Below are 144,179 nucleotides of genomic sequence, written 5' to 3' on the forward strand. Positions count from 1 at the left end.
CCTTCAGCTTATGGCCATTGTTTCTTGTCCTCCCATCATGCAACAAAAAGCCCCAGGTAACTGGGCCCCTCCCAAAGTCTCCAGACTGAACAAACTCCCCAGGTTCTCCTCACAAAGGAAGTGCTCCAGCCCCATTACCAGGTTGAGGGCCTCCACTGGACTCACTCTAGTTTGTCAATGTCTTTCTTCTGTTGCCACCCACCAGTGAAACCATATCCACAGCAGAGACAGCCACTGACTGAGAAGCTTCAGGGAAACCCGATCTTTTAGTGCAGCATTCCTGAAGAGATTCCAGGGACAGAACCTGCATATGTGGCAAGGCACAACAGCACAGCAAGGCAAAACTGAAGGTCTTCAGTTTATTCGGGAAGGCATTCACAAAGAAGCCTTTAAGCATTTTTATTGTTCCTGTTTTTCCTAGAAACTCATTTTAACCAAAATAACAGAAGGGACTACCAGCAGTTGTTGAAAGTGTATTAGTGGCAGAAGAGTGAACTACTCAGAAAGAATACTTTGAGAGAAAATAAAACCAAACCACTAATATTTAAAGTACAAGAGAAACTTTGATTGACAATCAACTGGAAAAATCTAAAAGATATGCTACACCCTTTTGAACTATGTTCAGGCAGCATTCAAGGAGAAAGGCAATATCTCTGATCTCAAGTGGTTGCATGCATGCAAATTCACGCTGGGAACACAATTTGAAAGAAAAGAATTATCAAAAGAGGGAGCTCAAAACTTCAAAATTCAGTTTAAAACGATGAATAAAAATAATTCATCACAGTTACATAAGCCTCTGAATAGCAAATATTGCAGCACAAAAATGTGTCATGGCATGTTGTGGTTTGAAAGATTTCCAACAAAAACTGAAAGGGATGAAAAGCAACACAGTTCTGTCTGTTTTCTATATGCAAACTTTAAAATAGGATAGTAGTTTGGGCACTACACTTTGGAAATGCTACTTTTCACTTCTGTTGTCCCTAAGCCATTTCAGAGAAATACCAAAGATCATAGCAATATATTGATTTATCTTAAACAGAAGTTCCTTAGAAAGCTGTACTTGACATCAGCAGTTGATATGCACATGTTGAGCAATCGACAAGTTTTCTCTGACTGCCTTGGAAATTATCTAAATTATAACACAGAAGGACATGATTGACGGTGTTTCCAAACCAAAACCCTAACATTTCCAGAGTAAATATGCTCAGCCAACAGTGAATATTTGGCACAGTTTGATCTTCTATTGTCTCTGCAAACTTCTGATTTTTCCTTGTCATTAACAAAAAGGTTTTGATCTTCAAAGTTACATACCAATCACAGTTGTCTGCCACTGTAAAGAGATAACATGCAGACTTTAACAAAGTGGTTGTTTTTTTTTTTGTTTTGTTTCTTGTTTTTTTTTTTTTTCTCTTTCCTTATTGGATCTTATTTTGTACCACAAATATTTTTATGCTTTTAGAAAAGCACATCAGTGATTTTATATAACAAGGCCAAAGTCATAGAATCAGAGAATGGTTTGGGTTGGAAGGGACCTTAAAGATCACCCAGTTCCAGCCTCCCTGCTGTGGGCAGGGATACCTCCCACTAGATCAGGTTGCCCAAAGCCCCATCCAGCCTGGCCTTCAGCACTTCCAGGGAGGGAAGTGTCCCCATCTTTCCTGTAGGTCTCCTACAAGGTCAGTAAGAGGCTTCCAGGCTTTGATTTGTAGAATAACAGCTTTACCATATTGACATCATTTAAAAATAAAACAGACATTTATCTCCAGGAAGCAGAATTCACAATTAAGATGAAATCTATTTTTTCTAGACAGTCAGCAGGTACTCAGGCCAGGAACTAAAGAAAGAAGGTGCATTAAAAGCAGGTACATTCAAAAGTGCTGCCATCACACACAACCACTCCAGCTCAAACATTCTGTCTGAATAATGTTAAATATAAAAACAACTTTGAAAAAGTGTAAGTTGGCAACTGTTAAGTACTTACCACAAATAGCAATTTTCATTTGCAGATAAAAAGACGCCTTCTTTTTAAAGTAAAATAAATAAAATCACATTTTGTTCAGGCAATATTTTAATGGTTATTTTATTACAAGAATGATGTACTTCACATGGGGAAAATAACCAAAAGCACTTTAAAAAAAAAAGTTCCTTTTAAAAAAAAGTTCCTATAAAAATCTGGAATTATAAAAGATTCAATACTGAAGGAGTTAGATGAGACTAAAAACAAAACAGATCTTACTTTTTCAAGTAACTACTAGCATTAGCGAAGGACATTTTCTCTCATTTTGTCTTCATTCATCTGCTTCCCTACGCAAAAGGCTTGAAAGATTCATTCTTGTTTTTTCAAGTGCTAATGTTTTTGCTCGTCTTGAAGGCCTTGAACTGGGCACTGGGACTGATTCTGGAATTTCATCATCACTGAAATAGAAAATATTTTAAATTATGACCAGAAAGATTAGGCAAACTAAGAGTTTGTTAACAGAAAATCTTGAAGTCTGTGTATAACAAAATCTTGGTCTTAAAGAACAAAAGTACTTCTTACTGATTTTGTACTTAGTGGGTTACTTGCTTGAAAAAGACATCACAACTGAAGCATATAAAATTACAGAGATTATATTTTAATCCTGCGAGATCTCAAGAGAAGGAATGCCATGCGTATATTCATTTATCACTCATTTCTAAAAGTTTTTTAAATGTAGAAAGACAGGAACAAAAATAGCAGCCAGAAATGTGGGGGGGGAAAAAAGAACAACACAAAGAAGTCAGAATCCTTCACAGAGCAGTTATTAAAACAAAAAGCAATTGAAAGAATAGCAATGCAACCAAAAACTTATCTTTTGACAGACAGAATGTATGTTAACTGTATGTAGTAAACATACCTGAAAATTAATAACAACATTTAAAGTCTTCAAACCTACTATTACATTTCAAACATATCAGTTTAAAGAAATGCTTTTTCTTAAATATTTACTTTTACGTTAGGTTTTGAGAAAGAAAAGTATTCCTTTCTAGTGAGGAATTAAATTGCTTTGCTGGAACTGCTAGAATCATGCTTTTGAAGGTGGAAAGTAAACAATTTACCTTTCACTACCAGATTTTGCACTTGCGTTAGTTTTTCTTCTGCTCACAGACCTTGTTACTGCTGCTTTTCGTTGTCCTAAATATAAACAAAAGTCTTTTTGCATCACATTATTTCTTTTGTTAAACCAGTTTTGTATCTTTTCCTCAGTGTCTGATGTTCCATTGAAACATATAACATGCAGTCACCACATTAGATAGAATATTTTGTTTAGACAATACAAACAATAAAAAGCCCTTGAGATAATACTTCTCACATAAACATTTGCACATTGTTGTAAGTGGCTGTGACCAAATTATCTTGATATTCTGTAGTCACGGGGAGGTTTTTTGTTTGTTTGTTTGTTTGGGTTTTTTTTGTTTGTTTGTTTTTAACTTTTTACTTTTAACTCTTGTTGGGAAAGACTAACAGAACAAAAGCCTCCACAAAACAGATGATTTTAATCTTTTAATAACTTTTTAAAAAACAGATTACAAAGACTGAATTGTTTAAACACAGAGAGAGGTTCATAAAAAATTATTTTATTTAAAAAAGACGTTATAGCCAGAAACATCCAGTGCATACCTCTGCCAGTTTTGTTTCTTGTGGATTTCAATTTTGTAGTAGCTTTACTTTTAGCTTCATTAACTGGAGTATGAAGAGCATCTTTGGTATTCTCTGTTAAAACAGAATAACATATGCAGAAGTCAATCATCTCTCAACTTATCATATGTACTTTAAAGTACTATCAGTACACTTTGAACATTGGCTATTATATAAAAAGCCATACAATTTTAACTCCACTTTTCCTTAAACTAGAAATGAATTAATAAGACTAGAAAGCAGCTTAAAATGTCACTCAGTCATAACACTGTCCCATCATAGGTCAGTCATGTATAAACTACTCCTGACAACTATTTAGACCTCCCTTAGTATTTCTGACAATTTTAGGAAGTCTTTTTCTTCAGCAATGTATGTTACTGCTAGGAAGTTTGTTTTTTTTGTTGTTGTTGTTTGTTTTTTCCTAATGTCAAATCTAGATCTACTTTGCAGCAATTGAAGTACAAAAAGTAAAGGGTTTTGCTCACAGCTATCATTTCCATATTTGAAGAGGTAAATATTGGATTATTAAAAATAAAGCAAATTTATTTAGGTGGCATTGAAAGAGAAAGGAAACAATGCTTTTCTCCTACTGCTTGCCTAAAGCGCTCAAAATTCTTCTTTCATGAGAAAATCATACCAAAATGTATTGGCTGTTAGCAGAAAATGGTTCAAATAGAAAGTTGCTTTCTCAAGACCAGCTAGCTTTTCTAGCTTCCCATCCAATAAATATTTCATTACAGAAACATAGAACATAAAAAAAATAATTTGACACTTTCAGAAGCAACAGATCAACGCCTTGAAATAATCCACTAGAAAATAAGCTTGTTTTAAGGGGGATATTCTGCTTAAAACAGTTACATGTCACTATCTTTGATTTATTGCTTCAGGTAAACCTAAACAAGTTTCATCTGATTCCTTTTTTTAGGCTTCCAGCAAAACATACTCTGCTAAAGCATGTGTAGCCACATAAGCTTTTCAGACAGCAGAAAGTCTTCCAGCTACTTTCACAAATAGCAATAAAAAGAAATCTGGCTCCAACGTATGAACTAGTAATAAGGAAAGACCAGTGTCAACAGTTTCAGTGCGTATCAACTGTACATTGCTATAATACAGTCTGCAAAAAGTACAGGCATGGTAATTCCATAGTCTATTGGAGCCTTGGTGACTCACATTCTAAAGCTGAGTTAGTCAATAAGACTTAGCAGGCAGATGAGTATGTCAAACAGCTTTAAAAAAAAAAAAAAGCTAATACTTTTGTCAAAAAGAAAGAACTGTAGGCTAAGACTCGAAATATACTGGTTAAACTAGAGCAATAAGGAGAATAAGAAATCAGAAAAACTGATCGCAAAGCAATAAAAAAGAAAATGCTTAACAAACATATTAAACAGGATACATTTTTACTAGTTACCTTTTCCACTTGTTTTTTTCAAAAGTAGCTTCATTTAGGAGAGAAAAAGCTAAGACTTATTTTCATACAATCACTCACTTGTACCTACTGAAATACACCTCTCCTGAATTACCTTCTTCAATTCTAAGGGTGTTTGCAGGTAACGTAGCGCCAGTTTCCTGCATCCCTTCAGTGAGGCCTGTTTCCTTTGTCTGTTCAGAGTGGCTTTTGCTCGCATTAGAGCCTTTGGTCAGGTTCACCTTGATCTTCTCAATCGCTCTTTGACACAATTTATCTTTCACTTCCTGGGAAGAAACACTTAACATTAAATGCTACTTCATTTTACAGCCATTCCTTTTATCAAGTTTACACACTAATAGGACTAGTTAAATTTACTCTAAGAATGACAAAAAGTGTCACAAAGTTGATTACTCTAGCTGGAAGGTGAAACACTTTCTCCATCAACACTGGGCACAGAAACTCCAGAAGAATTTTTATTTTAATCTTTTTAATAGGAAACCTGAAAAAGCACTAAAGTTATAGGACCTTTCCAGGTGAGTCCTGGAACATTGCTACTTCTTGATGTTATGCCCAGAGGGATCAGGACTCTCCAACACTTCAGCATAACACCGTCTTCCTCTGTGCCACTCCCAACTTTTATTTTATATTTATCCAGAAAATGGATAAATGTAAAAGCTTTCACATCAGACTTGTAATCCCTTCCTACTTCATCTTAAACCAAGCACCCTTTTCATGTTGCCTAATGATCTTACAGTTACAATCCAAGTTAAGGCATAAAATTTCAACTGTTAATTATTAATAAGCCATACAAACTGTGAAAGACAATATTCAATTTTATTTACATTTAAAAACTAAGAACTACACACTGGTTACTATAAGACCTTACAGTTTTGAACTGTATCAACTTGGACAGTTATCGCTGTCTATGGTAGCTGAAATACGAAAATCTGAGCTGAGACTACTGTATAACTTACATAAATAACCTCATCAAAAATTAATTTTTCAAAGACTGGTTAAAAAAAAGTAATTCCAATCACATTGTCATAGTAAGCAGGCACTTCATTTTTAAGCATTTAACCATTTGATAGTAAAATTAAATAAAAAGCAAGAACCATGTTATTTATGCCCTACCTCTAGAATCTCATCAAGCAGACTCAGAAGATTCTCTGTGGAAGAACTACTGAGTTCTAACATAGTTAAAGCTTTTGCATAAATACGAACATCTGGTGCAGTTGGGTCCGTCAAGATTTCATTGCAAATTTTCAGTGCTAAACTATCATGCACTGTGAAGTCCTGTAAAGGAAAGAAATCAATACCTGAAATTTCTCTGAAAATTATTTACCAAAGAATGAAGTCATGCTGGTTTAAGCAGCTAATGACTAACTTTACATAGTAAATATTTTCTAAAAATATAGTATTTTGACAACGTACATGAATGTATTTTTAAAAATGTTTTTTTTCCTGTACAGGTAATTAAGGATGGTGCAAGTTCCTGCTAGCATTACTTAATTGTAAGAGGGGAGGGGATGGAGAGAAGGAGAATGAAGCTAAGAGTTTTCATTGCCTGTACTGTCAGTTGCTTAATCCAGACTTTGACAGTAGGAATCTCTGAAGGCCCAACAAGCAGCTAGCAGTTCTTAATCTCTAGACGCAAATACTGCTTTCTTTCAATTTAACCCACTGTACCTGATAGTCTAGGGACTTTTTGACCCGAGGGTTCAGTCCACTTGGTCTGGTCAGGTCCACTAATAGTTCAGAAACATTACTGGTGTCTACTTCAGCCAAAGGGGAAGCTGCAGGAGCATTTAACAGCGTTCGCAGAGTTGGAAGGTAAGCTTCTTCAAAGCATTCCTGGTTAGACCTGTTTCAATTGAGTCAAACATTAGTAGCACAAGGAGACAGAATTAAACATTAATTCATCCCTAAATCTTCTCCTCTATGATTCAAGTTTACAGACCCATTACAATATATTTTAGCTGTCAAAGCAGGGGGGGAGCAGCCAACCTTATTAGAGACAGGCAGCAGGATCAAGACAACAAAACGCTTCACAGAACCAACTCCTTTTACATTTCAGCTCATTGTTTTTTCAAGGAAATTTTAGGTAGCACTTGTATCTCAAACAGTTTGCAAGTTCATCCTTACCACTAAAAGCCTAACTGATATATACAGACGGATACTCTCTCAAGGGACAGAAATACACTTCCCTATATCTTTATTTTTCTTGTGCTAATTCTTCCTGCTAGTATTTTTCTTTAGGGGCACACATCTCACTGTAAGAAAAACGATGAAACCGGGCAAAGAAAGGTGGTGATTAACAAGATTTTGAAAGAAATACTTGGGTTTTCTTCTCAGAAAAGTTCGTAACTCCTGCCAAGCAAGCCTAAAAATCACGTAGATGAACGTGGTTTTGCAGCAAGTTGTCTAAAGGTGTAGTTCCATAAGATGGGTAAAACAAATTAATAGGAAAGTTGCCAAAAATTACAAGGTACTGGTTGGTGAAGCAAAGTTGTGTTTTTTTTTTTAAACCTCAAATAATTGTTCACCTCCTATTTGAACCCAACTAACTGGGGAAGAAAGCTAATGAAGTCAATAATGATTTCCAAAAAAAAAAAAAAAAATCAGCTTGCTTGCCACTAGATGCAAGTCAAATGAGCTGACCAAAAGACCTTGTGAGTACTATAACTGGGGCAAGAAAATACAGAAGCAAAAACTCTCCCATTCAGCAGTTTTATGCTTTAAATTGGCTGAAGTACAACTGAAGTATCATTCAGATTATTTCCTGCAAGTTAGAAAAATAAAATAAAGTCTAGTAACATATAGGCATAAGGCAGAACATTTTCCTCTGAGGCTGCCAGGGAAATTATTACTCTTTAATAAACATTCCATGAATAAGAATTGTTCACCAGTTACAGGACCTCGTCCCTGTTACTAACGTGCCATGCCATTCTTCTGATATGACAGAGTATCACTTATAAAAGCCAGCAGCAACATTTGTTTACCACACAAAGTTCAAATATTAATTTTAAAAATTAAGCCTCTTGACTGTATCTGATCAGAGGGAAAAGTCAGAGCAACATGCAGAAAACAAACAGAATTTAAAAGTTCAGCAATAGATCAGTACCAAAATTAGGCACAAAACCCAGCCAAAACTCACACATTTGCCTTCGTTTTCCTTTTCTGAATGGCAACTTTGCAAACTGCTCTGAATCAGCTGCCACAGGGTAATTAATAGTTCTCTTCTGAAAATACAGTATTGGTAACTGAAGACACTCCATGATTCATCTTAAAATGAACCATTTGTGAGATCCAGAATGCAGGTAATGTTCTGGACAGAAAATTAATGAGGTTTCCTAGTTTAACAGAGATTCTGAATTAGTGAGCCAGACTAAGATTTGGGATTTTTTTTTTCCTCCATTGATTTTTCTACTTTTTGCTCAAAGCATGCACCCTGCCCCAAAGATCATCTGTGAGGTGCAAAGAATTGTCTTGTTCACAAATAACTTTGAAATACACAGAATTACTCAGGTGGGCCTCAGTGAGACAATCATTAGGACTCATAATAAAGAGAGAGATACATAGGGTCAGAAGACATTCACAGGTCAAAGAGATCACCAGTGGTATAAGCTTATGCTCATTATTCAGTATCAAAGGTATTGGAAGCATACAAAATTAGGTTTTTGTTACCTATTTTCAATAGCACTTAAACAGGGAAAAACACATTGAAGTAGACTGGTTACTTTTCCCATCATTCTTCTGATAACAGCAAAAAATACTCAACCCGCCTCTCCTTCCTGACAACCAAGTCCCCTTTGAACTATGCTAACTCTAACTGTGGCAATTTATACACCACAAAAACTTCAATTTGTTTTGGAAAAAATACATAAGGTACCATGTAACGTTGCTAAGTTAAATCTTAGCCATAAAAAAGAGGGGAGAGAGGAGGCAGAGAAAACCCCACCAAGTTCAGACTGGCAAGAGCTGAAAATTAAGTCAAAAATCACTTTGAGCAAGTAAAAGGACTAGAGAATTATTATTTAAGCTCCTACCCCCTTAGATAAGCCTTTTGCCTCCTCTGTCCAGTATCAAACTAAACAGAAGATTTTGAATCTTCTGTGGATTTTGTTTGGCATATTCTTTGGCTAAGAAAACAAACAAAAAAACAGCCTGTTTCTTTGAGAACTTGCTGGACACTTTATTCTATTTTCAACCATGCCTCATAGCTGCTCTTAAGTGACAGTTCAAAGCCCACCTGTAGTGTTCAACAGCATAAATAAAGTACATATTTTAAAACTAATCTTTAAACTGAATATCCAGAAGAACTGTTTCACTCAAGCAGTCCTAGGAAAGAAAAAAATAGGTCACAGAAAAAGAAGGAATTAATGGAAAGTTTTCAGAATGGTCATAGGTTGAGTTTACATACATTCAAAAGTAATATGCACAGGCGTCTGAGCAAGACCATTAGGTTTAATTTGCATTTGTGCAATTTGAAAAGGGTTGCTAAAGCTGCTAAGACCAACATACATTTTCACATAATATTTTACAAAGGCCATACCTATCTGCATAAGCAAATAAAGGGAAGAAAACTCCCAGACAATGCCTAAGCTGAGTATCCTCTTCAGTCACGGGATTGTACCACAACAAAACAAGACGAGAAAGAAGTTTGGCACTATTCAGCCTCCCGGAGAACATGAGTTTGGCTATGCCTTCTGCGGCTTCTGTCCTAAGTTCTGAAAACTGAAGAAAAAAATTATCATATACACAGTATACCTACCACAGTGTCAGCATTTCCACTAATATTTTGTAGTAACAGTCTACATCCTATTGCAAGTATCAGTTCTCTACATTCATGTATTTGCACCTGCAGAGAATTCAGATGTTGGCTTAAAAATAACATTAGTCAGTATCAGTGGCAAACTTATATTGTTTTAGGGCAACTATTCTAACATTAAACCATTCAATTACAGGTAATGTAATGTTCAAATGCAACATAATAGAACGGTAAGCTTTCTGTCAAAAATTATTTTAGAACAAAAACAAGGCATGTTCTGTAATAATTTCTTACCTCGCTGTCTAAAAAACTAGAAAGAAGTTGTAAGAAGCTCTGAATTGTAGCAGTCTCTTCTTCCTTCTCTGTTGTTTTACTTTCTTCCTCACAATTCTCATTTCCACTTTGTACGTCTTCACTTTGAGACTCATCGTCTGGTCTGGCTTTGAAAGGCTCGATCCCAAAGAGCATCAGCTGATCAAAGACTGCCTTTAAAGCACTAAGCTTTATCTTTATATTATCTACTTGTAAAACCTAGGTTTAATAATGAAAATACATCCATAATGTTACAGCATACCAATGTTAAGCATAAGTAGATATTAGCTTTTTTTGCTTTAGCAAATTATTCCAAACACTATACAAAATTTCCCAAATTAAACAAAGTTCAGACTCCATGAAGGTATGATATTAAATGAAGCTTAAACTGAGATTTATAGTATTCTGAGAATTTCTCAACTTATCTATGTAATTTCTATTACCAAAAAATAAAAAATAAAATCTGACCAACTTCACTCACAGAGGGCATGAGTATACCATGCATGTATGAGATGTAACCTTATCGTTCAACTTCTATGCAGACATTGGACAAACAGAATCCTCCCTAAACAATCTATTTTCTAATGAGACATAACTAAAGGCAGATTGAAAACATTTTGCTAGTTTTTCAGGAACTCTAACTTCTGCTGATGGCTCAAGCATCTTGTCTGATGAGAACATGCTATCTCCACACCTTCAAGCCAGGGTTTGAGAAGTAGACATCTGATGCTCAACTGATTGTATAAAAGAACATTTACTACGAAGATGGCATAATTCCAACATCTCCCATTCTCATGAGTCCAGCCAATGCATCCCATATTCATAGGCATTTGACCACAGTATTAAAACAAGCAAAACACTATCATTTGCTGGTTTTAATATTGCTTTATGTTCTAATTAAGAGCCCTTCCTTAACCCATACAAAATAAGTAATTTGGAAATTAAATCATATGTCCAGATTACACTAAGTAACAAATATAAGTAGTCACATTTTTCAGTTTGTTTTCCAAAGAAAGGAAGGCTTACAGAATCTTACAGCTTCTCTATTCTACTTTGTAATAACATATTTGACTGATCTCATGCAGACTGGGAAGAGAAAGTGAGATCTTATGAATAAAGAGTTCCTAGAAATTCTCAAAACAGGTGGCCTTACAAAGGAAATGCATACTACCAAGATGTAATAATACAAGCTTAAATATTTTTACACATCAGAAAAATCTACATGAAACTACACTCTCCAGATCCAGATCTTCAGCAAATCAGGAATCATTGCTACTCAAGTAACATGTAGGATAACCTGTAATAGTAAATAAAACTACTCTTGGATCTCTTGGATCCAAGTCACATAAGCCATCAGTCTACTTCCCATCAGAAATTTTACCTGTAACAGCAATGCAAGGTGTTTTCGGGCAAATTCTTTGCTCTGAAGGCCACAACAACCTAAACACAGAACTGCCATGTTTCTCACAGCTGGATGGACATCCGCTATGCCAGGAAGTATCTGGAAACAGTAATATTTAATTTGTAATTGAAATACATAAATTGAAAATAGAAAATCGGCTACACTGTTTAACTTTTCCTTACCCTGAAACTAGAAATAACGTAGTACATTACAGGATTGGAAATTGGTGACTACTATATACTCTGTTTATCAAGGCATAAACAGAAACATTCTGAGTACACTGTTTGAAGTCAGTACTAGAAGAATGGTTCACATGAGCATTGTGCTTTGCATTTGTTTTAATAAACATTTGTTTTCAAACCAAATCAAGTTGACCACTCATTGTGAAATGAAAGACAAACCTACACATTTCTTCATAAAAGACATTAGCATTCTTGCAGAGAAACAATACCCGATTCCAAATTGCAAAATACAGATGTGACTTCCATTTACTTGGAATAGTTTTGAGAAATCAATGGTAAGAATCCACATGAAAGAAAAGAGAGGCTCCATACAGGAAGCATGCTACAATGATGTCATTCTATACTTTGGCATTGATTGAAGAGTTTAAGTTTAAAAAACAACAAATAAAATATACTAAAGCATGTAATACGTGAAAACCCATTAGTAACAACAAAATGAAAGCAGGATCTTGGAGAAAGAAAAGTGGAATAAACAATGAATGTGAAAATTAAAGAAAGACCTAATTAAAAAGGGGTCTGTAGGACACATCAGAACTGATTTCTTAGAATACTATTATACATCTGAAAGAAATCAGGTGTGGTTCCACAATATTTAAGCCAATCTAAATTGGTGTTGTAATTTTCTTTCCAGTTTGCATTTTAAGAATGCCCATACTGAGTCAAATCATCTGGCCCATTGCCCTGTTAATAACAAAGATCAAAACCAAATTCCTACAAAATATTACATAAACAGGCTAAGTAGATTCTTCCCAGGAATTCTTGATGAGGTCCCAGCAATTCACAGCTGAGACAGAGCTGTGAGACTGTTCTATCTACCTAATTTCCGTAATACTTATTTTTATTGAACTTACTCAATATTCCTTAAAATTTATGCAAGAGTTCAGCATGCACGCATCCCGTGACAAAGGATTCCACAGATTACATATTAGGAGAAGAATCAACTCATTTAATTCATTTGTTCTGAGCTTGCTAGTTGCTAGCTTTATGCAGTGAAGTGATCATCCAATCATTCACTTTCTCAGATGTGAACCTAAGTCCTCTTTTTTCCAGGTCAGAAAAAGGTAGCCTATTTAGTCACTCTTCATTCAGAAGCTGTTTTGTAAATTTCCTCGCTACCCTTCTCTTGACCACTTCCATTTCAAATACAACCTTTCTAGACAGAGGGGATAAGAATTTCCTTCAGTATTCCGATGGTGTACCACCTGTTCATACAGTGGCACATTGCTTTTTTCCCCACTTTGTTCTCTATTACCTGCACAGGAAAGAGTTCATATCTTCTTGAAGCAGCACACTCAGCGATAGCTAACATTCTATGTTATTTAGGAACATTTGTCCTAAAATCCACACTCCTCACAACTGAAACTAAGTACATTTTGCAGACTGTAAAAGGCCTACCATGCGACTGCATTCATTATTCAGTACAGAAACGTTTTGCTCTTCAAAGGTGCCAAGAAAACAGAGGCACAAATGCTCTACAATAAAACAACTTTGTTTGTACCAGGCAGGGATGAAAGAAAAGTCTACAAGGGCTCCAGCCTCTTTCCGATGAAGAGCTTTTGACTAGCTCCAAACAAAGGTACTTTGGAGTTCTTTATTAAAGATGTCTTACCTTCAGCTAATAGAAAATCCAAGTAATTGAAGTACAAACAAAGGCAGTGTGCTTAAGCAGCACACTAGAACTCAGCACTGTCCAACACCGTCAAACATTAGTCAGCTATTTACCATATTCCCATTTTATTTTAGTAACTCTGCTGCATCCAGTTCTGATGTAGATTCTGAGCTGAGAACAGCATATCTGGACTGCAACTCCAAGACACCTGGTTTTGGTAAGGCTTAAAGGCATCACACTAAGGTACAGCACAACTCTGAAACAATCACAAACCATCCTGCTAGCACCTAAGTGCCAACTGTGACATACCTATTTTTATTATCATATAAAGCAGTATTTATTATTACATACCAAAGATTCAATTAGTTCGTTAATGGTTGGACCAATTCCTTTAGAAAGGGATATCATCTTGAGAAGCTCACAACACATCAACAAACACTTCAACAGTGTTTCAGGATCATTCTTCAAGGTGAGTCAGGAAAAAAGAAAAAGGTCATTATTACAAATGGTGGCTGTGATGAGGAGAACAGGGACATTAATCATGATTATTTGCTACCCAAACAAACATTTCCTGTCCACTACACATGATTGGCAAGATAATTAATCAAAATTAATCTGTAAGCAATGATGAAAAGAATCAGTTTCATGTTTTCAGTTGGTTATATTAGTAAATACAGCAAAAGCAAGATCCTTTTAGAATTCTTCAGTCATCCAAGGACAAAAAAGAAGCTTACTGTAATCCATTATGAACAGACATCAAAACACAATTAGCATTTGGTAATACAGGAAGGGAAAAAGAAACCTTTTCCACACGCATTTCTTTAATTTCAGGTTCCTCTGCTTCTTGTATCAGATTGGCTTTTATGTGTTCCAACTCAGTTATTTTCTCTTTTAATACAGATGCTGTACTAAAATCCTGAAGAGAAATGCATTCTTCCAAAGCTGTTTTTGCTTCAAAAAGTTTCACTTTTATTTCAGCCAACTGAAATATAAAGTACAAGGAAAACATTGCAATATTATAACTTATGTTGTATCAGCCAACATTAGTCAATAATGCACATTTACATAAAACTTATTTGATAGAGTAGAGTAAAAAATATTTTTCTTCATTTGCCTACCTTAACCTGTCGCTTTCTTATTTCAGAAGCTTCAAGAGGCTGTTCAACAGAAACAATCGGCTCACGAACCTCTGAGATGATTTCTGCAACCTGTTGTTACAATCAGAATATAAGTGCAAGTAACTTCAGCTTAGATGTCAGATCCAATGCATTTAATTTTTACAGACTTAAGATACCATGCTTCTGAAACTTCTGTGTAGTTTTTCTTAGCTGTTAAGTCACTGCAATAGGACTTATTTGACCGCTATTCAATGACAAGGAGCCTAAGCATCAAAGTCCAGTGATTTCCCTTGTTAGGCAAGTATTTGGTATGTTGAGTGTTTTCTACTATTAGCTAAGTAAACAAGAAGATAGACTGCATATCCTTTAATATCCTTTAAGTTATGAATTTCTATACAGACAATTCACAGGCACTGCCTCCTCTAGGTTTGAGCACACATTTCAAAAAGAAAGACTAGTAACAGGAGTAAGGGTTTGTTTTTCTGTTAGTATGTTTTTAAATCTTACTATTTCAGTCAAAATACAGCTAACACTATCATTTAAAGGTCTACAAACCACCACATATATTTTAATATATATAAGTATATATATATAAATATAGTATATATATTTAAATACAGTATATATATATATATTATACTATATAATATAGTGTGGATATATATAGTATGTATAAATATAGTAAATATAGTATATTATATAATATATATATATATTATATTATATATATATATAGTATAAGGAGCAATATAAGTAATTGAATTCCAAGCCAAATACATGCATAGAACTGGAAGCAGAACTAGTCTGAAGGTTTTTCAGTTGGTTAGAGGTTTCTTTAAGGTGAGGCACATTACGTTAATAAAAAATTAGATGAAATATAAGGAAAACTAAGGAGTGCGATGAGGACAGTCTTAATTTGATTTGCCTTGTATCAGATTGCCTCAGTTTAACTTCTGTTTAACTCAGTTAGTTTTAGCTTTATCCAATAAACAGAATGTATTGAATCACTGCATTTCACCAGCACATTAGAAAAGCATACATTCTCTGTTATTATCGTAGCTCTAAAATTACTATGGCTCTCCCAGCATAATCAGGGAACAAACCTATACCCTAGCTTTACCCACTAGACTGAGGCTTTCCAGAAGTGGTTTCTGTTCATAAAGTCATTTAAAGTATTTGAGCAAAACCAAGAGTCCATGTTTCAGGAGTCAAGTTGAAATAATTATGCTGCATATAGAGACTCTGCTATATAAAATATTTTTCTTACAAGGATTTTTAGAACTGCTCTCAGCTGAAAAGAGGGAAGAAAAATCTGAAGTCTGGAAACACATACTATCCTTATTTTGAATGTTCTAGTCAAAACCAGTTGGATCTAGTATGGCAAAGGATTTTGAAACAGGCTGTTGAAGTGTAATACTTTCCTAATTTGAGGATTACGTTTACAAAATCAGCCAAATACTCTCAAGACAGAGCTCTTCATATCTTCATGAGCACAAAATGCAGCAATGCCAAGAAAAAAAAAAAAAAAAAAAAAAAGGCGGAGGCTGGTATGGCAGGGAAGAACATAAATATGTTTCCAAACTAAAAATATTTTAATTCCTGATATTTCATTTACAAAAATTTATAAATGCTGTTTGATGCACAGAGAAAGCAGAGCCCAGAAAACAATGAGCCTTTGGAATTACTTACAATTTGAATCCTTCTGTCATCATCCTTAATGATATTAAGTAATCTTTCCACAAGCAGAGGCACAAGGGCTGTTGAAGTGGCAGGCAGAATGAGAATCTTTTGTAAAACAAGTAACAGATGCTTTCTGCATTAAAGAGAAGAATAAAAATAAATCTATTTGCTTATTCAAGAAAACTGAAGATATTTAAGAGCTATTATTTTACCTACTTTGAGTTAGTGTTATGAATATATTAAAAGAGAAGCTTCTCTATACAACTATTTAATTGCTGAATGTGCTTTTGTAATTAGTAGTATTTATCCACTCCCAATTTCACCTGATACCTCTCAATTAGAAAATGCCGTTTTTTGGGTTTTTTTTGTTTGTTTGTTTTTTAAATCAGTTCTGACTATTGTTGAAAGAAAGACCATTCCAGTAAAAAACAGCGAAAGCATTAATAGTATGGCATGCGCTTCCACAGAAATTATCTGGCTGGAAACTTAGAAGAAAAAAATAATAAAAATTAAACTATCCTGACAGTCAGGCATTACACAGAATGAATTCCACTGAGGGTATAACATTGTTACCATGTTTGTACTATCACAATTTCTATTTTTCTGAAAACATATGTGATGGTATGAACTTTCAAATTTATTCCTTTACTACTTCACATGCAGAGGCCATTCAAACTATAAGATCATCATCTCAGCTAACAGTCCAATTCAGCTTGACATCTAAAACATCTGTACCTTTCTAGGCTTTAGCAAACGGGGCTTAAAACTCAAGAAACTCATAGGCTACCTACTACAAGTCATCTGTGAGACTATGATCCATTTATGTCCTCTTTTTTTTGATATACCAAATGAACAGACTTGTAACTTCATAATCTCAAGAACATGTTACAAAAACAACCAATTTTGGTCTCCCCAAACAATGTTATATATGCATTAAACCTCATTTTTCCATAAAAGCAAGCAGGCAGTACTTCACACCCTTTGGGGAACAATTCCATTAAAGAGACAGTGCCTTTTTTTCCCAAGTATCAGAGAACCATATTTTGTCTATTTGATGAGGTCATTTTCCCAACAGAGACTTTATGCCTGTCCACAGGCATGTGTCATAAGCCTAACAACACAGATTTTCTATTTAAATTTACCTTCCTCCCTCTTCAGTGGTATCCATGCAGCCTATAATATGAATCAGTTGGTGGCCTATAAATTCTTTTGTCATCAGGTTTTCGAAACAAGTGAAGTCTTCTTTTTGTTCTTCACTAAGAACTGGCATACTTTGAATGTAACTGAATAGAAGCAGAACAGATAAATTACTTCAGAATCACTGTTGGAATGAAAAAAACACACCACAAATACATGTTCAGAAATGTTACATTGCCTACAAGAAAAAAAAATCACTAAAATATATATCTTTTAAATTATGTATCTGAGCAAGTATGCCAACACAGAAGAACAACAATCTGTTGTCAGATGCACACAGCCACACAGCACAGAAAGTGTAATCACTGTCTTGTTTATTCATTTTCCTACAGTCACTGTTCTTTAAATTTTTATCTCTTAACTTGAGCGTGTAAGCTCAGAAAATCCAGCCTGAAGCGTATGACAATTGTCATATAGTGTATCACATTCGATGCTGGATATAATGTAATACATAAAAAACAAATATGAGCTTTGAAAAAGATGCTTGTTTTTACAGATGCTTTGTTCTGCATATATTTCTCAGCAACAGCTAAGTTTAGTGATTTTTTTTAATTCTTCAGAATTAGGAAAAAAGCTTAGCACATAGCTACTATTTAAGACCAGCTGAAATTACAATACAGGCAGCAGTTGCTGATCATTTAACAGTAGTGTAATTTGCAACAGATAATAATGAAATACTTAAGCGAAGCATACAATCCTGTATTTGTTCTTAGGTGTCAGTGACTTGCAGTTTCTTGCTCCTCCTGATGCTTTCACAGTACAAATAAATCAAAGACTTCACCAGAACTATAAATCTTAATTGAAACAACTGTTGGCACTACTCAATGAACAGTTTAACAGTTGATACTACAACCAAGTACCAGCAAACCTAATAAATCTTCCTCAGTCTCTTCCTTAAAGGGAGTAAGATTAGATGGAACAAGCTTTTTTGTTTGTTTGGAGAGCAAATGTTTTGTGAACACTTTAATTATGAACTAGAAAACTTTTACGCGCTGGACCACATCCACATTTCTATATTAAAGAAGCACAGACACTTTATACAGTAAGTGTTTATGAAAGACATTAGCACGTTCAATGTGGAAAAGTAACAATGATTCATAGGAGTACTATTAGTATATTACCACCCTACTGAAGAGAGAAGAGAATATGCATTATTAAATTGGAAACATCTATCAAAGTACTACATTCTTCAGCAGAACTGATTTATAATTGCTTTTGGAACCTTCACTCTACATTTTACAAGTGTAATACCTCAGTTAAAACTTCTCAGCATTCTCCACACTCATGAAATTTGAGCAGAGCTTATTAAGACTGAAAACTTTTCTAGATGAGTATCCCACTGAGACAGTAAAATTTCCTTTCTTCACTTAGGTAGACGATTGACTTCTCAAAACATCCACAGTTGCTCCTTTGTTAAATTTGCAATTGGCTCGTTCACTGCCTTAGAACTTAAGTTCTTGGGAAACATGGCTGCTTGAGCAGGGAGACAGAAGAGAATGGACTTTTGGTTTCAAAAACACTTCTGGGGAGAGTAACCAGATTTTTGTTTATTTTCACAAGTTACTGCAATGAAAAACGTGTCAGTTTCTGCAAGCTCTTTGCCAAACATACAGCAACCTACATACTAACTGATGGACAAAAGAATAGCTGCTTATTACAGAACAATCATTCTATTAGCTTTAATGACAAAGAATTATATGCAATCAATTTAGAAGTCCATCTTGCTCATAATTATTAAGTAATGAGAAAACCATTTTGAAATACTCTACTTTTTACAGTTTTTGTCTAAAAGAAGTAAGTCCTCTCAGAAAAATCTTTTTAAAAATCCCCGAAATGACTGTTCAAACAGAATTTTTGTTTTGGAGGAAACCTGAGGAGTTGAAGCACTCAACATTCTCTTTTTTAAAAATATCTATTTTTTGTGGAATGCAAGAAAAATTTAAAATGTAACATACCTTAATAAATAATCTGCATATACTGCTGTTTCTGGCAATATCTGTTCTAGCAAATCTTCACCTTCTTCAGCTTTTGATTTCAGATGTTCACAAAGACATCTCCAATATAACACATTCTCAGCTGTTAAGTCTTCCAATGGAATCACTTTTCTTAACAATAAAATAAATAAATGCAGAGAGAGAAATAAAATATGACCAAAGACAATAAATGCAAAGAAACTCACAATTTCCTAAGCAGAAAATAAAACCCTGTCAGAGATGCTCTCTATAGAAGTACTAATAGACAGACAAAAATAACTTCTTCCATAAATAAGGACATAGAACAACTTGAACCTCTGACTGCATTGAACTTTTTAGCGTTTTAGATTGATGCCGTTCATGTTCAGTATTTTAAATCAAGGTTTTCTGTTTGCAGACAAACTCCGCTCAGCCCTTCAGATCTCCAAAAGCATACACCTAGGTCTAACTAACTCCATGAAGCATTGCTATGTCTCTGCAATTCTGGAAAACTAAGCCCCATTAAACTGCAGAAATGCAACAACTGCATTACTTTTCAGCTTATCTTTGTGAATTGTTTATTCTGTTCTTAACAGAAGATCTTCATAAAACATTCCAGTAGCAATTATAGTATGTCAAACACAAAAAGTAATTAACTGCTTCTCAACATCCTCTGCAAGTTTATCCTCAGTTTATCACTCGTAAGAATGGCACTACTTTTCCACTGTAAGCTAAGCATGTGTTATTTGTTTTCAGAAGCAGAAAATTAAATTGTACATTGATTCTACCTCACAAACACGCAGCATATCACTGTCAGTGGCACTTCAGCATTTATCATTCACTAGAATCCCATCTTATTTGCAGTCTATCAGTAAAAATGTTGTTTTCCCTTTAGGTTGCTCACCCCACCTACCCCCCCAAACAAAAAGCACACAACACAAACAAAACCACCTTGGCAATATGTGGATGAAACTTCAAGCTGTAGTTAAAAGCATGATGCAAGAACTTGCCAAACATTTTGCATAAATCAAGTAACCTCATTAAAAGCTGAATAATTTCACTGCTTCTCAAAAGGTCATTAGTCCAACAGATCTATTTCTTCAAGATACTTTCCTTTAGAAAGGAAGCATTGTTTTGTGGAGGTTCAAAGTCAGACTGAGAAGTCCATAACTATATATATTTTTCTTTTAAACTTCTTAAGATATTGGCACATTTCCAATATAATATATACTATACTATAATAACTTCCTGTAAGGAAGTTATTTCCCCCATTATTGGTGCTACTTAAAGAGACAGACCTGCATCTGTAGCTTTGGGGTACAATGCATCTAGCATCTACTGATTTCAAAATATTGGTCATAAGCTACTACAACAGAATGTGAGACACTTCACATGATGGTATTACGCTTTTTTCCCCCCAAAACACAGAATAAGTTTTTGTTAACACTTTTTGATCATGGACACATCATTTACCACCTAAGATTTCTAACACTGTTAATAACCATACCACTCTGGTTTCTTCAATTAACTCGAGCCATTTCTTCTCATACCATTGTGCTCCCCATAGTAATTTCCCTATAGTTTTCAATTCATTTTTTCCCCTTTCATTTTATCTTTATGGCTCTTAATATTTATCAAGACATCTTCATTGCAGCTTAGGAGCTCACAAAGTCAAATTGTACCAAAAGTAAACATAGGAAACCAAGCCTCAAAGCTCTGTTAAGCTCTGGTAGTACAACTGAAATACTCTCAAAAGAAGGCTGAAAAAAGATCAGTAACTGTATTCTGATGGATTTTCCAACCTCTACACGGATAACGGTAGCAGCCACAGACTGTGCTGTCCCTAGGCCAGCAAAAAAAGAACAGAAGGAAGCCAAGGAAGACTAGAGAGAGAGAGAGAGAGAGAGAGAGAGGCTCTTCAATACCACAGATTAAGAGAATAAATTACAATTTTGCAGGTGTAAACTAGAGTATTGCCTTTAAGCTGTACAGACAGCCCAGGGAAGTAAAAAAAAAAAAAAAAAAAAAAAAGAATTAGTAAGTCCTATCGCTCGTAGTAGAAATTGCTTTGTTGATGAATTTACTCCCCTCTTGAACTCAACCTAGTTTAAACACTTAAGGACACAAACACCAGGAATACATCATAGCTTACACTACAATATCAGTCTCCTTATAACAGGCAATAGTTATTCTGCTCCCCATTCAGATATAACCTTTAATATTTTTATTTTTTTTTATATATATACAATATGCATCTTTCAAGATCAAGAAAACCAATCCGCATACCTGCTGTCAAGATTTTTACAGTTCTGAACATTGTCATTAAGTGGAATTAATGAAAACACAGCATTCAGTACTAGAATGGCCACTTCTGGGCAGTTTTCCACATCCAGTCGATGAAGCAATTCTAACACGTCCCCTTCAGTAAACTGTAACCAGGCTTGAAGCAATTTCTTCTTCATTACTTCCTTAACAGCATCTAATAATATAAGAATTTAAACAATTTAAAATAGGTGTAGCTCAATGCAGCATAAGAGAGCACTCAGCTGATCCTCTCCACCATTGCTATCAAGAACACGATATGATGTCAGGTTAGCCAGGAGGAAGGGTTACTCGGAACACATGCACATGTGATGCTCCTTTAAGAGCTCTGGTTACCAGTGACCATAGTACTGTCTGGTTCTCCAGGGGCATACCCACCTAGGCCACACCTCTCAAAATTCCCAAGCAGCATATTACTACACAAGGAAAATTCTCAGAGTAAATTCCAACAGGTCTTAGTACAGGCCTCCCAAACAAAATACCTGTATAACACAGTAACACTCAGTAAACTGTGAAACTGATGTGTATAATTACTACTGTTGCAAAAAAAAAAAGTCACTTCCTACCTAGGCAAGTCTAATTCTCTGCCAGACACACATGACCTTTTGATGTTTTGGCAACAACAGTACACTCAATTGTGGGCATGTTCTGAATGGCTCTTTATATAAAAATGATACAGCACTGAAGACATCAACACAAATAAAGCTGCTTCATGATGAAATGAATGAAGGTCAATCAAAAGAGCAAGAAGTAATATTCAAGATAGTTAAATGACAAATGGAGAAAAATTCTGAAATTACATTGCAAACATTTTAAAAGAATTTCAAAAAGATATTAGTTACATTTAAGTTCTTTAATATACATAGTGGTCAAAGACGTACGTAATTAAGTGTATTTTGAAACAAAGATGCTTCATTACATTTTTTCCACTTCTGTGTTTAATTACATTGTGGAGTGTTCTTTTGTTTCTTTCAATTTTTATAGTATTCAGTCGTACTTTAGAGCTCAGCAGCTTTCAAGTTTTTGCAAAATGCAATCCTTTTCTGTTTTATCCACTATCAGAGGACTGGAAACCAAAAAGCTGTAAAGTAGAATTTCTTGCGCTTAAACATTTCCTGACATCTCACGGCTCCCTTTGAGCTCCTTATTACTGTCATGACAGCTTCCACATAAATGAACCCCACTACATCAGAAACTATTCTGTCAAACATTTGTATTAATATATTTAAAAAGGATGATCTCTTACCAGATCTGTCATTAAGTCCTTGTTGCAACAATTTTACTCTCTGTGCTATTGAGAGAGCTTTCACATGAACTTTTTCTGCCAAAACCTTAAAAAAATGGATATTAAAATACATTTATACAAATTTTAATAACTGAATTCATGAGCTACCCATGGGTCTAAACTCTCAGATTTATCCATCCACAGAATATGCAAGGCAGTAAAAGCCTGCAATGCGATTGTGACAATAAGCTAGTAAACAGATTCTAGTTCGTGGAAGAAAATATATAATGCAGTTAACAAATAGCTCAGAAGCTTGGCTACTCAGCTCATGTGCGACACCTGGATATGAAGACAGGTCCAAGAGCACTTAATACCACCAATGAAATAACTGCAGTATGTATTTTTCTTAAAGGCCACTAAAGGAGAAACAATCTAAGTTAAGCAAGAACGGATTAGGTTGCATGTGAAAAAAATGAAAATTTTGTTAGACCTTGTCCTACAATTTCTAAGGTGCCTTACCAAGAAATGTACATGTATATATATATATATGGGGGGGGGAGTATGTATGTATATGACAGCATACATTCTTGCCATTTACCTCTACTTGTAAACACAGGTAACAAAGAGTGATTGGGATACCAAAAAATTAAGTATTTTACACTAGCACTGCTGTTTCTCACTTCAATTACCTATTACGTAACAACAGAAGAAAAATTGCTTTGCAAACATCCCAACATGTATGTAGAAAATAGCAGACTATGAATAATGTACTTTTTACTTTCTGATCCTAAAGAGCCAAGTTCTATCAGAAATGTAATTTTTATCACACAAGTCCTGAAAACTTGTATTTAATCAGTATTCTCTCGCCCGCCCCTTTCTGGTAAGTGAAAATGAATTATTTAACTGGTATTACCATTTAACCAGTGAAACATGATAAAAGATTTAAAGCCTTTCCCTAAGCCACTGTTTGAAATTAATTATAATTGATGCAATTTACCTCATATGCCAGCTTTCTGACAGCTTCCTTTACATCCATAGTGCGGCCTACAATTTTTGGCAAAGTCCTTGCTGATGGAGCAATACATGACAGCACTGCACGTCTCACTTCTGAATTTGAATCATTTTCAAGCAATGTGTTGTAAACTGAAAGTAAAATAGTAATAAGTTTTTGTAAGAGACTTAAGAATTCACATTACAGAAAAACAGAACATACTTTAGAAAAAGGAGCAGGTGTTGTTAAATTCCTTCAGGTATATATCTCTTGCAATACTTTTGGTTATATTCTTACCCCTTCTTCAGGCAAAAAGTTAAAAGCAACAAAAGAATTTAAGTCACAGAATACTTGAACTCTCCTTCTTGCTCTGGGACTGTTTTGATTCACTATGAAATTTATACATTCCTAAGTAAGAAACTTAAACAAAACATTTATAAAACAATTTCAAAGAAGGTACTTTAACAACAAAAAGAACCCAGCTAACTAACATACTCTAACTTTACAAATCTACAGTCATAGCACTGACCCTGGAGGTAGGTCTTATCAAGAATCATACCGTCCAGAAAAGAAATCCACAAACGGCACAAAAACAGCATAAAGAAATCTGGGTTCTAGAGGTACTAACCTCTTAAAGAAACCGATTCACGAGCAAGATTACTCCTCTCAACAGGAGTCAGGGGCTAAACATACTTAAGTCAACAATCCCAATAACCACTTTGCCTCTCTGATATAGCTGACTGCCATCATTTGGACAAAAATCAGCTATTCTATTACCATTTCTAATCCTCTAGGTGTTTTCATACAAATTCAGATCAACTAATTGTCAACAGCAGACTCTGAGGGTCTGAACAGAGCAAGAACACATTGTGTCTTCATCCCAACTTGCAACACACACCATTACCTTTCCTATCCCACAAAAACCACAAAGTTCACAGAAAAGTCTGAGCCCAGTGTGATTTACACCCCAACTCTTGTAAATACAACCTCCACTCACAAGGATCCACTATTTACTAACAATTGCATGAAGAATGCCTCTAAGAATGGCTTACTCAATGTTTCAAAAAAAACGTTTTAAAGTAAATTAATGTAAATCAAAAAGTGTTCTTCTTAAAAAAAAGAAAATAAACAATACTACTTACTATTAACAACAGGACAGTTTTCATCCTTAGGGTCTTGAAGTCTCGACAGGGCCAAGACAGCTTGAATTCTCACATTCGAAAACTTATCTTTAAGTCTAATCATCATAGCTTCATTAATTTTATCAAATAAATCATCGTCAATCTGAGCATTCTCTGGCATACTTCCCAAAAGCTTATTAACAAGCTGGCATGTTCGAAACCTAACTGCATGGCTGTTTGCATTGTGAGACTAGGGGGAAACGGAGCAGAGTGGGGAGGGAGGAAAACACAAGAAAGTATACTTATAACCATGTTTCTTACATTTCCATTACAAGGTTATTAATATAAGAAGGTAACATTCTATGTATAACGTTAAATATGTATTTCTATGTTTCAAAAAACCCTTCCTATTTTAATAAGATTAAAAAAATTCAGAGCACAGAAAAACATTTATGGCCCACCACATGTAACAACAGTATTTTACATAACTAGCAATGCCTTCACAAAGGAAGAAACATGCTCACCACTCAGTGTAAACTCCACTACACAAGCTAACTTAATCCTCTGTCTCCATAAAACATTAAAAGAAAAAGAAAACAATAACAACAACTAGTGATGTTAGCATTACCAATTTTTCTGTGTCAAAACAATAGCTTAAAAAATAACTCTATTTGTGCTTTCATGCTATTGGAACTAGTGGTCTTCTTTCTACATATAACTCTTGCAATAAGCAGAGATTAATAATACCTATGCCGCTCACACCTATGCGAAAAATCTTGCGATATTTTTACTTGTCAGTGAAGCAATATAAATTAATTTCACGCTTATACATGCGCCCACAGTAAAGCCTTTAATCACACACCTGACTGCCAAATAAGAAAACAATCCATATTTTCCCAGAGGGTTAACTTTTAAGATCTGTTTTGCCGGGGGGAGTAATGGGGGGGTGGGCAGTTTGGTGTTCTTTTCCCCTCCCCTTTTTTTTTTTGTATTGTGTGTGTACATGCTTTTGTTTTGTAAATCATAAAGCACTAGCCTTTCCATTCTTTCACTTTGAAGTTTCCACTTTGTAGATAACGCCATAAGAATGAGCAAGTTTTCCTCACCGTGTGCAGTTTCAATCTGTCATGTTAAAGATATAATAGTATTACTGTACCTCAAGCAGAAAGTTAAACACATAATTCAGAAGCAAGTTATCATCTTCTCTTTCCTCACTACTCTCCCCTTCCTCCAGTTGATAAAAGGAAGTAACAAATTTAGCCACAAAATTGATCAGCTGCTCCACCGCTGGTTCCCGTTTGTAGATTATCATAGCATACTTAAGGAAGTGAATGAATTTTTCATGGAAGTCTGCCTTATCTTCCAACTGAAAAAAAAAAAAAAAAAAAAAAATCAAACCACAGCGAGCGGTAACTACCAGGCTCACCCTTCAAAAGCAGCCTTTAAAAAACGGTTTTATAGTCGGCGCCGTTCATTTAAGTGTTTAAAGCGCTGACGGCATCGGTTCGGGTATAACAACACGGATTATTTCGGCTGGTTTAACAGCCGCAGTGTCGGTATGTTTCCACGCAAGGCTCCGTCCCGGAGCTGCCGGTCACTTGCTGCAGTGTCGGGACCCCGCCGGCCACCCTGGGTCCCTGTCACCCGCTGTCACCCCGCCCGCTTCCCCGCTCCCCGAGCGCCTTCGGGACCCATCTTCCCCTCTCGACTCGGAGATTCACGCCCCAAATGGGCTCCCTACAGCAGCCTTGCGTGTCCTGGCTCGTCCTTAACCGCAGGGCTCCTCTGCGGCACGCTGAGGAGAGACAAGGCTGGAGAGCCCCCCCAGGGCACCCCTCCACCACTTCTTCCCCCTCAGCCTCCGCCGCCCGCCCCCCTACCTGGTCGTAGGCGCTCCTCAAAGCCACGACGAGCTTGGCGTGGTTCTGGTGCGGCTTCTGCGCCAGCTGAAAGGCTTCCTTCACTTCCAAAGGCTTCTTCGCCGCTCCCATGGCTGCGGCTGCGGCCCCTGCCCGGATCTCCCCTCACGGTCCCTACCCCAGGCTCCCCACGGAGCGGGGACGCGGCAGGAGGGCCCCGCAGGCTCCCCGCAGGCTCCCCTCAGCGCTCGCCGGCGCCGCGCGCGCTCCCCGCCAACGGCCCCCAGCTTCAAAATCGGCGCGACCGCCGCCGCCCGCTCTCGCGAGAAAAGCCGGCAGCGCGTGCACGGCTCCGCGCGCGTGCTCGCCTCTGAGCACGCGCGCCCTGAGGGGCGGGGCGCCGGGTATGGGGGGGGGGTGGGGGTGTTGCGCGTCGCCGCGCCTCTGCCGGGCGGGCCAATGGCGGGCGGGGAAATGGCGGGCGGGGCCGTGCCTCAACCCGTGTGCCGCCATCTTGTGGGGAGCGTAGAGCTGCGTGGGGGCGGTACAGGCGTACAGAAAAGGAGGTCTAGAAATCGTCTGAGGCTAAGGGCAGGCGGAGGGAGGGGGTGAGGATGTTTGGTGGAGGGAGTGACCGCTTGCTTTCCGCTGGGGTTGTGGCTAGGTTACAGGGTTTGGGATTTTCTCGTTTTAGGAAGGCGTGAGGTGAGCTCTATGCCTGTGCTGGCACACACTTTGTGGCTGTTCTATAGCGAAGGGCCAATAAAGGCTGAAATTAAAAGGAGATGGGCGATCTATGAGGTATAGAGCTACTGGAGTGAGTCCAAAGGAGGGCTATGAAAGTGATGAGGGGACCTGAGCACCTGTCTGCGACGACAGGCTGTGAGAACTGGGCATGTTCAGGCTGGAAAAAAGACAGGGGGGAGACTTCATCAATGTGTATAAATATCTGAGGGGAGGGTGTCAAGAAGATAGAACCAGGCTCTTTTCATTTGAGCCCAGTGACAGGACATAAAGGCAAAAGGCACAAACTGAAGCATAGGAGCTTCTGGCTGAATATGAGGGGGCACTTCGTTACTGTGAGGGTGACTGGAACAGGTTGTCCAGAGAGGTTGTGCTGTCTCCTTCTCTGGGGATACTCAAAACCCACCTGGATGCCATCCTGCGCAGTGTGCCATTGGTGATCCTGCTTGGCCCGGGGATTAAACTAGATTTCTTCAGAGATCCCTTCTGACCTCAACGTATCTGTGATTTTGTTATCTTGGGAGTATGGACACACTAAGAGCTGAGACGAATGTTTAGTTTTAGTGGTCTACGTATATGCAAATAGCTGAATATGTCTGCAAAACCCTGGCACTGCCCACAGCACTCTGCCAAAGTCCTCTCCAGATGCAATCACCCAGAAAGATGTGTATAGCTGCATTTTTCTCATTGGGAGCCTTAGACCAAAGCAAGTGGGGTAGCAAGCCAAGCTCTGCCTGTGTCTAAAAGCAATAAAAACCCTTTCTTACTGAAACATCGTTCTGTTTTGTGTCATTTGTAAGGGGGCAGAAATTACAAGAGTTGTAGCTGCCTTGTTGGAAAGAATATTTGTGTTCTTCCAGATTACATCTTTTCTAGTGTAAATTTTCCCCTGCATTTTCAAGCATTTGTCATAAACCTACTGTATCCATTGAAGTATGAATAAATTCTGTATCTCATTAAGGGAAAGGTCAAATAAGCTGAAACTCCAGAGACATGGTTACAGAACGTGCTGTGAGAGGGGGGGATACTTTACAAGAAGCAAGGTGCAGTGTATGATGAGTCGGGTGGAAACATTCTGAGCACTTCCTAATTAGAGACAACATTCAAAAATGTGGACATAAGTTGTTCACTGTGAGCCCTAGGAACTTAGGGTAGTTTATCTGTGTTTAGGCTTATAAAAACGTGTCTAATAACCTCAAGTGACAATAGTTATTTAGTAAGGACGGGTGACATACCATTATGAGTGAAAGCGGGTCAAATAGGCAGAAACCATGCTGAAGAAGTATTGGTTTTGTGTTTGTGTTTTGTTTTGTTTTCTGAGGAAAAAAATAGATGAACACTAGGGGTCAGTATTGTTTCATATCTGAATCGTCACAGTATTTAGTAGATTTTTATCAACAAAATAATGGAATGATTTTCCATTTACAAATGTGTCAAGGATTATGGGTTATATGAGCTATTTGTGGAGAATGGACAGAGGCAGCAAGAAAAAAAAAATCACTTATACATGTAGCAGGGAGATTTTTCAGACATCATACTACCATACATTTCCATATATTCAACAGCTACCTACTTTTTAAAGACGAGTCATTTGTATTTTCTATTAATTGGTAAACCTGTGGATCTGGACTAATCCCATTCTGCTCCTAGAGAGCAGGAAATGGATTCTATATGTTCAAGTATATTAGTTACATAGAGTCATATTTGTTAAAACATCTGTGTCTACTTTTTTTTTAATTAGAGAAACAGCCTACAAAAACACTGTAATCAACAGTGAATCCTCAGTGAGTTTTTGTTTATTTATTTTTAAATTCATATTTTCTGGGAAAAATATGATGTGTAATCATATTTCTATTTAAGATATTTGTGCTGGAAAATTAAATTCATCCAGCTTTTTTTCCACCACAGTAGTCTGTTTATGAAGAAGAGCATTGAAATGGGAAGAGAACAAGTAAAACTTTGTGATTCTTGTGACTTTAAAAACCCAGGACTTTTATTTTAAGTGAAACTAATAATGCAAACTGTATTACTTTTGGTTCACATTTAGCAATCGAGTTGTGTCTGCCTGCATCTCAGATCTACAGATGGAGATTTTCCCCTGTGAATACCTTGCAGTCCCTTATGATCGATTTCATCCAGGATGTGAGATTTATTTCTTCAGTCTGCTTTAAATATTTCTGCTAGGCTTTGTGTTTCTAGATTGAAATGGAAGTCAAGCTTCTGTTGTGACAAATTGAAGTCTAACCTGGTTAGACATACTGGCTTTCAGGTAAATATGCCACAGCAATCCAGATTTCCATGAAGTGTAACTATCTTCTTGTGATAATAGCTACTTACTTTGTTTAACTGGTGGAAGGATTTGCTGTCAGAGTTTTTGCAGGTCATGTTTCAGAGCCCTGAGTGTGCTATTAAGCCTTAATGGCCCCTGAGCAGCCTCCCTGGGGTTTCCAGGCTTTGCCCATGGGTCCTGGTAACCTCATTTCAGCTCAGCCCTGGGACTCCAGTCCTGGTCTGAAATAAATGTCAGGACTCAGTGAGAGCCAGCTGCTTCCAGAGGGATGAGGAGCTGAGGCAGGGCAGGACAAGCATGAAGGTAGTGACTATACCAGCTTGGGCCCAGTCTTGCAGTGCCGAGGGGGGTTGAGCAGATCAGGCCAGGAGGAGCTCACAGACCTAACTGAAAAGGAAAGCAATGATGACAATCAGATCTTGGATGCTGCTGCAGGCTTTGGAGGGAAGCATGCTGAAGATTCTCGCCTTGTCCTTCCAAGTAGTGATCTCATCTGTTAATGCTGTCTCTTTCTGACTGTATCCGTCTCTTCTGATGGCACTGCTCAAGAGCCTTTCTCTTTCCTTTGTCAGTCCTGTTATGTGAACAGATACACAGCGCCAGTGAGCAAAACTTGCTGCATGCCGTTCACTTTGTGGTAATTTCACTTGTAAGTCACTGGGTAAAAAGCAGGTTAAAAAAAGAGAGTTGTTGCTATCCCATTTAGTTTGTGTTCCAGGGCTTTTATAACTGTTCCATCTGGTTGGTTCCAGCTTCCATACTAAAGTATAAGCACAGGAATACTTCATCCATAATAGGGCCATCATTATGCAGTAGTAATCAGAGATTCTGTATGCCACATTCCTCCAAAATGTGTGTGTAAGGCAGCTATAAAATTGCATACGAGTTCTCAAATAGTTACTATTTTTAGTCAATGAGGAAATCAGCCCCACTTCGGATGAGTTTTGAATTGGACTCTCAAATCCTGTTTGCCTTATGAAGGGGGAGGAAAGGAAAATTGTAAAATAGTTACATAATCCCATCATTGTAATTACCCAGGATATACTAGTGACAGGATCTCTTTATGCTTGTCCTTTTTCTGGCTTTCAACCCCTAAACAAGCTTTACTAGAAGCAGGATAATGAACTAGGTGGGGAGGATAGCTGTTCTGATGGATCTTCTGACCACTTCTTATTCCTCTTTCCGGTGTTTTGTTTTTTTTTTTTTCTTTCTTTCTTTTCTTCTGTAAGAAGGAAAAAAAAAACAGTCCCTTAATTCTATACTGAAATCAAAAAGGTAGTCCATGATCAAAATGAATTTAAATGGAGATCAATAACGAGACTAGTGATCTATGAGTTAAATTAGCATTTCACTTAGGGATGCATCTTCCTTTGTTGAGACACTGACTTGAGAAGTTGTAAATCTGTTTTACTGATAGGGCTTTGCCATTTGAAATCTACCATGACAGTTAATGACTATCTGTATTGTTACACCATTTTCAAATGGAGATTTTATTGGGCTGGAAAACATCAGTAGAGTCTAATCTGGGGGATCAGTTTAATTTTGCCCTCATAAATAAATTAAAAAAAAAATCCCACTGGCTTCAGTGGAACTGGTATTCAAATAAATAGTGGAAGAATTGGGCTCTGTATTAATTGTGCTTTGGGAAAGCTGTTTGCAATACACTAAACTAAGGACAATGCTTATGCATTAAACATTTGCAGCAGAAGTATCTTCTTTGTGTCTTAGAATTCATGAATTGTGGCCATTTTAATAGCAGCTAGTCTTACCTTGTGTATCCTACACATTTTTTTCTGTAGGTATAAATAATGCTGGATTGATGGACTTATGTTTCAGTTGAGATAGCGAGGATAAAATGGGTGAATTTGATGGTGGGTCACACCTTATTTTAATTGTATTGATGTTTAAATCATTAAGAATTTGAAAGATGGTACTATGAAAGCTTTCCAGCCATTTGTTTCAGTCATGTAAGCAGAAAGCTAATTTGCTTGGTGGCAAGGATTTTGTAATCGTACCTAGAATTGCACCTTCTCCCATTTGTTGACCCTGATGATGTTGACTTAGAGGCTTTTTACTGACTTTGATGTCTTTACTGACATTAAGTGATCAGCTGCCAGAGATTGTTTCTGACATGAGTCACTTCTATAGACTAAATGTGTGACAAGAACAAGTGCTATTATGCTAACCAGGCAATAACAGATTGCTTTGGTACCATGGTAAAAGGATAAGAACTCAAAAGTTACTTAACTTCGAGTGCAGGTTTTTTTCTAAGTTTCTTTTCTTTGTGACAGAGGGAAAAAGGTAGTATACAAATATTATGGAAGGATAATTTATTTATTTTTTTGTTCTCCTACAAAGAAGGAGAACTCACCAGAAGTCCTGTTGACTTCTACACTGACTGAGAACAGTAAAAAATCCTTCAATACTACATTATCAAAAAACAAACAAACAACAACAACAAAAAAACAGACCGGACAAATTTTGGGAGAATGTGATGAACAGAATATCTAATTTTTACTATGTAACAATGTCTCAGTCCTCCATCAAAGTAAGGGAAAGAACATACTCACATGTAGTGATAGTCCACGTGCTGTGTTGTTCCAAATGCTAAGGATGAGGAGACTAAAGCTTGTGGAACAAACATCTCTAAGCTTCAGTATGCACACCACAGTCAGTTGAGTTAGGAGGACTGCAAAGGAGGATATAAAACTTACAGAAGCTGTAGTGTAGTCTGCATATTGAACAAGCAGCAGGTACTGAAAGTGGAAGGCATATAGTCTTCTATTCATATGACACAATTTTGTTAATAAAAAAATGAATTAACGCACTTGAGCAGCAAAGCTATAAACCTGTGTACAGTTGCTAACAGACTTGAAGACTATAGTGCCATAACTACCTTCTCTTTCATAATTTATGTATAACAAATGCAACAATAATAATTCGAGCAGAATTGTGTATGCATGTGTGTTTTCTGTTTAGACTGTTCTCATTTGTATTTTAAACTGCATCTTCGCCTTGTACAGCTCCAAGTTCAAGAACATTTTTCTCATCCACTTATGTGCTCACATGGTTCACTTAAAATCCACTTTTGTATAGTACCTGCTTAAATTACCCTTTGTGATGTTCTTGCTTTGTCTTCTTATCCACAGGCAACCCCTAGATTCAATTAAAAGAAAATAAAATAAGTCAAATTCTCATTTAAAATCTCTGCTGAAATTCTGTTACTGAAATCAAGTGTTTTCCTGAGTAGCAGAACTAATGAAACCTTGAGCTTCCTGTGAAGTTATGTTTTCTGGTTGCATTTTTTGGTGCATAAGGTCTGACCAAAGCTTTTCCAATGTTTGAGCTGTTAGCTGACAACTCTTGTCTGGACTCAGAATAAGAATAATTTATCAGTGACCAGTTATGTCCTGCTAAAACACCATCTTGTACCAAAGCCTCAAGCTTTTCCTTCTAATCCCCCAAAACATATTAATGGACTATCTGAAAATAACCTGTTGTTTATTGCTTTCCCAGTGTACCTGAAGTTCTGTGCTCCTCATCTGTCTGCCAGTGAAAGTGTCTCAAGTCTCCATCCAGGCATGCATTCAGGTCCAGCGATGTACTACCCTGCTGTTCAGGGGAAAAAAATAAAAATAATAATAAATAAAAATAAAAATAAAAATTGCTATCTCTGTATTAGAGTTGTAATACAGGTAACTTATTGCAAGTATTTTTAAAACCCTTTGCATTTATCTTAATAGCGTTCTATTTTCATTCAATTTTGTTCTTTTTCTGAGGAAACAAGGTAGCTAGGAAACAGTGCTAGCCCTTTGTGTTCTCTTGATTGTCCTAATAAGCTTGCCAATTTTATCAAAATTATGTATATAATTAAGTTCCTGCCTTCTTTTTCCTCAAGTCAGTGACCATGTAGAGACGATAATAAAACCATACATTGGCAGAGTTGAACTTTTGTGTGTGCACATCTTTATTAGATACCAGGCAACTGACAATGGAGTGTCCTTATGCCATAGTCACAGAAAAAGTTCCAGTCCCAGGCAGCAGCATCTCAGACACTAATGCCAATTAATGAAGATACCACACTTAGGTATTACTTTGTGCAAAGATTGTTTCTTATCTTTTCTTAGTAATGTTTTTTTCTGGGCTAAATTCTCTTCCCTGCTTAGTATCTAGCATCAGTTGTGACCATCTTCATTTTCCTCCCTGGTGTTTTCTTTCTGCAAGTTTCTCAGTCAGTCTTCACTCTCACTCCTGGAGTGAAGATCTGCCTCCAAAGCTTTGGAGTCCCTCTTTTTCTCCCAGCAGTTAAAGGGTTTGGTTTCTCTGTCCCAAGATCTTCTCTTCTTACATCTTCTCACTCCTCCCTCTCCCCCCTGCTGCCTGGAGGCATTCTTCTTCTGCCCAATCTGTTTCCTCTTGAACTGCTTATTCTTAACAGGACCTTATCCCTTTTTGTCCTCATCGAGGATTTCCCTTTTTCTGCAGATTCCTTTTGCTCTGCCCTTAGCTGACACTGGATAATTCTCCTTCCCAACTCTGAGCACAAGAAGCTCTTTTTCAAAGCCACGGCAAGCAAAGTGGAAGCTTCTAGCTGGAGAAGGACAGGAAGTGCTGCCAGGAGGTGAGAGGGGGCCGGGGAAGCCGCAGTACCTGCGTGGGACAGGGGGAAGAAGCAGCTCTGTTCCCTCTGTACCTATCTGGGCAGAGATGGGGCTTACTCTCTGGGGTCCCTTGCACTGGCTGTGGTGACACATCGCAGGGTGTTGAGCAGCTCTCAGCTTCTCCTACCTGTTCATTCTCCTTTTTCTTCTCCACCTCTGTTTTCCCCCTACTTTGCTTTCTCCTCCTCCTCCTCCTGCTGTCTCCTGGGCTTGTTTAAACATGTCCAGTAAGCGTTTCCTTCTTTCACAACACTTTACTGAACCATTTAAAAAAAAAAGTCGCATTTTAATAGCTTGCCTTTTTTATGCCTTTTTCCTGCTTTTGCTGTGCTCTAACCTATTTATTTTTACATTTTGAAGTGTGGTCTTTTTGAAGAGAATAAGTAGCTGCAGATGAAGAAAAAGAGCCCAGCAATATTGTCCATTTTCTTCAGGCTTCTTTCCAATGTGTTTAGTGCATCTGAGGGGAACTGGCCAGTCTCTGGATAAAGCAGGCTGAGCGGCTCCGGGACACCTTTCCGGGGCTCAGCTGTGTTTGAGGTGGCAGAACTGCTTCGTTCTGCTTTCAGCAGAGCAGCAAAAATTGAACTAGCTTTCCTTCATCACTTTATTGGTCCATCTGGACTTTGAGAGCACTGCCAAAATAGCAGAGCTTGTGAAAGGAGCTATAATCCTCCTCTGACGACCCCTGCGATCCTTCAGCAGTCCAGGAAGGCAACATGATTTAATCTGCAGACAATCTCTCTTATTAGATCCCCAGCAACATCTGTGCCGCTGGCTCAGCGTATCCTGTGGGGAATTTGTAGCATCCAGCCGCTGGCATCTTCTCCTGGCGGAAGCTCAACCATTTGAAAAGAAGGGGAGGAAAAAAAATAAATAACACGCCACGATCAGGAAGGCTTGCACATGCTGTTCTCTGCCTCCTCGCCTGGGTGTTTTGCTGAAGGACTGGGACATCTGCACAGAAGGGAGAGAAGCAGCTGCTGCAGCTTGCCCTGTTTGGGGCTGAAGTTCCTCCAGTGCTGCAGGGGTTTGAGTGTGGGGAGGCGAGCAGCGAGGACAGGCTCACGCTGCCCAGAGCATACACAAACGGACTTGATTAAAATATTTCCAGCCTAATGGCCTCCGGCATAAACAAGCTTCATCAGCCCGGGACTTGCAATGGATCTAAAGCCCTTCGCAGCAGCTCGGCGGAAGGCTGCAATAAGGAAATTCACATGAAAATGTGCAAGAAGATTGCCCAGCTCACCAAGGTAGGTCTGCCCCTGGCAGCCTTCCCAGCGAGGTGAGGCTGCCCCAGCCCAGGCTTGGAGCTGCCTCTGCCCGTGGCCCCTGCCTGGGAGGAGGGCAAGGAAAGCGCCGCTCTCCTGTAAGGTGCTTCCTGAGAGCATCCTGTGCACAAACTTTGCTTCCAACAGTTCCCTGCAGGTGCTACAGAACAGCTTTAGCGGGTTGTCTATGTGGCTGGCGACCTGGGTTTCACACTCAACAGCTCTTATTAGGGGGGAGCAACAGGTAGAAGAGTTCAGGCTATGCAAAGACATAGGGTTTGTCTTCATGTCTGCAGTCTGCTCAGATGAATTGACCTTAGGGGCTTTTTCCTGGAATTACCAAAACGTCATTTCACCTGTATTTTATAGATCCTCATGTGATTTTGTTGCAAAGCTGCAGCCAAACTGTGGTGCTAAAGAGTATTACTTCTTGTCTCGTGCTTAATTGTAACTGATGTGCATAAACGGAAACTCATTAAATGACCTTAGTAAAAGACAAGAGTTGGAGAAGACAGAACTAGATGACATAATATATGGTACTAAAACTTTCAGTCACTACCAAGCTACACTAAAAAATGTTTGAATATTTTTTTCTTAAAAAAAAAAAAAAAAAAGAAAATCTGTAGCAGGTGACAGTTACCTTTTAAGCTGTTTTTATGTTTCACCTTTGTTAGTGAGAAAAAGCTATTACCTTGGTTTATTAACCTCGCTTTTACATGTTCTGTATCTTTACTGCATTTTTGCAATGCAAAAACAGTGACTATAAATGCAGGTCAAACAAGAGGAAATCATTAAAATGTTTGAGTTAGGATGGCTTGATAGAACAAATGCCATTGTTCTCATCTAATGATGACTATAGATGATAATTTATATCAAGAATTATACATAGACAAGAGCTACCTAAGCATACACATGTACTAACTGTATATACTTACTCTACTGTACCTATGCCCATGCTTACTTACCAGTGCTTTGGTTGTATGTTTCTATAAGAGCACCATAAACAGTTTGATCCTTACTTTTAGCCCACAGATGCACACACACATTACTCTTTAAGGCAGGTGTTGATTCTGCTGTAATTGTAAGCTAACTGTCCAAGTACATTACAATATATTTTTTTATTATTCTTAGAGAGAAGCACTTTCTGTTTATTAATACCATTCCCAATTCCTCAAACAGAGTGAAATGTGCATGGAAAGATGTCTGTAAATCAGATTATGATTTTCCTAAATTTCTTGGTCTCTGGTATTCAGTTGCTATCTTAGATTGATATTAAGTAAAATTTGACCATAAGTACCACTTAAAAAAAACAAACAAACAAACAAAAAAAACTATTCCCTTTTCCAACAAAAAAGTAATAACTGTGTCTCTTGTGCTAATTGGAAGCTGATTATACTTCAGATTAGAAGAGCTGAGGAATTACCAGGTCCCTCTTTCTGAGTAATCCATTTCTCAACATCTGACCTAGAGCATATTGATGGGATCTGTGCAAAGAAACCCTTCTTCAACTTTTCAACTCCACAAGCTGAATTCATATTCTGTAGAGATCTCTGTGCCTTCCTTTTTATATATCATGATTCTTTTCAAAGTCTCTCTAATCTCAGCTCTTGAGAGAAAGAATACCTCATTCCATATAAAAAACTATTAGATTACTTTATAAAGATAGGCTTAGAGTTGGGGGAGAAAAACTTTGAGAGCTATTTTCGCAGCAGAAAGGCAAAAATTTTACCTCAGTACAAAGGTTTCTGGAAAATCTTAGGAAGGCTTTCATCAAATGATATGTTCCTGATGAATTTCTACTGTTAAAAGGTGGGTGGGGTAATTTCTACTTTTAATAGAAGTCCCCATCTGGATACTTTTAAGTCATCTGAAATAAAGTTGTTTTATACTTGAAACTCAGAAAAGTATTTCTGAAAAGCAAATCATTCTGTTTTAGAATGTGGCTTTTCAAGAACCAATTTTCTCTGCTTTAACACCATGATTACAGAGAACTTGGGGCAGGATTTGAATTTTAATCATACACTTTCTTTTCTATACTCTGAGTATACTATTGCTATACCAACAGCAAACAGCTATGAAGTAAAATCTGAGATTGCATTAGCAGAAAAATGGGTATATGAAAAATGTGTTATAATCCATTTTGGCCTAGGAGCTTTGAGAGCTCCCTTTCAAATCACTCTCAGTTCTTTTCTGTTACAGTTGGGATAACCATAATGAATTCATTCTTAGTTTTAATTTGCTCATAGTGCTCTTGTCCTTTTTCTAATAGTATGATGTACTCCTATCTGTTATACAATGACAACTTTCTGTCCCAGCAATGACAGAATGTAATTGATGGGGAAAGAATAATCTCCACATGGACAGTGGGACTGAGTGCATCCTCAGCAATTTTACTGATGACACCCAGCTGTGTGGTGTGGTTGACACACTAAAGGGAAGGGATGCCATCCAGAGGGACCTGGGCAGGTTGGAGAGGTGGGCCTGTGCAAACCTCACGAGGTTCAACAAGGCCAAATGCCTGCACCAGGGCAATTCCAAGCACAAACACAGGCAGGGCAGAGAATGGATTGAGAGCAGCTCCGAGGAGAAGGACCTGAGGGTGTTGGTTGATGAGAAGCTCGACATGAGCCAGCAATGTGCACTAAAAGAGGGTAGGTTTAGTTTAGATATTTTGAAGAAATTCATTCCTATGAGGGCTGCAAGGCACTGGCATATGTTGTCCAGAGAAGCTGTGGATGCCCCATCCCTGGAGGTGCTCAAGGCCAGGCTGCATGGGACATTGAGCAACCTGGTCTGGTGGAGGTGTCTCTGCCCATGGCAGGGGGCTGGAACTGGGTGATCTTTAGGTCCTTCCAGCCCAAACCATTCTCTGATTGTATTCATCCACTCTGCCTTGTGGCAGAAGGAGAAATTAATACAAAATGTTTAAATTAGGTGTGTGATACAGAGGCTGCTTTGCATTCTGTTTCTGTTACATAGTCAGAGGTGGCTGCCTCCTACTCAAAGGCAAAGGAGCAGCATGCAGAGGCATCAGTAGCAGAACCAAGCTGGGTGAGGTGATGGTTTCTATCAGCAGCATGAACTGCCGATGACATGGTACAATGTTTGTTGGTATTGGGAACCTCCATAAGTAATCAGGACACAGAGGTCTTGAAAGCAACTCTCATTTTACTGTCCTGCAGTTTCTGCTTTTTGAGAGGTAGAATACAGCAAATTTTCGCACCTTCAGTCATGTAGTGCTTTTTCTGTTCTGCACCTTTCTGGCTGTAGTGGTAAAAATACAAACCTCCAGAAAATCTGCTTCAGGTGGCAAACCACTGCTTTTTGTAGCTCATATGGAGGCCATTTATGAGTTTTTTAGAAGCCTGGCCCTCCTTTTCAAAGACTGACTCTTACCACTGTTGACATTTCACCAAGCACATTTGTTCTGTTGCATGTTCAAGGTGTTCAACGCAGCCTGCATCACGCCTGCTCCATTCTGCCCTGCCAGTACCCGTCTGTCCTTGAAAAGGGTCTCAGTGCTTGGAAGTCTGAAATTAAAAGTGCAGAAGTCAGATGGTAATACTCAGTGGTAGTACTCCTGTATTGGAATAGCTATCCACTAAACTGAAAGTGAGGAAAATGAATCTGTTTGAAAGTGTGAAAATAAATAATTTTAATCACCAAGTAATGGAATTGGAGTCTTTTATAAGCAGAACTGACTTGAGGGGTGACTTGGATTTCGCAGATGAAGAGAAGTACAATGTGGAAAAACTATGTATTCAGTATGGCATATTTATAAGCTCAGTCAGGTTCTTACTTTCCCCCCTCCTCCTACTCTCCCTCCAAAAAAGTAAGGTGGCTTTTACAATTCACAGCAGAATTAGCAACAGACTCTTGTTTACCATTAAACATCTGGCTTCCCACATTTGAAGTACACTTATGGAAACATGGCAGGATTTTATTGTTCATTGTGCAGTTAAGTTTATTCTTTTAAAGCATTAGCTCATGGTACTAAATGAATATGAGACTCACCAGGTTTTGTTTTAAAAACATATTCTAAAAAAGAAATTACAAATTAAAACCTGAAGTTTTTAATGCAAGTAAAAAATGTACAAGACCTGGTAATATTAGTGACTTTGGATGAGAGATGTCTGGGTCTTCTGGCTTTTGACATTAAAATCAGGTTACTTTGCAGCTATTTCCCAATGAACTTGGCTTTGAGTTTTCAGAAGATAACTCATGAGATTTAAAAAGTAAAAAAATTCAAACAGAAAAGTTCTGCTTCCAGATGGGAATGCCCATCCGTAGTTGTCATTCACATACACAGGTGACACACTTGTTTGGTGGATAACTTTCTGTAATATTTGAATTAATAGGGACTTATGCTGGTACATTTTCATGATTATAGCAGAATGCACAACTTCGTGCCAGTGATGTAGTCTCCATCAAACACTGCACCCTTGGTATACTCTTTTGTGCATGCCAATTCCTTGTATTTCCAATATGTTTAGCAATAACATGGAGTTTAAAATATGTGGTGAATTTTACAAGAAGCATTGGGCTCCCTGCTGCCTCAGGCTATGGGTTTCTAATATCCACTGGCTATTACAGGATTTTCATCTGCTTACAGGTTCTCAGGACAGTTCTTTTCACTTGAGATAGGACGAGGAATGCAAGTGAGCTTTTGAAGAAGAGTGCTTAGGAGAGTGGATCAGCTTTCAGTGAAAAGGCAGCCTGGACAGAGCTGGCAAGCACTAGGGACAGTACAGATATCCATGATATTCAGGCTTCTTTTCAAACCTCTGCAGTGGGGCTCAGGCAAACCTCATGTTCTAGACTGCACTTCTGGAACCAAGCCTAGTATGAATAACTAGGATGGTGACCTTATCTGGTTGTCAGAGAGCTCTCTAAGTCACAAAAAAGTTCTGTTTCCTTCTTAGAGACAAATTCTTGGAGACCAACGGAGGAATATTTTTAATGAGGAGAGATAGTTACTCATTTTCTCTAGGGGTTCATGTGACTCTTTATTGGGAATTTGGGAGCTGTGTTGTAAGGAACACATTTTAAGTTGTAGTATTTCTGTTAAATAGATTTTTATTTTTTAAAAAATCAAGCAGTCTGGTGAGAATTCTGCGTATGTTGAATCCTGTGGGTCTAAATGGAGGAACAGAGTACCAATGCAGGGAAAAGTTAATTGCTGGTGAAACACAGTAAACCCTTTTTTTTCATCTGCAGGGGAAAGAAACGTCAAGTGGGAGCAAGCATGCTCTTTTTGTACAAGAAGCAGCATAGGCAGATGTTCCTTAATGGCTCTGTGTGGAGCAGCTGAAAATGTTACGTACTCTGGCTGCTTAACACCACCAGTCACCAGAAGGTTTATCGCCCTTCAGCTCAGTCAGCAGAGTAGAAAATATGAATATTATTTAATAAGCTTCAGTGGGAAATGAGTCAGATAAGCAAAACCCACTTTCATTAGTTGTTTAAGGAAGAATATCTGACTTTTGCACAAAAGTGTATGAGATACACTAGAATATTCTCCAGCCCTGCAGAGAAGGATAAGGGGGTTCTAGGTGACCTTTAAGTTCCCTCCCCAAACCATTTTGTGATTCTGTTATTTAGTTCTATTAGTTTCACTCTAGAGGTGGAAATTTCTGGGAAGAATTAGCAAGTCATCTGTATGTGCGTGAGCACGTAGATTATTTACACCACTTCAGAGTTTTGCAGGATAGCCGTATATCAGATCATTTAACCTTTCCTATTTTATTTGCCATAAAAAGTGGCTGATAGGTTTAGGATGGAAATATGATCAAGGTCCAATGGTTTACTCTGGAAGCACCCAGCAGCTGAGCAGGTGTAACTGTCTGAGCATTCCTCTTATCTGCCCATGTTCCTAGCTGAAATATCTTGCCTTTCTTAACTAAGTTTAAGTTAAGTGACGCTATTTACTATGATGTATTAACAGTACTCGGTAACCAGTGCTTGCTGTGCCCAGCTGATGTGCAATTAGTTGTTATGCTACGAGCTCTACTGTGTGCTCGAGGCTTTTTGATGTCAGTTCTCTAGAGAGGTATTCAGCATTCTACAGAAATGAAGCAAAATGGAGCAGCATAAAAACTAGGATCACGCTTTTGGAGCTACAATATTTTTCCTTTGGGCAAAGAGTATAAAAACTGGTTTCCATGTAGGCAAAGTAAGAAAGAAAGAATCATTTTATAAAGCTGCTTACATTTTGTCCTAAAAAGACTAGCAAAGTCAGCTGTCAATATCCCCATGATGTATTTCATGATGCATTTGTTTAAATTATTTTTACCTACAATTTTCTATCAGGATTTCAAAGGTAGCATTATTGTTGCCTGTCAGCTGACAAAAAAGTGCAGACTAAGATTTCTTAGCCTGTCAGCAGTACCATTTCCTTACAGAGCTGGAAGGGAACTCCCAGATCATAAAGTCCACGTGCAATGTCATGTAATTGTGTTAACTAGTCAGAAACAGTATTAAAGCCCCTAGTTCTATTAGGAAGTAACCAGAATCTTCTTATTTAGATGGCTAGAAAATGTAATTTAAATTAATTCAAGGTATATGAATGGCATCTATGTATTGGAATTACCTTCTTAACAAACAAATTTGTTACCAACTATGTCAAGTTTGCAGAAAATCTGACAGCCTTAGTAATTGACAATTAAAAGCTATTTCATAATGGAAAGTGTATATCAAATTTATCAAATATATCACTATCTTGAGGCCACCATGTAAATAATGTATTTATAAACAAAATGCATTTTGTTAATACACACATTACAGGCAGTGGGTAATAAAATATCTAGTGGTCCACTAATTGCACAAAGGAAATTTGCAAGGTTATAGTTTATCATGTTCAATCTTTTCTTCATGGATAATGTCCAAAAGTACCCTTTTCAGTGACTTTATTACTATACCTTTCTTCTAACATTTTCTTTAAACAGTATAGAGGAGTCAGCATTTTACAATGCAAAAGATTATACCCAAGTCAGAAGTTATTGCCTACTCAGCTTTCCCACTTAAATACTCTAAAGTTGTATATTTAGGCTTTGGAACACTTCAGCATTGCATGTGGAATATGAAGTATTTTTATCTATAAAGCATTGTGTTCTTGTTTTCCCTGAAGTCATGTTGCCTTAGGTAAAAAAGTGTTTGTTTTACTAAAACAACAGTTACACTGAGGTAGAACTACCTCTTCTCCCAAGTCTGAAGTCAGATCTTTAACACATTAGCTCTCACTGTAACAGCTCGCTTGTTTTTCCCAGGTGTGCACCACCAGGCTGTCTCTGTGTGCTGCTGAAGACCACTTAACCTGTGCTTTTAGTAGTAGCAGACCGAGAGCCATCAGGAGATGTGTGAATTACTCCAGTACCAAGACTGAGTTAATTTATCTTGCCACCCAGTGGGACACATTAGGTCAGGTTCAGTTGTGCTGGTTCAGACTTGGCATTGTACTTACTGTACGTGCACTTGTCTTCCAAGGGGCTCAGGGGCAGCAGAACATCACATAACCCTATTACTGAGGAAGCACTGCCTTTATTTTGTAAGGGAACTACAAGCTGTCCGTTCTCAATTTGGCATTTTTTCTTAAGATCATGAACTCAGTAAAATTCATCTGAAGTAATATTGCACCTTTTTAATGGAGTTGTCATTCAGAACTTTGTATGAAGTGGCCCTTAAGCACTTAAACACAGTATTAACTTAAAACTGATCACTAGCAGAGCCGTTTACTATTGTAATTGTCTTTGGAAGTTACAGTATTGGGTTGTGACTCTTCACTGACAGTTGGAGGTTTATATGAGAGCTACCTTTAAATGTAAATATGAGGTTATAGTTGAATATCTGGCATTTTTCAGGAGGAGGGAACTACTAGAATTTGATAACAGGGCTGTTTAGATTTGATAACAGGGCTGGTACTTTTAAATGTTTTTGCTTAATATTATCGTTCTTATTAACATGCTGATATAGCTTAGTATTTTATAAAAATAATGAAACGCCTCAAAACTATAAGGCAGGTGCTCTTGGAAGTGCTCCTTGCAGTTCTTACCTGCTGATCTTCCGGATGTACTGGGACACAGTGCAGCTCCTGCCCTCTTGCATAGCCAGGGCATACAGGCCAACAGGCCACAGTGATGACCACTGCTTCCTGGTCCTTCAGGGAAGTCATGGTTTGCAACACAGATATGACACTTTGAACTTTAATGCTTAAAAATTAAAGATCAAAGTATACATAAAAATTAGCATAAGCATTAATATTTAGGCTAGCTCTTGCGTATTTGCTTAATAAGAATGTCTTCTTGAAATGTGAATGTGAGTAGTGGCTATTTTTGGTCAAGTATTAAGGTAGAAATTGGGGTATGTGAGTAATACTGTAGTATTGCAATGTCTGTCCTTTGGGTCTTGATTCTGTCTTTTATGATACTGCTTTGTGTGGAGGGAGAAAAACGGAAAGAAAAAAAATCTTTTAAAAAGCACTGTGCTGACAAAGACTTACATGAGGACAATCTGGGGCACATCTGTGGCAGTAGTTCATCTCTGATGGTGTCCAGAGAGTGGGAGGAGTACGGCATGCCTCTTGTGCAAGGTACTCTCCCTGCCTCCAGTGATTTCCCTGTGTTTTCCAGAGACCACAGAAGTATCTTCGTACTGAATAGCCCTCACTGGATTTTTTTCAATCAATTTGTCACATCACTTCTTGAATTCTGCTTGTAGAATTAAATTCTGCTGTATTTAAAGTAAGGGAATACTTTGGGAAAAAAAAAAAAAAAAAAAAAGAGGTATTAAGTGAGAACTTGATGAATTTGATTTACTTCATTGATTTGAAGAGTGGGTAATGTTGCATTATGATAATCTGTACCAAGATTCTTAAAGCTCTTTTGGAAGGCTAAAGTTTCAGTTAAGCATCATAAAAATGCAAAACAACAACAGCAAATTAAAAGCAGTAAACATGTATCCGCAATTTTAGACCCCTTAAAGATCTTTAGACATCTGAGAGTTGATTGAACATTTTCACTATATTGAGTGCTAATTTGGCAAATGTATTCTATCACCACTCACTTTAGATCTGTAACAAAAAACAGATAACTACATTGTCAGTGAAATACATGGAGATAAGGCCTTTTGGTTCCTTCTGTTAACATAGAATTGTGAACTTTACTGAACTTTACTTCTGTACTAAAAAATCGCTTACACTACACTCAAGTTACACTACACAGACAGTGTGTAGATATAAACATAGCTTTTTTTTGGAAGAAGACATCTTCTATTTCTTGCATGTAAACTGTCTGAAACAGCTGCATAAGGGTGATTGAACTCATCCAAGGGCGTTAAATCCAAAAAGTTATGGGGGTATTCAAGACTTAATGAGTTATGTTTGCCAAGAAAGAGATTGCAAAAGGTGAGCAGAAAGCATTCCTTTTACCTAATTTTACTTTACTTAAAAATAATGATTCTGTGACAGTATTGGAATACAGCTTAACCTGATAAATACACTGAAGCTGAATTTGATTCGCTACATAGAGAACAAAGAAATAGAAATAAATTTCATGTAAATGTCATGCTGACTGTGCTGACTAATTTTCTTATTCTGCTTTATAGTTGCACACAAAATGTAAAATTGAGGTGCTTTTGTTATTTAAGTTTTGTTAAATGATGTCAAAGTTAGGTAAAAAATGTTTCTGACAGATATTCACTGTATTTCACATGTGAATTAATGATCTGGTAGTAAAAATAAGCAACATACTAAAAATCACAGATGATACTAATTTGAGGGGAATCATAAACACCTAAGGAAGATTGGGAAAAAAAATAAAAAGAGAATATAGATGGAAAACAAAAGGAAATTACAAAAAGCTTGCTTTTCCAAAATCCTGCATCCAAGCAGGTGCACATAATATTTGCATGCCCAATATCTGTTTTGGTTTGTAAGCCAACATGAAGTGGGTATACTGACATGAAAACAACTTTTGAAAACAAAGGTATTTCATGTGGAGCTGTGCTTTCACTTCAGAGACAATAAGTTTCTTTAGCTTCCTCCAAAGGACTGAAGTCATACCCGGAAATCTAAAAAGTCATAATGCTCTGGTGGCATATACTGTGTAATAGTGTTTTTACCAAGCTGCCATATAATTTGGTTGCTGTAACATCAGTACAATGTCTCCCAATGCAGATACAGCTTTGTAGAACTGTAATGAGCTGGTAGCCATTGGTATTAAGCTAGTTACTCAAGGAGTGATGTTTTTTGCATTTGAAGGCAATTCTGTCTGCGTTGTCTAACCAATCATTTTTAGAATTGTTTTTGATGAGCTTTTGATCAACACAACTGTCGAGAGGTTTATACTACATTAGTCAGCATCATGTACTCTCTACAAGGTACAGGTGCTGAAGTCATTTTTCAGTATTTTTCCTTCCTGCAGAATGCACATAAACTGCCCAGATTCATCTCACTTAACTCGAGTCTCTTCAATGAGGCATGTGGGATAGGAATAGAGTAGCTATATTCAGTAGGGAGTGAAAGGCATGTGTGAGGGGCTTAAATTTCAGAAAGTACAGAGCAGCAACTCTCTGAAAATTAAATCTTTTAAGAAGGTTAAGATACTGAGGAATCAGTTTCAGCAGTCAAGCTTGAAGATTAAATTTAAAGGCATTCATTTTCAAGTCAGAATTCTTCATTGTGGTTCTAGCCACTATTGAACAGATGTGTAGGAATGATTGACAGAGCAGGGAGTTCAGTGTCTCCCAGTCTTTTAGATAACTCACCTAAGATGTTGGTGATAACCATTAATGTAGAAGGTCTCCAATTTGTTTGAACAGTCAGTGGAATTTGAGGAAGCGTGAGGATGAAGTCAGACCTCAGAGGAACCCAATTTCCACTGTCAGACTGAACACAACATAATATGAGACAGGCAGTGCTGATTTACGAGATAAATTCATCACTGAGGGAGAAGTCTGAGTCACAAAGGTCAGATGTTCTAATGCTCATCTCTGTTTTGCTGATTAAACAAAATAAAAATATGATTGCTAATATCTGACCTAATTAATTGAAGAGTTGCCCAAACTTATTACAGATCATTCCAAAGCCATGGGCAAAATTAACATTTTCCTTGTAGTTTTTGTGTCTATCTCTGGAAGAGTTAAAAAAAGGTTCAGAGAATTATTTTAGTTACCACTTATGGGGAGGAGTAATCTGCTTCGTATCCTGCAACTATTTATGTTTCAAAGGAAAAATGATCAAAAATAGCAGAGGAGATTTAACATCTAATCTAAGGCCAACCAGTATGCATATCTAAATGTAGACAATGACTTTGTGTCTGTTTGTCTTCTGGAATATGATGCTGTTACTCTCTTCTGTCACATATTTATCCAGAAATGTATTCAGACCATGTTTTGCATTTGTGACTCTTTAAGGCTTCTATATTTATTCCATTACTGCCAGAGAGGAAGTTGACTTCACGTAAAATGTATTTATGTGTTTGCTTTCATTTATGGATGACTGAAATTCAATATGTTATTGAATATACAGAGAGCTCCAAAAAGAATGGTTAGACATAGCCAAGCAAATTCAATAACTGTAGAGAAGTCTTCAGGGTTTATACAACACAGACTCCAAACTTTTGTCACTTATTGTCGCATAGTCTTAAACACATAAGTAAAATTGGTCGTAACTAATTCTTTAATTAGACTAGAATTCTGGCCCTGTAATCTTCAATCCTTCCTTAGGGAAAGTCTCAACTGAGAGACCAATAGGCATAATCATAGAATCACAGGATGTGTGAGGTTGGAAGGGACCTCTAGAGGTCATCTTGTCCAACCTCTCTGCTCAAGCAGGGCCACCTGCCTGTATCTGTTAAAACGTGATTTTTGAGATTTATTGCTGTTACTGAGGTAAGATAAAAGACATTACCTGAGAACTTCTGAGATTCAAACCTAAAGGTGCTTGCAGCTGAGTAATAGCTATCTTGAAATGCTAATCAAGTTAATATGTCAGTCATATGGCTTCTGGAGTGCATCTTCAGTGGTGTTTTAGTTCAAGTCAGGAATGCAGAATTTAATCTTCTTACAGAATTTCTGTTTCAGTCCCTGTATTAGAGGTCAAACCTGATGTATGAGGTGACAACTTGCTAAGAACAAAAAAGTAAATCTCAACAAAAAATCTGGAAAAAAAATATTTCTCACAGTATTGTCTTCTTTCTCTGTGAGGATTTGCAGTTTATAATTATCCTTTCTGTTGCTAGTGGAGAAAAAAGAAAAAAAAGACAACAAAATATTTAACTGTAGTGATTGTTCTCTTGCTAAATATAGCAACTGAATGCATAACACTACTGTTTACCAGATACTTTAATCTCCTATATTCTTTTCCTTCATCTACAGGTGATATATGCCTTGAACACTAAGAATGATGAGCATGAGGCTAGTATACAAGCTCTGAGAGATGCTCATGAAGAAGAAATTCAACACATTCTTGCTGAGACAAGGGAAACAATTCTCCAGTATAAAAGCAAAGCTGAAGAAGAACAATTGCTGAGAAAACATATTCGAGCCCTTGAAATTGCAGTGGAACAACATAAGAGACTAAAGGAAGAAGCCTTGGCAGAGTTAACATTGTGCAAGCAGCAGGTGGAAGAGAGGGAACTGAGGACAGAAGTACAACAGGCACAGATGGTCCTTTCCACAGACACAGTAGATACTAATGCAGACTTTGAAAACAAACTTTTACATTTAAATCAGGAGTCTGAAGGACTGATGAATGAATGCAAAGCATCTAGGAGACAAAACTTAGATAGAAAAGAAATTTTAGATGAAAAATACAATGTGAAAGGACAAGCTGTAGTAAATGAGATGGAAAACCTGAAGAGTGAGAACCAGAGAGCAATTAAAGAATGTACTCAGAAAACAAGCCAGCTGCAAGCCTCCTGCGAGAGAGAAAAAGAGACTTTGAAAAAGTCTATGCAGCAATCCACAGCAGTAACAAAGAATTGTCAGCAAAGAGAAATGGAGCAAAGGAAGAGCTCGGAGGCTAAGGAAGGTTTTTTGCTGCAGCAAGTAAAGAAGCTGGAGGCAGACCTAGAGGAGAAAAGCCAGAAGATAAATGAGAGGAAGAAGCATTCCCAGAAGCTGAAAGAGAGAATACAGGTAGAAAATTGTCTATTTTTAAAATTTGGGCGAAGAGAGTTCTTTTAAACATCATTTTGAGTCAAAAGCCTTGTAAACACTAAAGCAGTGTTAGAGGCTTGGAAGAGAAATTTGAGGGTTTTGGTGCTGAGAGTTTTAAAGAAAGAGTTGAAATGATTAGTAACTGATCAGGAGGAGTCTTTGAACACTAGACTTCATACTCCCTGAGGGAGAAGTGAGGTAAAATTTGTCTGTTGACTGAACAGAGATGTTAACTTTCCTGCCCAGAAATGTGGAGAGCAGCAAGCAGGCACCAACAGTTAGCAATGAGTACTTACACAGCACATTCTCCATTTGCACTGTGGCTGTCAGCAGCTCCGTGTGAACTAAGAGAACCATGAACTAAGAAACCATGTATATGAACTTAATTAATATGAACTAAGAGACCATGCAGTGAGCTGGCAGGTTAGGAATGAAGTGCTTTGTATTGTATGACTCTTGAAAGAATGCCTCATACCAAGTGACATTTGACGAAGTGTCATTTACACCTGTGAAGTTTCATGTAGTAAGTTTCACAGTTACTTCTCACCTTGCTTGTCTACTCAGGTTGATGTACATGTATCTCTCATATATTAGCAGCACAGCCCTGCAGCCCCTTTCTGGTTCATTGCCCCTTGTGCCACATGAAGTTGCAGAGATTGGCTGCATTTGGTACATAAAGTCAGAGTGTGGGAGAGACACCGATGAACTGCAGTGAAGCCAAAGCACCCAGACAGCCTTTGTGCTCAACAGTTCTACTTCCTTCTAAAAGTATTGGCCTTTCCCATCACAGAAACTTACCTCCCAGACCTGACCCCAGAACTGTGACAGCAATCTAACTCAGAATCATAGGATCATAGAATGGCCTGGGTTGAAAAGGACGTTAAAGATCATCTAGTTTCAACCCCCCTGCTCTGGGCAGCATTGCCAGCCACTAGAGCAGGCTGCCCTGAGCCCCATCCAGCCTGGCCTTGAATGCCTCCAGAGATGGGACATCCACAACGTCTCTGGGCAACCTGTTCCAGTCCCTCACCATCCTCTGAGTGAAAAACTTCCTCCTAATATCTAACCTAAACCTCCCCTGTCTTCGTTTAAAACCATTCCCCTTGTCTTATCACTACCAACACATATAAATAGGCATTCCCCCTCCTGTTTATATGCTCCCTTCAAGTACTGGAAAGATACAATGAGGTCTCCCTGGAACCTTCTCTTCTCCAAGCTAAACAAGCACAGTTCCCTCAACCTTTCTTTGTAGCTGATAGGAGGAACAAGTAAGATCCTGATTTCTTGTGGTTTCTTTCAGTAATATTCAGGAGAACTGGAGAAGGGATGCACGAAAGTTTATCCACATGATTTACTGTTCTCTTTTATTGTGTCAAAAAGGTAGTGTTTTAGGAATAAAAAGTTTAAAACCCAACAAGAACTGGGTATAAGAAAGTGATGTCTCTAGCAATTTAATTTCTAAATTCAGTATCAGCTGGATGAAACTGAAATCTTTTCTGATAGACATCTGCTCAAGTCTTGTACAGTTTAGATCCGTTAAGTCTATGAATGAGACTGATTTACACACTAGCTTAGCATATTGCCTTGAATCTTTACAGAGAGTTTGGTACTAGGTTAAATCTGGAAGGTGAACTGTTAAATACAGTGCTATTTTCTATTTCTCTCTAGTTTAAATAGAAAGGAGAAACTTCTGCTTTTTTAATTGGCTATTTCTGTTGCCACAGTTAAACATTACATTTTTTTCAGAATCCTATGGATTCCAGTGGCAGATTCGGAAACAGAAGCATTTCTTTAATCAGTAATACCTCTGATCATCAGTAAATACTATCCAAAAAAAAAGCTGTCAAAATGCATGAAAGATAAAAGGACTGATGTTTAAGCAAAGCGATTTTTCTGTTTTCTCCTTAGTGTATGTCAAGTGGTTTGAGACTTTTAGATGAAAGGCATCATGTTAGCTCATGTTTATTATTATTACTGTGGAAGAAAGAATATAAAGGATGACAAGTCATTAAGACTGATCTATTCAATCTAGTTTTGGAATAATTTTGGCATATTACAGAAGTAAAAGAAACACACTTACCTTTAAGTTCTCACCTACAGTGTCAAATACAAGTAGGTTTGATCCATGAGGTTCTACTCAAATACCCTTCATATAGGAGCAAATGGAAATTTAGTCTGGGTAAGTATTGCATTATTGTGTTAGACATTTGGAATTTGAGGGTAGAACCTCCAGAAATGTAATAATAGTTATGTTCCAATTTTTACCTTTAGTTATGGACAGACAATTCTCAGCAGAGTCTGTAGGAGATGATTTTTCTTTTTTCAGGCATCTGTGTTATGAATTGTGTAACAAACTATTATACTTCAGCAACTGGAAAAAATATTAACTATATTTTAACACAAGTTGTCAGAAAATTAAAGGAAGTATGTCCTGTTCCAAATTTAGGATAATTTCAGGCATCTTTTAAATGGTAAGTCTTGATGAGTGTTCACCTTACAATGATGGTTACTGCATCTGAGGGAATGGCCCCACATTACAAATATTCTGGCAACAGAGTCACTTTAAGGGTATGGAAGAGCAAAAGGTTATTTTAAACATTCTCTCTAGGTGAAAGATTCATGCCATGGAACTGCACCAAGACAGAAAATGATGATTTATTCTAGATAACAAAAAAAGAACATATGTAATAAGCTTTGAAGCACAATGCATATTTTAGAATCTGGAAGTGTAGCTTTAGGGACCACAGCAAGAAATTCTGGGATCAAAAAGTGTGTTGAAAAGCGTGAAGGAAAATCTAAGTGTAGTCAGAGAGAAATACGTTTCAGGAGAAGGAAATCTTGCAAAAAGCAGGTAAGATGCTCATTAATGTCATTCTGAATTATTTCCCTTGTTAGTAGTCACTCACGTTCCACCAGTTATTTATGCTATTTGAAATGTAAATGTTGCTACCACAGAAGATACAGAAGCTGTATTGAATTCCCAGAGCAAAGCTTTTAATGAAGCAGACAAACCAGAGCATCAAAAATGCAACTGCAGCAAATGACTTCTGCCAAACAAAACCAAATGAGAGGCTCTGAAGGTGTGCAAGAGCTTAAACAGGTGCTTTGCTCTTAAACATTCCAAAGCATGCCAAAAAGTACTGAAATCAATGTAATTGTTCTTTCAACATTCATGGCCTTTAGATTATTCTATAGAAGTCAGTCCTGTAAGATTCCTAGAGCTCTGCCCTCATCCAGTGGAACACTGACTTGTGTTCATAACTTCAAGTACATCAGTTGCTCAATGACAGCTAAGACACTACTTAAGTAAAATTGAGCTAGACCAAATTAAAGCATTCAACTTCTTCTATAACCAAAAACTGGAAGAGAATAAGATTCAAGCCAGACTTTCTTTGTTAAGTTAAATTGAAATGCAGATGTTTTAAATTATTTTTTAGTAGAGAACAGTTTTGTTTTTTTTTTTTTTTCTGAAAAGCTAAGCAGAAGTGATATCGTAATATCAGGAACGGACTCACTACAATCAGAAATGTATGGATCCTGAGAGTTCCCTCTGTATGCAATGTCTTAATCAATTGTACAGACACAATTTTTTTTTTTATTTTTTTATTTTTTCCCATTTTCCTACCACTGTGGAAAATTAGACCTGTTATTGGAGACATAACAAAAACAAATTTTCCTTTGTACTTTTTGAAATAAGTAAGGTTGAGGAAGCCTCCATACTTTGAAGTGAGTCACACACCCAAAACCAAACCAAAATTACAAAAAAAAAAAAAAAAAAAAAAAAGATAAACAGCTGCAGATGAGGCATGCAACCCTCAATCATTAAAGTTCCACACTGTTTACTAAAATAAAGCCAGTATTTTTCAGTGGAGTATGTCCACTGAAATAGCATATTCCCCACAAAACTGATAGCTGAGACCACAAAATTCTACCTCATTTTTGTCAAATTATATAGCTAGTGTATTGCAAAGACTATGGGACTATGGAAGCTGTGGCTAAAAGAGGGTATGAGTAAAAGACACTGAGAACTTTCATTGTAACTATCAGTTCCAAAAGGAAAGGATTTGTCTGAAGGAATAGCTGTTATATGGGTTGGAAGATCTTGTAATGAAGCATATAAAGAAAATCAAGTTAGTCTAAAACTTCATGCATGCTAAAAAAAAATGCAGAAGGTAGATGTATTCTATTTATAGGTGCTCTAATTCATCTGTCTTTAATCTTATTGGTCACAGTGACATCATTTGAATTATCCTCACTGGAGGCACTTTGAATTATCATAAAATGCAAGGATTTTCTTGCTATGGTCTTACTGAAAAAAAAATAAAATGAAAGAAGAAAGTTGAGCTGACGTATTTCTGTGAAAAGCTCCAGAGGCAGGAAGGTGAATTTATCCTTGATGTGACAAACTGCCTTCTTAGCAACACGTTGCGTGCTTTGTGTGTGACAGCTGGAGTGATTAATGTAAGTTCCCTCCTGAAGAAAAATGTATTGTAGGTATATTCCATTTTCTGACTTCAATTTCCATGGATCTCTGCTGTGAAATACTCAAGTACAGTGATTTAATCAACATTTTGCATTGTTTAGGCAGAGAAGCTAATTCTACAAAGTGTTAGTAAATGGATCCAGAGTGAAGGTGTTATCAATTACATCACCACTGATTACAAACAAATACATAAGTGTGTATGTATGTCCTTATTTAACCTTAATCAGAAAGAATGATTGTCTTCTCATGGACAAGAGAGCAACTTCAGGCAAGTTGCCAGAGCAATACCTTTTCTCAATGTGTTTTAAGTGGTCAAGCCACTGTTTTGTTGTTGGTATGTACTAGCAGCAATTGGCGTAAGACATTCTTAAAAGAATTTCACTTTCCTGAGAATTGCTCTCTGGTAAATTCTGCTCTCTTGCCCAGTGGCATGGAATCCTTTGGCTGCAGCACATTTGCAATCTATAATATTCCTGTGCAGTAGGAACCTAAATGTTAGCTGAAATACATTCAGAGGTAAGAAAACACGTGTTTAGTCTTAAGCACATGATTTAAGGCTTACCTCAGTGCATGCCAACTAGTTTGCCACATTTGGGCATAAACTAAGGAGAAATTTAGTTTCTGTCTCCTACTAGATTTGTGTGTTTGTCAGACACTGAATAGGCAAAAAAAAAGATTACAGCAGTTTGTAGGGTTGGACAGTCAGACTACAGGTCAAATGACCCTTGTTGTTGCTAAGATGGTGCTTCTGTTATTTTTCCTAGTTTTAACACTGCTATACCTTTCCAAGTTCAACATCTACTTGAGAATAATCAAAACTCTTGCTGATGAGTTGTGAAGCCATAAAAAATGTGCAGTTCCTATCACTTAACGTTGACAGTACCTTCTAGATTTTGGGGACTATGAATTGTGTTAAGTGCGCTTCAGAAGAATTCATATCTGTCTTCTGAAACTGCTGGAGTTCATGCATTTTTGCAGTCCTGCTTCTCATAAAGGAATCTGTGGGAGTAAATTATTTTGTCTGATCATGAAGGTATTCATATATGATCAATATCAAGTGTAAGCCCTATGAAAAGGACTCTGCCTTTTACATACAGTATTGTTTTATGTGAATGAGTTTGTACACAGTATACTTAGAATGGTGCCAGGCTAAAATTCTTCACATAAGTCAGATCATTCCATATTTTAGTGAAAAAGCATAGTAGGCATTTATTATTTATAGGCAGTAAATATTATTGCTTATAACTCTCTCTTCTTAGAGAGTCACAGAGAAGTATTAAGGAAATCTTAAGTAATTTATTTTCATGCTGCCTGTTTTGTCTCAGCTATTTCATTCTCTCTCTCTTTTTTTTTTTTTTTTTTTTTTTTAACTTTAGGAGCTCCAGGCACAGCTAGAGGAATTTAAAAGAAACTCTGAGCATGAAATAAAGCAACTAGAGAAAGAGAAGGAAGCCCTAACTGTGAAACTTCAAAACTCTTCACTTGAGGTAAGCTGGGCATATACGTAACTCAGTAATAAGAGGGCACTTCATTTTCCTTTCATCTGAAAACAAAAACCCTAAATGAAACCCCATACAGGGCTATATGGGCTTAGAATATTCCTTACTTTCTGATTTTTTTTCTTATTTTGTATAGACATGTAAAAGGGCTTTATTGTTTGCTTTCTTGAGCAAGAGAATTGCATGGAAATCATTGAACAGATCAATGTTTCTGTTCTGCCTGCTTGATAAAGTGACCGATGGGGTAACTGAAGCAGTTTGGAATGCACAGTATTTTATATATTAGTCATTAGCTATGTCTCCATGTTCTCAAGATCAAGAATGAAATAGGGAAACCATTGCGGCCCCAAATCAGCTTTGAGGATGACACGGCTTATATAGCATTCCTTGCTCCAGTTACATCTAAGTCACAATAGCAAATCTGCTAACATGGATTAATCTGGAAATAAATACCTGAGATGGTTTAGTATTAGATTATCCACTAACAGCTGTTTGTATAGGTAGTTGAAGGCTGAGTGATGCACATTTTCCAGATTAGTTCATCTCGCAAAATATTAATACAATAAAGTGTCATGATTTGAAATTCCATGCCTGCAGGTTAGATAAACAATTTTCTGTCAAAACAAAGCAAAGCTGCTGCAAGGCAATTACTTAACCAGGTAAAGAATGCATCTTTAAAATTCCTCACAACTGTGCATACATGTTTTCTGCCTCAGGTGTTCCCCTGGAGCGTTGTTCAGTTCTCTTAGGCAAATATTACTTGCTTTAAAACCTTATGGTCAGGATATTTCTTTTTCTTCAGTGTTCTCATGTGAAGGTTTTGCTTGTGAACATCTTGATGCTTTTATCTTGTAGATAAGCTGTAAAGTAAATGCTTTAAGAGAACTGAAGTCGTTACCCTAGTGAAAAGTTCTGTTGATGCTCAGTGCAGCATTTATTTTTATATCCCAAATATATCATTCCATTTGTTAGCTTTTTGCAGCAATAAAATGATCTGTGGTTGTCCATTCTGGAAGATTATAAGTGGATGCATATGTTTCATCATAAGAACTTGTCGTCTTTTTTTTTTTTCTTCTCCTGACAATGGAGGTTTTAAGGAGCCAAATTTTTACAGAATATTCCCCAAAATACAAAATTTCTTCAGTCTAATTCAAGAAGTAATGGAAAAGCAACAGGAACTAGGTAGCTGACACTATTGTACCAGTGAATTAGAGATAGCCACAGTTCTTCTAACTGACTGTCTATAATTTCCATCACTTTTTATCTTCAGTGTTTCTAACCAGTTTCACTTCTAGCAAGCTCAGTAGGTGCTTGCATGGGAACAGTTCTGCAGAAGATGAAACCCTAGATCTTTCTCAGCTGGAATTTGTGGACTCTGAGTGGTCATAATAAGCTCTCTTTCAATGTTCAAAGACAGAGAAAGGACAGATAGGCTCATTGGGGGCCTAAGTAAGATGTCACATCTCCTCCTGTTTTCACTTTCCCTTGCTATTAGTACTGCTTGGTGTGGTATATTTCAGCAATCAGGGCATGAGTTGTGGTCATTTACTGTGTAACACCTGCTTTTTCTCCCATTCAAGCTGTAGTAGCTGTGCTAGTTCTGAATGCAGTATGGTCTTTTACCTTTTATTTCTCTTGTAAAACAGATTTATACTTTCTGGTATCAAACAGTTGCATTCTGACATTCTGTCCCTTTCTCAGTGTTAGAAGTATAGAATTTAAGTCTAGTTTTTAATGCTCTAAAATTTCTAGCTAAATCCTGGTTTTAGGTTTTATTACACATTTGTGTATAATGCTGTTTTCTACAGTTTTCTTCACTGAGCATTTCAGGTCAATCCAACTTGTGTTGGATTATCCACTTGAGTGTCTTCCTTGCACCTAATGCAACATGTGGGTTCTTAGAAATCGGTCGTCTGTATTCTTTTTCTAATTCCCCTTAATGTACATATTTCCATAAAAACATCTTAGGCTATTCAAAGCTGAAAACTGCTGGTGTTGCTGTGTTGTGCCTGAAAGTTATACTCATTTTGAGGTATGATGGGAAGAGATGGATACTGTCCAACCTGATAATATTGCATATTTATATGCAGCTGGTATATTCCACTGGAAGATCTCAAAGGCTTATGTTGTGAGGCAATTATTGTTCAGATTTTGCAGATGCAAGAATTAAAGCAATGCGCCATCAAATTACTCTTGAAGTCACACATTCAGGCCAGAAAAATAGGAATGATACCCGTGTTTCTTCTGATATCATGAATTCATGGTAAATTCAAGGTTCGCTGGAAAACTATTGTCACTAAACACAGAAATAAAATAAATACCATAAAATAGCATATATCATGTCATATTTTATATTCACAACACCATGGTAAGTATCAACAGAACACTAAGAAACATTTCAGTATATCTTACAGTGCTTGCAAAATGGCGAAGATGGAAATGGTTCTTCTGAAGAGAAAGTTTGCATTGTTCTTGGTATGCCCTGGGTTATTTTCTGAACCAGTTGCTTGGCAGTTTTGCCAGGGAAGTGTTGTAATTTCAATTTATAATACTTTACTTGTATAAATATTTGACTATTCACAGCCAAGAAAACACCATTTACTATGCAACATTATGTTTCACTGAGGGCATGATTCCCAGCTGGGAACTTTGCAATGGCTCAGCCCAGAGCTTCCGCCTCGAAGGTTAGGCAATGTGCTGTTACTAATCCAGTTCTAACCTGGATACGATTTCACATCTAAAAATAGCTTTCTTTGCTGCATAAGGCATATTTTTGGTTGGGCTGACATAGCTAGAACACTGTGCAGAGTAGACAGAATCATGATAATTTGTTCTCTCTGGGGATGCACTTCAAAATGACAGTATTTATTTATTATTGAGATATTTCTGAATAAATAAGCTAGATTTGCACCTGTTTGGTGCCTTGGAAAGAAAGACACCAGTGTAGGTTGACTGCTAATTCATTAGAGTCCTTCAGTCTCTTGCTTAGGCACTCCAGGATCTCTTCAGCATGTGTGAGACTATTCTGGAATTACAAGGTATATAAAATGGAAGGGCAGGAATCCCTTTGTGATATATCTGTGAACAGTGTTAACACAGCAATGCCCAGAACCTTGATCACGGTCTTGGATGCACCACCAAATAATGATATCAGCAGTAGAGGTGTGACTATTGTGTTTGCACCTGTCCCTCCAGTCAGGAATTGCCATAAGTTTAGGAAGGCATTTAACTATGAACTATTTAACTATAACTGAAGTAACTGTGAAATAAGCCTAAAGACTACAATGAAATAGCATTTCATTATTTTCTTGTTACTTTTATGCTGTGTTAGTGTTTTGATGTAATAGCATCATAGTATGAGTAAAACCCTGTAGTATTCAGGCACCTTATTTTCACTGTCTGAACAAACTCTCAAATGCAGTGACTCTTCTATAATACATCAAAAGGCAGTTTTAAGTCTTTTATACAAATTCATCCCCTAGCAATGCATTGAGAAACTCAGATCTTTCTACTTAAAAGATACAGGAAGTCAAAATATTCTCTGTGATTCCAACTTTAGATCCTGCCTTTGAGATTTCACACTTACATACAACAAATAAAAGAAAGGGAGAGCAGATATTAGCTAGGCTTCAAATATTCATAGTGCTTGGAAGCACAGTGAATTAAAATAATCAAAGCAGAAGTCAAAAGGCAAGCCAACTGTGATGGCAGGCACAGTCATATACTTGCCCAGTATATTCTTCACTTGTTTGTTCAGACAGCTAGTTGTTTTTAATTGGATGACAAAAAAGGAAAAAGTCAAGAAATGACTGGAAGATTAGCTGGATTAAATTCACAGTTTGGGGCATCTGGAGCTAGATGCTTTTTCAAATTGGCTAATTCAAATCAATTTGGTTGCATTGCTTCAGTGACGTTTTCAAAGTTGATTTGAAACTGTTTGAGAGATGGTAAAAGTTAACCTTTAATTTTCTGGCACATAAAAAAGAACAAGATAAAAGTCTTGATTCACATAACACTGGGTGAAGGACTGTTTGCTTTCTTACCTACCAATCTAGCGTTCCCATGAAGTATAAGAGACCCAAGCTTCTTTTTCCTTCTGCCAGCTTTCTCTGCTGGCAGAATTTCTCAAGAATTTTTCTCACCAGTGACAAGAATTCCCTTGTCACTGGGTTATAAGATACTACTGTCTCCTGATGCTACTTCTTCACTTACGTATTAACCTGTCATTGGTCAACCCAGGCCTTCATTGCTTGGGTAAGTGTCCCAGTTACCTTCAAATGCACACGCATGTACTCTCTTGCTCTTGTTTTTTCTGTGCCTCAGTGCCTGCTTTCTCTCTTAAACACACACAGCAGAACCATCTCTGCCATCTCTTCTTCCCTTGCGTGCTGTGAATAAAGTCATTTCTCTCCTTGCAAGTGAGGAGGTAATTTATTTTTAATGTCTTAAAACAGTGAATTTGGTCTGAAGGAACCACATTTTACGTTTTTATTCTGATGTGTACATTCAAAAATGTTTTCTTTGGATAGATTCATCTGGAAGTTTCATTGATCGCTTGGTTTTACCACCAAGTTTGCAGCTCCATTAGAGTTTTTTAACGAGGTTCATCTCTGCTTGCAGACTTCTGTCATGTGTAAATTACAGATAGTGTTGTAGATCTCAGAACATGTGAAACATCAGTAATAAAACTAAGGAACTTTGAAGTTCAAATATAGCACACTACCCCATCTGGTAAAGGAAATCCACATTAATTATAATACTGGTCTTCTGTGAGCAAACTGATGGAGAGAGTATGGAGAGAAACTGAAGTACAAGATCAGTGATGATCAATAATGGCCACCACCAATTAGCTGGAGAAAAAAGTGATCTGTGGATTTGAACTGAAGGACAAATTTTATCTAAATGGAAGGAATACAATATATTGACTTGTATGTAGGAACAGCAGTTGTGCAGCCATAAGCATACTCAAAAATGGAACAGTAACTTTCTATCTTGTAGCTATTTACAGAGGTAAAGAAACCAGACTCAGTAAGGAAGTTATGTAGTTCTGATGATAGATGTATGTGTTCAAGTCAGGTTTTGAGTTATCTCCACACCACATGAAGTCCATGAAGAATATTTGTGTTTCACATGAATCTTCCTTATACAGAAATAAATCCTCTTCGCCTGATACTCTGTGAATATCAGACCCAAATATTTTACTCAAAATTATAAACAACCAAAAGACCAAATGGAGCATCTTTTTTTACAATGTTTTCAGGCTCTTAGTTGCTCTGTAGAGAAAATAAAACAAGCACTGCCAAGTCTACCACTAAAGCATGTCCCTAAGCACATCATGTGAAGACCTTCAGGGATGGTGACTCAACCATGTCCCTGGGCAGCCTGTTCCAACGCTTCACAACCCTTTCAGTGAAGAAATTTTTCCTAATATCCAACCTAACCCTCTCCTGGCACAACTTAAGGCCATTTCCTCTTGTCCTATCGCTTGTTGCTTGGAGATGAGGCAGACACCATCTGCCCTACAACATCCTTTGAGGCAGTTGCAGGGAGCAATAAGGTCTCCCCTGAGCCTCCTTTTCTCTAGGCTAAACCTGTGCTCCCTCAGCTCCTACTCATAAATCTTGTTCTCTAGACCTTCAGCAGCAGTGCCACCCTTCTTGGGCATGCACCAGCACCTCAGTGTCCTTGTAGTGAGGGACCCAAAACTGAACGCAGTATTTGAGGTGCAGCCTCACCAGAGACAATTACTGGGGCAGATTAAAGGTTGTGGTCATAAAGTGGGGGTACAGGATGCCCTTTCTCCAAAAGGCACTGAAATCCAAGGAATTGATACCAAGCATTTTGCAGCATTTTGAGGATTCAGAGGATTGTTTTGTGCTGGGAACCTATGAGAATATTGCAGCCTTACAAGTGTACTTGAATGAGGGCTGCAATCCATCTGGGAATGGAGAAGGGCCTCAGGAGAGAGGGAAAGAAGATAACGTCCTCTGGAGGAGAGAAGTCAATGTGCTCAACTGCTGTGAGAAAGAGCTAAGCCATGAAGTAGAGGGAATACATTTAGCTATCATGAGAAAATATTCCTAGGATTTGGGGATATACGGCATAGATCATTAGTACCTCTCTTTGGACAGTGCAATGCTGCCTGTGGCCAAGAAGTTAATGAGAAGTCAGGTTTGCACAGCATGCCTCCTTTTCTCTTATGTAACACAAAATATACTGGAACGTGCTACAAGAATGAAATCGAAGGATGTAGATGCCTCAGCCCGCTTAGTAAATCTTCATCCAGCTTCTGTGGTGCTGCATCAGAAAGGACCATGAGTGTGCAGTCAAAGTTGCGAACAGCTATTTAGCTAGTTAAAGTGCTGCCTCAACTAACAAACTGTTTGCAATATTTGTGAGGAAAAAAATGAAGGCAACACTAGAGAAGAGAAAAAAAACATTTTAGCGTATAAGGCAAAAATACAAAGGAGTCACAGGCTATATAGTCTTTATGATATCAAACTTGCAGATGTGTGTAACATCATTTGAATAATTTAAATTATATGAACATCATATGATTTATCATTTAAATCTTATGAAATTCTAAGGAAGCAGCCTTACCTCTTTCACAGTTTGAATTCTGTTTCTATAAGGCTGGAATGTACAAGTATGTAAAAGATGAAAACAGATACATGCTTTTACATGCTTCCAAAAAGAAAAGGCAAGAAGTTTTGCAAAACTTCAAAGCTATGGTGTTTGCAATGGCAAATTTAAGAAGAATGGCTTTTTTTTTTTTTTTCTGAAAGTTTAGAAAATGTATCAAACAGAAAAGAGGCATATTCCTGCCTCCCCACAAAAATAAATAAATAAATAAATAAATAAATAAATAAATAAATAAATAAATAAATAAATAAATAAATAAAAGGGAGTGGGGGTACCTGCTTCCCCAAAGAACTGTAAAAACTGTTCTATTTCTCTCACCTCTGATGCTTCCAGATGTTCTTCAGAAGGAGCTATTCTAGTTGGTCTTTTGAATTACTCATTAAAGCTGCACTAATCATTTGCTTTTTGTTCATTAATCAAATCAAAAATCAATGAGAGGGCAGAGAAAAAATAAAGAGAATCCTTAAATGATAAGTTTTAATAATGGATGTTTCATTTGAGGTGTTTTTGTCATTTCAAAACCAGGAATCAAGTAAAATTTCTAAATGAAATGTTTCAGATCAAGAATTCAAAGCTTCCTACTTAAGAGTGGCACCATGAAAAAAAAAAAAATCAGCTTTACCTATTAATATTTTTCAGTTGGCTAAAACCATTCTGAGTTACAATATTGGTACCCAGAAAAAATCACGTAACTCCATTCTTCACTGAAACAAAGGGCTCATTTCATGAAGCAAGCATCTTGCTATTTTTCATAGAGCAACACAAGTTCATAAAATATACTCAGATTTACATAGTTCCTCTCCATTGTGAGTGTAGCCATTAATCCTATCCTGCTAACTTACTTTTCTGGCAGGTGGCTCAACTGAAGCAAATATTAGAGCAACAAGCAAATAATTTCAAGGAGTCGCTGAAGAAGCATAATCTACAGTCCAACAAAGAAAAAGAGAAGCTTTTGCAGGATCTTCAGAGCACCATTAAAGAAAACCAGAATGTTAAACTGCAACTGGAAGCATCACACCAAAAAGTCTTAAAAATGTTGGAGAAAAGCAAAAAACAGGAACTCAAGGTCAGTTTATGAGATACTAGATAAAAAATAAATGGTTTGGTTAAACTAGGGAGAAACTGATTATCAGCTTAGTTATTACCTTTCATCTTAATAATGTGTTGCCATTGTTGCACATAATGCATTATTCTGCTGTTTTTGAAACCTCAACATCTTTAATTTTTTTTTTGTTAATTTTAGCATTTGAACTGAGAACACAGTGGAATAAAGTGTTACATAAAATAAAGTATCCTACTCTATACAGTTAGGCTGAGATGAATACAAGCTCTTCAAGCTCTGCTCTGGTTTCAAAAATACAAGGGAATTCCTAAGCATGCTATTAAAAGGACTATTTCATTCTTTTTCATCCATTATTCATTTATACATAAATACTTTAAGAGAAGTATAATATGCATGTATAATGATGTGTATTGGCTTAGATACCTTAAAGAAATCAATTCTGTAAGTAGATAACCAAAGCTTTTAAAGGTTCAAGTGGATTTATTTCAGTGACTAAATGTTAATGCAATATATTGAAGTACTCAACAAAGTAGCTGTTCGAGGAAAAAAAAAAAAAAGAGCTTAAAAATATGTAATTGTGGCATGGAGTTCAGATGTCCTTGTTGATATTACAAATATTAGGGAAAACATTCTTTTAAAACATAAGTGGTAAAATAAAATAATAATAATAATAAAAACTAAAAAGAATTTAATATCTTGTTTATATATTCAGAATAAAATCCCAGCTTTAACAAACCAATCTGAAGGCTGGTAAAAATGAAACTGGCAGTAAGGGTTGTTTTCAAAGCCACTACATAGCAACTGCTCCATCATTTATAGCATTTCAGCAGTATATCAGGAGCACTTCTCATGACAGTGGAAGTTCTGTCCAAGCAAAATTAAAGGAAAGATAGAAGCCTTTTTTTGATACAGTGTGATAAATATAGAGATATGGGTCAAATCTGGGGCTTTGTATGTTGAATAAGAAAACATCTTTCTAATGTCAAATGTCTGTATCATTGTTATTATTTCATGATGTACAGCAAATCTAATGGGAGATACCTTGGTAATTTCTCTTGTCCCTGTTAAGTTTTAGTTTTTAACTTCATGTCATTTTTATTCTTGTGTTGGTGAAGTGCCATGTAAAGTGATGATGAAAATAGTAAAAGTTCTGCAGTGAAAGACCAGATTCATGCAGGCATTACAAGTAAAACAACAAGGTGATAAACAGGTTCCAACTACTTTTTTGTATTTTGCTTACAGGAGGCAGAAGAGCGTTTGAAAAAGGAGTTTAATGAGACTTTCAAAATCCAACATCAGTCGCATAGGCTGGAAATGCAAACCTTGGAAGAGAAAGCAAAGAAAGAATTACATGATGAACTCGAGCAGATACAGAAGCAGCAAACTCTATTGCTAGGTATAACGTCTCACATCATACACAGCTCCTACTGCTTGATGATATGCTGAGAAGCCCTGACCTTCATCCCATTTATCCTCTTTGTCATCTTCTAGGAACTCAGGTCTTTCTGAATCTCCTTTACCATACCCTACAATTTGAGCAACACACACTTAGCACTGTTTGTTCACCTTGCTCTTAGCTGTCAGCAGCTGGTATGCAACATACAACTATACATCTGGTAGTGTATTAAAATGTAATATTGTAGTTAGTACATAGGTTTCCTTTTTTTTTCTATGTGAGGAATTATTATATGTGGTTCAAGACTGTTTTGTCTGCAGTGGAAGTCTGTGGCTCCATACATATTGTTTGGTCAGTTTAGAAAGTTCACTAAATAGTTCAGATCTGACCAGAGCACTGCAATATGTGAACCTGTAATATCTCCAGGCTTGAACTCTGATTATTAAATCTCATTTATAAGAGGCTTTTAGAAGGAAGGAAGGAAGGAAGGAAGGAAGGAAGGAAGGAAGGAAGGAAGGAAGGAAGGAAGGAAGGAAGGAAGGAAGGAAGGAAGGAAGGAAGGAAGAAAGGAAGGAAGGAAAAGAAAGAAAGAAAGAAAGAAAGAAAGAATAATTCAAAAGTAGTTTAAATATAAGCTGGGTTCTGTTCTTGCTTTTTATTCAGTATTCAAATTTACTTGAAAGATTTGTTGCTCTCTAAAGTTAGTATGTTCAATAGAGAAATCCTGTTCTGCTTCTTTAAGAAAAAATGTAGGAATGTGAGAGACAAACTTCTCTCCTGTACTTGATCCATTTTGAAACTTGTACCCAATCTACACAACAGAAACAGTGTATGACAGATTCCCCTCATTTAAGTGTTGCATTGTGTGTTAGCACAAACTGAAATCTCAGTGTGTGTTACGGCCTTTTATAAAACATCAGAAGATTTAACAGGGAAGCTCAGGGCTGCGCTATTAAAATCCAAGGTTAGAAGAAACAATTATTGTGATTCAGTTTGCAAAACAGCTGACACAGACTTTACCTCTCTGATTATGATGTTGTGTTACTGCTGTTGTAGCTCTGTATCTTCTTACTATTGCTCAATGAAGTTGTCTATAATAGGTTTAGCTTTTACCAGAGAGAATGCATGTTCCTTTTTCTACTCCTGTTTATAATATTTAATGGCAAAGGAGCTGTGAGACAAAGCAAATGTAATGTGTTAATGTTTTCATCTACATTGTCTATATCTACCTCCGATCCATCTGGCCTCTGACTGCCCTAATGATTGTCAGTCTGGTTGTTACTAGGATCGCTAAGGATGGAACTTTCCGAGCAGCAGACATCATGCACTAATCTCAAAAAACAAATAGAAGAGCTCCAAATGGAGCTGAAGAGTGTGAGGACACTGAAGAAGCAACAGGCAAGAATCCAATTCCTACTTCATTATCTTGCTGTGTTTTCTGAAAGCAGTGGTATCACATTTCTCTCTCCAGACATAGTAAAATTCTCTCACAGGAATGCAACAGGTTTCCTTCCCTTATGTCACACTTAAAAATATTAGCATTGTTTGTCAGCTTAGAAACGGGGGAAAAAGTGAAGGATTTTTTGACATTTAAAGATCATAATCTAAAGCACAAGTAATGAATGAATGTTCCAAAAAATATGGAGACTATATGGTATGTTTAAGAAATTATGATCACAGATTTTGTCTTGCTCATAGAACTTCACATAGAATTGAAAAATCTGTTCATGCAAAAGCAATGCATGCAAGTACAGGGAGATCTCCGAGGTCCCACTTGGAGTACTGCATCTAGCTCAGGGACCCCCAGCACAAGAAGGATGTGGATCTGTTGGAGCAGGTCCAGAGGGCCATGAAGATGATCAGATCTCCTATGAAGAAAGGCTGAGAGAACTGGGGATGTTAAGCCTGAAGAGGAGAAGCCCCAGAGATATCTTTGCAGGTTTTCAATACTTAAAGGGGGCTTACAAAAAAGATGGAGAGCAACATTTTGCTCAGGCAGATAGTGATAGGACAAGGGGGGAATGGTTTTAAACTAAAAGAGAGGAGATTTAGATTAACTCTTAGGAGGAAATTCTTCACTCAGCAGGTCACCACAGGTGCTGGCACAGGTTGCCCAGAGAAGCTGTGGATGCCCCATACCTGGCGGTGTTCAAGGCCAGGTTATACGAGGCCCTGGGCAACCTTGTCTGGTGGGTGGCATCCCTGCCTATGGTAGGGGAGTTGGAACTAGATGGTCTCTAAGGTCCCTTCCAACCCAAACCACTCTATGATTCTGTGACATTAAGGTTAATAATAAAAGACTATGAATAACTGAATTTGGCCTTTTTCTTAGGAAGGAAGTAGCCAGAGCCAGATCAGATCTCTTCATGATGAACTGGAAAAATGTCAGAGTGAAATTTCCGAGCTCAAGAAAGAGAATTTACTTTTGAAGGACACAATGGAACTACTCAGTGCTGAGTTGGAGTCACAGAAGCAAGAAGCTGCACAGCTTCAGGACAGGGAAAAACAGCTCAAAAGGTTTGCCTTAAATTCACAATTCATTCTACTACCCAGAGTCTATTCTTACTGCCAGCATTAGAGGCATTCTAAATGTGAAGTCAGAATCCCTCCTTTCTGAAGTTCTAATTGTAGATGCTGGGAGTTTTGCAAGAGCAGGAGTATCACATTTCTCTCTGCAGCCACAATAAAAGCATTTGAACTAACTGTTCAGGTACGTGTCACAAAGAAATATGTCCTGTGTAGCACCATGGGCATGACCTGAGAAAAGCTGCATAACATCAGCCTTATTTCAAAGCTTTGGAAAAGACAAACCTTAAACTCACCCAAGAGCTATATATATATATATATATATGTCTCCAAGAATAAATGTCATTTTTGTAAACCCACTCTCTGTAGCTGACACCAAAGGGTTGTTAACTCTGAAGGGAACACTGGAGATTGCCATACATACTCTGTGAAGCTCTGCCAGGGCTATAGCAGCCACCTGGGCACTGCAGGGTGAGGGCAGTGATGGCAGATACTGATAACACCTGGGCTGATGGAAGCCTGAAGCTGTAATATGCTGCCAGGGCACAGGAAGGGCGAGCTGACTTGTAGTCTTGGCTGTCCGTAGAAGGTGGATTGCATCTTCTTAGTGTAGCTACAGGCACAGAGCATGTGTTGCATTGCTGTAGTAGCAGTTGTCTCATGTCCATACAGCAAAAGTGGTAAACTTAGTTTTTATATGGGAGACAAGGTTGGGGTTCACTGTCCAGAACATCTGTAGGGCCATTGAATCATTTGAAGTTTCTGGATGATGATACCTAACACATTCTCTTTGCAGGGAGGTTGAGGAATCTGGCACATGGGTAACTTCCAATTCTTTTCTGCGATCATGTAGAATGTATACCCCTAACTACTCAAGCTGTATATATAAAAGGATTTCTGAGGAGTGTATCTTTAAAGGATTCTTTTAAATAACGTCCTACATAGTCTAGAGAAAAGCACTCAAGGTCTGTTGCTGTCTACCAGTCAGTGCATATTTAAAGAAGGAGAAAGAAACTTTTTTTTTTTTTTTTTTTTCCTTTGCACTCTTTGGAGAGTTACTTGAAAGTGACTTTCATTTCAAGCTTTTGAAACAAGATCAACAGAAAGAATTGCAAACCAGAGAGTTTCATCAGTGCCCTCCAGCTACCTTGAAGGAATTTAGAGCTTCTGTTCATGAAGAGAAGAATTATTCACATGTCAGTGATGAGGTCTAAAAGGCCTCAAATGGTAAAGCTGCTAGGCTGGAGGATAATCTTTACAGGGGGATAGCTGGTGTAGCTCTACTTCAGCACGCATTTGAGAAAGAAGCATTAATGGACATTATGTAATGAGAAATCCTTCAAATAACAGGAGGTAGAACCAAAGAGCTCAAATAGTCTTAGGTACCTGATACAGGCTGCTCTGAAATTAACCCATGCGAGATCTGTAACATTAACCTGCAGCCCTTGATTTGCTTTTGTAGCATGAATAATTTGGGTGAAGGAATAAAAATAACAGCTTTTTACTGTCACAGTAACAACAGCAACCTTGTCTTATGCTATGTAGTTGTTTCTGATTTGAAAGCTAATTGTGGCTTGCTATTTGCACGTTAATTTTTTTGTAACCAATTTTTTAAAATTAATATTCCTACTGTTGCCAGGCAAGTGTAATGAGTAATCTGCTTTCAGTAATCATTTCCATTTCCATTCTCTTGAATTGTGGGAATTCTACCTCTGGGACACAAACCTTCTGTAAGGTTTAGGGTCTGAGCATAAAAAGTTTATTTTTACTGGAAGAGAGGACAAATCCTAAAATGAAGGGACTCTCCCTCTGAATGAGAGTTTCATTCTAACCCTGAGGATCCATTTCAGGGATTAATTCCCCATTTTTACTCTTACTCTTCTTTTGTGCTGAGTGACAAATCAGTCACCCTTATGGCTGTGCGCTTAATTCCAAGGGCAGAAATATTCCATGGGCCTTTCAGCCTTCCTTGAAGCATTTCAGAAACAAATAAAGCATTTCAGAAACAAATGAAATACTTATAATAAAAAAAAAAAATGGAGAAGATGAAGAAGAAAAGGTAAACTGAATACATTTTGTGAAAATTAGAGTTGTTAATCTGCTGAGTTTGACATCTTTATTTCAGTCAGTAAACAAAAGATGGGTTCTTTGCGTTGAGTTAATGAAAAAGTTTATCTGTTGTGTAACAAAACATTAGCTAACAATAGGCAGTAAGATAATGATTCTTCGATAAATGTCTTTTGTTTTGGGGGTTGGTGTCAGAAAGCTATGTTATAGCTAGGCTTGAAAAAATATGAGGCATTTTTTAGTTTTCAGTTGATGGTGCTAAGGAAATAGCAGTATTTTTCAAAATATATTGCCTGTTAAATATGAACATTGTAGTTAAAGGCAATGCTATAACATTTCTTACATTCACATCTAAGAAAAAAACTTTTTTAGAATGGTAGTAGACATTAAGTGTTTCTGATGGGGTGCTAGGAGGGGATGAAATAGAGCATCAGAGCCTCTTAAAATTCCAGAGATTACAAAATAATTTTATTTAGTATGAGTTCCTATAATACTTTATTGTCACCTTTGTCAATTAAGATTGGTGTACAAGCTGACCATAGATAGAATACCAATAGCATCATATAAAATAAGCCCCCACTTACTGAAGGCTGAAGGACAAGGGCTTCTTCTCCAAATAATTTTACTCTTCCTCACTGTTAGTGTGGGTCAGCCTCAAACTGCAACCGAAGTGTTGAAGTCAGATCAGCAAGCAGAAGCGCAGAGTTGTGCTGTTAGCTACCTTTGTAGTCGGTAACAGACCTGAAAACTGCATGCTTTCATCAATCATAATAAACAAGTGTTAAAACATGAGAATTCAGACATATTTTAAGATCAATGAAAGGCTAGTGGTAGAAGACCTCAACATGAAGCATAAACAAGAAGTAGACAATATTGAAACAAGATCACCAGAAGGAAATAAAAAAACATTACCTGCTTTCAGCAGGCAAATTGCCAAGCAAAGATTTTCTCCTTAGAAACTAAGCCATTTAAATAAACTGTGACTCATACTGGCAGTGAGTTCTGTTTTTAATTATTATTCCTACCAAGCATGATTTTTTTTATAGCTTATGGATAGAATATGAGCACTGAAATAGTGCTCAGGAAATAGGAAATAAAAGGTATTTCCTTTGCAAACACAGAAAGACATAGATATATTGTAATAATCTATGAATATTGTTTAAAGTAAAGCATTATACATACATTTTACAATGATAAGTTAAACCCTGCACATAACATCTTACAATTTTATGACATGTAAAATCATCTTTGTTAGAGGTAATATAGAGACCTTGATTCATCATTTTGTACTTAATTTTGTTCAGTACAACAGCACCTTTGAGATGAAGCTCCCGCTCATTCTCACTCCCTTGCTAGTTTGCTAGGATATTCCCAAACTGCAGCCCCCACTGTATCATGTAAATAGATGCACTTTGCAGCCCTCCTTGGAGGTAAGTAGTTCTGTGGTGTTTCAGGCTCTACAATAGAGACCCCCACAAACAGTCCTTGTTTGTGACTTTGTCCTTTCCTCAAATCCCAACTGTGCAGCACAGCTCTGCAGAGATCCCTACTTGTAGGTAAGTAGGGTCTCAAAACATTCAGACATTAAATTTTATCTTCATATCTGAATTCTGAGATAGACTAAATCAAAAGTGTAAGATTGATTTTTTTCTTCCTCTCAAAAATGTTTCCCCTCACCAAAAACAAACAAACAAACAAACAAACAAACAACAGCGGTTTGTATTCTGTAATTAATTTCACAGCATGGCAGATGAACTTCATAGCACTCAGTTTCCTGAGCAGCAAAATTCATGAACTTGGCTGATGAAATAATGAGTCTTTTTTCCATAGGTCAAACAAATGTATGTTTCCACACCATCTCTAAGAAGGTGTAAGTTCTGATTAGATCTCTTTTTTTTTTTTTTTTTTTTTCCCTGATATGAAGGCATTTAAAGAGCCAAAGTAAAACTACAGGTTTTGCCTTAGAAGACACACTAAAGCAGCATGTATATCCAAGCCTCTCTTTTCATGAAAGTTATAGGAAATTAGTATTTCTCAGGTCTTTATCAAGTATGGTTGGAATTAGGCTGTAGATTCTAAGATTATTGGTAAGGAAAACAACAACAACAACAACAAATATGGGTACAGATATGCATAGATACGGTGATAGAGATTTTTCTCATTATTAAGTGAGATTAGCAATATGATGGGCAAGCTTGATAGCATCTTACTTCAGGGAATGGATTTTACACTGGACAGACAATTTGCTTTGGAACTCCACAACATTCCATGTTCTATAAAATGCTGTTTTATCAGAGTTCTGCCTATGTCCCTATGTCCTATGCTTGGAACTTAACAGTACAAAACAGGTATTGCTTGAACCTGGCCTAAAGAAGTGTTTTTGCTAGTCTGCAATCTTTCTTTCACACAGACTTAATGAATTAGAAGAAAAGACAAGAAAGCAGGAGTCCAGACCAGAAGATATACAACTTATAAGCTGTCTGCAAGATAAACTAAGTGAGAGAGAAGAGCTTATTAAGCAGCTTGTGGTAAGATTTCCTTCTACATACACATATATACTTCGGAATCTGTTGGAAGGTTCTATTCAGTGTTTCACACATTGCTTTTGATGAATACTTTCTTTCTGCTCTGCAATTCTTTGAAAAAATGTATGTTTCTGTACCAAAGAGGCACACGTAATTTTCTTTTTCATCAGGAAGGAAGAAAATTTCACCATTCGCTTTTAGCCAACACTGAATCTTACAGGAATCGATCATTTTCTTTCAACCCTACTCAAGGATGCTTGACTCCTTCTACAAAGGTAAGATAGGCAATTCAATTAAAATCACAAGTCATGATATTTTGTTGCTATTTGAATAATACAGATGACAAGGGCAATAAAGGTCCTGTTAATTTCCTACTGTTATTCAGTAGAACTCCAGGAAGCCAACCTATAATGAGGTGCTGAGTAAAACATAAATTCAGTAGAAGTATGTAAGCACATGGGTACAAGTATTTAAGCAAATATAAAGCAGTAGACCCCCAAGGAGCTCAGTCCTTGGAATAAGTACAGCCACTGACTGCAGGTAATTGTGAGTTGTTACTTTGATATCATACACATCAAGCAAAATTATGAATTGGGTTTGGGTAACACAGGATTTGTCCCTGGTCATTCCAGCCCCTCTGTATGATACCATATATAAACTGTAAGAACAGTATGTTGGTGGAAAGCACTTAGCTCTGAGTATCCCTGCAAATCTATTGGCTTTGATATATCTAAAACCTCAAGGTCAAACACACAAGTTGTTTTAATTGGACTGCCTAACCCCTGGATCCTCACAGTGTACCTGAGAATTTATTTTAAATGGCTATAGAAAAATATGGGACCCTTCATTTTTGGGTGCTCCTCACAAGATATCTAAGAATGAAGTATTGTTGAGTTTTTATAGTACAAGGTGTGAAAAAACATGCGTGTAATGCAGTTTTCTGTCATGATAAAAAACAGCAGAAGAGACCAGTGGAGGTGCCCAGCCGTGTTGTCAGTGTTCCAAATTTAGCTTCCTATGCAAAGAGCCTTTTGAGCTGTGACTTGAGATCAAAAAGAAGTGCTCAAATAACAAAGTCTACGAGCTTAGACCGGAGTCCTAGCTGCCTCCAAGTGGGCTCTCCACCAGCACAGACCTCCGACAGCAGTGCTGCTACAAGGTATTTGTCCGTTTTGAAGTGACTTACTTGTAAGATGATAACTGAATAAATATTCTGCATCTTGTAGGCATTCAAATGCATTAGACACTTGGAAATAAACAATGGTGTAAGGTTCCTGCCCTGCAGTGAATTCCATGTGTCCAGTTTTCTGCAGACAGATCCAGAACTTAACTGCAGAAGTAGGCTATAATCACTGCCCAGCAGAGCTTGTGATTGCAGTCCCTCCAGATACAAAGGAAGATGAGAGGAGCTGCAAATATTTGAAAAAGAATATGGTTAATAGTGAACCTGGCCTTAAAACTCTGAGTACATATTGGTGATTCTATTAAGGATTATTTTCTTTTTTACTTTTGTTTCCTTGCTTTGCACTTGGATGATGTAGATGACATTTTTATTTTAGAAGACATTTGAATGAACCTAGGCAAAGGATTTTGAGACTTAAAAATTGGTTAGCAGATACTTAATAGTCTTCCAATGTCACACATCAAGGTCTTTTGCTGTTCTTGATTTCCAACTTGGTGTATCGTGTTTTTTCTCTGAAAAGTTCTTTCTTTTGAATTCAAATGTAATATTATTTAAACAACACTAATTGTTTAATTAATATGCTAATATTAATAATGCCAATATTTAAACAATGCTTAGTAGTTTCCAAATATAAAAATATGAGCGCTATACTTCAGGACAAAAGCCAGTCTTCTCACCTATGTCCTTGGTGGGCACTAGTTAGACTGCACGCTGCATGCTGCAGTTCTTTCCTGGAAGGCAGATGGTGCTGCCTGCTGCCAAAGACAGTAACACAGGACACTGGCTGAGGTCCAGTTGGGCAATTCCTTTATCTTAAAGATATAAGCATTCTGTGTCATCCTAGATAACTGCCAAGGCAAATCAGATTTGTATTTTAAAGGGAAATATACAGGGACACTACGGACAGATTGGCTGATACTTATTCCTTTAAATCAGACAGTTATAAATGAACTCATATTTGCTACTGTAAGCTAAGTGAAATTAATGTAGATTAAAAAAAAAAATCCTGAATCCTGAAAAATCAGGGTTTATGTAATAGGATCAATTATTATAGAGGCCACTTAATATTAAGAAAATATTCAGTTCCAAATAAAATTTCTATTGATGTTTTTTCATGCATAAACTGTATATTTTTAAGAATGCATTTGGGCTGCTCTTTTCTGATTTTCAGTATTCCCCCTTATTGAAGCATCCATATTTTTGAGATGTCAAAAAATATGTTCAGACATTTATTCATAGCTGCTTAGCCCTTTGTCACCCTCCTCTGACTTAATACCAGTGCTGTTAGTCCAGTCACCTGGCTAGCACTAAAGTCCCACTAGAAGTTGCAGCTGGCACCTTCTGGCCTCACACACGTCATCTAAGCACAGGCCCAATCATTGAATTTTAAGTTTTTCCATGAAATTAAGTGTTAAATATTAGTAAGATTGTAAGCAATGCTAATGTTGCTAATGTTTGTTTATTTGCACAGGACACACGGCAATGAACCACCACAAACTAAAGACAACCAAACCCAAGACCCTCAGCATCAAGAATGGTTTACTAAATATTTTTCATTTTAAAGCAAGTTTACTTATTCCTCAGAATTACTAGAAAAGCTGTTTCTGTTTTCTCTTAAGGAATGATAATACAATGTATGATTTATGAAAAAAAAAATCAAACATGATTTCCAAGTAAATAAGTAGGGACAACTATGCTTATATCAAATTAAAATGAAATTACATGTATGGATTTCAGTAAAATGCATTTTTTAACAATCTCTGTGAAAAATTAAGAAAAAAAAATCTGCATTTTGTTATGTGAAAATTTTTATTCAAGATAATGTACTACTCTACAATTACATGAAATATGCAATTTGTTCCCTGAAATGTCCTGTCAGAGGGACCCCAACTGAAGACGTTTCTTACATGCTTCCTGTAGGTTGTATACTTGCTTCATCAGCTGCTTAAAACCATTTCTGCATATAGTAATGCAATTTTATATTTGTAAGTTTTTTTTTGTTGTTAAATTTGTTTTATGCTGTAAGGCATGTGACATACATCCGAGAGTAGCATGCTTATAGCCATCTGTTTTAGAAATACTTTCTGGTTTGCTTAATAAATTGGTTTGTATAGTCACTATTGCCATGTATTCCTGGTGCACCTTGTCACATATAACAGTCAATCGGTCTAATAAATCAGGATAACATCTAAGTATGAACACTAAAATTTGGTTGTAAACCAATGATTTCCATGTTTTGCACAATAGTGCTGTTATGGTAACACATCAGTCAGACTGATACTGATACACTGAGAGGTTCCAAATTTATGGGAGATGCATGTTTGCAATTTTGTACAATCAGTATTGTTCTCACGCCCACTGAAATGCAAAGTAGGTGGATGACTAAACTTATCAAATTATGCCAACCAACTCATTGCTGGGGAGGAAAGGTGTTATTCTTAAAAGAAGACACCCATAAAGAAATCTGTATATCCTGAGTGCCTTTCATGAGGGGAGTGAAAGCCCAGTGGAGACGGACAGTTCACTTCAAAAAAGCACACTCTTTATCTGAACTACATACAATTCAAAGGGTGCTTCTACAATGGCACTGAAGGATAATTACCGGATCACAAAACACTTAATTCTCAAGCATTTTTTTTGGGGGGGAAAAAAAAAAAAGATAATTTATTTCACTTAATTCTGTCTTAACTCATTATATTTATTGTACAAATTACTTTATACAAAAAGTATATGCTTTGCATCATTCAAAACATTTAACTATGTAAATTCAAAGATCATGTTTGCTTCATTGGAGCAGGAATATTAGCAGACGCCTGTTCTAGGTAAGCTAATGGACCCTGAGGCATTTCTGCAGGTTTTTTGTGTTGCACACTGATGTCTTCTAGGACCTGTTGCCAGTGTCGCAGTTTACTCAAATGCTTCTGAATTAATGCTTCTTTTCTCTGCAATTCATTTCTTAACTCTGAAACATCCTATAAGTGAGAAAATAGGTATTAGTAAGTAAATAGTATTCCTAAGAATAATAAACAACCTCAAATAAAGTGCATGTAATTTTTAGCTTACGTTTTCACATTTATCTTATAGGAATTCTAACACTGGAAAAGCACTTAAGACAGAAAGCACTGCAGATGCTTTTCATTCTGTTTGCCTAGGTCATGTATTTCAGAGCTCATTACTTCCAACATTTCTTCAGATGAATCATTCGCCCTTGTGCTCCAATGCTCCCCAGAGCAGCAGGCATCCAGCTTCTCCAGGTCTGGGGCAAGAGCTACCTTAACAAGTATGTTTTACCAACTTTAGATACAGCATCACGTTGACAAACCCAGAATTCGTGTGAATGAGGTGTTCTAACTGTACTGGTACACAGCATACCTGGCCTGGTATGATATAGGCAAACTAATTAAAGCATACAAACTCATTTAAGCGTACCTCTTTAATTACTTGTTCTGGTTTCTGGACTGACAGCTGCAGTCTTTTTTGTAGGAAAAAACACTCGGTTTGCCTTGCAACATCCAGGAATTTCTGGATGCACTGATCAACACCTAAACATGGAACACCAGAATGGAGAGAACAGATTCCCAAAACATCATTACAGGCTGATATTGTTTATCTGTATATACATGTTATTAACAACACCTTTTAGAGTATCTTCTAGGAAGAGACCCTTTAGGTGTGCTAAGAGGGACTTTAAGGGCAGGTATCCCAAAGCAGGGATACCCGAGCCCCCCGCCGAGCGCTCACCGGTGCGGATCTCCTCCTGGTCGGTGCCGTTCACGTAGTCCTGGCTCACCAGCGAGGCGAAGCAGGCCTGAGGAGAGAAGCACCGCCGTTAGAGGAGGTCGCGCCGCCCCGGCCGGCCGCAGCCTCCCCCCATCCCGCCCCGCCCCTCACCTCGAAGGACGCTTCCAGCTCGTCCACGAGCGTGTTGTTGGGGTTGCGAGGCCCCGGCGGAGGCGGGATGAGGCCAGCAGGGCCGGGTCCCCCGGGAGGTCCCGGCGGCGGTGGTGGCGGCGGCCCCGGCTGCTGGTTGGCGAACATGGCGCCCAGCGCGCCCGCCATGGCGGCCGCCTCCCCTCACGGCCCGCGCCTGCGCCCCGGCGCCTCAGGCTCGGGGGTGGCGAGTCCCTCCTCCCGCCGGGCGTTACCTCAGCTCGGGGCGGCAAATATAAAGTAAAATAAAATAACGTGGAAATGTAAATAAGGAATTAAAAATAAAAAAGGGAGCAAAAAGGGCATTCCTGGCCCGAAACTCCACCTCCAGCCCCTGTCCGGCTGCAGCTTCTGCCAGCCCAGCGTTCCAGGAGGCTTCTGGCCAAGGGGAGCTCTGTGCCTGGATCCCCAAATTCCAAACTTGCAACCCCCCCACCGCACATTATAAACGTTAAATCTGGTTGATGTTTCCACTGGTTCTGGAACTACTTTCTTTGCGAATCACTTTCATTTCAGTGATGGTGTAACATGAATAAACTGCCTAGCAACCTCGCTGGAAAACTTTCTTCTTTCAGTCATTACTGTAGTCAGAGAACACAGGAAGTCTTAAAAAATTAGCCATAAGAGCATATCCTACTTAATTTTGTGCTGAAGCCACGCAGCAGTATATAAAGGGTGGTAGTGCATCATTTCTACCTCACAGCACACCCAGGATAGCTTCCATTTTTCTTTCTTCTCAGGGAACTTTTATCAACAACCCTCCAGCATTACCTTTCCTACTCCGTTAGTCACCCAAAACAGAGACACAGCTACACCACCCCCCTATCGTTATTTCCCTCTAAATCAACAGATGTACCCACACAAATAGGAGATTTATTGATTACAATAATTATGCTTACTTTACATACAAAAGAGGAGCTCAGGTATTTTCCATGATCATGTTTTGGTATTTAATACCTGACATAGTTCAAACTGCATCTTTTTATTTTAAACTGCATAACATAGGGAGACAAATCTCAACTTTGAGATGTTCTTACCCAGCAATGACTTACAAAATGTGGGTATAGGTCATCACTATAGTGAAAATATGTTTGGGGCACTCCGTTATTAACACTTTTTAACTTTTTTTTTTTCTTAAGGCAGAATGGATGATTTTAGAATAGGCATTTATTTGGTATTGTGACTGTCTTGACTTAATCGAGCCGCAAACTCTACTAATGTTCGTGTAGGCCGGCCTGCCATGCCTTTTCGAAGATAGGGCACCTCATCTTTATTGGACATCACACCAGCTATATCCAAATGAGCCCAGTGAGAGGCAGTCACAAATTCTTTCAGGAAGGCAGCAGCTGTGCACGCTCCCCCAGCTCTGTGGGAAGCAGAAAGATGGTGTTACTTTAGAAACAACACAAACAGCACAAACAATAGACTAATACACTGAAGGGAAAGGCTGTTAGCACATCTACCTGCTGTACTTTCCAATGTTACTCAGGTCTGCAAGAGGACAATCCGTTACTTGCTTGGTGTAATGTTCAAAAAGAGGCATTCTCCATACTCGGTCTCCTGTCAAAATGCTGGCCTGAAAAAGAACAGCAATAGTTGGGGTAAAGTTCACTATGGTAGTTTTGGTGTTTCTCCACCCCACTTTTTAAAAAAAAAAAAAAAAAAAAGCTGCATTTGTAAGCACCACCACTATGCATGCTTATCTTCAGCTTTGATTGGTCTGAAACTATGAAATACACTGCAAGCAGAACAATGAAGCCTCCTTTTTGGGTACTTTAATGGTAGTCAACAGGCAAAAATCTAAAGAATACTTTTCCCCCCTGCAATATATTTTTTTTCTGGTAATGTATATATTCTCAAATGCTTCCCTTCAGAGGCTTCCTTTATCTATCACACTTCAGTCACTCACAAGGCCTCTGAATTTCTCTTGGTATTGCTAAGCAAGACCAACAATCTTTGTTAACAAAAACTAATTACTGTCAGTAGTGCAGAGCTTATGCATATGCAGTAAGTTATCAAAGGATGCAGATACTTGAGATAATGATTCATACTTTCTGCTGTATGATACTAAACCTCACTAAAGAGCCAGTAATTAATAGTCATCATTATGTATTTTTCAATTAAATGCAATACTAACACACTCCTATGAGATTTCAAAATGTAGTAACATACTTTTTAGGTTGGCATAAAGACTTTCTGTAAAGCGCTGTTTAGCAATGACAACTATTACTGAATTATTATTTGATAATAATGTTGATGGCCTACCTCATAAAGGTGATTCCAAAGCCAAGATGAATTTGTGAACACTCCAGTCGCAGCAGATCCCAATGCAACATCCATGGCACCTACAGAAAGACATCCTGAAGATTATACAATGAAGGCAAAGGTGGACTTGAGCATGGACTCTGCATCCAGACTCCTCACCGTACTTTCCTTTTCAATTCTCATTATCAGTGACTTCTAAAGTCCGCAAGCCAAAGATTTTGATACACTTATATTTATTTTTAAAAGCTCAAAAGTTTTTTGTTTTTTTTTTAAAAAAGTCTACATAATTGAAGAGGACAAGAATTCACAAAAATGATATTTCCACATCTCATAAAACTAGACTTTCTGCTTTCAGCTTGATGCTTCCTAGTAATACGTCTACCATGATGTATTCAGAAATATGTCTCTTCTCAAACAAAACAAAACACTCAATTTTATTGTTTTCATATCGAAAATATACATGACTGGGCTTTTTCAATGTTACAGACTTACGCAATTTTCCAGCCGGTATTTTTGCTTTTGTGAATTTCACTTATGTAGATTGTTGCACAACATATGCAAATGTGCTTTAAATAAAAATAATCACTATCAAAATAATACACAATGCCTAAGGCAGAGGGATTACATACATATTTAGTTATTTGTTGCCACAGAAATGCTTCTCTAATGCTGATGCCATTTATGGCACTCAATCCCCAGAGAGATTTAAAAAACAAACAAATGAACAAAAAAACTTTAACAAGAATGGTACGTCAAAAGAAATTTCTGCGGGAGCTGTCCTCCTTTCTATTTGTGCCCAGGAATTCCCAACACAACAGTCTGTAGTGGCAGCAGCCTCTTTCCTGTATCATGCCTCATATAGAAATATTGCCATACAAGCCAACCATCTTAACATAAGCATCCCTTCTATCTAGGGACATTTTCCACAGCATTTGAACTTGTAAAGCTTACAGAACATGATTTAAAGCCCCAGTTTCTATACAGAAAGATTATTCTTCTTCTCAGCTTATTCGTTAAGCAACACAGAGGACTCCTATCTGAACTACTCTTCCATGTTTGCTCACCTTTCAGGTGAAGTCACTTCACCCATGACAGCTTGTTGCTGCCGTTCATAAGATGCATACACCATAAATGCTATCTTTGCAGATTTTAGATTTAGAATTATAGCTTCATTCATATATAACTGTAGAGGTAAAACAATTAAAACACATTTTTTTCATGCCTGAAAGTGTGCAAAGAGATACTTCACTGGAATGACTTCCTGTGAAGATGATAATGACTCTCCTACTACATGGAATCAAGGACACCTAAGGTAGCTCAGCAAATGGAAGAACTGGTGCTGGGTAGCTCAGAACTCAAAGTGCTAAGAGGCTGTTCATAATGGAGCTATTTTGGCTCCAGCATGGCCAGTACTGTATGGAACTGGAAAGAGTCTTCCACAGCCATGCCAGTTTCTTTGCACCAAACAGGAGCTGGAAGTTCTTCACTCAGATGTTGGGTGACATAATTGTCTGGAAACAATCATTAAGTTCACCCAGAAACAGATCCACCTGGCAGTACTGTGCAGAAACATCCAAGCCTGCACAGGTTTTCCTGAGCTTATTACTGCCAGCCCAGCTCCACGTGCACTGTTCAACATGTATCCTGCATGCCAATGCCTGCCAGTCCTGGAGACACGCAGCTGAAGAAATTGTTAGAGCATTAACTCTGCAAGCTCTTGTCCTACAACATGTAAAATCACCTCAGCTGCTTTTAAATTTAGTCTGAATTTGTATACATAGTGCAGCTAATCCATAGCCAGTTAATAACAAAGACCTGACGTCTAAAATGACGCAGGGAAGGGAGACTGCTTACCTGTCAGTGTTGCAGCATTCACAATAGCCCTGGCATTAAAATTGTGGGCATAACAGAGAGCATCAGCTAATAGCAGCCTTCCTTCTGCATCTGTGTTGTCAACCTTCAGGTGCAAAGTTAACAAAAATACATTAACTACTATAAACATCCCTTTAACTGACTTATTTCTTACATATTCTCTTAAACAGCTGTCAGATTGTGAATGCACTGTCACAGGCCCCAGGAGCTTAAATCAAAATTTACTCAGTTTCCTCAGAAGGGCCTGGAGGCAGGAGAGGAGCCCCAGTGCAGCGCATGGGGCAGGTCACCACTCCCAGCAAAGGCCCAGCAACCCCCAGGGCTGTTTCAGAGCAAGCAGAGAGATATGGCCCATGGAAACAGCAAGAAACGAGAGGGATCCACAACAAATCATAGATGCATGCCTGGTAACAGTTTCTTGTTAAAATAAATCAATAACCCCATTGCTTCTTTCTCCTTTCAGAGGAAGTTTATGATTTTATTTTCTAGCACGTTCACTAAAAGTTACCATAGTCTTCAGTTTTTCCTAGTGATTTCTAAAACATGCCTAACCTCTTCAATGTTTATATTTGAAAGAATCCTATGATAGCAATTTCTAATTAATAACTTAATTTCTAATTAAACTAATACTTCTTACATTTGTAAAAACACTACACTGGCACTATATATCTTTATAAAGGGTCTTTTCAAATACGTACTCTGACTACGTAACTCGATCAATTAAACCAATTTACCAAAAGTATTCAAAATCCAAGTTTCAGATGCATACCTGTATTGTTTTTCCATTCTTGGCTCTAACTACGTCCCCAGGCTTGTTTGCCTTACCACTGGGCATATTTTCACAGAGGGGTGCCAAACCTCAGAGAGAAAAAGGAAAAGTGCATTACTGGTTTCTTTCTCTGGAAAGAAGCAGAAAAAATATTTAAGAAAGAAAAAAAAAAGAAAAAACACCTTAAGAAAGCAATATTATTCTCATCTTGAATTATGTTCAATAGGTGAGTTTTCGTGATCACTGGAAGACAGCTGATCCAGTTTTCAGTTGGTGCCATTTCTCTGCATGGTGCACCACAAAATTCTTTCACCTACACCATTTTAACACTAGGAGTTACTTCTACTTTATGCCTAGGCAAGTGAGAGCAGAAAAGGTTTAAAATTTACTGAACCTCCTGTCAACAAATAGCATCTCATGTGTTCCATATATGAACAATTAGTCACATGTAAAGGGATTTCTTTCTGAAAATAAAAATTTCTACTCTCTAAGCTGTTCAAGCTCTGCTCATTGTGTAATGTCAAGAGGGATCCAAGGAATTGCCACAGAATGCCAAGCGTAAGAGCAAACAGAGGTGCAAAAGAGTCAACATCAAAACTACAAATGGAATAATGAGATGAAAGACTGTCCATCTTTCCCAGGGAAAACCTGCTCCTGTGTTCTGCTCAGAGAACAAGGAGTATGAGAATTGTGATCGACCACTTTTCAGTGGAGTGGCAGAGAGAGACTTTTGTTCCACTGTTTTCTGCTTAGCACTTCCTATTCTGTGGGAGGAATCTCCTAAGGATGTGTGGTTCATTGCCCTCTACTGGTTGAAGCATGTAAGCGACTAAAACATTAGTTGCCTGAAAGTTACAGTACTCAAACATAAAAACCTAGAATGGATTACATGTTACCAGTGACTGTTTCTTTTAAACAACAGTTCCTGAATCAGCCAATTCTAGCTTTGCAACATCTCTGCTGAAAAAAATAAGTAGTATTCTTGAATTCTGAGAACTATCAGAAAGCTTTTTTGTTGCAGCTGTTTTTAAGTTTCTGCTGAGACATTCACATAAGGAAACAAAAGCTGATCCCTTATCCTGTTCAGCTGGTGCAAACACTCATGGAAGTAGTTCACCTGCTTTTTATTTTTAATTGTTTTTACAGGTATCCACATTCCTTCTTGGAATGAAATAGCAGAACTTCTGCAAAACTTGTTGAAAACAAGTTTATCAACGAGTCTCTCCTCCTAAGATCTAAAAATCATGCCCTCAAAATTTGTATTCTTTCAGTATTTTATTCAAGCAAAGCTAGCGATTTTTGATAAGCAAATAAAGACAGAAGAGAAGCTAAGAAAATGAATGAGATGAGCACGTCTGAAAAAGCCTGACATTTCTGTAGGACAGAATGTCTTACAGCAATGGCTGATACTAGGAAAGGACCTTGTCTAAACAAAGCCTTGTAAAATTAAGATTTTCAGATTCTCACACAAACACACTTACCAATTATGTTAAGAGGTAGATTTAACGTTGCTGCAGTCACAATGGCCGAACAGACAGTTGCTGCCCCTCCCATATCTGCTCTCATCGCATCCATACCTGATGACGGCTTCAGTGAGATGCCACCACTGAAATGAGCAGAACAGTATCATCAACACGGAGGAGCTGGGCGTTACATATGTTGATTATACTCTGTCCATCAGTGTGTTTCAACACCAAAATGTCAGTAAACGCTAGGCTCTGTTTTCAGATTCTCTTACACACATACTGAAAACACAAGGAATCTAGCAAAATTCAGGTGATCTGCACTGGACTAAAAAAATAGACATTTTTCTCATGTGCTCAATGGTCTTCATAACAGCAGAAGAGCACAAAACGAGCATAAAACAGTAGACTTGGTAAAACCAAGCATATGGAAGGAGAACAGATTAATAAAATGTTCAGTAGTTATAACTGTTGTTATTTCCTATTAAAGAAATTGCTACAAAGAATGAACTGTTTTTACTTTAAGCACGAACTAGATGTCCAGTGACAGACTGCAACTCTAAACACTTGACTTTTTCATCCCAAGGTTTCCTCAGGCCAAGAAAAAAGAAGAAGACACTAAGTTTTGTTTTCTTTCCTTCTAGCTTTCCATTTTCCCCTTACAGACCAAAGGCATATCAGTTCTACTTATTTCAATCACTCAAGCTTGTCTCATCCCCAGCAAAAGCAGCACAACCTACTAAATTTGGCAAGTTCACTGGAATGGCATTGAAAGATGTGCTGAGCAATGAAAAAGCAGCTCTGTGTTGAACATGAAGAGCAGGGGGGCACAAGGAAAGCCTCACCTCTGTGTTTAAGGGGATTGCAGTCAGAAGCGTGCATCTCTTGGTTGAATTACACAACTCATCCCTCTGTGTTCCATCCTTTAAAAACTGAAACACAGCATTCCCCCAAATTATTCAAGATATTACCACACATACCTGTCAAATGTAACTCCTTTTCCTACAAATACCAAAGGAGAGTCATTTGCATTAGCACCACCTAAATAGTGGATCTCCAGAAAGATGGGAGGTTCAGCTGAGCCCTTAGCTACACTCAGGAATGCTCCCATCTGTTGTGTTGCTATCCAAGACTCTGGCCTGAAATAGAAATATATACGTATAAGTTTAAATTGGACACTTTGACCAACGCGTTTTGCTTGTCTGTTTTTAAAAATCACAATTCTTGAAGGTTTGTACACAAACTATTAATTCCACTTTAGTTAGCTGTATTGGAAACCTCATTTAAATGCCACCATTATTACTATTTTTGTGAAGCAGAAAAATACTGCCTCCAAGTTCTTGCCTTTTTTTTTTTTTTTTTAGTAAGACTAAACTATACTTTCTGAAAACAAAAGGTATTAGGAAAAAGGTACCTAGTATTTGTAGATTATTCACTGATTCTTCATCAGGCTTCTTCTTTCACAGCACATGTCAATTAAGCAATTAATTGATGGCATGGCTAACTGGTAATCGTTTTATTGTGTCACAGTAACTTGCTTACGCTACTAGCTAGAAGCTCGCCTTCTAAATGTTGAGAGGAGCCTGCAGTCTGGGTACCTTTATCGCTTTTAGCCAACAACTTTACCTGCTTTTGTCATTTGAAATGGCAGAATGAAAACGAGAGCATGTGACAAATTTGGCATGGAAGGTTTCTTACCCTATAAAGGAATCATTTGAATGTATTTTACCTTATATGGACCTTCACGTTGCTGCTGAAACCCCTGAGCTTCTGTTCAATATATTCAGCAAATTTGACTGGAGTTATATAATTGGCTGGAGCCTCCATCAGGTACCGAGCGAGGTTCTGACCCTCAGCATAGATAACACCTTTCTGCCAGGCTTCACTTCCAGCACTAAAAAACACCATACAACAATCATGATTGTACAAAAGTAAGATAATATCAGCATTTATTTGTTCTCTCCCATCTGAAAATACGGTATTATTAATACAGGGGAATTAAGAACCTCTTATTACCCTTCCTACAAGGAATTTACGATGAGATCCAATGTGTATCTAGTTTAATATCTCATCTCTGGTTCCAGTCAGAGCCAAATGCTTCAGAGAAAGCTAGAAGAATCCTAGAGCAGACAGATGTAAAATTATCTGATATATGTGGTCTTGTCCTAATCCTTACTAGTCAGAGATTGTCTTGATCTTTAAGCACATGGTTTAATATCCCTTCCAAAATTTGTAATCGCATTAACTACAACACCCCTGAAAGTTTTTATTTACCGTACAAAGCCTCTGAGTCTGTTTTTCAATTTGCTTAAGTATGATTATATGATAAGAGTGGAACTTGGACCTCAATTCACAGTGCACTAAAGACATTTCGCTAATAAAAGATAGAACAAACATTCAAAAAGCTGACTGCATAGGAAATAGGGATCTCTGATTATTTTGCAACACTACTAGTACATAACCTCTCATTTTACTGAGACAGAACTAAAAGACTTGCTTATTTGCTTTAAAAGATGCCACGAAGCAGGGGATTAAGTTGGATTCTGCTCTCAAAAGAGCAATACAGGGCAGATGGAAGCCAAGAAGAATATAGAAACATTGCTTGGATATGCAGAGATGGAATTAAGAAGCCAAATCTCACCTAGAGAGAAACTAGCAAAAAGTGGGAAAGGCAACAAGAAGGCTTCAGCTGGTACATCATCAGCAAAAGGGTCAGGATATCGGTGTCCCATTGCTAAATGGGGCTGGCAATCTAGAGAACACTGAGAAGCCTGAGGTTCTCAATGCTTGCAATCCCTCAATACTTCTTGCTTAGTAATACAGTTTGGAGAAGAACAGTACACCCATGGAAGCAAAAGCCCTGATACTACTTTCTGCCCCCAAGAAGCAAAACCCTTGATATTATTTTCTGCCCTCAAGGAACAGTGATGTTTACTTAAAGTCTGTAAGCACCACAGCTTTTCTTCTTGCATCTTGTTCTGTGAATGCAAATATAACAGATGAACTATGTAAGACACTCATTATGGCATGGTCTGGTCTCATTTAGCATTTCCTAATTATCAAAAGGATTTATTCACTTACAGAGTTTGAAATACCTCTGCTCCACAATTTTATCATGCAATACCAGTATAAGTCCTTGTACATCAGAGCAATCTTTCAAGTAGTTTTTTACTTTTATTTTTATTCTGGACCTTCTTTTCTATGAAGCAGCATTTATTTACCCTTATCCTCAAAACACAGCATACTAACATAACCTATGGAGCAAACACTATGAATATACCTGATGTGTAAAATACTTAACTCCTTGAATTTCCTTAAGACAGAAATTGCTGCTAGACCTATTCTAACATTTCTATTTCATTCTCATGCACAAGCATGCTCAGTTTTATAAACAAACAAATATGCAAGCTTTCCTTTTGCCATCACCTTCCATGAAGCTGAGGAGTAACTGCAGTTTTCTTTTTTTGCTTCAGCTCATTGTATTCATGCAATCCAAGGACAGCACCTTCTGCGGCCGCTTGAGCATCTCCGCAAGGGTCCACTTCAACACAGGGGATTTCCAGATCTTGGATCTGTCTACAACCAACTGAAAAACACAGTATGGAATTAATAGGCCAAGTAGTGCACAGAAGAGCAGAACAGGTGTCTGATGTGACCAATGTAATACTTCAAGGAAAGTATTCAAGGAAAAGAAAAAACAGCTTTACACAAGATATCCGAGTTTAAAAGTAAATAAACAAAAAAGATCATGTAGTAAAATAATTTAAAATGCTAGTGACCATATATTGACAAGTTTTGATAAGTTTTTTGATAAGTTTCAATGATCAAGCCATTTCACAAGAGTAAGAAGGAAACTTCACAGTAGTTCTGATTCCTTTAAGCTCACACCACATCAAAGAAAACCTCTATCATTCTGGAGTGTTATGGGTTGTGAAGACCTACAGTTATCAAAAATTTGCCCTGATTTTTTTTCCTAAGACTAAGTAACTGTTCTTTTCTGACAAAGAAGCTCATACACTATTTTATAAACATTATTAAAAAACAGACATAATTCCATACATTTTACAGTGTTTTTACAGAAAAATTTAACTGTTTTGGCAGCTGGCGAGACAATGTGGGTTAGCCCTTTGGACTAAAGGGCAAAGCCAACACACAGAGATTCACTTTCCTCATTATTACAACTGTCACAGATGTATGACTGACCTCCTGTCTCAGATTATAACCATTATGGTGAGAACTCTTTATTCTTGTTTTATACACAGTTAGATGCAAAAATCAACCCCTAATTAAAACAGAAGACCTTTTACTGGGTCTGGCTGAGCTGGAGTTAATGTTTTTCATAGCAGCCTCCATAGAAGTTTTAGATTTTTGATCAAAATGGTGTTGATTACACAACAACATTTTGGCTATGGCTGAACAGTGCTCAAACAGCACCAAGACTTTCTGCTTCTCACTGTGCTCCCTACCCCAGTGAATAGGCTGGGGGTAGGCAGGTAAATGGCACGGATCACAGCCAGGACTCCTGACCAGAACTATCTAAAGGGATATTCTGTATCACCCTGATCACAAATAATAAAAGCTTGGTAGTAGGGACAGGCAGATACTGTTATTCAAAGTAGCCACTGTTCAGAACTGGCTGGACATTGGTCAGCTTGTGGGAGGTGCTGAGCGATAGCTTTTGCATAATGTTTTCTTTCCTTCAATTATTAAACTGTCTACCTTGGCTAACAAGTGGTTCCTGCTTTTACTCTTCTTATTCTCTCCCTGTCTCACTGAGGGGAAAGTGAGCAAACAGTTGTGCGGGTGCTTAGCCGTGAGTTGATGCCCCAGCCAGCAATGTCTAAGCTGTAAAGTAATAATTTGTTTGTTATAAGGAGTAACAGCAGGGTTATCAGGTATCTCCGCTACCTACAATTCCTGAAAGTACAGACTTATCACATTGTAACACACCTCACAGTTATACGAGGTGCCCACTGTTACCTTTGTAACACAAAATGCACCACAATTTCAGTAACAGAAAAATAAGAGGCCTTTGCCTGTGAGGGATAAGGAAACATTCTACTTAAGTTGGGAAAGTTATCACTTCACAAAACAAAACTCTCAGTTACAAACTAGAGCAGCAAAAGGAAATCTATATGCATACTTAAGTACAGCACAATCATTAAGTGCTCACTTAATTCTCTCAGGCTTCAAAATCACGGCAATTAAACAAGTGCATTTTCAATACCCCACCATTCAGGAGACGTACTGAAGTTATCTGTCTGCAGGTTGATTTACATGCTGTATAACTTCTTTCTCACTAAGAAAAAATCTCATGAATGTCAATGACAAGTAAACACATTTCCCAAACTATGCAGTATGTTTTGCATTTCAAAACGAAAGCGTATGTAGACTTGCTCTTCAAAAATGGAACATGCTGCATCATTAAAAGGCTTTTCTAGACAAAAAGTTAAGAAAATAAGAAAACAGTTAACCTGCAACAGCTGCACGAATATTTTCTTTGTCTTCATTCCAGTTTTCTTGCTCATTTATTCCAGCATTCTTCTTACCCAAGCCAACTACAGCCACACTTGGAAAGTCCTACACAAAGCCAACACACAAAGAGATTCACTTTCCTCATTATTACAGCCACAGCATGGAGTTGTTACAGACTCCACTTTACCAACCAAACACAGCATTAAAACACACTCAATACTTTCTCTACGTCACACAGCTGATTTCTGCATAAGAGCACCAGTATGGTACCACAATCTTACACTCCTATTCGTTTGCCACAGGCAGCCAAACAGTTGTCCTGCTTGTCCATTTCACAATTTGTATTGAAGCAGATAGGGCTTTATGCTAAACAAATAGCAAAAGATATTTCTGTCCTTCTAAGTGTACCCATTTTCACTCAGAAGTACGTTCAAGCTAATAAAATCTCTTCAAAGGTCAAAAAATCTCTTCAATCTCTTCTCAAGCCTACAAGCTGAGCTGAGCTGGTGTGATTAGCCACGTACCAAACCAAAGCTGAACAGAGGTACACAGATCCAGAATTCAGGAAAGTAATGTAGCACAGCAAACTACATTCTTACCTCATAAACTGAAAGTAATGGGCAAAAAGGAAGAGATAACAAAGATGAAAGGAGTGTTTTAAGAACATAGTCAAATTTGTATAACCTTGAGTATGGCTTTATACAAGTGAATAGATTCCCACTGCTCTCAGGAAAAAATGAACTTAATCTTAGACTTTCCCTTACCCTTCCATCACAAATAGCTGCTCTGTCAGCTTATTTATTTATTTATTTATTTTTACACCATAAAGCCTCTTAGTCCACAAGATGGTGGAACTAACATAAACTTGCCAGATCAATGATTCAAGTTATCCTTTTTTAGCTATTGTTATTTTAAACACTAAGGAGAGGTCATTAGGCCAGATTCTACTACATCCTCTTGCAGAGATTTCCAACTCACTTTAGGTCATTCTGTAGGCAGAACCGGCATAACAGGACCTTCAGGGGACTCGATTTCCATGAAATTCATGACAGCCTTTCTACTGAGTACATCACCTGTGTTCTCCACATAGGTATTTTTGCATGGTAGGCATTAATCACTACAAAATGATTTATTTAAAATCATTTACATAGCCCTAACATACCATGTAATTACATACACAAGAGCACCTAGTGTCATATTGGAAGTCTGCCTACCCTCTAGCTATCTGACCAAAAAGGTTCAAGTCGGAACCAGCCAGCTCCATCCAGACACATTAGATGAGTTACGACTTCTCAAATGGCAACAGAAGCTTAACTTTAAGTGGGTGAATCCCCATCTCGTACAACTGTGAAATATCATGTCTGTGCAGACAAGAGTTCTGCCTGAACAATGGCAGAGAGGGAAGAAAAGTGCAGAGCATTGACACAAGCACAGCAGTGAACCAAGCTTAAGGTAAGATGCACGGGCAAGCCTCACTCATTAATAAATATACATCATGAAAATTCCACCGTTCATACCTGATGCAAACCATGGAACAGGTACGTTTTGCCTTTCTTCAAAGGTGGCCCACAACTACAACACAAGAAGGTTCTTTCAGTAAAGAAGCCTTAACCAGGGTAACAAGGCTTATGGTATACTACATTAACCCCACAACCACATTGAGCTTCTCAAGACTATGCTGGGACACTTGGCTCAGTGCTCACTCACAGAAAAGGACTATCCCTGTGAGTATTTTGCTTCTCTTTCCTTGATGCTTGGCTTCTGCCACAGGAGTTTCCCTCCAAGCTGCTCATCCTGGTGGGAGCAGATACTAGCCTGAAAAGGGGTGTGGGTTCAAATGCCAACAATGATCAGAAAGACAGCCCCATTCTTATTGGCGTTTTAGAGATACTTTAATCCATTTCAGGAAGGTAGCCAACACTTACACCGACAGAAGTTCTCTCAGCTTTCCAGACACGAGCCTATCGAAAGCATCTCCTGCACTAGTGAGCTGGGCAGCACCTCCATCCTGCTCGCTCGAATAGGCTCCCAGAACGAGGCCCTAGGAAAGGATGCACATTAATGTAAACAGCGTGAAGTTTAGAGATCTGACAGAGAAACAAGCACAGCGTTCAGATTGCTGCTGGTTTACACGTGCATGTCGGCTCATGCACCCATCTGACGTGCAAGGCACAGAGCCACGTGCTGGCGGTACGGGATAAAACATTACAAAGGAGGCACTCGAATACCAATCCCTTCGCCTCCAGAACTCTTGCAATCCGTAATTTGAAGGCACAACAGATTTTTTTTTTCCACTCTGCGCCCACCAAACGCGGCTCCTTTGCCTGGAGCCCCGGGGACAGCGCACAGAGCCGCACCGCGGCCGGCCCCGGCTCCCCAAGGCCAAGGGGCAGGCGAAGGAGCCCGGCAGGACACTCACAAACCGCCTGCCCCCTTCCCTCACTTCTCCCGATCCCCACACGGGCGAGAGGGGCCGTGAGGTGGCGGTCCCACAGCTCCCGCTGCCCCCTCACCTTCCCGCCCGCCCCGCGGCTGTAGCCCCGGCCGGGGAGGTGCCCAGCCAGGCGGCGGGCGGCCACCCTCCGCACACACGGCACCAACATGCCCGGAGCTCACAGCCCCGTTGCCTCACAGCTCCGGAGCCCCACAGCGGAGGCAGGCGGCTGTGCCGGCAGCCGACCCCGGCGCGCTGCTCGCCTCATCAGCAGGCGCCGAGCGGGGCGGTGCTGGAGGAAAGGGGAGGGGAGAAAATGGCGGCGCCTCCCCGTCGCCTCTTGAGGTGAACGGTATTGGAAGCAGCGGGTTCGCACCGCCCAGAAAATCCTTCTCCACCCGAAATGATCAAATTTCCAAACATTTTGTAAGCCCATAAGCGACACAGGACCCGTGGTCTGCACCCCGTTGTTAGTGCAAGGCGTGGGGAGCAGCGGGTGTTACGGCGGAGTTTTGACCTCTTGTGGTGTGCTCCAGGTTAGCGTTCACACGTGCTGCTGAAGGTGAAACAACTTGTCTTGGAGGCTTACCGCAGCCTTTAAAAACCAGACCTGATATCTATGCAGTGTACTTAATGTACGTGTGAAACACTGAAGTGTAAGTGGTGTATGAGAATTGAAAAAAAAAAAATCTTTCAAATGCAGACAACAAGTTTAAGTTATTTCCCATATAGGGTGGTAGCTTACTTGTATGATATCCTCGCATTTAGGTTCTGAGTGAAAGTGATAATTTCCCAGAATAAAATTAAGAAAACATAGTAAGTGAAAATGAAAGACCAGTGAGACTGTAGCTGTGACAGAAACATTCACACCGGAATATCAGACCAGAATCATCAGTGTGATGTCAGAAGTAGATTTATGCTTTTCTAGCAAGAGCACTGCATGGAGAAAAAGTTTTTGGAGTTTACTGACGTGCGTGGTATCATCTGTGCAACAGCCAGAACAAACACGTCTAATTGAGGACAGCATCATCCAGAGACAGTAACTGAAGGAAATTGCATCCATTTTGATTTACCTTGTAAAATTACTTTTTTTTGTTTGTTTTGTTTTTGTTTTTAATGTTAAATCGTAACTACTAAAAATCTCAAAGTGTTTTAGTAGTTAACCTCATTAATTTTGGAGTGACTCTTATATACAAATAATAGTTTCTTTGTTCTTTGAAGAATGGCTCCATAACTTCTCTACATCCTTCATGGAGCATCTGCATATTCTGCAAGTATTAATTAAATGGGTATTTCCAGTGCGTATTAAGTACTCTTCAATTTTATGGAAAAATAGGATTTTACCCATAATCTCTTTACATTTCTGGACAGATACACTTCATAAATTATTTTGTTTGGGATTTCAAGTTTTCTAAAGTACCCCCAAAGAAGCCTTCATTTCCACATGTTGATTATATTATGCATATGATTAGGTAGGTCTCTATATGAAGCATAACTAAAATGTTTTAATAAGGTAACTTTATATCCAGTTTATAACACTTGATATCAAGTTCCAGATTTTCTGAAAGTATTTTATGATGTAAAGGGGAAAGCTGCAAAGGTCTAAGTGATAGAGTTAGCCACTGTTAATCTTTGTTTTAAAACTGTATCACACATAAGTAGCCTAGAAATAGGACTAAATCTTCTTTTTCAATGCAGTTTATAGCTATTGAACGTCTTATATGACCCTCTCAAAAATATCCAGATAATTCTGAGAAGGTAATTGGCAAACATTCATCCTTTCTGTTTTAAAATAAGCCTATATTATGAAAGATTTATTACAAACATATTTTATTTCTAAACAAAAAAGATAGTTTAGGTGAAATTGTATTATCACCTGTGTTCTAAAATAGCTAAAATGCAGATTTTGTAAAAACTGTGAACTCTATAGGTCAGTTTTGAGAATAATATTTGCAGTATTTGTTTTTCCTGCTTTCCCACACATGCTAATTGCTGGTTTTGTAGACTGACCTTTAAAAAAGTACTGCAGATTTTTACAATTGGCATCTTTACTCATGTCTATACCAAAATTCTCCATCCAAAGCAAAAGCTGACAAGTCAAGAAGCTGTTTCTGTCATGATAGTTCACTTCACCAAAGTAGTCTTATGCAGATTTATTAGTACATGATATCTTCTGCTGTAACATTTGCTTCTTCTGTCTTAGTCTTTATTTTAGGGAAATGAATACCACTAATGGCTATTAGCAGCAAGTTCACTGCATGCGCTGTGGCACTTGCCACACAAAGCCAAAAACAGTCTTCAAACCTTTCTTCTAAGATAACAAATTGAAAGGCGTTTTCCCGAAAATTGGCAATTCTTTCTGTGAGGCGATGAAGTTTTACAGCAGCCATAAAGCCAGTGACTGCAAGTGCTATAAATCCACCTGCAACAAAAAGAAAGAAGTATTTACCATTGTTGTCAAAACAAGACATGCATTTTGGTTGTGCTTCAGAAGGACATATTAAATACAAAAGCAGGTCTTAAACAGAATGTGACAGACTTAGAGATGGCTTAAACACCTTCAGCATGCTTAGCCTTTAATGTATTGCCAAACAATACAATATTAAAATAAATTTAAGTTTATAATAAAGGACTTTTATGAGTTATATGAACCATAAAGACTGGCATTTGCAGCTCCTGTAAAAAGTTGACTAGACTCGATATGCTGAAAAGCCATCTGACAGCTCTCTTTTGATAGATGAGAATTCATTGGTAACTTCATTTTATTCACAAGTATTTAAGTCAGGGAGATATCGAGTAAGGCAAGAAAAGAAGTTTTACAGTTAACATTTTCCTATGAACATGACTGGTGAAAAATACTGGTGAATGAATTTACCTGCAAGTAAATTCCAAAGGCATAGTCCTGCTGGACCCTTAATAGCCCGGTAAGGAACTTTTATTGCGTTAAGAATGCAGAATCCAAAACTGACCAGAGAAAAGCCCATGGCCACACAGAGGAACATTATAATCATCACATGCAGGCCTGTATTCAGCTTTTTCACCATATGTGGGAAAACTGTCAAGAAACAAAAAAAACAACTATTCAATGTGTATTTTTTTCATGACAACAGTAAACATCACACTCTACTTATGCACCAAAGTCAAATTATATGTAAACAAGACGATTTTTATAAAACAATCGATTCAGGTAGTTACACTCATGATGTTTTATTTCTCACTGCATAAGACAAACTAGGGATATTCTACTACAGGAACAATCACTCACACAGGATCTGTAAATAAGGATGCAGGGTTAAGTACTCTGTTATTTATCTAGTTTTGTTCGTGTATTTATCTCTGCTGCTGTATTGTCTGTTGCATTCATTTCCGCATCGTTTTCACCTCTGCTCTCTGCCCCAAACTTCTTTCCTTTGAGTTTCCCATTCCTGTCCCATGCTCTTAATCTCATGCCTTTGAAGTCCAATAGTTCAGTTTCCTTGTCCAGCTCCTTGCTGTCTGAATTAGTGTTACGTCTGCTTGATTTAGTTTCTTATATTATTCTTCTTTCTATCTCTTCCTCTCTTTAAAACGGGCTCCAGTGAGATCCACTCTGATCCACTTCCTATTTCCTAATCCCACAGGTTTCCACTTTTAAATTCCCTTCCTGGTTTCTCATCAAGTGTTTATACCTCTTTTATGTGTTTCTGGGTGTTGGACAGTATTTTAGTTAAACTCATAGAAAGGATGCAAAGTGCCACAGTCAGGGCAGGCTTGGCATGAAGTATTCACAGGTTTTGTTATACACACGAGCTCTTCTTTGGCAGCCTGCCTGTCTGTAAAGGACAGTGACTTTATTAACCTGTTTTTATCTTAACAGTTACTTTGGTGGAAGGCTACATCAGCCAGCAATAGGGAGATGCAGAACATGCAAGAACTCAGGTTATCCTGCAGCCCTTCAGTAACTGAATCAGAAGAAACATGAGGAGGGAATTGTAGACAATGTGCTGACTGACAAGAAAGAGAAAAGCTGATCATGAAGGAACCTAAAATACAGGCCAATCGAGAAAAGCCCTTCAAATAATGCAGCACCACACATTCATACATATTTGGAAGGACTAACTGCCTAATTATGTCACTAAAAACAAGGTACGTCATATTATAAACAAATAGATTACTTCCTATGCTGCATAAGTGAAAAAAATAATCCAAAGAAACCACATATAATGCAGGCAGAAATAACTGGTAGATGACACAGCAAATATCAAGGATATAATGTGATCATCATGACATTACAGAATTCCGGTAGATTATTCAGAAAACTTCATACTGTACAAATTCCATACAAAAATCCATGATTCAACAGCTCTTCAGTAATTAATTCTGGGCTTATAATGAGGTATGGTATACACAGGAGCTACAGGAAAGACTCCAACAAGAAGAAAGGAGGGAAGTAGAAGAGGAATGGGAAGCCAGAAACTAGCTTACTTTCCCAGTGGAAAATAAGTGCCTGTAAAAAAACAAAGCACATGGAATTTAGCTTTATTATAAACCAGCAGAGTTTTCAGGGTGGTTCTAAAGATTCCTTTGTGTCTTTTCTGAGGCTCTCAGCCAGGTCCCAAAGACATGGGCAGTGAGCCTGTCTTAATACACAGAAGTAAGAACCCCGAGGAAGGACATTGCCTTGGGGACTGCGGACACATTCCAGCTGTTTTTGCTGTACACACAGAGAAAATGTCTGACTTTTCCAGTTTGTTTGCAGGGCTTGATTCAGATGTCAAAATATATGCATCTCATGCCAATTTAGATGGGCTAGGACTTCCAGTAACAACCACATGGATCTGACATAGATGACACAGTATGTATAGGAACACCTACAAAAGGTGGTGGATTTAACAGCTTTGTAATACTGTCGTGATACCATTTTGATGCCAGTGTTGTGAAAGTTGCAACCCTTATAGAGGTATTAAAATAATTAAAAGGGAAAGTCTCTGGCACATTTGTTTACCTAAATGCATGGTTGTGTCCGCTGCATTTATTGACCCAATTTTACAGATCTAATGGGAAAAATTCTTGCTAGCTTCAGTGAGATCTTTGTCTGTCTAAGAATACCATCACATCCTCCAGATATGTATTCATACAGTCAGTGGTGAGGGTGGAATGCTAGGCCTTCTTCTCAGATTGCAGAGTAATTAATCAGAAAGTTCACTAACAAGGCTAGAAAGTTGTACAAGGAGAGGAGGATCAGCTACCTTTTTCTTCATTCTCTTTGACGTTTATGGATGGGTTAAAGAACTGGAACTATATTTCTGAATACCTTGAAGAGAAGAAGCAGCAGCAGAGCAGGACAAGCTTTGACCTGTTTGCCAGCAATTTTGGCTACTGAAAAGCAGTTAGTCCAAATTCACAGTGTAACAACAGGTCACACTGATCTAAGTTTCTCTGTTTCTCTTCACCACTCCTAAGACCACAGTCGTGCCTGCTTTAAAGACTTTATAGCAGTGTTCGTGCAGCTGTGTAGGGAGGCAGTATAGCGGGATGAGTTTATGGGAAATAAATAGATCTTTTGCAGGCTAATTTTCAGCAAGCTTAACTCCCTGAACTTCCTCACCATACAACTACGCTAAGTACCACAGCCATTGCAAAGGATGAGCCAGCACTGCTGTGCAACAGGGGAGGGTAAGCTTCAACTTCTATTGGTTTAAGTTGCTGCAGATCTATCCACCAAACTAAACATCTTTGATAAAAAAATATCATTTTCACTTCAGCACAGGATGTGTGAAAACTGGAAATCATCCAAAGTCAACATCTGACAGCTTTGGAGAGCTCAAGAAAATCTTTGACATTTCTACACTTTGTATGTATTCACCATTTTTTTTCTCTTTGAAGTTACCAGAAAAGAAAGTAAAAACTTCTTTAACATGTTAGTAAAGTTAGGAGTATCTACAATGGCAGACATCTGTTTTGGGACAGCTAGGGAAACACACAAATGTGGCCAGCTAAATAAATCTCTACTTCTTAAAGGAAAAAAAAAAAAAAAAAGAAAAAGGGAGCAGTTTAACAAATATGGCAAAAATAGAGGTACAGATATTGCAGAGCAACACAGCATGGAAAAGTTTCAGTCAAGGGAAAGTATGACTTACAGGGTCATCTCCAATCCTCCTATAGCTCAACCTGGGAAATAAGACTGAAAGGGAACCCTCTTCACTCTGTTCACAAGACTAACAGGAATTCCTCAATCTAGCTCTAGGGATTTTTTTTTTTTCTTTGATTCCAGAATCACAAAACATAATCAGAGAGAAAACCTAGCCTGAAATAGCACTCAAATCCCAAAGCACACAGACCACAAGTAAGCCACAATTATACGTTTAATAATAATGATTTGCTCTTGACAGGTTATGTAAACAAAACGACCAGAGTGCTTTTAAAGTTGAACTAGACATTTGACTAGAGATTCAACCAAAATTGTACTTACTTGTGAATTTGGAACGACGCCCTCCCAGCCCACACTGGCGTATCTTGCCGCCCCTAAAAAGGCCATAGTAAATTTCTCCCATGAACTTGACCAGCTCTGGATCTGTGGCATTGACTAAATCAGCCCCTGTTTTGCAAAGCATCTTTCCAGTCATCCACCTTTGGGTCCCCATTGCGACGGCAATTACGATAAAAGACGCAAAACTTATTGTAGAAGCCAAGGCAAATAAAGTCTTTTTAAAACAGCCGGGCATCCTAGTGGTTTCAAGGAGTCATCTCCAAGGCCTCTCTTCAGTAACTAGGCACATTTCCCACTTTTCCTGTTGCTCTGAAATCCATGAACGAATAGCAAGTATTTCAAAATACATCTCATTGTATTTCAAAGCTCCAGAAATTAAACCGTACAGTTAAAAATCAAGTCCAAAAAGATGTTTTGCTGCGACAGCATCCTGAAATGGTTGCAAACAACAGCTTCGTTACCCTGTCATGCGGTGGTGCAGAAAGTAATCCTATATCTATTGCATGGCTAATGTTTCACCGGAGCTTTAATTGTCCTGCTCAAATGGCATCAAGTTCTTTACCATAACCACGTGGGATGAAAATTAGAAGCATTTTTTTAAAGATGATTAAAAACATGGGTAAATATCCGCGAGGGACAAAGCTTTGCAAACGTGGAGTGTAGCAGCAGAATCCTGCTGACATCTCGGCTGTGTTAAGCTACCTCCTCCTGGTGCTTACTCTGTCCCTGTGTAAATGTCAGTGCTGTCAGAGCCACCAGGGCTGGCAATAACCCTCAGAGCGATGTCCTTCCATCCCTCGGCCTGCTAGCTGAGGTGTTTAAATGCTGTTCAGGAGGCTGTGGTTTCACACAGGGACCTGCTGCCTGCACAGGGCCCTCCGTGCAGGGTGGGGAGGCACAAGCAGGCAGCAGGGCCTGGAGCTGGGGGCTGTGGCGAGGGCAGTAATTCCACCTAGCAGCGATATCGAGCAGCACTGAAGAAAACCGGCAACAATTGCTCGCACTCCTACAGTTACAGCCCCCTACAGGCGCCCGCTAATTAACCCTCCCCTGAGGGAACACAACCCGCGGAGGCTGAGATTAAAACCCAGCGGCTCCTCAGGGCTCAACCCCAGCTCGTAGGCTCCTCCTGCTCCCGGTGCGAGGCGGAGGCAGCCGCCAGCCCCCCCGGCCCCGGGGGCGGCCCCTGTGTGGCGTTGGAGCGAGGCGAGGCTGGGGCCGGGCCAGAGCCGGAGCCGGAGCGGGGCAGGCAGCGAGCATGGCGGCGGCGGGCAGGGTGCTGGTGTACGGGGGCAGAGGGGCTCTGGGCTCGCAGTGCGTGCAGTACTTCAAGGCCAGGAACTGGGTGAGCGCCGGCAGGGCTGCTGCGGGCCCCGGGAGGGTGGGCGAGACGGGGCTGCTTTGGAGGGGGGGAGTTAAAGGGGGCGAGAGCGAAGGGTGCCCCGCCGGGCGCTAACGGTGCCTTCTCGCCGCCCCAGTGGGTCGCCAGCATCGACCTGGCCGAGAACGAGGATGCCAACGCCAACGTGGTGGTGAGGACGACAGAGTCCTTCCCCGAGCAGGCCGAGCAGGTGGGAGCGCGTCGCGGGGTCGGGGGGAGGTCCATCGGGGAAGGGGTGAAGCCCCTCGGTCCGGGCTCCATGCACTGGGTTTACACCCACTCGCCATAAACCCTCTCTTTGAGAAGCACTGAGGCCCCCCAGCAGTGAGCAACCCGCTGGTTTTGGTACCCGGCTGCTGTACCCTGAACTCAGGGGTGCCACCATTTGCCAGCTACTTCTTAATTCTTTTTATTTTTCACTTTCCTTTTAACTGCTTGGAGGCATGGGTTTGCAGAAGAGCTTGATTTGGGAGTTTAGAAGTTACCCTATGTTGTCACTCAGAATGTGTCGCACTTGTGTATTATCTTCCTCTTTGTTACCTGAAGGGCTGCGGGCAGAATGAGATTACTTTAATCAAGGTGGATTAGGACATCTTGAAACGCAGCACTCCTTTCTCAAGTCCTGTCTGTGTTGTATAGCTGGATGGTAATGCTGAAAACATTTCCCAGTAGGGTTTACACTGTGACAGAAAATTGACAACCAACAAATTCATTACCAAGTGCAAAGTCTCATTTGAAAGAGAAAGAAATACTGGGTATTTAAAAGCCTACATACTCAAATCCAAGGATGTGGTTCATAAGGAGGCTTTAGTTGTTTGTTTCTTGTGCTATCATTGGAAATGTCACAGAAGCAGTGCTGATCAGACCTGGAGTTTCATTTCCCATATTATTAAACAGCACAGTGTGCAGAGAAGAACCTGTCCAAAAGTAAGTCGCAAATGAAAAATGATGGTATAGGTAAGGATCAGATCTTTCAGTCCTGCTCACATCAGTTATTGCCAGTGACGTCGCACACTGTGCAGTCTGACTTACATCTACAGTTAGCTTTCAACTCAATTATTGAATTGATAGATCATAAATGTTAATTTTGTGCAGCTATTTAAGTTGCTGTTGTTCGTTGTTTTTTGTTTTTCAGTTACATAGTTGAGTAATATTAAGGCATTCTTGGTATTTACTCTTTTACCTTACAAATTCAATGTTTTCAGAATGTTTTGTTCTGTGTTTTGAAGGTGACAGCAGAGATTGGGAAGCTTCTTGGTGAAGAAAAGGTGGATGCGATCCTGTGTGTAGCAGGAGGATGGGCTGGAGGCAGTGCCAAAGCTAAATGTAAGCCGGTGCATGCTAGCAAATACATGATTGAAATCTGAGAGGAATCCTTAAAAATAGTGGTAATAAAGGTCTTTGAAATCATCTTTTATCCTGAGTCCAGAAGAAGTTAGCCTAATAGTGCAAAGTAGTTCAGTCACAATGTTTGTGAGCACTCTTCTCAATTATCGGTGCCTGTTAAATTTCCAAAACTTCATGTGCTATATAGAAGAGTTCAGCATTATCTCTGAACTAACTTTTGCCAAGGTTATGTGCGTCAGGCATATTACATAAGATACTGGCTGAGTGGAACTTGATCTTTTTGCCCAAATCATTGCTTTATGCGTAAAACCTCAGTTGTCTGATGCAGTTCTGAGCTATTATCATACAATACAGTGTTGGAAGGAGCTGTCTGATGACCAGAGGCTGTGCTAGAGGGGGACAAAAAAGTCCTCAGTTTATAAAGCTTTTAAATATATAATATTCAGGAAATTGTTTTATGCTTTATGTACTAGTGTAGAGACTTTTTTTTTTTTTTAAAAAAGCCTTTCTGTCTGGACTAAGTCTGTTAAAACGTGGTGTTTTCCTTCCCCTTCCTTGTTCAGACATCATATGCAAAATTTTCACTTTAAAGAGAGAATATGAGAAGACATGCACAGTTAAATCAGAGTGAATACTTTTATAGAATTGCATTATATTGGATTGTTATAAATTTCCACAGTAATTTGAATGAGGTGATGGATCATACCCTACTATCCTTCCAATAACATTACTATGAATTAAGGTTATTTTGGGATCAAGTGATCAGCTTGATCAACTGCTTGATTCAGCTCCTTTATCTCTTGGAGATAGAAAGCATGTTTTTATAGTACTTTGCATAGTACTGTTGCACTCTGTGATACCGTAGGTATCACATGGAAATCATAGGTAGAAGTCTTGTTGTTAAGTTACCTACCTAATTCTCTTCCAAATCAGCTTTGTACAAAAACTGTGATCTGATGTGGAAACAGAGTGTTTGGACATCCACTATTTCCAGTCACCTAGCCACAAAGCATCTGAAGGAAGGAGGTCTTCTGACTCTGACAGGAGCTCAAGCTGCTTTATCTGGAACTCCAGGTAAAATGCCATGCACGATAACTATTAGGACATAAGCAGTTCTAGCTATACCTTAGTCTGTTCATGAAAAAAAAAACAGTTTGTCATCTAATAGAAATGGAAAATTGCTGCTGAAACGCTTAAGGCAAGTGTAATTTTACAGATGGCAATACTGAATCTCTTGAAACAGGAGTGCAAACAAAATCGCTATTAAGTAATGCTTGACATGCATTCATGAAATATGCTTGGCTAATACGCAGTACAATAGAAAAAGTAACTTGGAAAATTTTGAAGTACTGTGAAGCACACATCAGTAAGTATAGTACTTAAATGAAGTCAAATATCTTATTTGCGTTCTGAAAGGCAGAGTCCTTAGTTGTCCAGTTTTTCAATCAGTGATGACTCAGCTAATTTTATTAAACGTGCTTGTCCTGTTCATGTTCTGATTCCAGTCCACCTTTGCTTCAGACACAGATAAGCTTGTTGACTTTCAGCTTTGCCCTTCGGTAGCTATTTAGTACAAACTTTTTCCTGAGATTTTATTTTTTTCTCATCTCACTCCTAGGCGTGTTGGTCTGCATGGAGAAAATCTGGGAACAATTTAAAATTAAAAAAACAGCAGCACAGAAGCCCACAGGCAGGGAAAGTTTTTGTTGAAACAAATGCTCTTATTTCTCAATCTTCTTCTAGTGTGAATTCAACAATATTTTGATGAGACATAGCTATTATTTTTTTAAATAATAAAATTAATGAATATTTGTGAAAGCCTTGTCTAAAATAGTTCAGGAGAAATATGCTGTGTTCTCTAGTTAATGCAGCTGTAAATACAGTAGATAAATCATCTGGCCTAGTCTGAAGATAAAAGGATTATTTTATGTGAATCAGCAGACGAATAATTTACTGTGTACTACTGACTGACAATATACAGATGAAAAAAAAAAAAAAGGGAACTGTGGCAAACTTTCATGATGTTTTTTGTTTGGTTCATTTTGGGATGTAGGGACCACAACACAGGAATCGGTGATTTGCTTTCATGTTTTGAACTGGCTGTTTTCAACAAGTCTGGAATTAAAAAAGAAAACACATAGCAGTGCTTTGGGCAAACACATGCAACTTGTTAACATCAGGAAGAATTGGGAAAGAAATGTTACTCAACTTTTGTAAATATGCCTTGTTAGTCTTGTTATTACCAGCTATTATGGAAGGAATTATCTCTTTTGTTTTCGCTTACTGTGTTTTTTTCTTTTCATCTGTGAAAATGCTGAGTCACTTAATGCAAATTGAAGATAAATGAAAATAATATAAGTTATAGAAGCAGTCTGATAGGGATAGTGAAGAAATACAGGTTTAAGAAAGCTGATGGTTTAGAGAAGAGGCAAGAGGGAACTATGATAGAAATGCAAATATTTTGTAGTCATAACGAAATGTTAGCTACCACTGCCCATGATTCCTCCTAATAAACATGTTTGTTTTACAATATGTCTTAACTGAATATAACAGAAATATTTCTACAATGTGAAACTCCCTGTGTACCTTCATTACAAAGTACTTCCTCACAAACATTGAGAAGAGGTTTTACAGTTGTGTAGATGGGTAGAAAGGCATCCAGTTGTAGTACATAAAATACACTTATTTTTCCTACACTCCTAATCTGTTAGGCTACTTGGCAGATACATACCATGAGACATCTCAGACCTGGAGCACCCTGATAGTCCAAATCTTGTACGTAAGCAGTGTGCAGGATGCTCTCCTTCCCATGCATCTTACACTGCTAAATACTGGCTGCCTAGAAAGCAGCAGTGTTTGGGAAGAAGTTGGTTTTACATGCAGGTTATTCAGTCACTTTGTACTTTTAAGGGGTATGGGTTGTATTTGTTTTTCTGTTTGTTTGTTTTATAGTCAGGATACTGACCAGGTGAACTACTGTTTCAGAGAAAAATGAGCTGTATCTGTTTAGGTCTAAAACTGCAAATACCTTAGTCATGCTTAAAGTTAACAGGTGATTTATTTAATAAAAAGCTCTTCACGCTTACTAGTTTAGTTTTGTAACCCTATAAGTCCAATTCTTCAGGATGCATTTTGGAGCATTAGCTGAAGATGCATAACTCAGTAAGTTTCTTACTTCTGTAATGGTGAGTAAATTGAACTTTGTGGTAGTTCCAGGACATCTAGTAAGAATTGTTGGGATTTTTTTCTTAAAACATATTTTAAGTTTGATTCTGTTCTGGCTGTGGTAAGTGATCTGACAAACAGTAAATTTAAGATAACAGGAGTTTCTGTCATAGTGCTGGTATTGAGAGCTGCATTGATTATGCTCTAATTTGTCTGTTTTTAACCGCTAGGAATGATTGGCTATGGCATGGCCAAAGGAGCAGTGCACCAGCTTTGTCAGAGTTTGGCTGGTACCAATAGTGGCTTGCCATCTGGTTCTGCTGCTGTTGCTGTTTTACCGTAAGTGATTGCAGTCACCTCTGCCTGTATCATTTTATTTAACTTCTACTGTAATCGTATTGATATGGGTGTGATGTCCTGTCCAAAGTACTCAAATAGCTGCTTAGACTGACATAGTTTCATAGGGAAAGGATGCATGTTGAACATATGCGAATAATGATGTGCAATATATCCTAAAAATTATACTTTTTTCCTTTTCTTTGCAAAACAGTAGTGGATTAAAATATCATTTGATTTTAATGAGCATGAGAGAGACTGGAAGGATCCGTGGGCTAAGTGATAACCTTAATGGGCTGGATGTCATCAGGAAGCCAGGTAGCTAAGGGGTTATAGGCTGTGATCCTTTGATATACATTGAAGCTGATGGTTATATGCTGTTAACATATGTAGAGGATGCAAAGAAAATCCATACCACGTGGTATATAAAAGTTGAGCATATGTTGCAGTGATGAATAGAAGCAGGTGGCTCTTATCAGAAACAGTATGTACAAATAAAAGTTTTATCTCATTTTAATCACAGGGTTACCTTGGATACACCAGCAAACAGGAAATCAATGCCTGACGCAGACTTCAGCTCCTGGACATCCTTAGAATTCATTGCTGAGTGAGTATACATGTGATAAGTAAGCAGTTCCTTACTGGGCCTTTTCCTGCTGCATCCTACTGCATGTTGTTCCTAAGTAGCTGTCTTGCATTGGAGGGTTTGGGTTGTGTGTGTGTTTTTTTTTTTTTTGTTTTGTTTTGTTTCCCCATCATTTCCCTGATCCTGTATGTCTTCAAATCACATTAGGCCTCTTGCACAAGCTTCCTAACTGGAGAAAATTAGCTCAACTCCATCAGCTTCAGCATTTCTACACCAGTTATAGTGACAAGGCAGATAGCCTTAAGCAGTTGGAAGCCAGAGAATCTCATATAGCCAGTAGACAAATTAAATTACAGACAGCAGATGCAGGAGTTTGTCTCAAAGGTAAACTGCAAATAGGCATGTAAACTTTGGTGTTGTTTATTTTAACACTATTACCCAGTTTTTGGTGTGTTAATTTGCTTCTTTTCACAGTTGGAAAAATTCCTACTCTTGTTTAGAAAAATTTAGTCAAGGTTTTTGTTTTTGTTTTTTTTTTTCCATTATTCAAAAGGCTTGTCCCGAGTGATGTTTCAAAATGCTGAAACTTCAGCTGCAGCTTATTCAGCAACAGGCTGAGACAATGTTTATTGTTTCTAATTTCTCCAAGAGATGGTGCAGAATATGTGCTGCCTTCTCCAACATGATGGAGTGTAGCAAAGAAAATAATGGACACAGCTGTTTTGCCTTTTTGAGGAAAAAATGAAAAGGAATCAACTTCCGTGTTGTAAAGGACATAATGTTTTTCTTTACTCTCACTAATTCAAAAGCTTTTAGAACTGACACTGAAATAGCATTTACCTATTGCTACTTGTTCAGAGTAGTTGTGGCATTTAGTTTTCTTGTGATGTGAATTTTTATTCAGTTGGATGTCAGAGTGGAAAATATTTTTTGGTTTGAGAAGCTTATACAGCTGTTCAGTGTGGTTCTTTAAGTGTCCCATCAATTGAGTTTAGTTGACCTAAAAATGTTCAAAAAAAGTTCTTTATTGTGCTTAACCAGATGTTGTGGTTTTACAAATTAATTTTTAACTTCTAAAGAGTTTTTCCTTATGGGAGAACTAGGTTCAGTGTGTTGTTTTGTTTCTTAGCTTCCAATTCTCTGAACTTAAATCCAGCTTTGAAAACTGAAAAGTTCACTGGTGCTGAAAGAAAGAATTCTAGTGTTGTTAGGATTTTGGTAACATCTGCATCGTAGAAAGGATGCAGGAACTCTTTTTCTCATGAGGTTCTTGCATTTTGAAGCCTGTTGTATCCATATATGTTGTGTCAGATGGCAAGATGTTCCGAAATGGCGGTTGCTCTGTCTACAATAGTGGAAAGGCTGATGGACCTGAAAAATGTTGTTGTTTTTTTTTTTTTCTCTATTAGTTTTGATGAGTGTTTTGATAAGTGTTCTGGTGTGCTAACTAGAATGAGATCATCTTACTCAGTGTGTGTTGGATGTCTTAGCGCTTTCTGTGCTTATGCTGAGACTAATTTCAACATTAAATACGTGATGGCAAATTGGCAGAAAAATGGGCTAAGAAAGAAGGACTTGGAAAGAAAGGGTACTTGCACAGGTTGAAAGGCAAGGGGGTAGGTGGGGCAAGAATGAATAGAGTACAGAGATACCGGGGGAAATGAAATTATTTAACCTGTATGGTTTAGCCTATAAGGCTAAAATATGGTTGCTAAACCATATTCCCAAATTTTTTACATGTTATAAAGGCAATTTAAGTAGCCACTCCCTCCCCCTTTTCATGTTTTTTTTTAACTTGGGAAAAACTTTTTGACATCTTCCTGTTTTTATGCAACTCCTGGCCTTTTGCTTTGAAGTGTTCTGAAAATCCTGCATATGTACTATAAAGCCCTTGTGATTTCTCTGGACCTCTGTCGTACTCTGAGGGTCTGAATCCAGTGATTGTACTGCTAGTTTGTGACATGCATAGAAATCACTACAGAGAGGTAGGAAAAGAAGGAGAATCAGTAGGCTTTTATGACTGATAGCGTGTGTGTGTGTATATTTTCTCTCCTCCTCATTCTGTTTTTTCTATTTATTTTAAAACAGAACCTTTTATGATTGGATAACAGGAAAGAATCGACCAAATTCAGGGAGTCTAATCCAGGTGATAACTACAGGAGGGAAGACTGAACTAGTTCCAGCACATCTTTGATGTCAGTCACTTAAGATGGTGAAACTTCATCAAAGAAGAAGCTATGGAAAGTCTGACTGCCAGCATAATTTGGATGGTCTCATGTATCCAGTAATTGTAATCATGTCATTATTGGAACCAAATCTGAAGTAGTATTTTTGTGCTGTCTGTTGTGAGCTGTCTGCATTTATTTACTGACAAGTACTACAAGTACTACGTACTTGTCCCTAAATAAAAGTTGAAGGCTTTAAAGTCTGTAGATGCTCAAATCCTGAGCATTGTGTGATCACTTACACATTTTTTCTGAAATGGGAATTGTGCTTATGTTGTGTAATCACATATGTAATGGTTGGATTCTTTTCTCAGCCACTGTTTCTGGCAAGTTATTGTGAATCTTCCAGGAGTCTTCTTCTTTCTCTGCCTGGGAACATAGCCCCACCCGTGCATATTATGTTGACTGTAACTGTAGGAAACGTGGTGATCATATATCCTTGTCTTGTAACACTTTTCTTGTGAATGTTCCACTGGAGTTAATGGAACTGTATAGGGATGGCTTACTTGAGAAGGACTTCCTAATTTGCCTTAGAGTTTATAAGCTGCTATCAGGCCTACAGTCGTAGGATAAAACAGTGGTTTTGCCAAATGTCTGTGCTTTTTCAAACAGGAAAGAACCATAATGACTAACACAAAGTGCTATAAAGAAGTATAAAGAAAAAAATACAAAACCATCTATTTGAGGAAAAAAAAACCTTCTATTTGAACATGTTTTTTTGTGCTAAATAAATGTATATTGTTTTACATATTGGGCTGTCTCTATCACTGTAATACAAAGGGGAAAGGCTTTCAGCTGGAGGAAAAGTTCAGAAAAAGTTTAATTCCATTCTGCACTTAGATAATATCTCTACATGATGTAGCTGGATTGAAGTATTGCTGCTTCTGTGCACAGGCTTACATGGAACCAGCATTGCCAGGTTTTGAGAACGCCTTGAAAATAGATCTCAAGTTCTATCTAAGTCGTATTTATTTATTTTAGTTACCTTCAGGGTTGTGCTGGGCATAGCTCTACTGCCATGAGTCAGGAACCTTTTCTCTTTCCCAGTAAGAAAAAAAACCTTCAGGTGCCCATGCTGATTTTAACATGGTCAGATGGCTGTGTGATTGCCTTTTTCTTGTATGACTGTTGCTTTACTCATTTTGTTTAGCTGGATGGTATAGAGGGAAAATTCTATGTCTTGTCAAATCAGTCAAGAACTGTCAAATTATGGTGCTGCTTTTGATCTTAAATGGAAGACTAGCAACCATTCTGTGTAAGCAGCAATTTCTGCAGGTTAAGAGTAAAGACAAACTGCAAGGTACTGATGAGGAATGAAAGGGTAAAGTGTTAGTATATTATTCTGGAAAATTGAAGAGCTATCGTACTACAGGCTTGCATCACTTGAAGGCTTCCCTTTGCCAAGCTAGTTGAATTTCCAAATTGCTTTCAATTTGTTTGTGTTGTGTCTTCTCATGAACATGTATTGAATCAGGTCTCAGAAGCTCCCTGAAGAACAGATCAAACGCTCGAATTGTGAAGGGAGCGCAGCTTGGATTCCAGATCTGTGTTTATGTGGCTGTGTAAAAGTACAGTCAAGGACCTAGCAGGCTGAATGACTTATGGGTATCTCTGTAAAACTGCTGTGGCAAAAGATGGTAACATAGTATATGGGACTTAAGACACTAACAGAGAATCTTTTATTTGCTATGGGCTACAAGTGCTTTTCGAGCATCTTTGAATAATACGTACATACCTGGACCTTAATGATATTAATAACATGGTGAAAAAATTCCACATGACAATAGTCATTAACTTAAGTTGAAGGCTGTAAATAACCAACCCTGAGATTATACAGAGGGAGGAAGGGACAGCAGGTTTAAATTTTGATAAAGAGCAAAGAGTCAAAAAGAAAATGAGATGCGATCCATTGCCTGATTAATTTCTTTTCCATTAAGACAACCTGGTAGTCCTGGTAGGAAAACATGAGGCAAACCTATTTCAGACCTAGCTGCTTCGGATGTGTTTTGCCGGTGTCAGAGATAAGGCCTGGAAAACAGAGGTGGTGTTTACACTATGCTACAGAGAGGGTTGCCAAGCCTGTGGTAGCCTAACCAGGTTAGTTATCTCTTTTCACATGACATGGTATGACTGCAGCAGTGCAGATCTAGAAGCACAACTGCTGTGTCAGGACAATGGTGAAATGTAGCCACTGTAGCTTACAGTGCAGAGCACTGTCAGGCATTGAACCAGCTGTGTGTATCCTGACTACTATCTCACCTAGATAATTAAATGAAAGGCTACAGTCAATGTAAGAGAGATAAGCTGTATAAGCTCATGAGATGGAAGAAATCCTTGCTGAGTGGCATGTGATGTAGTAACAGGTAGATCTTCAGTTAAGCTTCCCTTCTTCCACTTCTTGTCTGAAGGAGGAGGAATGGTAGAAAATGTGGCATAAAAAGTGTCTACCTCACAGTCCTCACTCATCTTGTACTGGTGCCTGCTGGAAAGTGTTAATCTAGCTATAGAAAAACACAGTATGCTGACTGTAGCAATGTAAGAGTGGTGAAATATGCTGTGAATAGTGTTAAAACATAACTATGAATGGAAGAGTTGGATGGATTGCTGTTTAGCAATTGCAGGTATCAGTGGAAAGGTACAAAAATGGCATTATCAAAGCTTGAGAAAAGAGAATGGTGTAGGCAAGTCAAACTCATGGATAGATGTTGGAATCGATCCTTACAGGTCCCTTCCAACTCAGGATATTCTATAATACTATTCGATGAGTTTGATGGAAAAGTCTTTACATGACTAGTTTCATCATGTGTCTACAGACTTTTCTGTGGTTTAGTAACTGTCTTGGAAAAACAAACACCCCAATACTGCAGACATCCGCTGGGTTGCCTGGCTCCTTCAGCAAGCTCTGAGATCTGTTGGTGCTGTGATGAGAAGCAAGGATGTAGTCTGTGGGAACTGAGGGGAATTAATTCATATGAAATGCACACACACCATGAAACTGCAAGTCTGTTGGGAAGATTTTAGAAGTTAGTGCTTCTTCCAGAAATATGATACTTGATGAATTTCTAATTTAGTGTTGTTGAGAACCCTTGAGTTGTTCAGCATATTTTACTATGGCACAATCAACAACAGTGTAATAATGCTGGAGAAGCAAGAAGTTTATTCTCCTTTAATTTAAGGAATGTAACATTTTTTTTATATAAAGCAGATGAATGTACTTTATTTATTTAGCATTGTACAACTGATGTCATATTCAAAAATTCACATATATAGAGCCAGTTTAGTCTGGCACTTTTTTATACAATTTTCTTTTGAAGATGCATATTACTGTTCATTAAAGAAAGAGATTAGTGGAAAAGGAAAGCACAAATCACGCCAGGCTGGTCAGCCTTGCTTCTGTACTCTAAGCCATTTGTGCTTAGCATTCTTGTTTCTACTGAAGTAGCATTATACAACCCCCTGCCACCCCCTCGCCTTTTTTTTTTTTTTTTTTTTTTTTTTTCAGAAAAAGGGTCTTTTGAGACCAAAGCCAAGGTGCCTTTGAAAAGACAATGCAATTATGTGGTACATCCATACATGCACAGATGCAATTATCCAAACTGTGGCAGGCTGACACAGTAGCATTGGATACAAATGTGCCTCCTAAAATATGACTGCCAGAATGCCTTGGCAGCAGGAACAGGTCCATTCAGCATAAATATTTTTCTCCTGCAGATTAGAAAATATAGATTTTAGTGAAGCACAAGTAAGTATAAGATGCTTTTTCAGAAGAATATCAGTAGCATCACTGAAAATCCAAGGATTTCTGAATACTGGACAATAAGCTGTTCTAGGCATTTCTAGCATGAGACAATGAGAACTTGAGCTGCTGCTCAGAAAGAGGCCTTCATCTTGTGAAGCCTGACCCATGTGCACACCAGCTGCTTTGCAGAAACTTTGTTTTGTTGCAGGAATGAGTCTGAAATGGTCTGAAATGTTTTCAGATTTCACTATGAAATGTCTCAGGTTATTCAGAATTTAGTGCTTCAAAGCTGGATTTTTACAGGAAAATTAGTCTTCTACAAATTAGCTAATAGCAATTGCCACAAAATGATTTAAAATTTTGCTATGCACTCTTAATATTATGGAATGGTTTCCAGATATGATGGAGTTATATCTGAGTTGGTCAGCAGCTGCAGTTCTAAATTAACACAAAATTGCACTGTGAGATCTTTTGCTGAAATCATTCGTTATGCCTTTTTTTTTTTTTTTTTTTCTTCCCAGTGGTGGAATGAAAACCACAACCACAACAAAAGTAGCATTTATTTTCTTGTTTATTCTTCCTTATATTGGCTCGCTGGAAGAAAACAGATGGAGACTGTAATAGTGTTCGGAGATGCTTCAGACTAACCCCCTTACAGCATTGAACAAGGTGAGAAGTAGGCAGACATCTGAAAAGCATCGCAGAAGTCAGCAGCAAATGTCAGTTGAGATGTAGACCCCTGTCAGACACTGTCATTCCTGCACTTTCTGAAACACCATGCTCTAAAGGATTTGTTTTATAAATACAGCCAGTCTCCTGCAGTCTGCGATGACTCTTCTGAGATACGATCACCGACTCCCACAGCTGAGTTGAGGCTGATCTTCGGGAATGCCAGCAGAGGGCAGAAACTTCCAATACATTGGGGATATTTCTTTACTGAATATGTAATGTTATTTTCAACAGTGAGGATTTTAATTGTGCCACAGTCTCTGCTGAGAGGCTCATCTTGCTTTGTTGCCTGTAATCCAGGCATCCCAGCCTTTTGTTCACTTTAGTACAAATGTATTACATATTCTGCATCCAGAAATTCCAAAAACCATTCCATCTTAAAAATAAATAAATAAATAAATTCCATGTTAAATAATAATAACAAACAGTGATTTCTACTCTTCTGTCCCCAAAAGACAGACAAGAAGACAAGGCTGTGAAATAGTACCACAACAGGGTGTGGCATTTCTGTTGAAGTGTTATCAGTAAGTGCATTGTCAATCAATATTCTGTCACACAGCTTTAAGGGCTTGGACACAATAAGAAGGGAAAGAGAGTATTTAGCTCCTGTACTGCACTTATGGACTATAAGAAAATACAGAATTTCCTAACCCAACCAAAAGAATGAGCTGTTGAGATGAGATTGTTATTAACAAACAGATAGAACTCGGAAACAAAAGTTGATTAATTAATATGGGGTTTTGAATGTGGAAGTTTTAACTCCTTTGCCTGTGGAATAAAGTAATAATAATATGTATATATATATATATAAAAGTATTAAAGTATTATTTAGGAGAGAACAAAAAGTAGCAAGCCATATGACTGTTGTTTCTATAGTATGTTAGTCATTATTCAGTATCTCTTGTTGATATGAACTACACCACTAATTACAATATTTTCACAAACAAAAAGTCTGCAAAAGCCTTAAGATTGGAGCCCCTGGTTTCTGTTCCTGCTCTGGCTTCTGGTCTGCTGGAAGACTTTGAATGCATCTTCGCACCTATACCTCAGTTTCCTCATCTCCCAAATATATATGAGATGATTTTAAAGTGCTTTGAGAGCAACAGATGAAAACCAGGACATAGGAATGAACTACAGTTCTCTCTTCCACAAGCACACTAACAGAAGCTGAAAATAACCCACATTGTCAGAAGAGAAAGTAATGTAAAATCATGAGCACAAGCCAAAATCACATACAATGATTTGCCAGAGGTACTATGCCAGAGATTACATCAGACAAGTAATTTGGATGTTACTGTTACCTCTTCCTCTAGAGAGGTAGACTATGAATCTGGTAGTAGGTGGTGATAAGCGTCTAGCCAGCACAACGAGCATTAATGTTTTGTGAATGTCTCAGCTGGGATTTAAAAATTCAGTGTTGTTTTTAATTTTGAAAAACCAATTACTCTTTCTACCAGTGTACCCTAACATCTTAGTGAGAAGTGGCTGAGTAAATAATACAAATGAAGCCCATATTAGATTCTGGATCCACACAAGTTATTATGAAAATTATTTTCATATAAGCCTGTACACAAACATCGCAAAAAAGAAAGGAACCTTTTTGACTCCCAAGAAAGTATCTTTTCCAGATTATTCAGTTCCTTCTCATATACTCAGAATCTCAGATTTTTTTCTCCAGCCTCCATGTGAAGAATGACCAGACGCATAAAATGCCAGCCACAGTCATCCACATCTTTCCATATTATCCCAAACAGCAGAAAACAGATACAGTGCATCTAAAATTAGTGCCACATAGAGTATTTGCCCTTAAGAGCAGGAATGGCTGCCTTATGCATACATACACTACTGCACTAATGAGGCTGTTCATTACTCACATTACCTGATAAATAGTTTTAATTTTTTTTTTCAATAAAAAGTTTTGTTTCTCCTTCCAAAAAACAAAATGAAACAAACAAAAAAATCCAAACAAACAAACAAAAAAACACCCCAAACTTCCTGTTTGCAGGCCCATCTTCAACCAAAGTGTTATCTTTTTCATTATCTGTATAGTCCATGTGTGCAGGAACCATGCTATTAGCAGAACGAGGCTACATGGAAGACTAAAAAAGAGTATCTTTCCCCCTCCCCAGTCTCAGCTTTCTGTACTTTCACTGCTGCATTCACTCAGCTTGGATTTGTTCAGCAGGCTGTAAGGGCCCTGGTCCCAGTCCGTTAGGGGTGTCCCACAGGCTGCACTCCACCTCATAAACACCTGTTCCCCCTTTTGGCATCCCCCACAAGTGTGTCCACAACCCCAAGCAGTTTCTAGCAGCACCTGAGTGAGACAGAGTCAGTTCAGGCTGGGCCAGGGCAGTCCCCAGCCAGATCCCTCACAGGGCAGGCAGCAAGCCCACGGCTTGCACCGCATCCTTCTCCAAAAGATATGGTGAGAATTGGTGTGCACACGCTTTACAGGGGGTTCTGTCCTTGTTGTGCTGGTACAGAGAGCTATGTGAGTTGTATTAACACAGAAATATTTTGAATGCTGTATAGAATGCCTGAACATCATGTGGAAGATGCATGGAGAGGAAGGCAGATGTTATTAATGATGAAGAAACTATGTAGCTTGCAAGCAGTCATATATCCACTCAAAACATTTTTTCCTAGTGTTTATTAGGAAGTGCAAAGCAGTGTTTGCCCTCATAGTCATCAGGTGATGCAAAACCCTGTGTGGAAGCACCCGGGCACTTTACAAGCTCTGGCTGTAGGCTGCTCACCAGAACTGGGTACAGCTGGCAAAGGCTGTGTTGTATGAACTGCAGGTGAAGCAAAGCTTCAAGCATATCAAGGTGGATGGCTCGTGTAGTTGTTGGCCACCAGTTAACAAAATACTTAAGTTCAAAGCAACAGGAGTAGCTAAAATCATCGTCAAGAGAGTAGTTGTTGTTTTCAGCCAATAATTAATTCCTTCATGAGTGTCTGATGGCTTTTAAAATACTGGTTAATTTTTTTTTTTTTTTTTTTTTTTTTTTTTTGGGGGGGGGGGACAGAAAGAAAGAAACAAACAACAACAAAAACAAGAACTGGCGCTAATGAAATGCCCAGTCTTCATTTCTAGTGTGGGCCGAATTTTCAAATGAGCATCTTCTCCTTGACTCTCACACTTAGAATCATTGAATTGTTTAAGCTGGAAAAGACCATCAAGATCAAGTGCAAACATCAGACTTCCAGTTACTAATTTGCCAAAAACATTGGACTTCAGATAAGGGAATGCTTCTCCTGTTCTTCTGCATTCTAGTTCTGGAGTTTAAATTGATAATTCTGATTTAGAAAGAGTTGCATCTACTGTTAGGTGCATCTGCTACAACAAAATGACTTGGGTAGGTACCTTCAGGAAGAAGAGTTTCTGAAAGCTATAACAAATTTGAGTTACATTCCATAATTTCATGCGTTAATTTCACCTGTACTATAGTCATAGAATCATTCAGGTTCAAGAGACCTCTAAGATCATCTGGTCCAATCAATAACCCAGCACTGCCAAGGCCACCATTAAACCATGCCCCTAAGCACTACATCTACACATTTTTGAAGACCTCCAGGAATGGTGACTGAACCTGGGCAGCCTGTTCCAGTGCTTCACAACCCTTTCATTGAAGAAATTTTTCCTGATATCTAACCTAAAAAATCTCCTGGCACAACTTAAAGCCATTTCCTCTTGTCTTATCACCTACTGCTTGGGAGAAGAGACTGACCACCACCTTGCTATATCCTCCTTTAAGGTGACTGTAGAGCATAATAAGGTCTCCCCTGAGCCTCCTCTTAGTCCATAGGGAACAGATTTAAACAAAGCAGTTGCTTTGTGCATGGTTGCATTCTGTGGGTTTCATGCAGAGACTCTGAATGCACCTAAACATGCTACGATTAGGAAAATACTTAATGTTTAGAGGTTCTTTTCTTATAATGATTTTCACTGAGGGTGGCATTTACAGGGTAATTTTGAAGTTCGGCAGGAAAAAAAGGGGAGATTTGATATTAAGTATTTTGTTCCACTTACTCATTGTTAAACTTATTATTCTTTGTCCTATTAATTTTTTTGAGATCTCATTCAAAAACATTTTATGTGAGGCATGATTCTAACTGCTGTGATTATAGGTTGCTTTGGATTGCTGAGCAAAGTGGAACTGTTAACAAGAGAGGTTCTCTTGTGTGGGTGAACTAATGCTGGTGTTTTAGAGCACAGCTTATTCTAATGGAGAAGTGTGAGCAGTGTTAGGGTGCTAGGGGATGATGGTGATACTGAAAACTAGGGTAAAACAGATGACTGAAGTGGGAAAATCAAACGCATGAGATAGAGGGGATTTACTCTTCAAAATGAAGGTAAAAATATGAGCTCCAAACACTGTTGTAAGGCAAGAGGATGAGCTATATAACACTCCTGTTTTACTTTTGAGTAACAAAGAAGAATTATGGTTGTACTATCAGTAATTTAGTGTGTTTTGGTGTGTGAGTATCAACATCATGCAGAAAGATCATACAGAACATTATACATCATACAGAAGGTTCTATGTAAAGATGCAAACATACCATGAATTTATGGCCAAAAGGGGGAAGAAAGCTTGAAAGAGATTAATTTTGATTTAAGGGTCAGCCAAAACATGCATGCATGTTAACAAGGTCTTTTATTCTCTTGATTCTTTCTGGTTTAAGGGAACCAAGACTCCACGTGTACTTTATACAACCATGAAAAACAAAAAACAAAAAAAAACCAAACACATATAACTTGGTCAGTCTCCAATACAGTTGAAAATGTCAGACAGGTGACAGAAGCAGTTTACCTGTTCCAATCAGAAAAGATAACATTTTAACCCTGGATTTTAATTTCCTGAATAAACAAGGCTATCATATGTTGCTAACTTTCCCCCTTGTAATAATGCACAACTACATGTATTTCATATGTGAAAGGACACTCCACCATTTTGATAAGAAGGTTCTCCAACCATTAAAAATGAGTAGGAAAGGACAATACTATCTGCTACCTATTGGCTACATAATTTGCTGCAGTTTGGATTACAGTATAAAATGAGATGTTAACCTTAAAAACAAACAAACAAACAAACAAAAAACTTCCCAAGTGATTGTTATGGATGTTGAAAATGTGCTTACCCCAAATTCAAGTCAAGGCAATGTATCTCGTTCTTTTCCTAAGTACGTGATTCTTGAAGATTTGCTTTTCCCTCTTTCACTACCCATCTTCTGCACAGGATCTCAAAGGCACCCACACTTCTGAGAAAATAGCCTCCAGTGTTGCAAGCTGGGGCCCTAAAAGCAGCACCATATGTGGACTTCCGATCCTTTAAACTTCATTTTATTAAATCACACACTAGAGACTGTAAACTTTAAAAGAGAAAGAACATTAATTTCATCAAAAAAAAGGTTTTGACTAAGTTACTCTCTATCCACCGTGGCCTTGGAGGTTGAGGCCTTTTCTTTGCTTCTGTTCCCTAATAGTCTGCCTGGATTGTGACTCAGTCTAGGTCCACTGAATCTCCAGGAGCTTCCCCACCTTTCTATCATTTATCTGCTCTTCACATGTCCTGCCCAGCCTGGGCATGCCCAGTGTTTCCTAACAAAAGTGCAAACTTCCTTTCCTTAAGAAGGTTCTGCCCAACCCAGCTCAAAACAGACAGGGTAAAGTAAAAATAGACTTTTTAATGGAATGCAAAGTAGCTATGCATTAGACAGCAAAGAAATGCATGGTATGTGTATGTTCTTTGTGATGATATAGGTGAATGAAATGCCCCCTGGATGTGTCTCATCTGATTGAACCTAGGGGAAAAAAGTGGGTTTGAATTCTACATCTGTCTGCTCATGCCAGCAGTTGGAATACCTGTAACATCACTGCAAAAATTAAAAATATCATTCGTTCCACTATTAGCATCTTCTTTCCTGTTATTCTGAACAATTACAATTTCTGTGGGGAAGGTGTAAGGAGGAATTAGTGGAAGGAGTGAGTAAGGAAGAAAGGATAATGACTATGATTGGGACATTAGGACCTAAAGAGTTAATTGGTTAATGGGAAGGGGTGTGGAAAATGGAAGATAAAGTCCAGCATCACTCTCAAACTGAAAGACAAATACACCTCTACCATTTTCCTCCACAGCCCTCTTCCACTGTCTATATTCTCCATTATTTTCAGGCTTATTTTAATGATAGCAGCCTCTACATTACGCCTCTACAGTAGCCCAATTACCTCTTTTATTTCAAGGATCTAAGAGATGAAGTTCAGCCTCCCTTCAGTTCTTCCCATTATTCTGAATAATGGGAACATTCAGGTAACATTCAGGTAACATTCAGGTAACTTACAACCAGTTGATCTTACAGGTTTTGAAACAAATTCTAACAATATTGGGTTTACTTCTGTGATTCTTCTTGGCCAGTGGCACTAAGTTTAGGCATGTGTACCCACAATATTTAAAAAAAAAAAAAAAAGGTGTTTCTATTTATATCTGTATACTCTGTAGGTCCTAATCTATAACTAAGTATAGTTTCATGGCCTCTGCCCAGTCTGGTCAGACATTCATACTATAACACAGACTAGTTTTAATTAACCCAGGAAAAACAAAAACAAACAAAACCCACTCTATCATATGTCAAGTTTCAACCTGTACTCTACTTAGATTTAAATAATAATAATGGTAATAATGAACCTGTAATCTTCTTACCTGCCATGCTTCTCAGATGCTTAGGCTGATCAGAAGGGAATAGAACCAAAGAAAATTTGCTTATTCAGTTAATTTTCATTTTGGGTGCAGTTTCAAAGAGCATTTCAAGTTAGTGTCCAATTGCTATCACAGTCTTCCTTCCTCTTTTAGTACTTAATTCTTAAACTCTCCAAATGTCTTATACTGCCTCATTTTGGAAACAAGGTGCCAAGACAGATGGACTTTGTTTCTGGTTTAGTATGCTAGTTCTTACATTTTTAGCATTCTTACACTTTGCTACTAAACAGTCTTAGGGTCAACCTAGAAATTAGAATAAGGTTTTGGTCCTTAGAGACACAAGGTTTAGGAACAGCCTTCTTAGTGGGATTAGAGAAGGGCAAAAGGTAGTCCTAGCTTCAGGATTGAACTTGTTAAATTTATGAGAAGTATTGAATGATGTGACCATATATGACATGAGGTGCAAGGCTTCCTAATCCTAGGAGCTTTCTGCTTTTCAGTGTTTCCTATACAAAACCAAACCAAAACAACAGTGTCTGCTCCTTAAGAGTCCCTTTTGCACCTCTGTAAACCAGGAATAAAGCCATTTAAAGATGATGAGATGAGTGCTGGCAGTGGAGATAGCTACAATCTGTCTTTCTGTTGAGAATAAAGCAAGAAGATGTATTCATGTGATGGCAGATGTCAAGAGTCATGGAAATTACAGATTAAAAATCATTTATGTAGGAAACAGGTTTTATATCTCACAACTTCTATTCTGAAAGAGTGTCACGTTAATGCACCATCATCTAAATGCATCATGGGAGCAAAGGATCTGAGAAAGGCTGCGCACTGACGGTGACCTACATCCTGGGGCATACCAAAGCCACAGGAATGTCAGGCAGGATCTGAAGATTGGCCATTTAACTGTCAGCCACATGATCTGTAGCTGGATGGAGCGAGGACTAAAAAGCCAGTGTTTCCATTAGTATGTAGGAATTCAGACACCTCTGTGTAGAAAAACAAACAAATAAAAAAAAAAAACATTGGTAGCACTGAAGTTTTTATTCAGATTGTAAATTGATAATGAGAAATTCCCATTAACACTACCCACTTCTCTAATTACAGACTGTCAGGAAAAGTTGTTTGTTTTTCCTTTTCTCTGGAGGAATAAAAGAGAAGCACAGATAAGAAACACAGGTTCAAAACACATGTCAAATAAATAGGAACAGAATACATCCATTGGCTGTAAACTGTCATCTCAGGGGCAGGGATTGACTCTGAGCTAAAGTGGGAGTTATAGCCTATGCACCAATGCTGGCCCTTCAAAAACAGGAATATTTTTTTTTTAATCTGGGTTGGTCTTTTTACATTGTTTCAGTCTTTAAACTATTTGGGGTGCTTCTGGCCTACTCTCCTCGGCCATACTATCATAAGCCATATTAACTGTGGCCTTCAACTGAGTTTGTTCACATGCTGTCCTCTTCATTTCCCTCGTTCTCATGGTTCCCCTTGGAGTGCTGGACAAAGCTACACAGAGAGATTTGGCAGCATGGAAATGTGCTTCTGGCTCTGCCTGCTGAGAAGAGGGAAACTGAAATACTGATGTGATGTGGTGTCAAGTCTGATGTGAAATTGGTGCTGAAAATCTGTTCTCTGTCTGAGAACAGACAGAGATTGTTCCATTGGTGTTGTCAGACACATAAGGAGTGGGAGCAGAGAAAGGAATCTGTTGGGGGTCTACATGGGAGAACTTGCAAGCCTTTGAACCAATTAGTTTGGATCAGACATTTCTATGTTACTTCTGTTACATCATGTTATCGCTGGCCATGTAGGATCGGGTGGTAGCGGCATGTCTGCTGTGCCCGCTGAGCAAACAGCTGCACTGCATTCTGGTGCCATGTCTCGTGCTCTGAAGGAGCTGTCTGTGCTTCTGTGGTTGAACCAGATGGTTTTCTCAGGGCAGGGGATGTGGTTCAGACAAAGAAAAAAAGAAAAGAAGAAAAAAGAAAAAAAAAAAGAAAAAAAAAAAAGAGAGAGAGAGAGAAAAGCTGCAGTAGTTAGCAAAATCCATTATTTAGCAGATCTGCTGGTGTCAGGAGTGATGGCTTACAGATGTGAAAAGAACAATTTAACATGGGATGATTAGATCACAGGTGAAGTTCTCTGCATCTAGTCCCTCAGGCTAGAAGCTGCTCTGTTACTTTGTTAGTAATTCTTTAACCATCACTCATTTATCAATAGCTTGAGAGAGAGGCAGCAACATCTCCTTGCCCTGCCACACACTGCCTTGTCAGACTGAGATAAATGTAAATTATAGTCTGTTCTATGAGGCTAAAACTGCCCTCTAGCACTGCCCCCTAAGCCTTTATTCTCCCTCAAACTGGGATCCTTAAACTACATGAATGGACATGAAATTGCTGAAGTGACAAAGCCATGGTTCCAAACAACCTTTATAGTTACCTAACAATCCGAAAATCTCACTCGTTATGTCTGCAGGTGAATGGAGCTTGTGGCAGTGTGAAGACAGGATGAGTGTGATTGAGCATGCAATGAATTAGAAGAGTGCAGGAGGCACTACCAATAGCTCTTCAGTTTGATTACTAGCCCCAAGTTCTTTTCATAGCATACAACAGTAACTCCTTACCTTGCTCCAGACTAATCTTTCCTAAAACTGCTTGGTGGGAAAGCAGGGTGCTGGGGATCTGGAGATGGATAGATCTAGATATCGATCTGGGGATCTAGAGATGGATGGGTTCTTCTTCGACTTTGTTTCTTAGAGACTTAAAGGGCTTCAATACTCCCTATGCCATGCATTTTTTCTTCTAGTTGTATTTTGTAGTGTTTGCGTGGTCACAGTTCTGATTCTAGACCATCTTAAAACAATACAGAAAAGTTAAGTCCTACTTGGATACTATCACTTTGTGGGAAACTCAAATTTTTCATTGCCCTGTCACTTGTTTAGTTATTGATGAGCCATCATTCTGCTCAGTTGGCTTTGGCAGTAATATGCCGGGCCAGCTGTATGAATTCTGCTATGCTACTGTGCAGCATACGGAAACTGCTGATCTAATTGCTAATAATCAGATCCACCTAAATGCCACCCTGTAGGCATATATTCATTAATTACAAAACCAAGACTTTAATTTATATATCATATGGCACTAAAAGTATGTGGGGAGGCAAACAAAGCCAGAGTGCTGAGGAGGTTTTAAGTGGACACTTAATTTATGTAACTTGATATGCATATACTAAGCAATAATTCATGACCAAAACAATAATTCATGACCAAAGGTTCATTGGTCACTGATAAGTTAGATGGAACCAAAGCAAGAAGCTTTCTTCAAGATGTCCTGGAAGTCCATGCCTGAAGCAGAATTCTTTGACGATGATGTTATCAGGGTAGTTCTGCTACAGCTACAAAAATAACATCACCAATTGTCATATAAACAGCCATTCTCTAAATAATTTAAACAACAGAAAAGAAAAGAAAAGAAAAGAAAAGAAAAGAAAAGAAAAGAAAAGAAAAGAAAAGAAAAGAAAAGAAAAGAAAAGAAAAGAAAAGAAAAGAAAAGAGTAAGAAAATACGTCTGAGGAAAGATTGTTGTGCACCTTTTTCTTCTTTTTTGTTAAATGAAAAAAGAGAGAGAGGAAATGAGGAAAATGCAGTAAAACCCCAAAATAATTGATGAGGAATTTAATTGTGACTGAAATTATTATCTTTTCCTGTAAGAGAACCATATACATAGAAAAATTCCCATCTGTTTTACCAAGAAATGCTGCAACTTGTCTGTTGAGCTAATTATTGATTCTGAGATAGCTGAGCAAAAAAAATATAACAAGCGTTTCTTCTTCATTTCAAAAGATTAATCATCTTTAGGATGTGATTTCCCCCCTTCATGGCATAGGAGGAAGACAGTGATAGTGATTAATATATTGTCATAGGATTTAAATGTTCTTCCAATATATGTTTTCCTCAGAGTTTTTCTGAATGCTGACAATCCACAGATTGCTTGAAATATTAAATTAATGTACATTTACAATCTGCTAAGTGTAAAACATGAGAAAAAATAGAATATAAACATATTTGTTTGTATAATAAAAATATTGCACCAAATTACAACCAAATTCAGAAAGTCTTTTAGTCACAGTAGGTAAAAGTATTAGTTTTCTTATGTTCACCCAGCAGCAAAATGCTATATATATGATCTCTTTCTCTCTCTTAAAGATCTTTCATCTTGTGTCACAACTCTGTGTATTCTTTTTTAATACTTCACGCTCCTGCTGGTGTTTATATTAATCTTTTCCACTGTTATCAACTTTACTGACATTGTTTAAATGGTAGAAGATCAGCACAGTTAGTGGTAGTGTTCCTTAAAGTCATTGAATTTTCTTGCTTCTCTTTTCTGTTCAGGGTTGTCAGCTATAATCTAGCAAAATCTGTAGGTCATTGCTGGAGAGCTTCAGGAGGTAGGGCTCTTCTCACAGACTTGTGTTTTATTTTTGACTGTCAAGAGTTAAGGCTAAGGAGCTCTGCAAAAGGAGAAGGGAGTAGAGAAAGGAAAAGAATGGATATTGGGGAGTTGCCTTTTCTGGTAAGAGGGATTAATAAAGTTAAACCTCTTGTAGAGTCTCCCTAGACAAAAGGGATTTACCCACATTATGCCACATGTATCCCACCCCTCCTTTCTTGTGGTAGATATATGGAAACTATTTATAGACAATATAGACAACACTACACTTCAAAAAAACATTGGAATAGGAAGGGAGAGATTTTTGGCAGGTCTAGCAAGCACCTTTCAGCCTACAACAGAGGGGTAATGTTTAGAATTGGAACAAAAAACATTCCTTGTGGTTTGTGCCTGTCTATCACATGGCCATAGAGTAACTTTGTCGTGATTCTTCAGTACCTGTCACTAAGACACACAGAATTTTTCTGTACTTCGGCAGTGAGAGGTGTAAATTGCTAAGGACTGTGTGGAGACACTGTATTTTGTGGGATTAAACTGCACATATACAGCCAAAATAATCTTGCCCCTTCAAAATTCAATTTAAAAAGTCTTCCATGCATGATACGGAGAAAGTAATTGCTTGAAAATAGTTAATCAGGAGAACATATTTTAATAAAAGTGAGACAAAATACTTGTGGCATTTTATTCTTCCTCACAACCCACAGGCAATGTGCAAGTAGTACACAACAGATTATTTTACTACTAGCATACTAGGAATTATTTAAGCAATAGAGTACAACAGTGAATGCTCCATCAAAGTTGGTTTAATTGATGCTAGAACAGGGATCTTTTAACTGTTTTGTAGAGTAGGTTGAAGTTTAATAGAGAGTATATGCTATTGTGACTTCCTTTTCCTTGCTATTAAGCTTTTATCTCCCAGAAAGTTCTTGGGGCATGATTTGAGGCTACTGTATCAGGACATTTAGGTGTATTAGTCATAGTAGATCCTTTAAGAATTGAAATAAAAAAGTTAATATTCAGTTACGGAGAATAGGGAATACCAGAGCTGGTTTGTTCTGTTATTTCTCATTTTGTTCATTTGTTTCTCTGTTGTCTATTTGCTTCCTTTCCTTCCTTCCTAGAAGAAGAAATATAGAAATATCTTTTTGTTCTTGCTTCATACAGACTGTAGGTACAGTGAGAAGAAGAACAAGTGCAGTAATTCTGTCACAGAGTTGAAGACAGAAAGTCTTCAAAGCTGAAAATCTGATTAAGAGCTTTCCCTAAAAATATAAAAATGCAAACTGCAAATACGGCATATTTCTCAGTGAACTATTAGGCAACTTTAGGCTGCTTTTTTTTTTTTTTTTTTTTTTTTTTTTCTTTTTTTCTCCTTTAATCAGGAATATGCAGAACTTGGTCTTGATCAGTGTGTCATTGCTAAAGACTCCTTTGAATTCTGCAGAAATACTCCTTTGTATAGATTTGAGTTATCTGAAGTTATCCAGATTGGTTTGAGCAGCAGAAAAGTTGGACCTTACTACAAACAGACCACTGCTCTTCGTGTGGCTATACTGGCAAAAGAATTCTGCATCTTTTATCATGCCAGACACGGAAAAGGAGTAGCAGAGTCTGCTGCAGGAGTTGGGGTGCCTAGATAGTTTGTTAGAAGAGGATTGCTTTCAAGCTGCTTTTTCTCCCCACAGGCCATTGGGACAGTCCACCCAGCACGTGCTATGCTTTGTGGTCCTCTTACCAGAGAACAACTTGCAGCAGGATGCAGGAGGGAAGGATTGACCTGGAAATGTCATCCCCCTGCTTGGCCGATGTCTTTGTGAGTTGCTCAAGTCTCTTTCCCTTCACCTGTGCTTCAGGACTCTAGATTTACTAAACATTTGCTGAATGCAAGATTAATATCTGTTCTGTCCCTTAAAAGAGCAAAAGATCTGCTTCGTGGTTTACCATGCACACACCCAGGTAACTTTCCTGGAAGCAAAAAAAAAAGTAAACTGTCTCCCTGAGCAGGATGAGTGGATATAGGATGTCTGCAGCCAGAATAAAAATGTCTCCAGAGCTCACAGTTTCAAAGAAAGCCTGAAGGTGTCTATCACAATTAAGAAATGGTATAACATAGGCATTAATCTGAGTTAACAGTCCTTAAAATTGCGAAGTAATTACTTCACAACTGTGCCTTTTGTGTTTGTTTGTTTGATTTGTTTTCTTAGCATGCAATAAGCAATATGCAAACTTGCTAACATCATTTGAAGGAGACTGTAGATCTTGAAATTTGTAGCAAAAAAAATTATTAATAAACATTAATCATCACTACAAGAGATGACACATTTTACTTGTTCACATAGAATATCATGTGGATGTGCCTATAGAAGTGTTGCAATTCTTTATATGCTTTCTGCCTTTGAAATGATATTAAATAATATGGTAGCATACAGATGATAAGTTATCCAAAATAAAGTAAATGCATACCAACATGCTCAAAACTCTGAGGAAAAACAAAAACAAAAACAACAACAACAACAAAAAAGTCATAGGTAAATCATAGGTTAATTTGATAGAACATCTTTCCAAACTTTTAATTGCACCTGTAATCTGTTTATACCTTTGGTATGATGTTTACTCAAGTAACTAGGACTGAGGGGCACCTCAAAGCAATAAACAGAAGCAAAATAGTAATGCTGATTTAATAAGTGTGGGAAGTTTTAAGCTTTTGTTTTGTTTTGTTTTCCTTTTTTTGGTCTGCTCCTCACCTCAGTCCAGGAACCCAACAGCAATGTGCTGTTTCTGAAGGAATGGTAATAGTGCAGGCTTGATCTGGTACTTAATAAAGAGAAATTAATTTTAAAATTTGCTGGCCTGTGAGATAATTAAAGGAACACGTATGTGTCAGTCCACTAGTCCTGTGCTAACACTTTTTCTGTGGCATCACCAATCTTTACTTTTCCCTCACTGATATATCTCTAATTTTTGATTTTTCAGTTATATCAAAATTAGTTCAGTAAAAGATTCCTGCTGGGTCTAGATTGCTTGCACTATGCTCTTGTGATTTGACATAAACAGACATTCAGGACTGAATAGATATCTTGCCAGCACTGCAGGCTTATACTCTGCCTACAACAATTTCAGCAAGGGCTGAATTACTCTTTCTTTAAGCACACCTGCTTTCTCTTTCATGTGTTACCGACAATCTACTAAGGAAGAAAATTGCAGCCAAAAATTATAGCAATTCAGGTTGCCACAGGACAGAGAGAGCAACCATACAAAACTTTAATTACCACAGTACGTGGAAGAAAAATTTACCCAAATTCCCCTTAAACTGAAGACCAGTGTCTTGTACAGCGTTACTTCTGGGCTAATGCTGAAATGAGCTTTGGAAAGTAAATCAATGAATAAAGGCTTAATACACTAGATTTATGTGTGCTGTCAGTTTCTAGGCAATATAATTATTGTCAGTTTTCTGCCTCTAGCTACTCCTTTAGCTTCTGGGAATAATGAGAGAATGCGTTCAGCCATGTGACATTTTTTCCTTTGCAGAACCAACCACTGTTTCCCCCTTGGCGAAATGTGTATTTTAAACAACTCTTGCACATTCTTGCTTGAGAATTTTGTAAAATACCATGTGACAAAAAAAATAAACAATAATAATAATTTGACAATATTGTAGCTGAATTGGCTTTCCATATCACATAGCTGAAAAATCAATGTCAAGCTGGATCCGTGGAAGCACTCTGGCTTAAATAAACTGGAAGTCAAAAGATGCAATGCCTCAGATTCAGAGAAAGCTGCAGAGTGACTGTACAATAGATAAATTAGATTCATGAAGGCAATGCACGGCATAGTCAATCCCTTCTGAAAATTTCTTATTGGAGACTTTCTTGCTTTCTTCTCTTTCTTGCCTGTTGTTCTCTCTTGACCCTGTGAGCCCAGAATGATGCCAGATGCTGCAGTTCAGCTGTCCCCAGCCCAGCCTTACATCAGGCTCAGAGTGGTTTGCTGTAAAGCCTATAGGTCAGCAGTAGTTTAGTGCTTACCCACTTCAGAGAAGTAAGGTGTTTTGCTGGTTGGAAGTTCTGCTATTGATCAGGAGAACAGCCATTTCACAAACAATCTTTTTCATGCTTCTTTTAAGTTAAACAACAGTGGGGATTGGTCTTGTTTTGTAATTCTGTGGTTCTGTGAGAAATGACTGATTAAACCCATGGCACTGTAATTTGAATGTGCAAAGTCATAGAGGTTAAAGCAGTGCATAGCTTTCTGTACTATGTTTATGTTGTCATCTCTTCCTTACGGGGCCATGAACTTTGCATCAGAATACTCACAGAGGTGTATTTGTAACCAATAATATGTGTTTGCTTTAGAAATAACATTCTGGCATGCCTGCTATGCTAATTTCCAGTTAGAAGGGAGAAGAGATGCATCTTTTGCAGTCTGGGGTTTACCGATCAAGGGATGTGATCAGTAATGCCCGAGGTCAGACTAACTGATGTTAGCTAATGATCTGCCCATTTCATGGGGATGGAAGGGAGAAAATACGTTGTGCAAAACAACAGGAAAATTACTGGTCATCTATAAGAACCTTAGCTGAGAGTTTTCTTTTTACCTAGGTTCCCTTTTGTATGTAAAGAAGATTGATTTGACCCCATACTTCTGCTAAGATGAAACTTTTTTTTTTTTTTTTTTTTTTTTGCTTTGGGTTAATTTACATTACAAAGTAAGAATGTGATGATTTATTTTTTTTTTAAGAAATGATAATATCTTAAAAATTTATTTCAAAATTAGTAAGAAAATAGATGATACGTCATTAAGATTTAAAAAAATAATTGTAAATTTATGGAAAATTATAATAATGACGGGCTAAAACATAGGAATTTGCTCATATTTTCTCCATTGTTTTAATAAGACTTGACTAGAAATTAAAAGTTAGGTCAAAATCAGGCAAAGTATCCCAAAAACTTATTTAATATTTCATGTTATCATTCTATAGAATAAACGTGCACAGAATTATGCAGGTTATATTATTTTAACCATAAAGCTTTAATGTTTTACAGACTAAACAGACAAAGAAATTGTTTTAATTATGGTATTCCTGTCATGCAGTCACATCCAAATGGTGCAAATACAGCTCCCAAAAGCTCTGACAGCTTTACACGTGTCATGCAGAAGTAGTGTGGTGGGGTACCTTGTTTTGCAGAGGTGTTTCATGTGTCAGTGGGTTACAGTGCCAGTGTTTCACCCGGGTCCTTAATTCTATTCAGGTCTCAAGTGGAAATGGAGAAGGGTTTGACTGAAGACAGCACCTATTTCCGTATATCACAAAGTTATCAGAATCATTAATAGGATTTCTTTTCCTTGGTAAAAGGCTGTGTTAAACCAGGATTAAAATGTGATATATGGAGTTATTTTAAGATATTTGCGCAGTAGTTTCTAAAGCCGTTATTAGACATAATAGGATTAATAATAAAAGGATAAGCTTCATTTTGTCAGCCACACAAGGTAAAGCTTAGTTTTACATATTTTCATGAGAACTACACAAATGTTTCAAGGGGCTATAATGCACCATTTAGAAGGCTACTGTAATAAGTACTGAGTGTACAGTAGCAAAGCTTAAAAGATAGCTCACCTGTACAAAAATTAGCTCAGGAATTGTGTGGACTTATTATGGGTTGTCTGCATGGGAAGAATGTTTTTAGAAGAAAAGGAAAAATAAGTTTAAAGAACATTAAACATTCAAAATATCTTTCTTAATATAAAATATATTGAATATATATATATATATTAAAGGAACATAGGAAAACTGAGAATGGGATGACTTTTGAAGAGTGTTGGTAGTTAACTCCAACATGAAATTTTTCTTGCAGGCATTTTCACATACTGTGCTTATTTACAGCTGCTTTGTCAGGCTTTCAATTAACATACAAATTCAAGTAGGTGCTTAAACTACTGTAAAAAAAAAATCTTATTAAATTTGAACAAATTCAGGCTTATATTTAGGACCTGTTCTCCACAGCGGTACTTCAATAAGGCCTGGAGTATTCTGATTTGTATGCATCACAAAGGCCATGATTTCATGTTAGAAAATGTTGGCACTAGTACCCACATAAGATATTTCCATTTTTCATGACTCACTCCTACGCAACATGTGCCTTTGCTACAGATATGGCAAAACAACAATTTGTGGGCCCTATCTAGCTTTAAAGTCTCTTGTTCCATCTCCTTCAGGCTGCACCAGTCTCTAGATGTGGTTCCGCACATGGCCCAGAGAAGGTGGTGGTGATCAAACTGAGATAGCCCACACCCAGCATGCAGGACAAGGGTATTTTGTATAATTTTTGCAGCTCTTCTTTGTGAAAAAGTTACAACAGGAGTTATAAGAGTTGGAAGAACTGCTTTTCATGGTACATCAGAACAAAGCTACTCAGTGAATTCTTACCATAATCGGCAGAATACTTCTATGCAGTTGTCACCAGCTATGCATTGTTTTTTTGGAACAGTGGTGGAGAGAGGACTCACCTGTATCTCAAGAGACAAGGGACATGAAAATACAGGTGCTCTCACTGAAACTGAAAATTTCTTTACAGTTTAGATTCACATTGGAATAGCCTTGTGCTAAATTGTTTCAAATATCTTCAATAGGTAGTGTTTGAGGGTGGCTGCTTGAAGCAAGAGATGACAGAAATGCTATTGGCAAACAAAGGTTGATCAAGGCAGAGAATAAACTGGGTTTTGGTCACAAACAAGCAGTCATCTGCACTTTTCTCCTTAATTCCCACAGCAGCTGAATAATCCTATGATATGACTGTTGACTTTCCTTTTTTTCCCCTTGTCTTTTAACATTTAAAATAACTTAACTGCTGTAACTGTGGGAGAAAACACCTCCAAACTTGACTGTGAGTTCAGATAAAGTAAAATGGGGCTGAGAAATGTGAATTGCCACGTGTCCCAGCAGGCTTCAGCTGGATTAAGTGCACCAATCTGCTGGGCATGCTTCAGGTGCAGCTGGATCACAGCACTGAGGATTTAACTTCTGCCTGCTTTGAACATGTTATCAGAAATGGTAGAAGATTAAAGTAGCTGAATGGGTCCTTTTGTTCAGATTACAAAACCCACAACAGCAATTTATAGTAAGCCAAAAGCCAGCCAAACATTTGGGCTCTTGTCTGATGTAGGTGAAACCTAGACAGGCTTTTATTTCCCACTTTTCCAGTGAAACTATTTCCCATTTCCTATACAGATTTCACTGAGAAAGTGGGAAATACTGAGGTGTATAATATGGAATTAGCTGGGAAGCAGCTGTAAATTTTCAAGCTAATTAAAACAGTAAGTTCTTTAAATATCTGATAATATAGTTTTCAATTAAGTTTTTATGTCACATTAAGTTAGTAACAAATAACTTGAAAGTTGTAAAATTCATTAAACATTTTTCAGCCTCTTAAATATTTTTACTATTGTTGTTAACTCAAGAAGATATTGAATAGAAATGCAACTATTTTAGACTCTGAAAAGAAATTCATAGCCTGATGTAGTTTCTTATAGAATACCATTCTACCATTACTGGTTAAAAAGCTTTATTGTAGTAATGCTCCAGCAGTATTAAGGGGAATCATCTACGTCTCATGTTTGGCAGTCCAAGATGTTGTTATTTGATTATTACTGTTATGGAAGTCTTGTAGATTATGCTGCTCGCCTGCAGTGTGATGTTTTTATTTATTTGCTTTCCAGTCGTGTGATGTGATCTAAAAACCAAAGTTCTGTAAAGTGCTAAGAATGCACCCAGAACTTAAACAGTTAGTTTATTGATTAATTTACTTATGTAGCATGAACTATGCTACCACTCATGCAGCTAAGATATTTTTTTACTTACATTATCGCTTTTCTTTATATATTCTTGCCATTATTATAGCAGGATGCCAAAGTCCATCTGTAACAAACATTACACTCCATGATCTTTGTAAGAAATAGAAGTCTAACAGTGTAATAACAAAGTCTCACAGCGTTTTCTCTATTCCTGGGCATGAAACAGAGGAGACCATGTTGTTATGTGCTGAATATGATACAGCAGTTTCAATTTAGTTTAGGATGTGCTAAAGGTATTCCTTAATATATCGAGACAAATTGTTTCACCACTTTTTTATTACTAGCTTGTATTTTATAAATGTTTAATACAGGAGTCTTAAGATTCCTGAATCTGCAATGACATTATCTGGAAGACCTCAAAATACTTAAATTTCAGTCCTGTAAAGATTTGAAATTTGTTTCAGACATCAGTCTGAGTTTTCACATAAGAATCCATGATACTTTGTGCTACACCTTTGAGAAACTTGTCTTCAATCTTATCCAAAAGTAATTTTTATAGGCTCCCCTAGGATGGTTTTATGAATTCAGCTCTCTTCCTGTAGGACTTGTAATTTTACATAGTTACAAAAAAAGTGATTTTGGTAAATATAAATAGCGTATGTATTTTTGAAGATAAATCTAGAAAACTCATAAAGAAGGCAAGAACAATAGGGCAGAAACTCAAAGCTAATGATAATGAGGTGTCAAAGAAATCCTAGTTGTGCTACAGACTCCTTACTAACATGAGATAATTAAATAACTAAGCCTGCCAGAGTTCAAGAAGCATTTGGACAACACTGTCAAACATATGGTCTGATTTTTGGATGGTCCTGTGTGGAGCCGGGAGTTGGACCCAATGATCCTTGTGGGTCCTTTCCAACTTGGGATATTCTATGATTCTGTGATTCTATGAAATTTTTAATAATGATGTAGAAGAAGTAAAAATAATCAGTAAGAGTTTCTGTTCTGCACTTGGAGGGCCATATGTTTGAATTCCATGAGGATAAGAAAGCACTTCTCTGGGTGCAGATAATCACTACTTGATAAGCATTTTTAGTTTCACATAATTTGTACCAAATGGTCTTTAAAGAGCTATAAAGATATCTGTCATGCTGGTAATTTTTAATAAATGTTGAAATACTAAATAAAATTCAGAAGAGCAGAACTGAGAAAATATAAATATTAAAAAGAAAAAAAAAAGGCAAATTGGATGAGGCAACCAAGAGTGGTGTGTTTAGTTGGATGAATGAATAACAGATAAAGAAGTATCTTTCATTTATTTTTTTTCCATGTACATATAGGTTCTGCCATCAGGTAAAGCAATGAAAAATAGTATCTGGAAGCAATAATTTGAAATATTATTAGAAATATTTTATTATATTATTAGATTATCTAATATTAGAATAATGGATATTAGAAAATATTAGAAATGATTTTAAATATATTAAGTGATTAAGCTATTGCAAATACAAACATGAAGAGAAGGTGTTCATATTCCATGATGTGAAAACCTCAGATCAAAAAAAAAAAAACTTTCATGGGAGGTATATTTGAGTCAACTACACATCCTGAGTTCCATATTAAAATTTATAAGTAAAATATACAGTGCTTTGCTGAGATTAAAATAGATAATCTAATGCCCCTCTTATGTTTTGATCTTAGCCATCAAGCCCTTCCCTTCCCTTCCCTTCCCTTCCCTTCCCTTCCCTTCCCTTCCCTTCCCTTCCCTTCCCTTCCCTTCCCTTCCCTTCCCTTCCCTTCCCTTCCCTTCCCTTCCCTTCCCTTCCCTTCCCTTCCCTTCCCTTCCCTTCCCTTCCCTTCCCTTCCCTTCCCTTCCCTTCCCTTCCCTTCCCTTCCCTTCCCATTTATTTTTTTTTGTAAAATTACAGTGCACATGTGACAATAACCAAATAAATATGATATGATGGGGAAAGGGGTTATATTCTTTTGATACATGGGATAGGACATGAAGAAGGGCTTGTGTGCCCCAAACTCTGTCTGATTTTCTAGCTACATTGAGTTTATAATATATGTATTATTATATTACCATATATTACTATTATATAGTAATATAAGGTAATATAAGCAGTAATATATAATATATTTAATAGCTTTAATTGTTGGGAAATCAATCAGTTTTGAAAATTGTTACCTCTTCTCACATTCCTTGCTTGCTTTGGATCTTTGAAATACCTTGGCTATGACAACACTATTCCTAAGTGTGTGTTCTGTAAGCATTAGAGTTCAAAGAATGAGAAGATAAGATGTACAATATTTTACAATGACCAAATTCTTGTATGAGAAGATTCAACTCAGAATATTGTTTTGAATGAATTCTAGATGGATATGTCCTTGCCTGTATTTTTTTTTTTTTTTAGTTTAGTTTTGGCTTTTCTTTCATAACACAACTGTTTTTCCTGGTTTATAAAATGTCAAGGTCAAAGAGAGGTGAAGCTGAATGGTGCTGGGAATCTGAGATGCAAATAAGTTTTAGATAATCCATGCGATGCTTAGAGGCCATCTAGTTTCACAGAGCCATTAGCATTCAGGGACGCTCATTAGCACTCAGGCATCCAGTCAGTATGCATTAGCAAAATGAGATGTGTTGATTAAAGTTACAAATTATGTGTTGAATGCTTAGACTTTAAACCATGGTGGCTTCATATTTGTAAGAGTGTACCTCTATACTTTCACATTAAAAAAAAAAAAAAAAAGACTAATCTTCAGCATTTGTTTTGTATATGTGAATGTGTTCCCATGTGTTTGTGTATATGCGGGGAGAAAGTGAAAATATTTATGGAAGAGAAGGTGAGAAGTTAATGCAATTTAAATATTTGATGTTTTTGGTTTGAAAAGTATTTGAGAAACTTATGGTTAGGACTGCCACCATTCTGATAGTAGGATGAATTTGAAATGAGATTAAAACTACCAAGGAGAGGAGGAGGATTTTAACCTTTAATCTGTGTTATTTGAGGTACTGACCTGGGAGAGGGATTCTACATTTTTTTAGGCACAAATACCCCCATTGTTTTATTGGTCCTTAGGAACTAACACTTAACAAACACTCTGGCCCATATTGAAAAGGATAATCAACATGTATTATCTAATTATTTTGGAGCTTCAAGTGAGTTCTAGCTAAAACCAGAGGATTATGTGAAAAGCAATCCCATGCTGGTTTAATGTCTGTATTAATATTCAATTTTATTACAATGTGTCGTGCTCATGTTATGTGGGGCTATCTTGTATAAACATAATAAACAAGGATACTGTACTTAACATTAGGCTATCAGCATTTTGGATAGCATTAGTAAAATTTATCATCCTTATTGTGCAATGTGCATCATTGCAGATACATTTGAATAGTTATCTTAAGCAAACATAGCATACCACTCTAATCTCTAACAATACCAGCCTTCAGAACTGCCAAGATAAGGAACATCAAGCTGGGAGTTTAATCAGATACATAGTTCATCCCTGAAGTACCGAAATTTCTTCTGAGTATCTTCAGCCAAACCATATTCCTGATTGTTGTGTAGAAGACTGGTATGGAGTCTTATTAGCCAAGGAGCTGCAGTGACTGAATATTTGCTGGTAGTTTTCATACAGCCATGAGAGGCAAGTGAGGCTGCTGCTCCAGCATTTAGCACTTGCTCTTACACTTTGTGCTTCCCTGTAAGTGTCTGGGAAGACTCATTATTATTAAGATGACTAGATTAGATAAAAACAGCTTGTGCAAGACTAACAGGACTAATAATAAAATAGTTTATTTGTTGTCTTTCTTAGGAAACTATGTCTAGTATCTGCAGCTGTCAAGGCTCATGGGGAAGGAAAGAATGATTCTGAGAATGACTCAGCGCAGAATTTCTTTTTTCTGTGTCTGAAACAGATACTTGCATAGATGCACTACATCCACTGTTATTTTGAAAGAGAAGGGTCTTGCAATGTTAAAGCAAAGGTCTCTGTGGGGATAGCTTTGCTGTCAGTGCAGATGAACTTCAAAAATAAGATACTGTACTGAAAAACAGCGTAACAAATCATTTTTTTTCTTTTTCCTGATCACATTGCTTTAAGAGATTTCTTAGTGGGCTAGATGGAAGTGCCAGCTCAATACCAGGTATTGATTCCAGCTCAGTATCTGTTTCTGATAGAGATGTCTCTGCCCCTGGGCAGACCACCACTTGGCAGCATCCATTGGCTCTACAGTGTAGTGTCAGGAGTGGTGGTTGCTGTGAGCTCTCTTTAACATCCCTTTACATTTCCCTGGCTTTTCTACTTTCGATGCTTTGACACCTTCCTGTATTTCACTTGTGCTCTGGGAATGTGGTCGACGTTCATATTTTGCATTTATGTGATGTTTTCTCCTCGAAGTAGACTTTTACCTCCTGTGTTTGCAGTGATAACAGAATCTGTTTCCTACTTGGTGTTTTCTTTTCGCATCCTTAATTTTAAATCATCATTCCTGTATTTATTTTGTTTGTTTTTATTTTTATTTCTGTTTTTGTCAGTTACTTTTGCAGTATTTAAACACCTGATTCTGTGCTTCAGGGAGAAGGTTGTTTGTTTCAAACTGGCTTTCTCCTAGAGTAATCTGACAAAGATACCTGCCAATAAAAGATATTGAAAACACAAAATTAAAAAGATAAAAATCCTAGGGTAAGCCTAGTATATTTTAATCTGTCCTTCTGAGCTGGAGGTTATACCTCTATCATCATGTTTGATGGCTGTCAATAGATTTCTCCCTTGTTTCATGTAATCTGATTTTAGATCTATTTATATTTTTGGGCTCCACGACATCTTGTAACACTTAATTTTGTAATTTGATTTATGTAGTTCATGCTGTACATATATATATCTATAATCCTTCCTATTGCTTTGAATCTTTTGTTCTGATTCTGCCATAGAGAAGTCGGCTTTTGCTTTATAGTTGTCTCTAAACATCAGGGATGGTTATGAATTCTTCAGAAGAAATCATAGGTTGTTCTGTGAAACAGTGACTGTATTTACAACCATTAGAATCAAGACCTGTTTTAAATTAAATTGTTTATAAACATGAAGAGTGGTTTCCTTACAGCAGCAGGGTCCCTCAGACATTACTGGGACTGAATTATTTTCCAGCTAGTTAGTAACAGCATTGACAAATTGTATTCTTATGAAGCTAAAACTTGTGTGTGAAATGTTCATTTCTGGACTGTGGAATCTGGAATCAATCATTAAACAAAAATCTGAGTATTTGATCAAACTGACACTTTAGGCTCATTTCAGATCCTTTAACTTTGGTTTCTGTTTTTACAGTCATTGGGATAAGCTTTGTAAATATTCCCAAATAAATGAGAAATAGAGCTATTAGAAGGATATATTCTGATGAGCTAGTTAAGCATTTTACATTTATTTCTGTTTATATTCCTATTGTATGTTGTTACCAGACAGCAAAAGTCTTTATTTATACAATAAATATACATGTGGAATTAGCAATAGATATTTTTCCATAAGATTTAAGTAGAAACAGTCTGGCAAGCAACAGAATTTCTCTGAAGCTTGGAATGTATGCTTTGAACTGAATTAAGTATAGTTGTGAATTTTCAGAACATTAAAATATGTGTTTTCCTCTACCCAAATATGATTCAGATGGTTTTCCAGGGTGTGCCAGTCTCAGTGGAGAGTTCTGTGAGGAGGAAATACTATGTTTGGAGTGAATGCCAGTTTTTGTGCATTCTTACAGAAGGAGATTTGCTGCTGATGCAGGGAGAGTGCAGGTAGGCCCAGCTGTGATAGCTGGGGTGCTGTTGGTCAGAGCAGAATTTTTGAAATCTGAGAATAAATAAAATTGTCTTTAATATAAGTTAGCTTAATGGTCTTTAATATAAGTTAGCTTTCTGGACCTTTGAAAATCACTTGGGAAATGAGACATATAAGCACTTTGTTTCTCTCCTGTTTGGTCACTTTTTATCATGTTTCAAATACACAGAAACATTTCACAGAAAAACAAATCATAAAAGGTCACAAGTGCTTTCATAGTTGGGAGTTCTGAGAGGTATATTTAAGCCTTGGCAGACTTTTAACCTTTTCTAGCTTACAAAGTTTGCCATCCTTTTAAAACCCTTTGATTGTATGGCTTTTGTTCCCCTGAAAGGGGGACAGGGCTGCCTGGTTACCCAAGCAGATGCCAGGCTTCTGATTTGCATTTGATGAAAGCCACTTGTGAAAGCAGAATCAATGCTTAGATTTACAAACAGTAAACGTGGGTATTGGCTTGTCATTTCTTCTTAGGTTGTTGTCCTATAAAGCTGCTCAAGTTCATCTCTTCGCAAGAACATCTTCCTGCTATCCCTGCTGCCCATAAGCATTATGTTAGATCGAGATGAAGGGTGAGTAATTCCTTTTAGCTCCATTATCTTTTTTTTTTTTTTTTCATTTCACAGGAGGAAAAAAAAAAAGAATGAAAATGCAGTCATTTAGAATAACGCATTATAAGTTGATGAAGCATAATAACTAAACTGTGTGTCTGAAGGGGCCTAATTACAGAACACCAGAGGCACAAGAGGGAGCTTATTGTGGACAACAAAATAGTGCTCTAATAATGCTGTCACTGTACTGAGTACAGCACCAACATTAATCCATGTGGTTATATCCAGGTAGAGAATGAAACAGAATGCATCAAAAAGAACAACATAAAATAATCTGAAAGGGTTATATATCAAATCAAAGCCAGAAGGGAGAGAGACATTATTTTGAATGGGGTTAACTGAAAGCAAAATGGCAGTGCTTCTTAAATAAGTGTGTTTTTTGACTAGTTTGTGTGTAAACTACCACTGTTTGATGTATAAGGAGTGTGTATGTATGCTAAGGTATAAATACAGAAGGAAAAGAGTCAGCAAAGATAGGCATTCAAGATAATCTGTTATATGATGAGATCAGCTGTTACAGACTCTATCAAGACCAGTGGCCAGTTAGAGCTGTGGATGCATCTTTTCTCCTGTTAAAGTGTGTCTGTGGTTTTCAGATTGGACATGTGGCACAGCACTATTATTTTATGCATGACACATCAGGAGAAAAAGCTCAGTGTCAGTAATGTAGCCTAATAAAAGGACTACAGCAGAGGTGTTGCCACTTCCCTTTGATATGAACTATAATGAATCTAACTTGGTTTGGCTTGCGTGTCCTACCTCAGCAGGCATGCTCGGTAAAACCTTGTTTTCTGTGATAATACATAGCCATTCTGACAGAAAAGATGGAGGTTTCATATGTACCAGATGAAGAACATTCTTTATAGTGCAGGAGGTCAGACAGAAAACTTACCCACAAGCGATAGGGCTGAATATAAATCTCAAGATACTCAAAAGCTCACTGCTTTGTCTTGGCTATTTCTGTTTTTCTGTACCATACAGTGCAGTACAGTGCACAGACTCATGAGCTAGATCTAAATGAGCTGTTGCAAATATAAGTGTCACTGCAAGCAAGTGTAGGAGGTAATGCACCTCTTGGGCTAACTTAGCTTTCTTCCCATGATAGAGTTACTGTGCTCAGTACAAAATAAATCAAATCAGCTTTAGCAGATTTATACCATAATATTACTGAACTGCTTCCAGTGTCCGAGCAAGTTTGTCTAGTGCCAGTTTAGATATCTCTCAATGTAATTAATTTTTTTTTCTAATTCTAGACAGTTGTATATGTAGGAAGTTTTAAGGGATTTATAAATGATGACCTTGCTTGTATCAACTTTTACTCTCACTCATACCTCCCAAACTCATACATGGATCAAATATTCAAAAATTGTTTTTTAAAGTAATACATGGAGGTTATATCTATATGTGAACAAATGCTTTAGTACGCCATAAAATGTTATCCAAATGTTAGTTTACCTTCTTTTTTTTTTTTTTTTCTTTAGAGTTAATATTTCATGCATCTATTTTTTCAGAATCAAAATTTCCCATTAAAAAAAGTATATATATATTGCTGTAATATCAGAGAGCTTCCTTTAAAAAACAGAAACAAAAACAAAACAAACAAACAAAAAACTAAATTTCCTCATTATTTAGTGGTTACTTTACAGTTAGTACATAATATCTATCAATACAGGGTAGATACCAATATTTGGAACCCAAAGGTAGATGGTAAGAATGATTCCACAGAAACTACAGGTTTAAAGATTGTCATTATTATTATTGTTATAAAGTGTAAAATAAGAAATGAGGTTGTATTACCTTGTTTCTTGTAGGCCTGGTTTTTAGTCCCCAGGTATGATTTTAGTCTGAAGCCTGAATGTAGGAATCAGGCCATGAGTTTGATTGTCCCAAACACTTGAAACTTCTTAATACATGTATGTTGGTTGTGAAAAGTTTTCACTAGAAAGTTTCCACCCTGCAGACAAGTATTATGTTATACCTATATCCGTCTCAATGAAGGAGCATATGAACTGTTGCAATGAGAGCCAACTGAGACTTGTAATGAGAATTGCATGGAAATTTGACTGGCTATATGTGAATACAAACAATTAATGTAAGTAGTTGTAGTGAACCCTCTTGGCTTGAGCTGTTATACTTCTCCAATAAGATTTGAATCTACTTATGTTCTTTTATATGAGGAACAGATAACCCCCCAGCTATCTATTTATACCTGCTCATTTTTTAGGTTGTAGGCATTCTAAAACACTTAGTATTCAGGACCAAAGTTTAGAACACTCTCAGATAAGTGCAAGCAGCAACAAACAAATAAAAGGACTTTTTTTTTTTTTTTTTTTTTTGGTGCAGATATAAGGTCAGGAGACGGGGATGGGTAAGCACTACTTCCAGGCAAGAAAAATCTTTTTGGACTCCTGAGAACAAATTCTCTGACAGTATTCCTGCAGCTGTGCCCTTTTGTTCCCTTTCTCTTCCAGTTGCATCAAGTAGATGAACTTTCTCTTCAGTTAACTGATTTCACTATTTCACTGTTCTCTCCTTTTCCTGTCATTGACTCAAAACTAAATATTTCTTCATGGCCTTCTAAAATTAAGTTTCTTTCGTGTTCTTGTCTTGTGTACTATGTGTATCTCTTCCAGTCTGCATCATTCCCATTTCATGCCCTCTCTGCAATGTGCCTCTTACCTAACAGCTCTTTTGTGTCTTAATTCATATAGGCCTGCACTTGAAAATAAATGTTTTATTTTGCACTGCACACCTCACTCCCTCTTCAAGGCTCTCATTCAATCCATTTCTATAAGCTTACCACCCTTCACTGCCTATGCTCTGGTGCAGTCTAATCCTTAGTTGTGAGTGTATTTGAAAATGAAAGAACCAAACACCTATAACTATAAAGAAAAGGGAAAAAAAAAAAAAAAAAAAAAAAAAAAAAAAAAAAAGGTAAAGACTCAGCACACCACCTTGCAAATAAAAATGATTCCAGAGTGACCTGTGTGCTCCCTGTTGATTGCATCAACAACCATCATTTCTTCATGATTATCTTACTAACATTCCAGACTTCAGATCAGGGACCTTACTTTCTGAGTCATCTGTAAATTGTAATCTTTTCCAACACACTGAAAAACAACAGACTTTTTTTGTTGGACACACCGTTTGTCTATTCAAAAAGAGAGTAAGAGTTCATTTTCTATTATCTCTTTTGTGCTTCAGAGGGAACAGATGGCTCAGCAAAGTAAACATCTGTATGTGAAATGTAAAGTGTTTGTGTGTTTGTCTGTGCCAATGTAAAGTGAGACCTGGTCATCATTACTAATCTACAAACTTTTGAGAAGACTAGGAAAATTTTGATTTAACACATAAATCATCAAGTAGAAAGTTGCTGACAACTAACTTTAAAAAAGAAGAAATTTCTGGCTGTTTCTGTGACATCAGTTACATGCTTGGGCCCACACTATAGAAAAGGTAGCCATAAACATCTCTTTTCTCACAGAATTTCTCAATTGGAGAAACACTCATTTTGCGATAAGCATTCCTGTAAGCTAAGTCAAGGGCACTGCCTGTTACCTGCCCATCATTTCTTGTCCTTGCCTCTGCTTTCTCTGATGCATGTAAATTATGGTACAAATACCAGAAACATGTTAATATTTGCATTAGCTGATATTTGTGTGGTCAAGCCCTAGAATATCTGTTGCTTTCCATATTTGAGCTATACTTTCTTTATTGAAATTGGACACTTGAGCTCTACTCTGATTGTCTCATCTTGTTTAGGGAACAGTACATGTAGCATGAAGTTATTTCAGTTATTCAGTTTTCTATATTCCTTCTACTGTTAAACTGCATTAAACAGGGGGATAATTTCTGTTTAATACTGAGTAATATTTGGTTTGTAAAGGTTTGTAAAGGAAGATAACATTAGACCAATTGATACCATGGCAGGCATATGGGTGTGATATAGCAGAGCCACTGCAGTAATGTATTCAGTATTCCCCATTCTCCTATCCATTTCTCTGTGGTATGCCTGAGGTTTTATACTGCTGTACCTGTTTTGTTTGAGTAACATATAACTGCATTGTAGAAGTTGTTACAAGTTGAAAAAAATGATTTGACAACTTTGTGTGGAATAATTGACGCTTTTGACTCCCGGAAAATTGTTGGAGGCTATTTGCTCTTATTAGGTGGCTGTTACTTGGATGATGGGGAGGAAGTTATTTTCTTGTTCTAAGCATGCTGGCAGAAACGGGGGTTCTTTCCTTCTTTTTTCTCTTTTTCTTGTGAATTTGACTTGAACTCCTAGTCTCTTATTCCAGAAATACTAGATGACAATCTACAATCCTGGTGTCATTACTTCTGTAATTGTTGTTTGATTCAACAATTACAGATAAACACGATAATCAAAATGATTAACAGTGAAAATAACTTTTGTAAAGTAGATTTTTAGATTTTAAGATAAAACCCTATTGTAATAAGTAGGGCAGTTCAAATTTCTCCAAACCACCTTTTTTAGGTTTTAGAGTCTGTGATAAAATCCTGATTCCACCAAAGTCAGCTGCAGAGTGACGATTGATGTTGACCGAGCCCTTCAATTTCTAAGGCACTTACTGGCCATTTTAAAACATGGATATATTTGAATGGATCGCCTAACAAGGGAAAGTTTTATGTGCTTGTTTAATGATTAATAAACATGTATGGGAACATAACATGCTTGTTTCTCTGCAAGGCCAAGTTTTGTACTGAGATAGATTAAATTCAGAAGTGACTTTCATTGTTTCATTGAAGTCCTGTTCCTGCTTTTAGTGTCAGTTGAGTCTGATTGATTACTTTTCTTCAATGGCAAAGGACCAATGGAAAAAGATCCTAAGATTTTTGGAACTAGGAGACCCCAAAATCAAATGTAAAGATCTCAAGGGTTTTCTCTGCTCACAAGGTTCTGTTTTATTTGTTGTTGCTGTTGTTGTTTGTTTTGTTTTCTTAAATAGCTTACCCTTGTTCTTTTGCAAAAATTTGAAAATCTAAGGGGTTGTTAACATTGTAATAAATCAGTCTTGCCTTGTAGTGTTGAAGAATAAAGAAAAAATGAGGATATTTAAACAACCTTAGATGTAATCGTAATAACAGAGCACTAAAATTCAGTTTTTCAAATTTCATTACTTTATCTACCTCCTATTTATATTGGACACGTTTTCTGCTTTAGTTAATTCTTTTCCAACGGAAAACCAAATCCATTTGATGCTTTCTTCTAATTTAAGACTTCTGGACAACATTGATATATAACTTCAGTATCCTTGGTGGTCTTGTTATTTCTTCTTCCTTGGCCTTTGAGAAAGCTGTGTCCTAAACTATCCTGTTAACAGAAAAATATGAGGAATAAGTGAATGGAAGTTGATTTTGGTGTTCTAGATATACTTACATTTCATTTTCAAAACTTTTTTTTTTTTTTTCTGTTTCTGATTAAAGCCACCTAGCCAAACCTGTTTGTTTTAATTCTTTATTCAAAGGAGAAATTAAAAACATACAAGCCTTTCTAAATGAATGCTGTACAACATTGAAGTCAGTTTTACAGAAAATAAAGGGCATGGAATTTAGGACTTGGAAATGAGTACACTCTGCTAAGCTACTCCTTCAGACACATAAAGTACTTTTCTTTAAATCTTAATGAGCAGAGGTGAAACCTGTCTAAAATTTTTCCAAAGTCAGATATTTCCTTCTTTAGCTGTTCTTGACTAAATTGCATTAAACAATTGCATTGCTTGTCTGCCACACAGCTGCAGCGTTAGGAGGCACTAAAGTTCCATAGTGCATAAATATCACAAACAGTTCCTCTTTAATTTGAGGCTGTAAATGACTCCTTCCCCTCCCCGGATATCAAAAATAAGAAAAGAGTAAAGAATACGAAAAGTTTTATCAAAGCAAGAAGAATAAAATGTAAAGTAATGTTCTTGTGGGTGTACTTCTGTGGGACAAACCAATATTCATCATAATTTTACTTGAAATGGGAAATGAAAAATAGAAAGGAACCCAAGAGAATAAATTAAATGGCAAATACTGTGTTATTTTGAAAAATACAAGATTAATTTCAGTTTTTGAGCGGGCTTTTCTTTTTAATAACACATTCTATTTTAATCTTCTGTATCTATTTTATCATGTAGTTTTCTCAATGTACATTGTTACACTTAGGGTGGATACAAATTATAAATTTACAGGAGCTAGAATTTATCCAAAATAATTTGGAAATCACTTGGGAACAAAACAGTGCTAGAAGCAGTTGTGCAAAAGCCTACATTTTAAAGATCATCAAGCTTTCTCCCCCTTAGAAAAATAGGAGAATAAAGATCAGGATGAGGAGCCAAATTTATCTTCAAACTAAAAGTATTTAAATCTAAGGGTTGCAAGCCTGAGGACTCCCTCTTTCCTCATCTACTTGAAGGGATCACAGTGATATAACAGCATCAGAATTATTCTGAATCCAAACAAGTCCAAGGCCATGGCAGATGTGAGAAGCACAAGTGTCTTTTGCTGTGTATGAGAATAAGATGAGGAGAGCAGCTGCAGAAGCTGCAGTTTCAAGTGGACAAGAGTGGCATGTTGTAATCTGCTCTAGAATTGAGGAAGGAATGGATTACTGCAGTCAGCATTCCAGATGAAAGGAGAGGTCTTGACCCTGCCAAGCAAGCATTGGAGGAAAAAAATCACTCATCTTCATATATCAGTAGATGGAGAACCATCTGACTAGACCTCAGTTATGTGAATCTATTTAAATTAGATGCAGAGGTATCTCCTAATTAGAAATAGAAGGCATTTTGTGGTTTCTTCACAATATTTCCTGATGGTAAACATATTACTTAGAAATTATATTAGCTGGGAAACAGAAAGGTAACCCTAATTCAGGATTTGATCACGACTGCGTAACTAGACACAGGTGTTTTATTTAAATCTTTGGAAAGAACATCTACTGGTACGCTGATAACAGTTTATTCTAAAATCTCAGTGTCCTTTCTAGTGGCTTTGCAGGCATTGTTCAGTCAAAAGTGGCAGTGCCATTGCAGCTCACAGGATCAGACTCGTCCCATAAAATGTTGAGGTGTTCATGGGAACAAAAGTTAGGACAGACTTGCTTAGTATTTTTCTGCTTAGAAATGTGTTCTTAGAATTTTGGATTTAGGCAATATATCATCCTTCCTCTTGTCTCCTTATTCACAGTTCTGCACACCTACCCTCTGCCACATCATTACAGCTGACAGTGTAGCTGTTTTGGAGTCATGCTGTGAACCAGATCTTTAGCTTATTAGCTAAAAAAAAAATCTGAGCAGCAATCTCTGCATTTAGTACACCAAATAAAAAATCTAGTAATGATTACACCACTAAAAAGAAAGCATGACTTTTTTTTTTTTTTTTTTTTTTTTTTTACTAATGTCCCTGGCATTCCACTATCTCCAATAAAATGTTTTTGAAGAAAAACTCTGTGATATAAAGATAGATTTCTGCCTTTAGCTGGCCAGTAATATAGAATCATTCAGGTTGGAAAAGACCTCTAAGATTATCTAGTCCAACCTTTATTACAGAATCACAGAATTTCTAGGTTGGAAGAGACCTCAAGATCATCGAGTCCAACCTCTGACCTAACACTAACAGTCCTCCACTAAACCATATCACTAAGTTCAACATCTAAAAGTCTTTTAAAGACCTCCAGGGATGGTGACTCCACCACTTCCCTGGGCAGCCTGTTCCAATGTCTAACAACCCTTACGGTAAAGAAGTTCTTCCTAAGATCCAATCTAAAACTCCCCTGGTGCAACTTTAGCCCATTCCCCCTCGTCCTGTCACCAGGCACGTAGGATAACAGAACAACCCCCACCTCGCTACTAAAGTCCACCACTAACCCATGCTACTAAGTTCTACATCTACATGTTTCTTGAAGACCTCCAGGGATAGTGACTCAACCATTTCTTTGGTCAGCCTGTTCCAATGCTGCACAACCCTTTCAGTGAAGTATTTTTTTCTAATATCCAAACTAAACTTCCTCTGACACAATTTGAAGACATTTTGCCTTGTTTTATCACTTGGTGCTTGGGTGAAGAGAGTGATCTCCACCTTTCTGTAGCCTCCTTTAACATAGTTGTAGAGCACAATGTCTCCCCTGAGCCTCCTTTTCTTTAAGCTATACAACTCCAGTTCCCTCAGCCCCTCATTGTTAAGACTTGTTTTCTAGAGTCAAGCCAGAATGCTGTTGGCCCTCTTGGCCACCTAAGTACACTGC

The 144,179-nt window shown here is 37.7% G+C and overlaps 6 protein-coding genes across 7 annotated transcripts; 2 read left to right on the plus strand and 4 right to left on the minus strand.

Moving 5' to 3' along the window:
• Positions 1–2,088: 2,088 nt before the first annotated feature.
• Positions 2,089–27,145, minus strand: NCAPG (non-SMC condensin I complex subunit G). The gene is made up of 21 exons (XM_082758640.1): positions 26,886–27,145; positions 26,162–26,371; positions 25,027–25,255; positions 23,891–24,036; positions 22,915–22,999; positions 21,633–21,825; positions 19,350–19,499; positions 17,340–17,480; positions 16,207–16,330; positions 14,518–14,607; positions 14,202–14,381; positions 13,751–13,861; positions 11,528–11,647; positions 10,129–10,365; positions 9,619–9,800; positions 6,753–6,927; positions 6,198–6,359; positions 5,179–5,350; positions 3,641–3,733; positions 3,079–3,154; positions 2,089–2,415 (listed from the first exon to the last, which is right to left on the minus strand). The coding sequence occupies exons 1-21, from the start codon at positions 26,994–26,996 to the stop codon at positions 2,289–2,291; spliced, it is 3,114 nt and encodes a 1,037-aa protein (XP_082614766.1). The 5' UTR covers positions 26,997–27,145; the 3' UTR covers positions 2,089–2,288.
• A 7,231-nt stretch (positions 27,146–34,376) lies between these two features.
• On the plus strand, positions 34,377–73,966 carry FAM184B (family with sequence similarity 184 member B). 2 transcript variants are annotated; one of them, XM_082758843.1, is made up of 12 exons: positions 34,393–34,519; positions 34,920–35,812; positions 48,200–48,961; positions 54,842–54,952; positions 62,460–62,672; positions 63,912–64,065; positions 65,351–65,463; positions 66,398–66,582; positions 71,069–71,186; positions 71,354–71,458; positions 72,143–72,342; positions 73,838–73,966. In XM_082758843.1, exons 2-12 carry the CDS (start codon positions 35,678–35,680, stop codon positions 73,926–73,928), a joined length of 2,187 nt encoding a protein of 728 aa, XP_082614969.1. In that variant the 5' UTR covers positions 34,393–34,519; positions 34,920–35,677; the 3' UTR covers positions 73,929–73,966. The 2 variants fall into 2 exon arrangements, with proteins under 2 accessions (XP_082614970.1, XP_082614969.1); XM_082758844.1 differs by lacking the exon at positions 72,143–72,342 and having other exon boundaries at positions 34,377–34,519; positions 73,838–73,925.
• A 925-nt stretch (positions 73,967–74,891) lies between these two features.
• On the minus strand, positions 74,892–76,439 carry MED28 (mediator complex subunit 28). Its single transcript, XM_082758845.1, has 4 exons — positions 76,258–76,439; positions 76,108–76,174; positions 75,796–75,908; positions 74,892–75,338 (listed from the first exon to the last, which is right to left on the minus strand). Exons 1-4 carry the CDS (start codon positions 76,423–76,425, stop codon positions 75,141–75,143), a joined length of 546 nt encoding a protein of 181 aa, XP_082614971.1. The 5' UTR covers positions 76,426–76,439; the 3' UTR covers positions 74,892–75,140.
• A 710-nt stretch (positions 76,440–77,149) lies between these two features.
• On the minus strand, positions 77,150–90,827 carry LAP3 (leucine aminopeptidase 3). Its single transcript, XM_082758744.1, has 13 exons — positions 90,654–90,827; positions 90,066–90,181; positions 89,658–89,712; positions 88,140–88,245; positions 86,092–86,251; positions 84,395–84,559; positions 83,646–83,804; positions 82,684–82,808; positions 81,203–81,291; positions 80,416–80,518; positions 78,562–78,641; positions 77,760–77,872; positions 77,150–77,662 (listed from the first exon to the last, which is right to left on the minus strand). Exons 1-13 carry the CDS (start codon positions 90,741–90,743, stop codon positions 77,464–77,466), a joined length of 1,560 nt encoding a protein of 519 aa, XP_082614870.1. The 5' UTR covers positions 90,744–90,827; the 3' UTR covers positions 77,150–77,463.
• Positions 90,828–92,730: 1,903 nt separating this feature from the next.
• On the minus strand, positions 92,731–97,278 carry CLRN2 (clarin 2; the record flags this gene model as incomplete). The annotated part of the gene is made up of 3 exons (XM_082758643.1): positions 92,731–92,996; positions 93,450–93,629; positions 97,026–97,278. The coding sequence occupies 3 exons, from the start codon at positions 97,276–97,278 to the stop codon at positions 92,731–92,733; spliced, it is 699 nt and encodes a 232-aa protein (XP_082614769.1).
• An 873-nt stretch (positions 97,279–98,151) lies between these two features.
• On the plus strand, positions 98,152–106,831 carry QDPR (quinoid dihydropteridine reductase). The gene is made up of 7 exons (XM_082760066.1): positions 98,152–98,388; positions 98,522–98,614; positions 99,654–99,750; positions 100,705–100,845; positions 103,167–103,275; positions 103,796–103,879; positions 105,947–106,831. Exons 1-7 carry the CDS (start codon positions 98,302–98,304, stop codon positions 106,050–106,052), a joined length of 717 nt encoding a protein of 238 aa, XP_082616192.1. The 5' UTR covers positions 98,152–98,301; the 3' UTR covers positions 106,053–106,831.
• The last annotated feature ends 37,348 nt before the right edge of the window (positions 106,832–144,179 follow it).

This window comes from Aythya marila (assembly GCF_965140915.1).
Source record: "Aythya marila genome assembly, chromosome: 4".
In the NCBI taxonomy this organism is placed as follows: domain Eukaryota; kingdom Metazoa; phylum Chordata; class Aves; order Anseriformes; family Anatidae; genus Aythya; species Aythya marila.

Bases quoted from the DNA above. Each gene is read 5' to 3' on its own strand.
- MED28 (XM_082758845.1), bottom strand. From the start codon at position 76,425: ATGGCGGGCGCGCTGGGCGCCATGTTCGCCAACCAGCAGCCGGGGCCG. The intron at 75,909-76,107 runs GTGAGCGCTCGG...TTCCATGTTTAG, and splicing joins CCAGGAGGAGATCCGCACCG to GTGTTGATCAGTGCATCCAG. The intron at 75,339-75,795 runs GTACGCTTAAAT...TCTCACTTATAG, and splicing joins CAGAACAAGTAATTAAAGAG to GATGTTTCAGAGTTAAGAAA.
- NCAPG (XM_082758640.1), bottom strand. From the start codon at position 26,996: ATGGGAGCGGCGAAGAAGCCTTTGGAAGTGAAGGAAGCCTTTCAGCTG. The intron at 26,372-26,885 runs GTAGGGGGGCGG...TTTTTTTTTCAG, and splicing joins TGAGGAGCGCCTACGACCAG to TTGGAAGATAAGGCAGACTT. The intron at 19,500-21,632 runs GTATGCGGATTG...TTTATTGTTAAG, and splicing joins TGTAAAAATCTTGACAGCAG to AAAAGTGATTCCATTGGAAG.
- QDPR (XM_082760066.1), top strand. From the start codon at position 98,302: ATGGCGGCGGCGGGCAGGGTGCTGGTGTACGGGGGCAGAGGGGCTCTG. The intron at 98,615-99,653 runs GTGGGAGCGCGT...TGTGTTTTGAAG, and splicing joins TCCCCGAGCAGGCCGAGCAG to GTGACAGCAGAGATTGGGAA. The intron at 103,880-105,946 runs GTGAGTATACAT...ATTTTAAAACAG, and splicing joins TCCTTAGAATTCATTGCTGA to AACCTTTTATGATTGGATAA.
- LAP3 (XM_082758744.1), bottom strand. From the start codon at position 90,743: ATGTTGGTGCCGTGTGTGCGGAGGGTGGCCGCCCGCCGCCTGGCTGGG. The intron at 88,246-89,657 runs GTATGAACGGTG...GGCTTTGTGTAG, and splicing joins TGTTCCATGGTTTGCATCAG to GACTTTCCAAGTGTGGCTGT. The intron at 77,873-78,561 runs GTAGGCCATCAA...GTTCTTTTTCAG, and splicing joins TTTGGAATCACCTTTATGAG to GCCAGCATTTTGACAGGAGA.
- FAM184B (XM_082758843.1), top strand. From the start codon at position 35,678: ATGGCCTCCGGCATAAACAAGCTTCATCAGCCCGGGACTTGCAATGGA. The intron at 64,066-65,350 runs GTATAACGTCTC...GGTTGTTACTAG, and splicing joins GCAGCAAACTCTATTGCTAG to GATCGCTAAGGATGGAACTT. The intron at 72,343-73,837 runs GTATTTGTCCGT...TTATTTGCACAG, and splicing joins GACAGCAGTGCTGCTACAAG to GACACACGGCAATGAACCAC.